The sequence below is a fragment of the Lepus europaeus genome, chromosome 12, assembly GCF_033115175.1.
Source record: "Lepus europaeus isolate LE1 chromosome 12, mLepTim1.pri, whole genome shotgun sequence".
NCBI classification, from domain to species: Eukaryota; Metazoa; Chordata; class Mammalia; order Lagomorpha; family Leporidae; genus Lepus; species Lepus europaeus.
The window spans coordinates 104,501,342-104,645,520 of NC_084838.1; the positions used below are offsets into that span (position 1 = coordinate 104,501,342).

A 144,179-nucleotide genomic window follows, 5' to 3' on the forward strand; every position below is an offset into this window, starting at 1 on the left:
AGATCTGGGGCCGGGAGAGGAGAGGCTGCGACGGGGACGTGGCCGGCCGCGGACCCCGGTCCGAGGGCGCCGAGCGAGCACGCGCCTTGCAGCCCCGCAGCGCTCCCACCGGGTATGGGGTGTTCCGCGGCCGCCTGAGGCTGGGGCCTGGCCCGGCCTCCCGAGGACTCACTGGACCTGGCCAGAGGCAGAGGGCGGTACGTCGCAGGACTGCGCAGGCACCTGTTTGGAGCGTGGCAAGCAGGCACGCCTGGAGGAAACCTGTTCCTGGCCCTTCTGCTGCATGGGCTGGGAGAGGGTTGACAACACCCACCCGTACCGCGCCTTCCCCATGGCCCTGGTCTACGTGCCCATCACGTCCCAGGGCAAGGAGACCGACCTGCCAGGACTGCCTGCAGCCCCACCTCCTGGAGACGCTCATTCAGCTGCCTGCAAGATCCATCACCAAGGTCTCCATCCAGTTTGAGTGGACCCTGCTCAAGTGGACTGAGTACACTCCAGACCCCAACCACGGCTTCTATGTCAGCCTGTCCATCCTCAGTCCAGCTACTTCGTGAGACTGTACATGGAACTGCTGCTGGTGAGCCTGCCCACGCAGGACTTCAGCATGCCCTAAGAAAAAGAGGGCACCAACCCCCATCTCAATGGGTGTGTGAGACTATGGGGATGGGTCATTGGATTAGTCAAAAAAAATCTGGAATGGATGTCAAATTGTTAATGAGACTTTGGGCCAATGGGTGGCACCTCAGAAGGGAGGGATATTTTTGTTATGCAGGGCTACAGACTCACACCTTGTATTTCCATAGGGGTATTGGTGCACAACAATGATTCCTGCATGCTAGTGTCCCTCATCCCCCACGTACTGTTAACAAGTCACGCGACACCCCAAGACGGGTGTCCTGCACCCAGCGTCCTGCACCAACCTAAGACAGGGCTCATGGCCAAGCTGCCTGGGTTACCAATGACGGGTAAGGGCAAGGACGGCTGGGGGCAACCTAAGAGAGGGACCGCATGCTAAAACAAAAAAGGGGGAATATGTGGGGAAATTAGTTACATGATGGTGCCCAAAGGAAGTAAGGTGGGCGGAATCCAAAGTTGTTTACCACTAAAACTGATTGGCTGTGCAACATCAGGGGAGGTAACAAAACTAATAACAAGTGTATAGACATATGGCTAGTCCTATAGAAATCCCCCCGTAAGGTGATTTTTTAAGTGATTGGTTGGTCCTTAGCCCTGCCCCAATGACTCTGCAGTTTTGTGCTATAAAAGGTTCTGTTTCTCAGGAAGTCAATGAGTCCTTGCTAGACTTGGCTCCCCGCTGTGTCTGATTGTCTCCGGGATCGGGAGGCTGGAGAACGGGCAAGCGGTGCACTTACCTTTCCTCGGACCAGTCCATCCTTGTACGGGTGGACTAAGACCCAGCAGGGCGTCAACCTGTGTATTGAGGATCTGTGGAAATTCACCTGGTGATATTTTGTGCATATGAGAATGGGAGGTTGTCTGTATATCTGAAAATATGATGGTGTATTTGTGGTTGTTTGGGTGATTGCAGGAATTCAGGGCATGTGAGAGTTTTGGTGTGTATGTTTATCTGGGTTTTCTGTTATTCCTGTATTTGCTTAAAAGCATATTTACTTGAAATGTAGCACACTAGAGATACATACACAGAATTGCCATGTGTTAGTTCCCTCCTGAATGCCTGAACAGGTTTTTCTGGGGCACTCTGAAACCCAGAGACAGAAACTGTCCTGTTCTCCCATGTGCATGAAAGCCACCTTTCACTACCTTTCCAGGAACATTAGCAGGAGGCTAGATTGGAAGCAGAGCAGCTGGGTGCAAACTTGCCCATCCATTGAAGATGTGATATAGCAAGCTGTGACTACAACATGGTGCGGGCCCTTAGGAATGTTTGTAAATATATTCATAGTTTGGGGCTTGATGTGTATTTAATTGCTATGTGAGAATTTGATATGTGTACATAAATGTTTGGGGGGGTGTGCTGTCTGTGGGGTTATTTGTTGATAGTGGTAGATAGTGATTTCTTTGGGAGTCTATATTTAAGTGTATTTGAGTGCTGTTGAAGAGCCAAATGACTCCATTTTTAAACAATAAAAGCAGCCTCCATTTTCCATAGCAGACCCGAGTCCTTGTAAAAGCAGGCATTCAGGCATTCGGAGATAGCAAAGCTTACCAGGGATAGCTAGCTCGGTAGACCAAAGACAGCATAGTAGATATTGCTAAACAAAGTAACTCCCTGTGCCCAGAGCTTCCTTGCTGTAAGCCCCCCTATAACTCCCTGGATACAAAGCTTCCATGCTGTGTGTAACTCTTTTTTTCCTGCTGATGTAGCCCTTTTTTCCTTTAAAAACTCTCCCAGACAAAGACTGAGGCCTCACTCCTTCCTCTGCTGTGCCAGTTGGTTGGATGGGGTCCCTGTCGTGGCTTGTACTCCCGAATAAACCTTGCTTTTGCAGTTTGGTGTGATGGACTCTCTGGGGGTCTCTGCGGGGATCTAACAATATGGGCACAACCTAATTTTGGGGCTCGTCCAGGATTGTGGTCCCCAAAAGCCCCCCAGCGACCTCGACCCAGAAGGTTTGCTCCATTAGACTGGGTAAGTTCGTTAGTCTATTTGTTCATTGTTTAACTGTGTCTAAGTCTGAATCTGTAGCATCGGCCACGCTCACAGGACACACCCCAGAGGAAACGGGAGATGTCCCGATTCCTCGTCTGGGACCTGGAAGGTCCAATCTGTATCTGGGGACGAAGAGAAGAGGGACTGCTGCAGAGTTCTCGTCCCATGCATAAGGTCTTTGGTCTCCTTCAAACTTCTGGAGGTTTGCCCTCGGAGGCTCCTGGAGGTTCACCCTCGGAGCAGTCTGTAATAAGACCTTCTGTAATAGGACCATCTGAATCTGTCCACAGAAATTCTGTATGGGCCACGTGTCCATTTTTTTGGTAAGTGGTGTTTGTGTTTTTTCTGTTGACAACTGACTTAACTGGACAGAACATGGGGTAACTCCATCCTCTCCACTGGATCTAACTCTTGCACAGTGAAAAAATGTAAAAAAAAAAAGTGGCTCATGATAATGTAGGTTAAGGGCTGGGTTGGTAGGGCCATGGCGTGAAGCGGGGCTGGGTACGCACCATGGCTGGATGAGGTGCCGCCCCCCCCCCCCAGCACCCAGTGAGCCAGTGGCGGCAGTGGCGACTCTGGACGCGAGCTGGGCCGTTCCTGTGGATTGCCCCAGCTGCGCCGCGTGTTGCGGCCACCTTCGGGGAGCCCAGTGGGTGTCACACACGTGTGCAGGAGATGCTCCCGGTCGGGTCTCAAGGAGGAGATCCCTCTCCTTCCCCACTACCCCGCCCCAGCACTGTGGTGCTGTGCAGTCTCCCCTCCACTCCCTCCGTCCCTAGTGCAGCAGTTCCCTGTGGTGCCTCACAGCCAACTTAGAACTGGTGCAGACCAGGGGAATCCAACTGTTTAATTAAAACAAAGCATCGTGAGGGCCGGTGGCAGGTGTTGACGTGATGTAAGTTCTGCCCAGTGCTCTGAATGTCAAAGTAAAAAAAAATTCAATGAAGCACGGAGAAGCCAGCAGGAGCCCAGGGGTGCCAGCGGCCATCCTGTGAGCTCTCGCTGGCCCTTAAAAATCCGAGGAAGAGGGTGTAAATCTCACACTGGGCCGTACCTATATCCACTGTATTTTTCCAAGGTGAACAGCCACTGGCATGTTAAAACAGTGTAAATGTTAAAAAGGACAATTACAATGGGGTTAATTTCTGTAAAGGAGAGACTCCATGTCTATTGCCAGGCTCTGTTGGTGGGTCTCAAATTGGCAGCATGCAAGATGTGCGCAAAATTTGAATTTGGCCTTAGAGACTGGCGCGGACTGGGTAACTCTCCTCCCCCTTGCCTTATCTCAGAATTTGAACTTGATCTTAGAATCAGGTCTGGTCCAAAGTCTACTCTCCCTGTCTTATCGATGAAACAAATCAGGTATCCCACCCTTCTGATGGCTCTTCTGTTTTATCTTATGCAAGCTAGAAGATATTGCTTTGTAACTTGCTAAACTTATTTTGCAATTTGTTTTAACAAATTTCTGTGTGGCCAGTACTCAATGAAACAGTAATAGGTAATTAGCACTTGATTTAGATGAATACAATTTGAATTTTAATTAAATTCAGATAGAGATATATAATATCAGCATTTTAAGTCATTTAGGTGTAACTGCTAATTTACATTGGGTGAAGACAAATGAGATAAATGTGTCTAAATGTAAACTTTGGTACTTCCAACACCTTATGTTCTATAGAAAAACTACTTGAATTTGCTAACATGTGTTCATAGATTGTCCATATAAAAAATAGTTCAACATCACTTAAAAGTAATTAATGCCAAAATTTGAAGTGTTACCTTGTTTAAAAATGTTGCCTTCACAGATGAAAAACATCACAAGTATAAAAATAAAATGTTTTAAGTAAGTTAAAGAGGGTATGTAAAAGTCACAAAAAGTTATAAGAAAAAAATTTTGGACACGAAAGCTATTAGTGACTCTCTGTTAGAGCAATAAGTTAATCTATTATGTTCTCTTGATGTCTCTGTTAAATTCTAATTGTTTAAAAGCAATTTAATTTTTATTAAGAGCTATGGGTTATTTAAATATGTGCTTATTTTCAAACCTTTAAATAATCACCTTGTAATAATGATCAAATTTGGTCTGTATTATGTCATAATATAAAAGAGTATTGATACAAATGTTTGAAAATTATAAAGTGTGGTAATCTAGTGTTACTAAACATAATGGTCATCTTGGTGAGGGGGTCCTAGGGGCCTAAAAGAGTTAAGTGTGCCTTGTAAAATCCTACAGGTGCTTTCAAAAATGCTATGTAAAGTAAACAAGTGTCTCTTGTTAGTTAACAAGTTTGTAATTTTAAATATGACAACTTAAGGTCTTCTGTCATCCACAGTTTTGTATATCAGATTTACTGCTTATAAAACTAAAGTGTTGAGAGAGTGGCAAGATGTCGGAATAGGAAGGGAGCACACTGATATTCCGGGAAGAGACAGTTTAATAAAAGTGGAGATACTGCAGGTTCAAGGAAGAGTAGGGGAAGAAACAGCAGAGGAAACTCTTCCGGAACTAGTGATTCACAGTGGACCTGTGTGGAGAACATGGGAGCCTTACTGGACAGGATAGAAAAATCTCCTTAGAGAAAATGAAATCTTAAGGAGGAATCAAAATGAAACACAGAAACTAGTAGAACAGGAAAATGTGATAGTGAAGAGAAATCAAAATGAAATGAAACTCAATAGATCAAATGACAAACACATTAGAGAGCCTTAAAAACAGAGTCAGTGAAACAGAAGAGAGAATATTGGACTTAGAAGACAGCCCAGGAAAGTATACAGTCAAACCAAAGAAAAGAAGAGAAAATTAGAAATCTAAAAACTATTGTTGGGAATCTACAGGATACTATTAAAAAAACACTCGGGTTCTAGGAGTTCCTGAAGGCATGGAGAGAAAGGATTAGAAGGCCTTTTTAGTGAGATACTTGCAGAGAACTTCCCGGGTTTGGAGAAGGACAGAGACATCCTAGTACAGGAAGCTCATAGAACCCCTAGTAAAAATGACCAAAAGAGATCCTCACCACGAAATGTTGTAATCAAACTCACCACAGTGAAACAGAAAGAAAAGATTCTAAAATGTGCAAGGGAGAAACGTCAGATTACTCAGGGAGGATCTCCAATTAGACTTACAGCAGACTTCTCATCAGAAACCCTACAAGCTAGAAGGGAATGGTGAGACATAGCCCAGGTACTAAGAGAGAAAAACTGCCAGCCCAGAATATTATATCATTTGTGAATGAAGGTGAAATAAAGACCTTTCATAGCAAACAGAAATTGAAAGAATTCGTCACCACTCATCCTGCCCTGCAAAAGATGCTTAAGGATGTGTTACACACAGAAACATGGTCATCAATAGGAAAGAAGATAAAGGAAGGAAACCTCAAAGCAAAAGGTCACAGGAAGCTCAAAGTATATATTAGAAAATATCTTTGGCAAATGGCAGGGCAAAGTTACTCCTTCATAATAGTCACATTGAACGTTAATGGCCTGAACTGTCCAGTTAAAAGACACAGATTGAGGCCGGTGCTGCAGCTCACTAGGCTAATCCTCTGCCTTGCGGCACCGGCACACCGGGTTCTAGTCCCGGTCGGGGCACCGATCCTGTCCCAGTTGCCCCTCTTCCAGGCCAGCTCTCTGCTGTGGCCAGGGAGTGCAGTGGAGGATGGCCCAAGTCCTTGGGCCCTGCACCCCAAGGGGAGACCAGGAGAAGCACCTGGCTCCTGCCATCAGATAAGTGTGGTGCGCCGGCTGCAGCGCACTACCACGGCGGTATTGGAGGGTGAACCAACGGAAAAAAGGAAGACCTTTCTCTCTGTCTCCCTCTACTGTCCACTCTGCCTGTCCAAAAAAAAAAAAAAAAAGAAACAGATTGGTTGATTGGGTTAAGGAACAAAACCCATCCATTGTATGCTTACAAGAAACACATCTTTCCAACAAAGATGCATACAGACTGAAAGTGAAAGGCTGGAAAAAGATATACCATGCCAACAGAAATGAAAAAAGCTCAGGCTAAAATTTGTGTTATCTTATTAAAAACATTATCCTAATTTGGAGATTTTTAACAGTTTATTTCAAAATGTAAATCAAGGACATTGCAGATGGAAAATGTTACAAGTATACTAATCTATTTCTCTTTGACAAAGAATTAAAATCTGATTCTCTGTTAAAGCAATGTGTTAAAGTAATCGATTATGTTCTCTTGATGTCTGTTAAATTCTAATTGTTCAAAAACAGCTGAATTTTTATTAAGAGCTATGGGTTATTTAAATATGTGCTTATTTTCAAAGATTTGAATAATCACCTTGTAACAATGATCAAATTTGGTCTATCTTATGTCGTGATTTTAAGGAATATTATTTCAACCAGATATTTTGGATTTTGAGCCTTCTTGGCATTCTTGACAGGCATTCAAAAAATCAAAGTTCCAAACAATCTGGACTCTAAAATTTCCAGTAAATCTTGGACTTTGGTTTTTCCAGTTTGGGCCCAACTGAAAAAATCGAAGGACCTATGTCTCTCATCTTATAGAGACACCAACTAATCACGCTATTTGGATTATATTAGTAGTACTGTCAAGATGTGATGTGGTACTAAATTTTAAGTTTCTATAATGGAAAATGCTATATTGGTCTATTATGTTATATTATATGTGTGTACATATTGTATGTCCACATGGGAAAATTTTATTAAGAATTTTATTTTAATTGGCTTGTAGATAAGATTGTCCATAAATTTAAGCTGCTAAAATTAATCAAAGATACATTTTAATTCGTGTGACCTGAATCTCTGCATCATATGTTTTATACTTGTTGGTAGAAAGAAACTAAAAACATTGTATAGGTTTATGCTTAAGTTTACTGGTTAAACAAACTACACCATGTTAGATATTTAAGAGGTGTTTCCAAATACATGATTCTTAAAATTTATAGAAGGCATTGGACCTTCTGGTCAATGTTTTCTTAAGTTGTTATCTAATGGTTGAAACTGCTAAGTATTCATGTGATATTGTTATTGTCAGCAAGCGATCTAGGACTTGCTCCCTCATTTCTCTATTCTAAGCCCAACTTGTTCTTTCATTTCTCTATTCTCTTCAAGGTAGGAAACTAATTCTATTATGAAGGAATCTGTAGGATGCACAATTTAATCTTTAGACCTTATAAAAGAAATGACTAACATTTTTCTGTAATAGCATAGCCAAAATAAGAGCTTAAATTGTAATTTCATAGCTAGATTTTCTTCACCATCAGCGAAGTATACAGTAAGTAGAAAAAACCTCTCTTTCAGACCAAAGGGAAAGAAAGTTTTTAAGTGCGAATATAATTTTCCTCATGGGCACTGTCTACCTTAGAAAAACTACTATAGAACATGCCTGTGACTATAGACTTGTAGTTCAGGCCACCGAAGATTAGAGATGGGAAACGGGCACTCCCTTGACTTGCATCCTCTGGTCTGCGATAACAAAAACCAGGAGGAAAAGAAAGCTAGGCACCAGAAGCAATGGGTGGGAGGCCTATTAATGGCTGATCTGTACAGTGATCTGCCCTCAAGGAGACCCAACAGGCCAGTCTACTGCAGTGGCTTTCAATGTGGTAAGCCTGGGCTTCAGCAAAAGTCAGCTTGTGGAGAGCCCTGGCAGCTCTGCCAAGAGTTGGATCACTGGAAATGGACCTGCCCTGGAGTCGAAGGATGCCCAGGTCAGAGCCACAGATCTTACTGGATCTAAGCTGAAAAGCCCTTCACTCAGCCCAGCTTCCAAATTGACCACCGCAGCTGAGGGGATGGCCACGTAGGGTCAGCAACATTGAAGGCAGAACTGTAAATTTCTTGTTAGAGATGCCACCTGCCTTTACCTGGCCAACTCTCCTCTCAGGCCAGCTAAGTAATGGAATTCAACAGGGTGCCTTCCTCCAGGAGGTTCACACCTCCCTTAGGATGTACCCCATGTGAAGAGACAGATAGGTCTGGGCCTCTTAACTTACAAGGCCTAAAACCCAACAGATTATTATCAAGCCCCTTCTGTCAGGTTCTATTTGCCTCTCAATCAGAAAACTTATTTGTAGCTTAGACAGCACCTTTCTTAGCTCCTCTAATAATGACTCTGTCCTTTGTTCTAGAACCTGTCTAGTGCACTTGGGCCTCATTCCTTCGTAATCATAACCTCTAATCTACCTCCAATGGCTCTACTCTCAACCTGTGTGTTCTGATGGTCCTTTTCCCCACTTAATGCTGTATAATTGTTCAGACCTGGTCAATGCCACTCTTAGGATCACTGGTTACTATCCTCACCCTGTGTTTTATGGCCTAGTCTAAATATGATCAGAGTCGGGGAACTTGGAAGGCTTCCATAGCCTTGGCAACTCATGTCGGTATCCAGGGTGGTTTATGTCACCATAAACTAGAGTGTCAATTTGTTGGGTCAACAACAGGAGTCACTGTGCACTTGCTCCTCATGTGGGATCTCTGTCCTTAATGTGCTGTACATTGTGATTTAATGCTATAACTAGTACTCAAACAGTATGTTTTACTTTGTGTTTCTATGTGGGTGCAAACTGTTGAAATCTTTACTTAATATATACTAAATTGATCTTCTGTATATAAAGAGAATTGAAAATGAATCTTGATGTGAATGGAAGGGGAGAGGGAGCAGGAGAGGGGAGGGTTGTGGCTGGGAGGGAAGTTATGGGGGGGAGCCATTGTAATCCGTAAGCTGTACATTGGAAAATTATATTCATTAAATAAAAGTATAAAAAAAAAAAAAACTAAAGCGCTGTTGATTCTGTGTTTAACTGTCCTCCTATATGTTGCAATGGACTTTTTCCTGCTACATCTATTGTATTCAGTACTTTGGGGTGAGTCTGTAAACTGAAAAGCCAATAATGTATTACAAGTACCTACTGTAAAAAAGTATAGTTAACTGAGGTTACTAAGATCAGAAAGTATTTGAAATCAATTGGTAATTTGCAAAAATGGTTAAAGATTTTTTTTTTGACAGGCAGAGTGGATAGTGAGAGAGAGAGACAGAGAGAAAGGTCTTCCTTTTTGCCATTGGTTCACCCTCCAATGGCCACTCTAGCTGGCGCATTGTGCTGATCCAAAGCCAGGAGCCACGTGCTTCTTCTGGTCTCCCATGCGGGTGCAGGGCCCAAGGACTTGGGCCATCCTCCAGTGCCTTCCCGGGCCACAGCAGAGAGCTGGCCTGGAAGAGGGGCAACCGGGATAGATTCCGGCGCCCCAACTGGGACTAGAACCCGGTGTGCCAGTGCCACAAGGCTGAGGATTAGCCTGTTAAGCCACTGTGCCGGCCAGAAAGGTTAAAGATTTTAACAACTATCACTGAAACTACTTCATTGTTCTGATGTATGTGACCCTGTAGTTTGCTGTGAAACTAAATGCATCTATCTGAATATAGTTAGCCTTTGAATCAACTCCTCTGTATCATTTATGTATGTTTTTCTAATGTCTCTGCTGGTCTAAATGTTCTGTATACAAAAAAAGTTATCTCAAGTGTTACATATTGCTGTAGAGCTTCATTATATTGCAATCTGTTACAAAATGTTTCCCGTAAGTTAAAACAGCTAAAGTTGATCTAAAATTCTTATAACCTAAATCTCTGTAAACTTGTTAAAAGGAAAAAACTTAAAACATTTTATATAATTGTGCTTAAATTTGCTGGCAGGTGTTTTCCTAAGTTGTTGTCTAATAATTAAATATGCTTACTAAGTTTTCATATGATATTACTCTTAAAATGTTTATGTATAAAAGAGCTGTCCTGCCTTTTTGACCCTATTTCCATATATGATTATTCCTTGTGAGATTACTTAATTAGTTAAATTAAAGACTAGCATAGAAAATTAAAGCTGCTGCCAGGCAACACCACACAGAGTAATGTATCTGTTTTGCCTCAGGTGATGCAAGGTTTTTTAAGCATGGCTTAAACTGGTAAGATTTTGTAGTGACAATCTGGCAGTATCCTTGCATAGCTATTTGGGTAAGGACATAAGTCAGTTCTGTTAAAGGTCAACCATGTTCAGAAATCAGAGTAACTCAACCCAGCTAAATATTCATAAGAAACATGCCTATGCCTATAGACTTCTAGTTTAGACAACAAAAATTAGAGGAGGGACTGAGCACTCCCTTGGCTTGCATTCTCTGGTCTACTTTATTTATTTATTTTTGACAGAGTGGATAGTGTGAGAGAGACAGAAAAGTCTTCCTTTTGCCACTGGTTCACCCTCCAATGGCTGCCACAGTCAGCATGCTGTGGCCAGCACACCGTGCTGATCCAAAGCCCGGAGTCAGGTGCTTCTCCTGGTCTCCCATGCGGGTGCAGGGCCCAAGGACTTGGGCCATCCTCCACTGCACTCCTGGGCCATAGCAGAGGGCTGGCCTGAAAGAGGGGCAACCGGGACAGAATCCAGCGCCCCGACCGGGACTAGAACCCAGTGTGCCAGTGCCACAGGCGGAGGATTAGCTTATTGAGCCATGGCGCCGGCCTCTGGTCTACTTTAACAAGAACCAGGAGAAAACGAAAACTGGACATCAGAAGCAATGTAAAGATGGGTGGCAGGCCTATTACAGGCAGCTCTATACAGTGATCTGCCCCCAGGGAGACCAAACAGGCCAGGCCACTGCAGTGGCTTTTGATGTGGTAAGCCTGGGCTTCAGCAGAAGTCAGCTTATAAAGAGCCCTGGCAGCTCTGCCAGCCAAGAGTTGGATCACTGGAAATGGACCTGCCCTGGAGTCGAAGGACTTCAGGTCAGAGCCACAGATCTTACTGGCTCTAAGCTGAAAAGCCCTTCACTCAACCCAGCCTCCAAATTGACCGCCACTGTTAAGAGAACAGTCAAGTAGGGTCAGCAACATTGCAGACAGAGCTGTAAATTTCCTGTTGGAGATGCCACCTACCTTTACCTGGCCAGCTCTCCTCCCAGGCCAGGTAAGTAATAAAAGTCAACAGGTTCACACTTCCCTTAAAATGTACCCTATGTAAAAAGATAGATAGATCTAGGCCCCTTAACTTACAAGGCCTAAAGCCACCAGGTTATTATCAAGCCCCTTTTATCATGTTCTCCTTGCCTCTCAATTGGAAAACTTATTTGTAACTTGGACAACACCTTTCTTGACTCCTCTAATAGCAACTCTGTCCTTTGTTCTGGACCCTGTCTGGCCCACTCCTGGGCCTCATTCCTTTGTAATTTTGTTGCTTATTAAAGTCAGTGGTATACAGATATTCTGTACATATCCTGCGGGGGCATAATTCATTATTAGGTAAATTTGGCTACAGTTCTGTGAGCAGTGTTTCCTATTAAATATCAACTACTGTCTCAGTTACACATAGCAATAGCAGCTCCGCCTTGTTCAGGAAAAATAAATGTGCAAAGTTAAAAGACATCCTGCAAATAACTAGTCATTATTCTGTGTATAAAAGTAGAGCAGAAATTAAATGCTGAGGATTTCTGTAAATTCTTTGTTCTCTGTAGTAGATTGCCATTTATACTCCCAACATGTGTGTACTGATAATCCTCTCCCACACTAATGAATGGCTTTTCTCCCGGTTTTGGCTGGAATCTACTTTATTCTCACCCTGTCTCTATACTACAGTGTCTGTTTAAGTGTTTACAGCTGGTGATGGAGTGAACCAAGGCCTTCGGCAACCAGGCGGTCAACCAAATGCTACTACAGGAATGTGCTCGGCTCCCTACCCAGGAGACAGCGGCTTAAGACATCGCCCCATGGCAGCAAAGAGTGCCTCATTGCTCCACGTCAGCAGGGGTGGCTCTGAAGATGGATGGTCATCCCTCTGCACCTCTTGGACTTCTGGGACTGATGTGGTGGGCTGTGCACCACTCTGGGAAAGAATGCTGCTTTTACACTGATCACTCGGGCCTAATAAAAGATAACATGGCTGGCTAAAGTCAGGGAGGGACTGACAAGACAAAAAAGAGAATGGGAGGCCTCTCAGGGGTGGTTTGAGTCTTGGTTCAATTCTTCTCCGTGGCAAGCCACCCTACTATCAGGACTCATAGGACCCCTTGTTCTCCTGATTTTAATTTTAACCTTCAGCCCTTGCATTGTTAACAAACTTGTGCAGTTTATGAAACAGAGATTGTACAGTTCAATTAACGGTCCAATGGTCCCAATATAAACCCTTAAATGTTTGTAAAACCTATAAAATGTCAGTCCAAAACCCATGATTGGGTATTTCAAACATGTACAAAAACAAGGGGGGAATGAAGAGCCAAAGTGACTCCATTTTTAAACAATAAAAAAAGCAGCCTCCGTTTCCCATAGCAGACCCGAGTCCTTGTAAAAGCAGGCATTCAGGCATTCGGAGATAGCAAAGCTTACCAGGGACAGCTAGCTCGGTAGACCAAGGACAGCACAGTAGAGATTGCTAAACAAAGTAACTCCCTGTGCCCAGAGCTTCCTTGCTGTAAGCCCCCGCTGTAACTCCCTGGATCCAAAGCTTCCATGCTGTGTGTAACTCTTTTTTCCTGCTGATGTAGCCCTGTTTTCCTTTAAAAACTCTCCCAGACAAAGACTGAGGCCTCACTCCTTCCTCTGCTGTGCCAGTTGGTTGGATGGGGTCCCTGTCGTGGCTTGTACTCCCGAATAAACCTTGCTTTTGCAGTTTGGTGTGATGGACTCTCTGGGGGTCTCTGCGGGGATCTAACGATCTGGGCACAACACTGTGAGATACAGTGCATGTCTACTAAAGGATTTACAGATTAGATGTTACTAAATTGGGTGTTTCCCTGTTGCTGGAATCTCAACCAGAGATGTGGGACACAAAGGCTCTTCAAAAGAAAATGGCTTTTATTCTCACGTGCAGGACCAGAGGAGAGTTTGTCTCCCAATTCTTATTTTTCTAATGTAAAGCCCTTTATTTCTTTTTCTTGCCTTATTGCTGTGCCTCACACTTCAAATGCTTACAGCATGAAAGTGGACATCCTTGTTTGCTGCCCAATCTTAGAAGAAATCTTTTCAGACTCTTCCCACATGATGAAAACTCTGGACTTATTGTATGTCGAATATTTATTGTGTGTACGTATGGTTTCACTATACTTGTCTTTTTAAGGATGGATTTTATTAAATTCTTATGTGTCTCTATTGAGGTTCTCAAATAGTTTTTATACTTCATTCTGTATATTTGTTGATTTTCCTATGTTGAGCTGTCTCAGCAACCCTGGGATGAATTGAACTTATGAGGTTGGTTTGGTACTGTATTCTGTGATTTTCATTGTCTTGCAATGACTTTATTTCTGAAGAATTACTTTGCTTGGTTTGAATTCACAATTAGTTTTGTTTGTTAGAATTTTGACTATATCATTACATTCTCACTTGTAATGTTTCATTTCATTTAGTCTGTTTTTAGTATAATTAGTATACCTTTATGTGTGACTTGACATCTTTGATGTTTTCATAATTCTCACTTTGTCATTTTGTGTTTTGGGGGAATGTTGGAACCATTTGATTTTTATATGCCTTGGCAAGGATCTGTTTTGATTATATCTATTAGGGTTCCTTTGGCCTTCCAATTTGGACTTCTGTTTCTTCCTAAGATTTCAAATGTTTTCAGCCATCATTACATTGAGATTTTCTCCTTTCTGAGTGCCCATGATGTCAATATTTGCTTGCTTAATGTTGCACCATAAATACTGAATGTTATTTTGGTTCTGTAAAATTTGATTTTCTGTATTGGTTATTCAAAATGCTTATTTTTGTGCACAGAAATTAATTTGCTGCCTATTAATTTTCTGTTGCTGATGTTCTGCACTGTATTTTTAGTTTGATTTACTGAGTTCTTTATATCAAAAATATTTTTGAGGGTTTTTTTTTAAATGATATCTGTCTCTTAGTTGAATTTCTCATTCATACCACAGATTTTAACCTCATTTCTTTTTTAAAAAACTCATTTTTTCTAAGTATGCTTTGTAAAATATAATTCCTTCATATTATTTGAGAGAGAGAGAGAGAGAGAGAGAATCTTCCATCTACTGCTTCAGTCCCCAAATGCTTAAATAGCTGGTCAAGGCCCAAAGCCAGAGCCTGGAGTCCATCCAGGTCTCACACAGAGGAGGCAGATATTCAAGTACTTGAGCGATCATCTGCTGCTTCCCAGGGTGTGCATTAGCAGGAAACCAGACTGGATTAAAAAGAGCCAATCGAGGCACTGTAATGTGGGATGTGAGCATCCCAATTGGCAACTTAAGCCACTGTACCCTATACCTGTATCAGTCTTCCAAACTTTGTTGAAATGTCTGTCTCTTATTTCATTAAATTTCTTAAAAGCATTATTTTGCATTCATTCTCAGGTGATTTGTTGATGCTCTTTTATTTATGTTCTGTTGCACATTTGGAGATGTTCCATTAGCAAAGTTTATCATGCTTCTTGTGTTCCTGCATTGGTTTGTATTCACATGGAGAATCAGTTGTTTCTGCAAATCTGATAGTGCCTTTCACAGTAAAAAGATTATCTTCTGGCAATATGTCCTAAGTACTGGTTGGGTTGGCAGCATTGATTACTTTTCATTTGAGCACTTAGCTGTAAAGTCTGTACAGTTTCTTGAGCTGTAATACATGTTGGCAATGTCTGTAAGGGTCTCAGTGGTCTTGGTTGCAGGAGGTGGGTTATTGCATCACCATCTACTATGTAGCTTTCTTGGGTGGAGGAGCCTTGTGCTCTGGGTGCAGGGTACATGGCTGAAAATAGGAGCATATTCTAGTATCTGTAGGACACGTGAATAAGGGACCACACGCATGGGCTGAGGCAGGTGCAGTATAGTATATCCCAAGTGTGTCTGTGTGCCTGTTTGTTTGAGGGTTGTGTGTGTATCTGGTCCTCACCAGGGTATTCCAGCTGGCACACCTATCATTCATATTATCTTTATAATGTTGAAGTGTTCAATTCCCCAGTAAAGCATGTCTCTATTCATTTATATTATCTTTCATTTCTTATGTCATATTTGTAGTTTTTAGTGTACAAGATTTTAGATTCCTTGATTAATTTTATTCTTAAACATTATTATACCTTTTGTTGCTATTATAAATTGAAATGGACAGCAGGCCCTCACAGAACCTGAGCCATTCCCACAGAAAGCTGTGAACTGCCATCCAGCTTTGGATGCTCCTGCAGGTAATGAGGAGGCTAAGGAGGTTGCTGCTGAGAAGTAGATTCTGCAGCATCAGGCAAGTCTCACACCATTGAACATAAAGGGATGGAGAGGGGCATTGTTGCCCCCAAACCTGGGGCAGCCCTATTGTTGTTCCACAAAGGAGAAAAGATTTAGGGTTGAGTGTTACCAGAATGGAGATTTTGTCTCTGAGGGCGAGTCCCAGATCAGCTGATGGCACTTAGGGGTTGATGTACCAAACAGGAAGAGGAGCACCATGAGGAATCACAGACAACTTTTCAAGGACACGAGGCTGCTCCGAGGAAGAGGATGATGGCAAGGATGGTCAGCTGGGCTGGCTTTGTGACATGACAGGTTAAGCTGCCTTGTATGAACCTGGCATCCAATATGAGCATCAGTGTGAGTCCCAGCTGCTCTACTTCTGATCCAGCTCCCTGCCAGTACCCCTGTGAAAGCAGTGGAGCATGACCCCAAGGACCTGGATGTCTGAAATCATTTGGAAGACCCCATAGAAGCCCCTGCCTCCTGGCTTTGCTTGGTCCAGCCAGTCCTGGCCATTGTGTCCATTTACAGAGTGACCTAGTGGATGGACGATGCATCTCCCTCTGTCTCTCCTTCTCTCTGTGTGTGTGTCTCTCGGTAAGTCTGTCTCTCTGAAAATCTGCCTTTCAAATAAATAAAATGAATCTTACAAAAATAGAAAGAAAGGAAAGAAGGAGCAGCCTAAGAGAACCTAGCCTCTGTTTGGTGGGAGGAAGCTACTCATTTGAAAGTATGAGCCGGCGCCGTGGCTCACTAGGCTAATCCTCCGCCTTGCGGCGCTGGCACACCGGGTTCTAGTCCCAGTCAGGGCACCGATCCTGTCCCGGTTGTCCCTCTTCCAGGCCAGCTCTCTGCTGTGGCCAGGGAGTGCAGTGTAGGATGGCCCAAGTGCTTGGGCCCTGCACCCCATGGGAGACCAGGAGAAGCACCTGGCTCCTGCCATCGGATCAGCGCGGTGCGCCGGCCGCAGCGCGCCTACCGCAGCAGCCATTGGAGGGTGAACCAACGGCAAAAAGGAAGATGTTTCTCTCTGTCTCCCTCTACTGTCCACTCTGCCTGTCAAAAAAAAAAAAGAAAGAAAGTATGCCCCCCGTTCCAGAAAGCACTTCAAGGTCTCCATGTTGCCCCAAACCACTGCCACGGTGTTCCTAATGCATAGTTGTTTTTTTTTTAAGATTTATTTATTTGAAAGACAGACTTACAGATAGAGGTAGAGACAGAGAGAAAGGTCTGCCATCCACTGGTTCACTCTCCAAATGGCCTCGATGATTGGAGCTGAGCCGATCTGACGCCAGGTGCCAGGAGCTTCTACTGGGTCTCAAATATGAGTCTGGGGATGCAAGGAGTTGGACCATTCTCCACTGCTTTCCTATGCACATTAGCAGGGTGCTGGATTGGAAGTGGAATAGCTGGGACTTAAACCAGAGCCCACATGGGATGCCAGTGGTGCAGAGCATAGCTTTAACTTCCCACGCTACAGTGCAAGCCCCAGATGCATAGCTTCTAAACTAATGTGGATGTTCTCACTTGTTCTGGGCTCCATGGGCTCAAGATGAAGGGCAGAACAACCACTGACAAAGAGGATGAGGAGGAGACCATGGGGTGTCAGGGCCATCACTCAAGGCTTGATTCACACTCAACATCTTGAGTAAGACTTGGAGCCTGGCATCCTCTTTGCAGGGAAAAAAGGCTACACTCCCTATAAGAGGGATAAGGAAGGCATCTGAGGACAGAATTCAGTGGTTTTGGATGGGTTCTGAGTGGGTAGTGAACTTGAGGTGAATGGAGTGGTGAGAAGTTTTCTGAGTGGTGAGCATGTTGGACCTCTCAGTTGTAGAGATGCCCACTTGCTCGAGAGGACGCCCAAAAATCCAGACTCCAGACCAGTTGATGCAAAAAGCATGAGGTATTTATTGTACGTTTGCGCAAACGGGCCCCCACCTAAGGCGGTGAGGAGCCTTGAGCGGCAGTTTCACACAGGTTATATAGTCAACAAATTAGCATATGGGATTGGCCGGTTCGGAGGGACAATTAGCATACCGGAGAGTGCTGAGGAGAGTGCTGAGGGAACCAGCTGAAGAGAATGCTGAGGAGAGTGCTGAGGGAACCAGCTGAAGAGAATGCTGAGGAGAATGCTGAGGGAACCAGCTGAAGAGAATACTGAGGAGAGTACTGAGACTCTCCGAAGGGGAGTGGCAGCTCTGCTCTGGGCATGCCTAGAGGTTCTCTAAAGGGGATAGACTTTTCCTTCCCAGAGAACGTGCCCGCTGGACCCTGGGGAACATCTAACCTCTTAAGAAGCCCCTGATATCTGCCCAGGCCTAGTTTCTTGTCCCTCTCCCCCATAAGGGTCCTTCATTCCCTCCTTTTCTTTTTGCAAAGATTTTAATCCTAAAATCTATTGGACCGGCCTGGGGAGAACCTGCCTCACTGGAGGGAGGAAACTCTGTTCTTGCTGGACTGGGTTGGGTTCCACGTTAACAATTGTGGAGCATGGGGATTGGAAAAACAATGGGGAAAGGCCAGGAACATCATAAATATTAAACAGTTTTTGAAAGTCTTAGCTTGAGTGGGTTCTGAGTGCGCTGGAGCTTCCATTTGGCTGGTCTATCCGGATCCTCGGGGCCCTGGGGAGGTGGTGCTTGCTTCACGTGTGAGGCGTGGACCCAAGCAGCGATTCCGTCGACCTTGAGAGCGGTGGGAGTTGTCAACAGCACAGTGAAGGGGCCTTTCCACCGGGGCTCTAGAGTCTTAGATTGGTGCCTTCGGACATACACGGCATCACCGATTTGGAAAGGATGTGGGATGGTTGTCGTCTTGGGTTGGTAGGCTGCTGCAAGAGGTTTCCAGACCTGGTTCTGGATGATCTGGAGCGCTCTCAACCGGGCATGTAACTTAGGGGCATCGGCAACGGAGTCACTGGCAAGGTCAAGCAAGCCTGCTACTGGTGGGGGCCCTCCATAAAGGATTTCGTATGGTGTCAGCCCGCAATGAGAGGGCGTGTTTCGGACCCAGAACAACACCATAGGAAGGAGTTGGACCCAGTCTTTAACACCAGTCTCCAACGCTAATTTGGTCAAGGTCTCTTTAATTGTTCTGTTCATTCTTTCTACCTGTCCTGAACTTTGGGGTCTATAGGCACAGTGCAATTTCCAATTTATGCCTAATGCTTTGGCCACCAACTGACTTACCTGGGAGACAAACGCTGGGCCATTGTCGGACCCGATTACCTTAGGCAAGCCGAACCGGGGGAAGATCTCCTCTATGATCTTCTTGACGACCACCTGGGCGGTTTCCCGTTTTGTGGGGAATGCCTCAGTCCATCCGGAGAAGGTGTCTACAAAAACTAGAAGATACTTATTCCCATAACTGCCCGGCCTTATCTCAGTGAAATCGACCTCCCAGTTGATTCCTGGTCGGTCTCCATTTACCCTAGCTCCCTCCGGGAGCTTGAGGTGTCTGGCATTTACCTTGGCACACGGAATACAGGATTCAGTCACCTGCTGGACTAAAGAGTCAAGTCCGGGGATGTAATAAGACTGCCTATCTTCCTGTAAGGCTGCTTTTAGCTTTTTGTGTCCCAAATGAGTCCATTGATGGAGGCTGGTAATTATTTCTTTAGCCAATTGGTGTGGCAAGACTATTTTCTCTCCGAGCCTCCAAACCCTTATTTGTTCATCATACTCTGCACCGAGCCGCTGAATCGTATCTAAGTCTTGGTCCGAATAGAGGAAAGGTGGTTCCCTCGATACTTGGGTGGGCTCAATTGTCTTTAACGGGAGCACCTGTTGGCTCAGGGCTGCCGCCCTAGCGGCCTCGTCTGCCATCCTGTTTCCCCTTGCTACGGGGTCGTCTCCTCGTTGGTGCCCGGGGCAATGAATTATACTCAACATTTTGGGCAGGAACAGGGCCTGTAGAAGATCTAGGATTTCCTGCTTATTTTTAATGTCCTTGCCTGCTGAGGTTAAAAGGCCCCTTAGCCGGTATATCTCCCCATGTACATGGGCAGTGGCGAAAGCATACCGACTGTCTGTATAAATGTTGACCTTTTTGTCTTGTGCCAGTTTTAAAGCTTGAATTAAGGCTATGAGCTCGGCTTTTTGAGCAGAAGTTCCAGGCTTTAAGGCACTTGACCAGATAACAGTTTTTCCATCCACCACCGCTGCCCCAGCCCTCCGCTCACCGTTCTGTAGAAAGCTGCTCCCATCCGTGAACCAGGTCATTTCAGCATCCGGCAGAGGCTGGTCGGTTAGGTCTTTTCGGGTGCCGTGGGCCTCAGCCAGGATTTGGTGACAGTTATGGATTACCTGGGCCTGGGGCCCCAGTTCCGGGAGCAGGGTGGCCGGGTTTAAAGAGGTGGCAGTCCCAAACCGGACCCGCTCTGGGTTTAATAACATAATCTGGTAATGAGTTATCCGAGCATTTGAGAGCCACCGGTCTGGTGGCTGACGGATAACTGTCTCCACAGCATGAGGTGCCACTACGGTGAGAGGTTGGCCTAGAGTCAATTTATCCAAGTCTTTCACCAGAACTGCCACGGCCGCTATCATACGGAGGCACGGAGGCCAGCCGGCCGCTACATTGTCTAGCTTTTTTGAAAAGTATGCCACCGGCTTTTTCCAGGGTCCAAGCATTTGTGTTAGCACTCCCTTCGCCACTCCCTTGTTCTCATCCACGTATAATGTGAAGGGCTTGGTCATATCAGGGAGGCTCAGGGCTGGGGCTGACAATAGGGCCTTTTTTATGTTGTCAAACGCCCGCTGTTGCTCTTCTCTCCATTGAAAGGGAGCATTGGACTTCGTGAGGGGGTACAATGGGGCTGCCAGCTCCGCAAACCCAGGAATCAAAAGGCGGCAGAATCCCGCACTCCCGAGGAATTCCCACATCTTTCTGGCATCGGTGGGGGGTGGAATTAGAGCAACCGCCCTTTTTCGGCTCTCTGTCAGCCACCGTTGCCCTCCTTCTAGGAGGTAGCCTAGGTAGGCCACCTGTTTCTGACATATTTGGGCCTTTTTCGCGGAGGCTCGATAGCCCAATTCCCCCAATCTCTGTAGCAGGGCCCCGGTACCTTTTAGGCAGTCCTGCTCAGTTTCAGCGGCAAGGAGGAGGTCATCCACATATTGCAGGAGGACCAGGTCCGGATGGTTGACTCGGAAGTCGGCCAAATCTAGGTGCAGGGCTTCATCAAACAAAGTAGGCGAGTTTTTAAATCCTTGGGGCAACCTTGTCCTGGTGAGTTGTCCTAAAAACCCGGTCTCTGGGTCTTTCCACTCAAAAGCAAAGATGGATTGGCTCTGAGGGCTCAGTCTTAAACAAAAGAATGCATCTTTTAGATCTAACACAGTGTACCATACGTGGGTCGGAGGCAAGGTACTTAGCAGATTGTAGGGGTTGGGCACTGTGGGATGCATATCCTCCGTTCTCCTGTTAACCTCCCGCAAGTCCTGTACCGGGCGGTAGTCACCCGTACCAGGCTTCTTTACTGGTAGTAGGGGGGTGTTCCAAGGTGAACGACAAGGTTTTAAAATGCCTAGGTGTAACAGTCTCTGGATATGTGGCCGGATACCTTCCTTAGCTTCCTTGCCCATCGGATATTGACGAACTGATACGGGAATGGCCGTGGGCTTCAGATCTATGATCAAGGGAGGCCGGTTGACGGCCAGCCCTATTCCCGCAGTCTCTGCCCAGGCCTGAGGAAAATCTGTGAGCCACTTGGGGTCCAGGGGAGCCATGGTGGACGAGGGCCTCTCGAATAATCGGTGTTCGTCCTCCAAGCGTAGTGTTAATACCTGGAGGGGCCGCCCTCCTGAGTCTGTGATGGTAGCTCCTTTCTCATGGAAGTGAATTTGGGCTCCTACCTTCGAGAGTAGGTCCCTGCCCAGGAGGGGGTAGGGGCAGTCTGGCACTAGTAAGAACGAGTGTGTCACAAGTCCTGTACTTAACTGGACCTCTCGATTGGTTGTCCAGCGATATAACTTCCCTCCAGTTGCCCCCTGAACCCAGGAAGTCTTGGAGCTTAAAGGCCCTTTTTCTGAAGTCAGTACCGAGTGCTGGGCTCCCGTGTCAATCAGGAAGGTTACCGGTCTGCCCCCCACTTCAAGGGTTATCCTGGGCTCAGGGGGGGGTTCCTGGCCCTGACTCACCAAGTCGTCTTCTTCCAGGGACAGGATTGGAACTGGTCTCCTCTTTGGTCCCTGTGTTTTCTTCGGGCAGTCTTTGACCCAGTGTCCTCTTTCTTTACAATAGGCACATTGATCTCTTTCCACCCGAGGCTTTCGTTTGTCTCCCAAGTCCCTATTCTGTCCTGGTCTACTCCTTTCTATATCCTGCACTACGGTGGCCAAAATTCTACTAAGCTCTCGATTACGTCTTTTGTCTCTTTTGTCTTCCCTTTCCTCCTGCTCCTTGCGGATCCTTTCCTCCTTCTCCTCTCGGGTCTCCCTTTTGTTGTAAATCTTTTCTGCCTCCTTCATTAAATTTTGTATAGTATACCCCTGAAGCCCCTCTAGCCGCTGCAATTTATTGCGGATGTCCGGCGCTGACTGTCCTATAAAGGACATGATTACATCTCCCTGCCGGTCCTCTGCCAGGGGGTCAAACGGGGTGTACATACGGTAGGCTTCCATTAATCTTTCTAGGAAGCCTGCCGGCGTTTCCTCAGCCCCCTGTACTACTGCACGTACCTTGGCCAAATTGGTGGGGCGCTTTCCAGCCCCTCTGAGACCCGCAAGGAGAATCTGGCGATAAAGACGAAGTCGCTCCCTACCAGCAACGGTGGTGTAGTCCCAATCAGGACGGGTTGAGGGAAACGCCTCCTCGATTTCGTTTAGCAGTAGGGTCGGTCGGCCATCTGCTCCAGGGACGTTTTTCCGTGCCTCAAGGTAGACACGCTGCTTTTCCTCAGTAGTGAGGAGGGTCTGCAGAAGCTGCTGACAATCATCCCAGGTGGGGGTCCTGAGAGAAAGAGGGGTTATGGGTTTTCCAATTGTAAAGATCGGAAGCAGAAAATGGCCAGTACTGCATCTGGCCAGCCACCGAGCGAAGAGGAAAAGCCTGTGAAGTCCTGACGCTTCCCGAGCCCCCTGCCTGCCCCTGATGGAGGCGCAGGCGGCTGGAGGGTGGGGAAGGCGCTGAGACTTCTTCCCCTGCCCTCGTGGAATCAGGGGATGGTGCAGAAGGTTGCTGCCCCTGTCAGCAACTGAGGGCCCCAGGACTTTCCAATTTGCCACACATCCTGCCCTGTTCCCAGGAAGAAGAGCCTGGGCTTCAGAACTGACAAGGACAGTCTCTACAACCTTATTTGCAGGCTTCCTGGATATCTTCATCTCACACATCCCTGAGGGCCCTGTTCTCACTGTCAGGCTCTGTGCAGATAAGCTACAGAATCTTCTCCCTCAACTGAGCAGTCATGAACAAGGGCAGTCACATCCATGCTGTCTCCCTGCTGATTGCCACCTCCCACAAGATCACAGTACTAGTGTGGGAGACTGGGAGACCCTGCCTCCAAGCATCCTGCACATTTTCCCCATCTCCCATTGCTTCCACTGCCACCAAGGCCCAGGCTTCTCCCAAGAGCCTGGGCAATGAAATCTGATTCCAACCATATGCTGCTGCCCTTCAAGAGCCAGACATAATACAGAACTTCTGTGTGCTAAAATCTGGGGCCCATTGTGGCCCATCACTATTGAGAGTTTTCATCATTGTATCCATCTATTTGGTGTCCAGGAGCCTCACATAGTCATCTCCAAGGTGCTCTCCAGGAACCTGTGGGCTGGGAATACCATCTTCAGTGAACCAAGTAGATTGTGCAGGAAGGCCATGCACCACGAGGCAGTCAGAGTTCTCCCTCTTGCTAGTGCCCAGACATCCAGAAGACCCCTGGGAAGAAGCTAGGCATCAGCATCCTCTGATGGGCCCTGAATCACAGGAAGGTTTTCCAGGACCCTAAGAACGAGGATGTCTTCATATCCCAGTTGAGCTCCACTAGGGTGGCTGTGTGTATGGCCTGTGTCTCCTAGACAAAACCAGCTGAGCATGCCCACACCAACATCTTCCAAGGCTAGACAGTGTGGGCAAACCCTTACTGTGCTGCGTAAGGCAGCTTCTACAAAAGCACTGCCAAAGCCCTGGAGGTGTCCAGAGGGCTCGTTACCAACCCCTTTGTGGCAGGCATAGTCCACTGAACATCCTGGAAAGCATTTCCATTGACTGGGAGCTGACGCCAGGGGGCAAGGAGAAGGATCTTCCCAGGCAGAACCTGCTGTTCTGCCCTGAGCCATGGAGGCTGCACTCCCATCTGTGGCAGTGGAAAGAAGATGGAAGAGGCCCCCTGTTCTACTGGCAGCCATCAGCCTCCACTCTGACATGTTCTGCTTCCTGGCCAAGGCCAACATGTAGTTTCTGTGCCCATGGTTCACCATGTTCACCACCTTGAGGACATCACTGGCCAAGTGCTGGTACTTGAAACCCTGGCCTCCCTGGAGCACCTGTCCTTCCATGAAAGGCAAAATTAGTTCAAGTGGCAGGTGTGAGTGCCCCAAGCTGAATGCCCCCTGTTATCTAAACTCATGCATGGTAACCAGTGCCAAAGCACCCTATCGGGGTTTGTGACCTTCAGAAGATGCAGGAGGAGGAAGCTCACAAACTACAGTGGAAGGGAGCCCAGATGCTGGGTGAGGAGTGCACAGCCACAGAGGAGTCCTAGTATCTGTGTGACCCCTGAAGAGATAATTCACAGTCCCAGGCCACCATTACCTTATGGTAAAATGAGATAAAATGCTTCCAGGGGCCACATTTATTGGACAACAGATTTTTGACAAAGGTAAAAGGCATCATGGTACAGAATGTACAGCTTCATAGCAAAAGGAATTGGAACAATCAGAAATGCAAGAAAAGTGAGCTTTGACTGACATGTTGTACCTGGAATTCATAATTGTTCCTAGAATTCAGTGCATAAGCTGTGACTACAGACTTCCTGGAATGAAGCCTGGGACATTTATGCAGTCTTAAGTTTGGCAGATTTTCCTGGACAGTGCATCAAAGAGCAATCCATAGAACTATTTGATAAATTGGATGACAAACATCACAGAAACAAGAATGAAAAGACTCACAGAAAACATGTGTAGATGCCAGTTATCTTAAAAAGGAAACAGAGGCAGTGTGGCACAGTGCAGAAAGCTTAGATACTCATGCAAGGACCCCAGGTTTTCATATGGCTCTGCAAGTCACCAAGGCTGTAGGTTTGAGAAAATTTTTTACTGTCTATAAGCTGTGGTCTCTTGTTTAAATGTGGGTGAAATGGGAGTGGGTGTGGAGTGGTCAACATTGGTGTCCTGGGTTTGATTCCCAGCACCAGTCATGACTCTAGCTTCATGCTGAAGCAGACTCAGTGACACAGTGTGACTATCTAGCAAGTTGGTTATCTGCTGCCCTGGTGGGAGACTTAGATTGAGTTCCAAGTTCCTCAATTCAGCCAGGATGTTGCAGGCAATTGGGATGTAAATTGAATCAGTGAGATCTGTGTCTCTCTGTTTTCTCAGATAAATTTAAAGAAACAAAAATGGATGAAATCCTAACATAAGTGTCATATCTTGTTACAAAGAAAAATTAGTCCAGAGAACGTAAATCAATGGCTGATGCATAGTACTCAACACCTGTTTGTTCAACAACCAACAACAATCAGGAGGAAGTCTGTTAGCATGACCATCGAGTGGTGGAAAATTGCCCACTATTTTGTATCTTCAGGGAAAAATTTATTTTTCATTATGTGAGCTCATTATTGTGTCTCATTATTTGAGCTTGTTATCCAAATTTTCATGATGAATTTTGTTTTATTCTAAAAAGTTCTATTTTATTGAATGGAATCAACTGTAAATTTAGAAGTCATTCATCTAAAACTTGTTTCTGGGTCAAACCCAAGGTAAAAATAATAGGAAATGTCTTGTGTTGAGAATATCATTGTTTACTATTGTAGTGTATTACTTTTACATTACTATGATTTAGTCTAAAACTACTGAAATAGACATGGAGAAGGATTAATACATTGGCTGCATAGATAAAGCCAGGGCAAAAATTGTGTTTCACATACAGTTACATCTAAGGTGCGTTAATTTATGAGTTTAAAAAAGCTTTGAGTTTAGTTTTAGTTGAAAAATTTAAGAATGCAGTTTCATCCATTTTCATCACCCTTTTAAAATATGATTAGAGAATCATAATTTCATACTGAGATTATTTAACTTCTCAGGATATAAAAGACCATATACTGATGTAATATCTCACATTGAGGGCTAGTTTCAAAGGTCTTCTAAATATTCCTAAATGAAACTTACAAATCTGAGTAACAGGCTCTGGTCTGTACTGTCCTATGGCAAGCAGAGAACCTAGCTTGATTGAACTAGGTGGGCAAGTAGACATCAGTAATGTTAGAAGTCCGTTGCTAAATCCTAGAGGTATTTCTACAAGTTTATGGAAATTGGAATGAAAATTTCATTTTGCTTAAAAGATTGAAATACATTCACTATTTATTTGTAATATGTTTATTGAACTTTCTGAATGCCCTCTTTGTGTGTTTGTGTGTGGTGTGTGTATGTATGTGTGTAGTGTCTGTCAATATATATACATTACAATTGTCAAGAATGTTAGGATGCCCAATGTAAGCACTAAAAGCACTCTTTTCCACTTGGGTGGTTGTAGAGAGGCAAGGGTTTTCTGTGGTGTGGGGAGTGTCACAGAGTGGAGAGGGGCTGCATGGCAGGAGGAGTGGCATGTTCTAAGATGACTAGGCTGGTGTCTACACTTGTTTAGGGAGTTTGCTTCTGAGAGTAAAACTCTCAGAGGAGAGGCCTGCATTCCAGTTTCTGTGAGACTCCAGATCGCCTGAGGTTCTGGAGGTATCCTGAGATTCTTCAAGGATGATTGGTTTGAAGTCTTCTTTATATGAACCCATTTGTTGATAAGCAGTAGGGGTTAAGCAGTGAGTGTAGAACTAGAGGGGATTGAGGGCCCTGGTACCTGACTACAAGATTGCAAACTGCATCTAGGATGCCCTGTTCAGGGAAGTTAAGGAAATTTTGTTGATTGCAACAACAGCATTTCATACATCCCACACTCATCCAGCACTGAATTGCTGTATGGGACCGAAGTTCAGGAAGCACTAAAGAGGTTTTTAAGTATGGACTACAGGTGCACAGATGCTCAGAAAAGCCACCCCCACACATTGTTCCAAGTCTGACTTGTGCTTGCTGTCCAGAGCCACTAATGCCAGCACTCTGTCACCAGATCCCTGGTTCCTACTTTGTTCTAAATTGACTGCCTAAGATGCTCACATGTCCCGTGGTCAGCCACAGGGCATCGGCTCTGAGATCAACACCCAGGTCACAGAGAGGAGAAGGTAGTTTTGGAGGAGGCAGAGAATACTCGAGACCTCATTCAAAATGACGAAAACAGGGAGCAGGAGGCAGAGGTAGATGAAGAGGAGAATAGAGCAAGGGCGAGGTGGAAGAGAAAGAGAGTGTCCAGGCCACAGAGATTGGGACTGAGTGCAACAATGGAGAGAGTCACGGCTGGTGACTGAGAAAGCACAGCCTGCTCCTATTGGTGGCCAACAATGCAGCTCTCATTGTCAGCTGACATTTCTCCAAGTGCTGCAGATTCTGATTCCTTAGGAGGGCCTTTTCCTGGGCTCAGTCCCCATGCTCAGGAAGGGCCAGGCCTGGCAGGGGTAGGTCCAGCTCCAATTTGTGTCCTCTTTCAGGATAGCAGAATGAGGGTCCCTGGGAAAGGTGCCATCTCCAGGCTAAGGTGCACAAATGGGCTTACGATACCCACATTTGAAGGCTCAAAACCAGCTCGACGGTTAAAGACAGTTAAGGTACAGAGATGGAAAAGGCAGCAGGAAGGTCTCTGCCTTGTGAAGGAATGATGAGCATCCTTGTGTGGTGGTGACTTTCCAGTTGCAAGAGCAGAGGGAACAGAAGCGTGAAAAAGAGAGAAGATTTGTTGGGTCCCATGTGCACATACCAGCGGGGCTTCCAGTCCATTCTTCCTCACTGTCATTACCTTACTGCTGCCATGACAGAGAGCAGCAGCCCAGAGAGCATTCTCAATGTTGCTGCCTTTATTCAAATAAATAATTCCTCAAAGGTCAGCCTCTCAACCCCACCCAGTTGCCCCATTTGCACCTGGTTGTCCCACCCTTAACCCCTAGATCAGGAAAGGATTTCAAGGGCATTTTGGATACAGGGGCAGTTATGGTACTGTTTATTATGTCCCTGACATGGGTGCCCAAGAAGCTAATTCCCCCTCAGATATGTTTCAATTTACCCTTAAAACACCTTAAATATTATTGTGTTTGATTTCTGAATGTATACTTGTATGAGAAATTTGTATTGTATTCTTATGATAATGTGTTAAGTACTCCTACACCTCAATGCAACCTTAGGGCCAAATGTAAGGACAGATTTTTAAAATGAAGAGGCTTGTATCTAGGTTTGGCTCTGATAAACAAACAACTTGTCTGCTAGATAACCTTCTCCTGCTCCTTGGGAGCCTGGCCAGTTCCCAGGGAGGAGGATAAAGGAATGTTTCTGATAACAGGTAGGCATGCTTCGTGTCTCGGCTCTCTGGCTAAGATCCAGGATGGGACGCACTGCTTGCCTAAAATCTTGGCAATGAGCCACCCTTGTCCTTGGGGGCTTTAAGAGGGAGCCAGAACAAGCCTCTGCTACTGCTGATTCATCCCAAGGGAACACGCAGTCAAGCTGAATGTTAAACATGCCTGTGATAATTACTGATAATGTTTAATTCTCAGTATGGATTGAAGATTGCCTAGTGATGCCCACAGTACTGTAAATTCTACTAAACATAAGTACAACACGGGCATGGATCAATTGGCTACTGTGGCTGAGGTGTTCTGTGACAGTTCCTTTCATGAGAGATTAACAAAATGAATTCACTTAAAAACAGGACATTCAGGACCTGCCGCTCTGCATGGTATGTCATTACAAAAATCAACAAGGAGGGTTATGCTCAACAAAATGAGGGTGCTATAAATGTGGGCAGCAGGGACATGTGCAAAAATCATCCAAATGCTAAAAATCAAAATAAAACTCCTGGCCGGCGCCGTGGCTTAACAGGCTAATCCTCCGCCTTGTGGCGCCGGCACACCGGGTTCTAGTCCTGGTTAGGGTGCCGGATTCTATCCTGGTTCCCCCTCTTCCAGGCCAGCTCTCTGCTATGGCCCGGGAAGGCAGTGGAGGATAGCCCAAGTCCTTGGGCCCTGCACCCGCATGGGAGACCAGGAGAAGCACCTGGCTCCTGGCTTCAGATCAGCGAGATGCGCTGGCCACAGCGGCCATTGGAGGGTGAACCAACGGCAAAAAGGAAGACCTTTCTCTGTGTCTCTCTCTCTCACTATCCACTCTGCCTGTAAAAAAAAAAAAAAAACTCCTGGGACTTGCCCCCAGAGCAAAAGGAAAAGGCATTTGGCCAATAAATATGACTCGAAAACTGATAAAAAAAAAAGGTAATTCATTAAAGAACAAAGTTCAGGAAACTGGAAGAGGGGCCAGCCCCTGGCCCTGGTATCTTAAAGGACAAACCCTGGGGCAGTACGGTTTGTCCCCTCCCAGCCTCAGGCTCAGTAAATACCTCAACAGTCACTTCCCTCCAACGAGAAACCCCAGGTAGCGCAGGACTGGACCTCTGTGCCACCCTCCAATACAATATTAGACTCCACCCTGGGCCCACAAATTATCCCTACAGGGGTGCGGGGCCCCTTGCCTTCGGGTACCTGTGCTTTTATTCTCAGCCAAGCGTCAGCCACCCTTAAAAGCATTCAAGTTTTTCCCAGTATTATTGATGGTGACTTTACCGGGGAGATAAAAATCCTAGCAGCCACTATTAGTGGAGTAGCTGTCGTTCCACAGGGCACCCGCCTAGCACAACTGGTTCTTCTGCCTTTAATTACTGGAAATACATCCTCAATTTCTTCCAGGCCCCAGGGCACTACCCCTTTGGGCTCCTCGGATGCTTATTGGGTCCAGCGAATTACAAAAAAATAGGCCTGTGTTAACCCTTACTATTGAAGGAAAGGATTTCAAGGGCATTTTGGATACAGGGGCAGATGTCACAGTCGTATCTCAAGATCATTGGCCTGCCCATTGGACGCTGACCGCATTTCTCACCGATTTGCGAGGTATAGGCCAGGCCAATAACCCCCAAGTCAGCTCAAGGGTATTACACTGGAAAGATAAGGAAGGCAATCAGGGCACTGTGACTCCTTTTGTATTACCAGGCCTCCCTGTTAACCTGTGGGGATGTGACATTCTCTCCCAAATGGAAGTTATCCTGTGCAGCCCTAGTGCTGTGGTCACACAACAAATGCTGTGCATGGATTATGTGCCTGGCACAGGACTTGGAAAAATGAGACAGGGCATAACTCAGCCTATTACAGTCCCCTCTAAAACAGATAGACATGGGCACAGATATTTGGATTTTGTCCCAGTTGCCCCTCTTCCAGGCCAGCCCTCTGCTGTGGCCAGGGAGTGCAATGGAGGATGGCCCAAGTGGTTGGGTCCTGCACCCCATGGGAGACCAGGATAAGCACCTGACTCCTGCCTTCGGAACAGCATGGTGCGCCGGCTGCAGCGCACCAACTGCGGCAGCCATTGGAGGGTGAACCAACGGCAAAAGGAAGACCTTTCTCTCTGTCTCTATCTCTCTCTCACTGTCCACTCTGCCTGTCAAAAAGTTAAAAAAAAAATAGTGCATATGTAGCTCACTCCATTCCGTTGCTTGAAACTTCTCCTTTTCTTAAAACAACTTCCAACACTACACCCTTGGTTATACAAATTCAAAAGCTAATATGAGAAAGACAACAGCCCTTCTAGTTGGGACACATTAGGGCGCACACAAGGAACAGAACAGCCATTGACTCCTCCTCCCGACATGCTTCTCAAGGAAACAAGGGGTAATCATGAGTGGCAGGGGCCCTGCTGGTGTGAGAAGGCAGGGCTGAGGGCCAGGGCATAAGTCATTTCCCATCATGCCCCTTTCTCCACGTGTTCCTCATTAACCCACTCATGATATCTAAGGACTAGGGTCATTTATGCATCTAGCCACTGTTTCTTAGGCGCCCTCAATGTCCAGTACTGATCTTGCTCCTGGTGGGGCCCAGCTTGAATTTGCAGGAGGAGGGGCAGAGGCAACTTTAAATGCATGAGGCTGGAAGGCCAGGTAAGGGACCCAGCCTCATGGGGAGAGATGGAAGGCAGGAAGTGGCTGGAATGGCAGACGCATGAGTACATGGGAACACCAGACAATTCTTAACAGAGGGGCAGCAGCAGGCTCCAATTTGAATTTTAGATATTAAACCTGGTGGCCATACATGGGATGGGTCAGTGGGAAAATCTTGATGCTGATGGAGAAAGAGCAGCTACAGCTAGGATGACAGCAACTGGCAGGCCACTGACAAAAGCTTAATTTGCTGAAATGAAGGCAGAAATGGATTAGTGGGGAAGAAGGTGGGTACCAGCAAATTATAGGAAAGAATTCCGAGCCCAACTCGCTAATTACATCAACATCAGCACTGTTATTTGTCACAAATTGGTGCCATCCAGTGTGACAAAAGCAGCCAGAGTCATGGACGGTCTTTCAGATCGAATGAACCATGGAAAAAGGATGACTTCCTTCTAAATGTCAGACCCTGAATGCCTTAGGTTGCCTAGACAGTTTGAGGAAGACACAATTGCAGCTATAGTTTGTCAATCACAGATTCATCTTCTGGATTCTGATGTGGCTACAGCATCCTTCTCAAACCTGAAACCTTTGTGCCACCCTTGGCCCAGTGAACATACAAAAGGAGATCGCTGCATCCATGTGGCATATTCCAGTGAGAACACAGCTGGCTATGCCATTCTGCAAGAAGCCAACAATTTCTAGGCCCTTGGAACTTGCCCCCCAGCCTATTTGACAACACAGGCTAAACATCAAGTGCCAGGGCCAGAGTTATGGACTCAGAGAGGTGCAATTGACAAAGACCCAGGGACACACTGGTGCTTTCTTTAAGTCTTTCCCGCAACCCCCAATATGAGTCACTCACCCAGGTCTGCAAGCTGGGAAGAGAGGGACACTGGGGGCACTGTGCTACCCACCATTGGGCTCCCCATGGCTGGAGACCCGGGACCCAGGTCTATTAGGTTGTCTTCAGTCACCCCAGTTCAGCACCTGAGAGAATGTTAGATGGGCATGTGAGCATGTGCAAGGTAAGAGGAGAGGCAGGAGCACTGCAAGTGATGGGGGATTTATCCCACCATTACCTGTTCTGAGAGCACCAGAGGTAAGCATCCCCCAGGATGCCCAAGGCACTTTCCTTGTCTACCATCAGCCATAATTTGCCCCACAATTACTAGAAGATTTTAAACCTAGCTAGAAAAAGGCAGGGCAATACCAAATTCAGGCAGCTACACCTCCCACCCCAGCCCCTATGACGCGAGGGGAGCTCAGCCTCAGGAGACAGATGCTGCTGGAGCCACACTTACTTGATCTGTTACTGGTGTTTTGAATTGACTGGCCTGATCTCTACCTCTCTAACATAGCAGGAAGAGAAGGCAGAAGAAAGCAGAGAGGGATGCACCTGCCACCGCCCTGTGGTGCTCACAGCCTGAACAGGGCTGGCCCCAGCTGTGGTTCCGGGCTCTTTGTAATGCTGAGATTCATGGGCTCTTAGGTGAAAATGCCCCATTCGCTCCTGTTAAGCTGTTCCAGCAATAGCTGGAATATTGAAACCCAAGCCCAGGGAGCATTCAGCTTAGCTGCTAAAATACCTCAAACCAGAGTTCCTGGGTTTGAGTCCCAGCTCAGGCTCCTGACTCCAGCTTCCTGCTAATGTAGAGCCAAAAGGCGGTGGTGTTGGCTCAAGCCAGCTGGGTTCCTGCCACTCAAGTAAACTGAATTTCCAGCTCCTGGTCTAACCCAGACCCCCCACTAAACCCTGGTCACTGTGGGCATCTGGGGAGTAAACCAGCAGACAGAATCTGTGTCTGAGTCTATTTGTCCATCTCTCTATGTAAAAAAAAATCCCAAACCTGAGTCCATTCACTTGTGAGAAGTGGAACCACTGAATGATACAAAGTGGCTACAGGCTAGCACAGGGGCCCTCTGACATGCTCCTGTTCACCCACTGACACTGGGGGCAGAAGCTTGGGGCATACTCTCACTGCAGAGGTGACTTCCCCCAGCAAATGGTCAGGGCACCACCAGTCCCTCCCGCCACAATCAAAAGCTGAGACAAGGTCCTGGGTTGGGACAACTGCAACAAAAATCACCCTCTGAGCCCGCAAAGGTCAATGCCAGTGCAGTGTGTGCCTTCATGACCCTCCCTGGTGCCATGCCCTTGTCCTAGGGGACTAATTCACACAGTAAGTGGTGTGCTGGCTAGAGCACAGAGGCAGTGAGGACCTCAAGGCTGTCTCGGGCTCTGGGACCCCATCTTTCAGCAGGGAAGGCTGACCTAGTCAAGGTCCTTTCTGACCTTGACATTGCGTTCTTCTGCACAGTCCTGGGTACAGTCATCGGGGTGAGAGGTGGGAACTGTGCCTGCTGTTAAACTTCCTGTTTACCTAAAGGGGAGATCTTGGACAGGGTGGATGTTGGGGGCACAGCAGGTTAGGCAGCTTCCTTATGGGAGTGCCTGAATGGAGTCCTAGCTACTCTAATTTTTTAAAGATTTATTTATTTATATATTATTTATTTATTTGCAAGGTAAAGTTACAAAGAGGCAGAGGCAGAGGGGGGGGGGGGCTTCCATCTGCTGGTTCACTCCCCAAATGACTGCAACAGCCGGAGCTGGGCTGATCCGAAGCCAGGAGACTGGCACTTCTTCTGGGTCTCCCACGTGGGTGCAGGGGCCCAAGCACTTAGGCCATCTACTGCTTTCCCAGGCCATAGCAGAGAACTGGATCATAAATGGAGCAGATGGGACATGAACCAGTGCCCATATGAGATGCCACACTACAGGTGGCAGCTTTACCTGCTATGCCACAGTGCCAGCCCCTGGCTACTCTACTTTCTATCTAGCATCCTGCTAAGGCAACAAGGAAGCAGTGTATAATAGCCCAAGTGTTTGAGTCCCTGCCACCCACATGGGAGACCAGGATGGATTTCCAGGTTCCTGGCTTCATCATGACCCAGCCCCAGGTGTTAGTCTTTCAGGGGGAGTGAACCAGTGGATCTTCTCCTGTCTCTGCCTTTCAAATACACACACACACACACACACATATATATATATATACTATATTTATTATATATAATATATAATTTATTTATATAATTTGTTCCTTATAATATATCCTTTTTTAAAAATTGAATTATGCTCTTATTTTTAAAGAGATTTTATGTATTTATTAACAGGGACCTGGATTGGAAGTGGAGCAGCCAGGGCTCAAACCAGTACTCATATGGGATGCCGGTGGCTGACCCTAATAAATGAATCTTAAAAATAAACAAGTAGAAAAAAACCCTACTAGTTCTAATTCATATGTTTTACATTTTGTCTTGTGGGAGAATGTCCAGGTTGGTCATCTTAGACTGCATATGATCTGTCTGCACTGGAGCTGGAGGCAGTGTGTGTGTGTGTGTGTGTGTCTTTTACAGTGGTGGTGGTGGCAGCTGCAGTGGCAGCAGCAGCAGTGGTTTGCATACCCTGCCTGCTTCTCAGACACACTGACATTTACAAAGGGAAAAGCATTTTCCCAACTTCTCTTTTTAAAGGTGGCAAAGAGAAAATCCTTTTCCTTAGCAGAGATTGTTTATTCCCCCCTCTTTAATCCTTGTCAAATTCAAAGGATCCTTAAATTCAAAGCATGGCCACCAAAGGAAGAAGCCTGGCCTAGGTAAATTAGCCCAGAAACATCTGAGCACAGCCCTGAGCTCACCTGAAGAGAAGCTGCTGCTGGAGACTGGCCTCAGGTGGGGATGAAGAAATATTAAAGATAGTAGACCCCCCTCTCCCTATTTCGTAAGTTTTACTTTTTGATTTTACCCTTCATTTTTAGAGCAACCTTTGACCTGCTTTCTAATTTCTGGCTCAAAGTGGGTAGAGGCCTATTCTACTGACCAGGCATAATGGAGCCAAGGCAGGAAGAGATAACATCGAAATGTGGGAAACGGCCCACCAAAACCTGTTTACCTCTACAGGCGCCCAGTTGGTGAAACACAGGAGCAGCCTCCTCTCTGATCTTCCTGTCTGTTCCTAAAATGTTTAACTTAGGATTTATTCAGCCTTGGGAAATGTATGGTGAGAGCGACCCCTGCCCTACCCTGTTGTAAATCTTGTCTTTGCCTGATGTTATCTGTACTTTGCATATGTATACCTTCTTACCTTGTTCTTGTAAAACGCCCTTACCTCCTTTGTGAACCAAATAGATTGGCTTGAAAGGCCCAAGTAACTATAAAAAGCTGATGTAAATTGTACTTAGGGTTGCTCCGCTTGCTCACATTCCTGACGCTGCGACCCCAGTAGGCTGGTGAATAAAATACTCTACTTGCTTTTTGCATAAGAGCCTGTCTCTCGGTGTGTTCTCTGCTCCGACACGGCCATAACAGGGACAGCTTGCTGGGCCCTGTGTGTCCTGCCATAGCATCGGTGCCCTTCGCCTTAGCCCACACTGATTGGAGCCCTCAACACAGCCAGGATGGTGTTGAACTTTTCTCTTCATTACTAGGCAACCAAGTTCAGGGTCCAGCCATGGTCTCTTCTCTGAACAGGTTCCCACCCAGGATGGTCCCTGGGAGTAGGGACTTTGAGCAAACACTACTTACAGCCTCTCTCTCTTCTTCTCTCTCCATATCCTGCTTGGGAGCCTCAGGTAACACAGTCACCCCATCAGCAGAGATGTAGGGGAGGGCAGGGTCAGAGCCAGTCTTGGGGTGGCAGGGGGAAGGAGGAGTGTGTTTCCACTCTGCACTCTTGGGAACCGTGAGTGTGAAGAACTCTCAACCCTCAGGCCCTACAAACTGCTAGGGCCTTACCACTATTCTTTCTTAGGCACACAAGCTCAACCATCTTCCCAGTGCTCTGCACTCTGAGATGGGGAAATTCCTGTCTGTCTGCAATTTCACTTCCCTTCGAGGCCTCCTGCCCAGGCTCCACTGAACCAGCAGAAGTCGTCTCTACACAGGCACGTGGTGCAAGAATCTATAAGGAGAGGTGAACACTGGAAATTAATTGCCCGCGTGCAATGAAGAGAAAAGCATTTGCAAGATGCTCTTTCTTTTCCACTGTGACTATCTCATGCCCCCTGGCTAGCCAGGAGAGGGACACTTGAGAACTGACCAGGGCCTCCATCAGTGACAGATTGTTGCACAGTAACTGCTACAGGGCCCAGTGGACACTCACAGCACAAGCCCAGTCACCACGAGAAAATGAGCAACACAGTACACATCACAGCCATGATGTGTGCTTCTGAGAGATGCTACAGGCTAAGCCAGACCACCAACAGAAACACAAACACACACAGCATTGAGAAGCCCAAACATAGGGAAGAAGGAAGCACATCGGACAGACAGGGAGATTCCAACAGCTGGGGCTGCATGAAACACTTTCTAACATGTTGCCAAAGCAGAGTGAGTGTACTTAGGGCCATGACAGAGAGCAGAGGTAGGTTAACTTGGAAAGATCATACTCCCTTGTCACCTAACTGACACTTGGGCAGAGGTATTCCACTTTGGGTGACAGGCTAGAGGGAGATCTGGATGGAAAACGGGAATTCTGCCCCCATGGTGCCGTAGTGGCTGGGACCAGGACAGAAGACCCAGGCTGAGGGCCAGTCTCTCTGCCATGCGCCCCAGGCACTCCCTGGGCCACAGTGTATGTCTCTGGGATGCACATGTGCCTGTACACATAGAGGCCAGGCCAGGCTTTGTGTGAACCTGAGGCTTTCCTGTTATAGTACTCAGGAGTCTACAGAAAATCTCTGATGGGTAGAAGGATCCTGAATCCCAGCTCCAGCCCCACTCCATCCTGCAGAAGCAGACTGCACCCAGTAGGGCCAGTTCAGGAAGGTGTGGCCTGTCCAGTGTCTGTGGCCAAGTAGCAAGCACTGACTGCCTGTGGCTGGGGACAGGAAAAGCCTCAGTCCCCACCCATCCAAACTGCAGGCTGATTACAAGGCACAGGACTTGCCAGTCAGGGTAGCATGGGGACATGCAGCAGGGAAGAGGACTAAGGCCATCCTCTGGAAGCCTGAGCCCATAGTTTATCTCCAAACACACTTCAAACACTTCAAAGGTCCACTGAACAAGGCCCAAGGGAGGACCTCTTTTCTGTAACTGCAAAGGGAAGAAGAAAGTTCTTGTTGACAAGAAAGGAGGGAGAGTGGAGCACCAGATGTGTTGAACAACCTGACTTCTCTGGAGGAAATGGCCTTAGCTGGTCTGTCTCAGTTGACATATGACACAAGAAGGGGTGCATCATTTGCTACTTGAAGACACAGTGTGCAGGAGGCTCCTCTTGGTACGTGAAAGTTGGTGGTGGAACAACAGCCATTCTTGGTACAACTGAGTCAATGAAAAGTGAGTACTTGAAGACAGAGCTCAAAAGGCTACACTGAGAATCGAGACCTTCAGGGCAGGTGTGCAGCAGGCTAAAGCCACCACTTGGGATGCCCACATACCATATCAGAGTGCAATGGTTCAAGTCCTCACTCTGTTTCTGAAGCCACCTCCCTGCTAATGCATCCCGGGAAGGCAACAAATGATGGTCCCGAGTACTTGGGCCCCTGCCACCCATGTGGGAGATGTGATTGGAGGTCCTGGCTCTTGGCTTCAGCCTGGCCCAACTATGGCTGCTGTGGGCATTTGGGAAGTGAACCAGCAGATGGAAGATCAGTCTGTCTTTTTCTGTTGCTTGGCTTTTCAAATAAATGAATGCAAATAAAAGAATCAGAAGCTCTAAAGACCCCAGAAAGCTGGACTCAGACAGCAGTTGAGGGGGTGACTTGAGCAGGGACAGATGAGAGGTGTCAAATGTCAGACCTGGTCCCAGGCATCAGCTCACAGGATGAGAAAGACATGGCTTAACAGCTGCATAGTGAGGAGGCGGACCAGGCATCCAGCTTTCTGACTGGCCATGTCAATAGGTGGGCTGCTGACCACCAAACTGGCTCCCTGGAGAGTGGGCAGGGGGCAGGGCTGGTGGCCATCTTCAAATCTTTAAGGTCCTACCTACGAGAAAGAGGAATCCCTTCTGTTCTGTGGCCTGAGAAGACAGGGCAGGGGCAAGGTTGCAGAGAGTCAGACTTGAGTCCTCAGTGAGTGCCCGGGAATGCAAGGTGACAGTGATGAGTCCAGGCCACAGAGGGAAGAGCAGTGGCCTCAGAGAGAGCTGTGATTGGGGGCCAGGATGTGCACCCAGTTATCTGTAAGCCTGCTGTGCTTCTCCCCCAAATCCAACCAAGATGTCTGTCTAAAAACACAGTGCTGCCAGCAACAGTTCACTGTTGGGAGTGAGAAGTAGGCAGGAGGCAGGCAGGCACTGATGGATAAGATGCTGGAGTTGGACTGGCTGCCTAGGGTTCTCCCCTAACTCAGAAGATGAAGGCAGATGCATGTGGCACCCACTCCATGCACCTTATTTCCATTTGCCTTGGGGCTCCAGCTAAGCTGACAGCCTGGGGTTCTAGGGTGGCTTCAGCCTGCCCCCAAAAGTCTACTGGCTCCTGGCTTCAGACTGACCCTGCTCTGGCTGCTGCAGCCATTTGAGGAGTGAACCACGGATGGAAGACCTTTCTCTCTGTATCTACTTCTCTCTCTCTGTAACTCTATCTCTAAATAAATAAACTTAAAAAAAAAAGAAAATTAAATACCCACTGGTTCAAGGCCAAGCCAATGCATGCTGGCAGACAGAGTCATGAGCTGTCATGAGCGCAGAAGAACCCTGGGAGGCCAGTGATCCATGGTCCATGGGAGCAGTGCCAGCAGCAATGTCCAGAGATGGACCTGAGTCACAGCCATAGTGTCCTCACCTGCAAAAAGGTGGTGACAACGCCACACTTCACAAGTTGCTGTGAAATTCCCATGGTGCCTTGTCCATGTGCATCTCCCCACTATACCCATGGGGTTCTCCTTCCTGCACCCTTCAGAGACAGCTGAAGCCTGCTACTCTTCCTGCACTGAGACCCTACTCAGGGACTCATCCCCTCCCCAGTGAAGTCCTGACCCTGCCCAGGCCTCCTCTGAGGCAGATAGGACTGACCTTGCCCCCCCCCATCAATATCAAGGCAGCAAGTGGGGCCTCTCCTGTGCTGTCATCTCTCAGCAGGACCCTGGTACTGCAGGGCTGGGGCTCCATTAGGTTGAGTCCTGTGCCTTCAGCATAGAGGCAGGGACAGGGTGACCTCAGTTAGTGCTGATGCCAGGATATGGCCCAGGTCCCGTGAGACTCCTGCCAGCCTCTGGCTGTGCCTGGTGGTGGCCCTGGAGCTGAGGTATGCTCAAGCAGGCTCTGATGACTCCCCCCCACCTTCTCTGTTCTACTCTACCTGGGGGCAGCAGGCTGCAAGATTCTGCATGACCCCCACCCTCTTAGCTGTTCTGATGCTGAGAAAGTCTTTCTTAGGAACCCAAGGGCAGTGACTATGGTTCAGGAGCTCAGGGAATATCAAACTGCAGACATCCTGCCACCTCTTGGAGCAGAAAGGGCCAGTCCTGCTTGTGGAAAGTAGATCTTGGATCTGGGGACCTCCACTCTCAAAGGCCACATAGGTTACCAGGTACGAGGGAGGTGTGGAGTTCACTGGCCCAGCCCACAGGTAGCATAGAACCTGTTTTACCTGTCAGTTGGACCTTGGGGGTGCACACAGCACATGGGTGGCTCCCAAAGGAGCCTCCTCCACCTGACCTGCAGGGTGACTGGTAGCTGACCGGAGACAGAACCCCACAGAGAATGGCAAGTGATCCTGGAGCCAGACCTGTGTGACATCCAGACCCATCCAGCTTGCACCATGCTTCCCTACTCAGCACCAGAGGGAAGTGAGAAGGGGCTCAGCACTGGCACCACACTGTTGCTACCTATACATACATGCTGGAGCTGTTTTAGCAAGGATGCAAGGATGCCAGGGACGAGGAAGAGGAACCTTTTTTTTTTTTTTTTAAGCTGGCAAGGACCATTTGGATCTTGATAACCTCATTCTCTGGCTGTACAAAATGATCAACTGCAAAATGAGCCTGTGATGGATGTACTATGCATTTCCAGTCCCCTCAGATCAAGTGATTCCACGGGCCTTGTACGGCCTGCAGATGGGATGTTCCCTGCCCCACAATGGGGTCTGTCCTATCCTCAAACTTGAAAAGAAACTCTATGTGGATTCATCTACAAGTCAGCTACACAGTTCTTCTAAATTTCCTCATCTGGGGTTAAAACCGCCTTAGGGCATCAGAACAAGACCCAGGGAGAGGGTCTGGTGCTGTGCATTAGCGAGTGGAGCTGCCGTCTGCAGTGCTGGCATCCCATATGGGCACAGGTTTGAGTAACGGCTGCTCCACTTCCAATCCAGCTCTCTACTATGGCCTGAGAAAGCAGTGGAAGATTGCCCCAAGTCATTGGGCCCCTGCACCTGCATGGGAGGTCTAGAGGAAGCTCCTAGCTCCTGGCTTCAGGTCAGCCCATCTCCAGTTGTAGCAACCAGTTGTGGAGTGAACCAGTGGATGGAAGACCTTTCTCTCTCTGCCTCTCCTCTCTCTGTGTAACTCTGTCAAGTGAATAAATAAATCTTAAAAAAAAAAAAAAGACCCAGTGAAGGTGGTGAGGGTGGGCAGCATTTGGGATAAAACAGGAAGAGAGCTTTGAAGTGCCCCCTGGCACCAGCCTCTGCCTCCTCAGGAGCCTTGCTGGCTTTTGCCAGGCTGAGAGTGTTGCAGGACAGCAACTCAGCTGCCTTCCCAGGCTTCCCATTTCCTCCTTCCCCAGGTGGGCTGTGCGCACGTGCCCTCTGTCCCCAGCCAGGCCACCTGCTGGTGCCCCTGCCTGCAGAGTCCCATCTGTGTTTTGGGGACCTTCAGTGCCTCAGTGCCCCAGCTGCCTCCCAGGCCCTGCTCACTGCTGTGCTCACACAGCACTGGGTGCGGTCTCAGAGGGACCAGGTCCTTCTACCTTCATGTCCCTCACACCCCTGCATGGCAGCCGCTCTAGGGGAGCCCTGCATGTCCCCAAAACATGCAAGTACCTGTTCTGAATTGGCTGTGGTGGGGCCAGTATGCTCAGAGCCAGGGCCTGCGGTGTGGAGTAGGGAGCAGGGGGAGACAAGGAGTTAGAGACGGTGACTGTCCTCTGCTGCAACTGGGACCAGGCATGGTTGCGGCTGGATCCACTTCAGGGACACTCTGCCTCGGGCAACAACATAGTGCTATGTACATTGGGGCTGGCTCCATGGCTGGGCCTGGCACCACCCCAGGCAGCACCTCCTGGGTCCACTCTGGGCCCAGTCCTTCCACCCACACTGTAGGACCACCAGCAGTCTGGTGACACCTGGACAGGGACCCCTGCCAGACTCTGGTGCTTTCCTTGTTCTTGCCTGTGACAGCGTGAATGGCAACAGAGAAGCACTTTCAATTCTGCAGTGTGGAGCCCCCTCCGCCACTGCTGGCACCAGGAGAGCTGCAGGAGGAGGCCCCCACATGGGTCTTTCCTGGGATTTGAAGACTCCAAGGATTTCCTGGGATTGATAATGAACACCCACAGCTTAGCCTCCCTTCTAGATCCACGTGGTGTGCATAGTTGAAAAACCACGGGGCCATACTTTGCCTCTCTGTGCTGATCTGGTTCCCAAGAATGGGTGCCAGGGCCTCTGAAAAGTAGGTGTAAATGACCTGCACAGGATGGTTCTGCCCAGCAGCTGCCCCTTCAGCACCCAATCCTGTTATTACACTCCTCCACAGTCAGTGTGAAAGCTGGGGACTGGGCGCACTGTTGCCGCTTAATCACCAGTGGGTGAGCTGTCTCACGTCTGCACTCCGCTTATTATTTTTTAAAGGTTTATTTATTTATTTGAAAGTCAGAGTTACACACACAGAGAGGAGAGGCAGAGAGAGAGAGAGAGAGGTCTTCCATCTGATGGTTCACTCCCCAGTTGGCCACAACACCTGGAGCTGCACTGATCCAAAGCCAGGAGCTAGGAGCTTCTTCTGGGTCTCCCATGTGGGTGCAATGGCCCAAGGACTTGGGTCATCTTCTACTGCTTTCCCAGACCATAGCAGAGAGCTGGATCAGAAGTGGAGCAGCCGGGACTCAAACCAGCACCCATATGGGATGCCAGCGCTTCAGGCCAGGGTGTTAACCCGCTGTGCCACAGCACTGGCCCCTTCCCCTTGTTATTAAAAGGCAATGTCCCACCATGGAAAAGAAAAAAAAGAAGAAGACCTAAATGAAAGATCTCTGTGAGTGAGATCCCAGTGGAAAGAATGGGGCCATCAAAGATGGATGTACCTTTCTCTGAAGGGAGGAGAGGACTTCCACTTTGACTATGACCCTATTGGAATAAGATCAAAGTCAGCGAACCCTAAAGGCTTCCATAGATTTGGCAACTCATGACTAGAGCCTAGGGAGATTACTGACGCCATAAACAAGAGTGTTAAATTGTTAAGTCAACAACAGGAGTCACTGTGTACTTACATCTCATGTGGGATCTGTCCTTAATGTGTTGTCTAATGTGAATTGATGCTATAACTAGTACTGAAACAGTATTTTTACACTTTGTGTTTCTGTGTGGGTGCAAACTGATGAAATCTTTACTAATTATATACAGAATCGATCTTCTGTATATAAAGATAATTGAAAATGAAAAAAAGAAACCTGGTGTTAAATTGGAAATGGCATAGAAAATTAATTAGTTTTTTAAAAATATCATGTAGGATCTCTGTCTTTAATGTGCTGTACACTGTTTTTTAATGCTATAACTAGTACTCCAACAGTATTTTTTCACTTTGTGTTGCTATGTGGGGGCAAATTGTTGAAATCTTTACTTAATATATACTAAACTGATCTTCTGTATATAAAGAGAACTGAAAATGAATCTTGATGTGAATGGAAGGGGAGAGGGAGCGGGAAAGGGGAGGGTTGCAGGTGGGAGGGAAGTTATGGGAGGGGGGAAGCCATTGTAATCCATAAGCTGTACTTTGGAAATTTATATTCATTAAATAAAAGTTTAACAAAAAAAAAAAAAAAAACTGAATGATGCAGCCGGCGCTGCGGCTCAATAGGCTAATCCTCCATCTGTGGCACCAGCACACCGGGTTCTAGTCCCAGTCGGGGCGCCGGTAGGCCAGCTCTCTGCTGTGGCCTAGGAGTGCAGTGGAGGATGGCCCAAGTCCTTGGGCCCTGCACCCGCATGAGAGACCAGGAGAAGCACCTGGCTCCTGGCTTTGGGTGAGCGCAGTGCACCGGCCACAGCGCGCCAGCCGCAGCGGCCAATGGAGGGTGAACCAATGGTAAAAGACCTTTGTCTCCCTCTGTCCACTCTGTCAAAAAAATAAATAAAAAACTGAATGATGGGTCTGGTGCTGTGTCGTAGCAGGTAAAGTTGTCCTCTGCAGTGCTGGCATCCTATATAGGTGCCAATATGAGACCCGACTGCTCCACTTCTGATCTGTGGCCTGTGAAAGCAGTGGAAGACGGCCACGTCCTTGGGTCCCTGCACCTGTGTGGGAGACTCAGAAGAGGCTCCTGGCTCCTGGCTTTGGATAGGTGCAGCTCTAGCAATTAAGGCCATCTGGATATTGAACAAGCACATTGATGATCTCTTTCTCTCTCTGCCTCTGCCTATCTGCAACTCTGCCTTTCAAATAAATAATTCTTTAAAAAAAAATTTAAAAAAGAAGTTATTTGTCTTGCCTATCTGAAGTTGTCCTGAACATTGGACTGTTTCAGAAGAAACTGTTAAGTTCAGTGTTGGTACTGGTGGGCATTTTACTAATCTATTACAGAGCGTGCTCTCATGCCATTACACTCTCTGCCTCTGCTTCTCTCTGTAACTCTGGCTTTCAAGTAAACAAATGTAGTGGAATGAGAAGGCCATGCCAAGGTGGCCACTGGCAAGTGAGCGTCAGTTAGTCAGGAATGGCTTTGAAACTGCCTGGCGACAGGCTGTGATTGGATGGCTGTGGAAACTGCCTGGCAACAGGCTGTGATTGGTTGGGGTATAGACCGCCCCTTGACCAGATTGGCTGGTCTTGGCTATATAAGCTGTTGTATCAACTGTAATAAACGAGTCTGCAGGCTGCTCGCCTCAAGCCTGCTCTCACCGGACTCCCGGGGTCTGTGTGTTGACTCCGCGCCTCTTGCCCCCACCACGCTGCTCTTCTCAGAAACGAACCCACTGCTACAAACAAATAACACTTTTTTAAAAAAATCTGAACGATGATAAGAGTACTGCCTATACTATCTGGACATTCCAATACTGGATAGAATGGACTTGAAAACAAAAGATATTAGTGGATATAAATAAGATGTATTTTGTCTAACAAAAACATCAACAAATATGGTCAAAATACAATTACAGAAACACATATTTCTAAGGAAACATGTGGAACAGTTAATGAAAAAAGAACAAAGATAAACAGAGTGGACTGGACAATAGCAGTACCTGAAAATGACAATATAGCACTTGGAATAAAGGATAGAACAAGTAAAACACACTGAAAAAACATAGAACACACACACTCACTCACTTACCTCAATTCATTCAGAAAGAGAATGCACAATTTTTGCAAGTATACATGCAATATTTTTCCTTTTGTTTTTAAAGATTTATTTATTTATTCCAAGTTCTTGTCTCTGGGCAATAGGGAAGTGAGGAAAGAAAATTAGAAAAGGAGGAACAGGAATGAAAGACTTAAAAGGGATTATATACTCAGTAATACAGGAAGATTCAGGAAATAAGGAGTATTGCAATTTTTAAGACTTGAGGTTGTCCCTGTGAAGAATGAGGGTGATGTGTGCAACAATACCTACTTGAATATTCAAATAGACCTTGGGTAGTGTAGTCTAATCCAGATGTGCACACAGATAAGTTGAAATTTCTCATGAGTACACAGGTCACCACAAGCTCATTCCCTTTTGCTGGACATGATACTCACCATGCTAGGCTGGAGTACAGTATTATGGCTGCCACATGTGTCAGTTGACATGCCTATGGACACATCACTGGTTTGCAGTACAATAATGTGGGGAAAGAATCCTGGGTAGACAACAAAACTGCTATTCATCAAATAACTTTGTAATTGATGAAGATGGTATTCCAAATAAATATTGCAATAACTGTTGCTCAACTGTTGCAATTTTTAAAAATATTTCTTATCAAAATTTATACACGAGCGCACAGTTCAGATACTTGGTTCCAATCACAATGAGAAACAAAAACTACAGGTTGCATACGAAAAAGAATTTCTGAAGAATGGTTAACCACTCTATATCACAATTCATCATGTGAATTGCCTAATACTTGCAAAGGTGTGATTCCAGCAAAGAATTCTAAACACATTACATTTTCAGAGCTTCTCTCTGTAATCTTGTTTTGTGGAAGTTTGCCTTACAGTAAAGGTTTTTCCAATTGTAATGCATTCATAGGATTTTTCCTTTGTGCAAGTTCTCAGTTAACAATTGAGAGATGACTCATGGTACAAAACTTTTCTATGTATGAATGTTTTCTCATTTCTGAGTCTCTTCATGTGAATTGACAACTGATTTGTGGCAGGGAAATTTTTTCACATTCATTAAATTGTTTTTTTTCTTTATTAATTCTCTGGTGTTGTTGATGTTTAATTTCTGACTAAGGGTTTTCTCATATTTGCTTCATTTGAAGGACATCAACTTTAGTGAATTCTATATTTATGCAAGCCTGAATTCCAGGGAATAATTTCCACATGTATTACACTCCTAAGAAACCCCCTTTGTGAATGCTCTGATTTATAATTACTGATTTCTGACAAATGGCTTTTTGTGACAATAATAAACTTTATAACCTTTCCCCTTTATGGCAATCCCTGTTGTATGGGGTGTGATTTCCAGTAAAAGGCTTAGTCACAATGGTTGTATTGACTTTGGAAAAAAGCCCTTCCACATTCATTATATTCATAAAGTCTCTCTCTTGTTTGAATTCCATGATGTGTTATGAGGTATTACTTCTGACAAAAGACTTTCCCACATTTATAACATTCACAAATCTCCCCTTGTGAGTTCTCTGATGTTGTATAGTGTGATTTTGGCAAAGAGCTTTCCAACGATCATTACAGTCATAAGGTTTCTCCCTCATGTGAATTCTCTCATTTTTATGAAGTGTTACTTCTGAATAAAAGCTTTTTGAAATGCATTACATTCATAGGATTTCTTCCCATTTAATTAGATGATATGCAATGAGGGTAAAAGATTTTTCAAGTCATTACATTGATATGGTTTCTTCCCTCTGTGAATTTTCAGATGCATTCTGAGTTGTGACTTACGGGCAAAAGCTTTTCCACAGACATTACATTCATAAGGTTTCAACCTTGTGTGAATCCTTTGATGTTTGATGAGGGTTGACTTGCACAGAAAGGCTTTTCCACAGTCATTGCACTCATAAGGTTTCTCCCCTGTGTGAATTCTCTGATGTATGATGAGGGTTGACTTTTGGCCAAAGGCTTTGCCACAGTCATTACATTTATAAGGTTTCTCCCCAGTGTGAATTCTCTGGTGTGAGACAAGGTATGATTTATAGCAAAAGGCTTTTCCACAGTCATTGCACGCATAAGGTTTCTCCCCTGTGTGAATTATCTGATGCATTCTGAGTTTTGACTTATTGCAGAACGCTTTTCCACAGTCATTACATTCATAAGGTTTCTCTCCTGTGTGAATACTCTGATGCATTCTGAGTTGTGACTTACGGACAAAAGCTTTTCCACAGTCATTGCATTCGTAAGGTTTCTCCCCCGTGTGAATTCTCTGATGTTTGATGAGGGCTGACTTTTGGCCAAAGGCTTTCCCACAGTGATTGCATTCATAGGGTTTCTCCCCTGTGTGAATTCTCTGATGTATGATGAGGGTTGACTTTTGGCCGAAGGCTTTTCCACAGTCATTACATTTATAAGGTTTCTCCCCAGTGTGAATTCTCTGATGTGTTATGAGTTGTGACTTATTGCCAAAGGCTTTTTCACAGTCATTACATATATGAGGTTTCTCCCCTGTGTGAATTCTCTGGTGTGATATGAGGTGTGACTTATTGCCAAAGGCTTTTCCACAGTCATTACATTCATAAGGTTTTTCCCCTGTGTGAATTTTCTGATGTCTTATTAGGTATGACTTACGACCAAAGGCTTTTCCACAGTCATTACATGCATAAGGTTTCTCTCCTGTGTGAATTCTCTGATGTTTGATGAGATCTGACTTATGGCCAAAGGCTTTTCCACAGTCATTACATTCATGAGGTTTCTCCCCTGTGTGAATTCTCTGATGTGCTATGAGGTATGATTTCTGGAAAAAGGCTTTTCCACACTCAGTACATTCATGAGGTTTCTTCCATGTGTGAATTTTCTGATGTGTAATTAGATCTGACTTCTTGTAAGTAGTTTCTCCACATTCATTACACACATTTGGGTTTTCCTGTATGTGAGTACTGTGATGAGTGGTGTGGCAGGATTTAGAACTGAATGATTTTCCACAAAGTTTACATGTGTAGGGTTTTTTCTCTATATGTAGTCTCTGATTTATTGCAAGATGTGATTGGTAAATGACAGGTTCAACATACCTAATATATTCATAAAATTTCTCCCTTGTGTTGGCTTGTTGATGCATACTGAGGTTGGAATTTTCATGGTAAGCTTTTTCTATTTGAGTTGTCTCTCCAACAGTGACAGTTGATTTATTACAGATGTCTTCCATATGAACCCTCTCAGATTTACAGAACATCTTTTCTGTAAAGACTTTTCCTTGTACAATACGTTCAAATGGCTGCTTCACATTATGAATCTTGTGATGCTGACTGAGAGGCTCATAGAACTGGAGACAGTCCCAGGGTACTTTAGTGGCATCAAATGTCTCTCCAGCCTGTAGTTGATCAGGCCCACTGGGGAGATACCTGTTGTGACATACATTGCATTCCTCAGGTTTTAATCCTGAATAGTTTCCCTTTTTGATAAACAGTTTTGGAATATGGCTTGAACTTAAATTAAGTATTTTTCTTAATTCAACTCTGTTGGGAGCTGATGTCTTGCTATTTTTCATAACATCTTGATTCAGATTTTTGTCCTGACTTTCCTGGTTGGTTGTAATCATGTCATCCCTTTTCATGGCAACTGAAATAAAAAGAAAAAAAAAGTCACTGAGTCATATATACTGTTTCTCCTGGCATACTCATATAAAAAGAATGAAGTTACATTTTATCCAAGTGGCATAAGATTTAATGAAATCAATAAACTTATTTATGACCATTTTATGGTTTTCCTCTTTCATACATTAATATATTAAATTGTACCAACAGATTTTCCAATTTCAATCATGAACATGTTCACTACCTGCAATTTTTTCAAGTATGGCAGAATTGCTTTTATTGTAAGATGTGTTAACTCACTGTGTGGGATGCCTGCATCCCAAAACAGTGTAAGTTTGAGCCCTGGCTATTCTGTTTCCATACAGCTCTCTGCTTATGTAAACTTGGAGGCAGCAGATGAGGGTTAATGTGCTTTGGACCCTGTGACACACCAGAGAAGACTAGCTGGAATTGCAGGCTTTTGTCTTCAGACTAGTTAGATCTAAGTGTTGCAGGCATTTGGCAAGTGAGTTAATAGAGGATTTCTTTCTCTCTTTTTCTCCTCCCACATTACTCTGTTCATAAACATGAAACAACTATATAAGATTTAAAGAATGGACAAATATTTGGTAAAAATATTCACCTATTGCATAGCAACTAGTTTTTCCTGCCTTTTTTTTCCAGTATACTTTTATAAAAAAATGTGTGTTTTGTGCTCCTCTCATATTTCAACCATAAATATGGGAGTTTTGCTGGATCATTTACTTGTAGATGGAGAAAAGTGAAATGTGTTTATATTACTCTAAGCAGGACCACATTTAAGGAACAGGATTTGAATCTATGGTTGCCTCTTGTTCAGTCTTCCTAGGAAAACAGCATTTGTGGGATTTTTCAAATGAAAAACTCTGCTTTTATCTCCATTCTATGACAGCTCCCTCACATTCTAAGGAAATCTGACATCTTTAGCTTCTCAGAACTACAACAGATACAGAAAAAATATACAACCATGAGTATAACTCCCAACAAGGATGTGTTCACATTCTTTGAAATGCATTTTCTAGCTCATTCTGGAACCCCTAGCCCTGGTTATCCCCTCTCAATTCTTTGTATAAATATTGCTAATTGATAATTTGAGTTTCAGAAGACTTTTGATCAACTGTCTCCTATTTTCACAGAAAACTTAATTTCCTTTGCCTTTCTTATCTTTTGTTTGTCAATGATACTGAAAAATAAGAGAATTCATACTCCAAATTCCAGTCCTAAAGAAATCTGAGCCACAACAAAAACCCATGAGGTTACTTGACCTTAGGACTCAGAATCTCATGACTTTCTGCTTGAGTCTATTATTACTCATTTTCATATTCTTATACAAGTTCATGTGTAGTTTCATGAATTTTTTTTCAAATGTTTATTTTATTTATTTGAAAGTGAGTTACCAAGAGAAGTAGAGACACATAGAGAGAAATCTTCTACCTTCTAATTCACTCCACAAGTGACTGCAACAACCTGGGCTTTCTGTTTGGCTTCCCTGCCCATTATATGCACACTGACCTGGAAGGCTCTCATTTAGGTATTCTTCCACCATCCATGGCTCTGCTCCTTGCTCTAACTTGATGATCAAGTCAGGTTTGGTAATGCAGGACCCTATTAATGGAAAAAATTTGAGACTTTGTGAAATCATTATCTTGGGTTATTTAAAGGACTACAGCTTGATCCAGAAGCTATGTAACAAATGTTCCAATTTGAATCCTTTCCTCAATGGTAGTTTATTCATGGATTCAAATTCTATACCAGTCCATCACTAAACTTTGTAAAGTGTTCACTGATTTGTCAAATAGCAAGAAAATGTTACCACTGGGCATCTGCTGGGTGTCACTTACCCAAGGAGAACAGGCTGTTGTAGGTCTCCAGCATCACATCTCTGTACAGGATTTTCTGAGCATTGTTCATTTTCTGCCATTCCTCCCAGGTAAAGTACATAGCTAGATCTTCAAATGCTATCATCACCTGCAATATTATATTTCTGGTCAACATATCAACTCTGTCACAAAACCAACACTAATAGTTGTGTATCTCGTGTATGGATATGAAGGAAGAAGGCAGGATGTGGTTTCATTTTAGATTTGTTGAGTGTTTAAAAAGTTACACAGAAGAATTGAACAGAGTCAAACCTATGGTCTATTGGCTATGAAAAATGCTCAAGCGGGAGGAAAACAGGAGCTTCAAACACAAAGGGCCATAACTGTCAAGGGGAACTGCACAGCAGGCTGAAAGGGGGATAAGATTGACCCTGGAATGAGCAATCTTAAGGAGAGGAATGTAGAAGCATTCAGGGAAAAAGGCAAGAAACTATCAGTTAAATTATGATGGGAATGAACAGAGAATTTCCAGGAAAGCACCATTCACAGTCACTTCCAATATGGCACAGAAAAAAAATATTTTAAAAGACATGGCAGGCATTTAGCTTAGTGTTTACTAGACACCTCAGAGTACCTTGGTTGGATTTCCAGTGCCAGTTTCTGCTTTGAGCCCCCAACTAATGCAGACCTGGGAAAGCAGTGGTGATGCCACAATTTTGGAGACCTAGCCTCCATTCTTCACTCCTGACTTCAGTCTTGCCCTACCTCTGTTTGGTATGGTTATTTAGAGAGTGAATAAGTGTGTGGAAGCTATCTCTTGGTCCATCAGTTTCTTGCTATATTAAGCTCATAAATATCTTTAAATAAGAGACAAAATTCAAGTAAGACAAAAAATAAAAAACAGCTTTTGGCTTTTTCTATGATTACTCTGATAAAAATCTGAAGAACTGAAATAACATTATACAAAATTAAAATTAAAACAATGGAATTATTTGCCAAAAAAAAAAAAAAAAAACCTTGGGAAAATCTGCAGTACAATCTGCACTTGTGACTCACTGAGGAAAATGCTTAGAGGCTGGTGCTGTGATGTAGTGGATTAACACCCTGGCCTGAAGTGCCAGCATCCCATATGAGTGCCAGTTTGAGACCTGGCTGCTCCACTTCTGATCCAGCTCTCTGCTATGGCCTAGGAAAGTAGTAGAAGATGGCCCAAGTCCTTAGGCCCCTGCACCCACATGGGAGTCGTGGAAGAAGCTCCTGGCTTCAGATCAGCACAGTTCTGGCCATTGAGGCCAATTGGGGAGTAAACCATCAGATGGAAGACCTCTCTCTCTCTCTCTCTCTCTCTCTTTCTCTCTCTGACTCTCCTCTCTCTGTGTAACTCTGATTTTCAAATAAATCTTAAAAAAAAAAAAAAGAAGAACCAATGCACTAGCATTGTAGTGCAGCAGGTTAAGCTCAACCTGCAATGCTGATATCCCATGTTAACAGATGATTTGAGTCCTGGCTACTCCACTTCCAATCCAGTTATCTGTTAATGTGCCTGAAAGAGCAGTGAAAGATGGCCTGAGTATTTGGGCCCTTGCACCAATGTAGGAGAAGTAAGTTATCATTGGTTTAAGGAAAGTATTTTCTATAATTTAGTAAATTAATTATGTAAAAGTAAAAAACAAAAAACTTAAAATCTTAAGAGTGATTGTTCAAATAAATGAGGTTATCAAAGTGATACACATGTTGTCACTAAAGAAAGTTATTTTGGATTTACTATTTTTCTATGAATGCAGAAGTACCACACAGGATTCCATATTTGTATGTACTAGAGCATTTCTTGTTTTTTCATACCTCAAAATCTATAGAAAGCATGTGAATTACAGCTTCACATTATTGGCTAAAATGGCACTGGAACAAAAAAAAACATAATGTGTATTTAATATAGTACATGTTTGCAGTAATGATTCCAAATAGCACCATTCCCTGTATCCATCCCTTCACAAGAGACTAAATTTCACCATTTCACTTGCTTTACTACATGATAACAGCAAATGTGATAGAAACAGATTGTAAAGTATTTTCCATCTCAGAGTTTCCATAATTGACACAGCTATCTTCTGGAAAACCCAGGGGCCTGCCTGTTGAAAAGATGGAATCTAGATACCATCAAGTGAAGCCATCTCTAAGGCACCAGACTCAATCAGTTTCTCAAATGAACAAATCCTCATCTCTAATCCCATACTTATCATAAAAAAAATCCTCAATGGAAGCAAGTCTATAATACTGAGTCAGAATTACAAATTAAATGGCTACATGTTAAGCCATTGTGTTTTTTCATTTGTCCTACATCAAATGCTGATACATGCTGGTGAGTATGGGAAAAAGTTGAACAACACGCAAAATAAAACATGCAAAATAAAAATAAAATAAAACAATATCAAAATTTCAGGTAGAAGTTTCAATAAAATAGGGTGAGCAAAAGAATTTGTCACCACCCATCCAGCCTTACAAAAGATGCTTAATAATGTGCTACACAGAGAAACAAAGAAACAGGGTGATCAGTACAAAAGGAAATAAAGGAAGGAAACCTCCCAGTAAAAGTATAAAGAAAACCCAAAAAAATAGAAATATTTGTAGAAAAATGGCAAGGCAAAGTCATTACTTATCAATAGTCACCTTGAGTGTAAATGGCTTCAACTCTCCCGTTAAAAGACACACACTGGCTGAATGCATTAAAAAAAAAACAAATTTGCTGCCTACAAAAAATATATCTCACCAACAATGATACTTGTTGACAGAAAGTAAAAGGATGGAAACAGATAATCCATGCTAACAGAAAACAAAAAGAGCTGGAGTAGCCATCCTAATATCAGACAAAATACACTTGAAGGAGAAGAATGTCAAAAAAGACAGAAAAGTCACTATTTAATGATTAAGGGATCATTGAAGAGAAAGATGTTACTATTATAAACATATGTGCACCTAAGTACAGGGCACCTGGGTATTTAAAAGGAATGCTAAGAGATCTAAACAGAGATATAGACACAAATACAATAGTAATGGGGGACTTCAATACCCCATTTTCTGCAATGGACAGATCAACCAGAAAGAAAATCAGTAAGGAAAAAAACAAGATAATCAATGCTATGGAAAAAATATACCTAACAGATGTCTACAGAAATTTCCATCCACAGTTTCAGAATACATATTCTTCTCAGCAGTGCATGAGACTTTCAACAGAATTGACTATATGACTACATGACTTCATGACATAATTGAAGTCTCAGCAACTCAGGAATCTCTAGAATATATACAAACACATGGACACTGAACAACATGCTCCTGAATGAATAGTGGGTCATTGAAGAAATCAAAAGAGAAAAAAAAAATCTGGAAAGAAATGAAGACAACAATAAAACTTCTCAAAACTTATGGGATACAGGAAAAAGCAATGTTAAGAGGAAAGCTTATAGCAATTGGTGCCTACATTAAGAAATTGGAAAGGCACCAAATAAATGAGCTATCAATGTATATCAAAGTTCTAAAAGAACAGCAAACCAAATCCAAAACTAGTAGCAGAAAAGAATTAAAATTAGAGAAGAAATCAACAAAACTGAAACAAAAAAAATTTACAAAAGAACAGCAAAATGAAGAGCTGGTTTTCTGAAAAAACAAATAAAACTAACACACCACTGGCCCAATTATCCAGAAAAGGGAGAAGACCAAAATCAGTAAAATTAGAGATGACAAAGGAAATGTAAGAACAGAAACCTCATAAATAAATAAAAAAAAAATTAGAAATTACTACAAAGAGCAGTATGCCAACAAACCAGGAAACTTATTAGAAATGGATAGATTCCTGGACACATGCAATCCACCAAAATTGAGCCATGAAGACACAGAAAACCTAAACAGCAAAAACCAAGAAGGCAGTTGAATGAATAATAAAGACCCTCCCAACAAAGAAAACTCAGGACTGGATGGCTTCACAGCTGAATTTTATCAGACAGTTAAAAAAAAACTAACTTCAATTCTTCTCAAATTATTCAAAACAACTGAAAGGGAGGGAATCCTCCCAAATTCCTTCTAGGAAGTCAGCATCACATTAATAACTAAATTTGAAAAAGATGCAACTGAGAAAGAGAACTACAGACCAATTTCCCTGATGAACATAGATGCAAAAATCCTCAGCAAAATTCTAGTCATCAAATCCAATAACACATCAGAAAAATCATTCACACAGACCAAGTGGAATTTATTCCTGGGATGCAGGGATGATGATACATCACATTAACAAACTGAAGAACTCAAACCATACGATAATCTCAATAGATGCAGAGAAAGCATTTCATAAAATACAACACTGTTTCATGATGAAAACTCTAAGCAAATTGGGTATAGAAGGAACATTCCTGAACACAATCAAGGCAATTTATGACAAACCCACAGCCAACATGTTATTCAATGGGAAAAATTTGGAAGCATTCTTACTGAGATCCAGAACCAGACAAGGATGCCCACTCTCACCACTGATATTCAATATAGTCCTGGAAGTTTTAGCCAGAGACATTAGGCAAGAAAAAGAAATCAAAGGGATACAAATTGGGAAAGAGGAAGTCAAACTATCCCTATTTGCAGATGATATAATGGTTCCAAAAGACTCCACTAAGAGACAATTGAAACTCTTGGAAAAGTTTGGAAAAGTAGCGAGATGTAAAATCAACAAACAAAAATCAACAGTTTTTATATACACAGACAATACCACAGCTGAGAAAGAGCTTCTAAGACTAATCCCATTCAAAATGGCTACCAAAAAAATCAAATACCTTGGAACAAATAAAGATCTCTGCAATGAGAATTACAAAAAAAAAAAAAAAAAAAAACTAAGAAAAGAATAGAAGATACAAAAAATTAGGAAACTCTTCCATGTTCATGTATTAGAAGAGTCAATATCATCTAATGTTCATTCTCCCAAAAGCAATTTAAATTTAATGCAATACAAATGAAAAATCCAAACACATCCTTCTCAGATTTAGAAAAAAATGATTTTGGAGACCCCAAATAGCTAAACCAATCTTATACAACAAAAACAAGGCTAGAGGCATCATAATGCCAAATTTCAAGACATACTACAGGACAGTTATAATAAACACAGCCTGATACTGGTACAAAAACAGATGCATAGCCAGCAGAACAGAATAGAAATGCCAGAAATCAATCCAAGCATCTACAACTAGTTTATATTTGACAAAGGAGCTAAAACCAATCCATGAAGCAAGGACAGTCTCTTCAGCAAATGATGCTGGGAAAACTGGATCTCTACATGCAGAAGCGTGAAGCAAGATCTCTACCTTACACCTTTCACCAAAGCTACTCAAAATGGACTAAGCACCTAAATCTATGACCTGAAACCATTAAATTATTAGAGAACACTGGGGAAACCCTACAAGATAATGACATACGCAAAGGCTTCTTTGAAAAGATCCCAGGGGCACAAGCAATCAAAGCCAAAATAAACAAATGGGACTTCATCAAGTTGAGAAGCTTCTGCGCTGCAAAAGAAATGCTCAGGAAAGATAAGAGGCAACTGACAGAATGGGAGAAATTATTCAAAAGCTATTCAACTGATAAAGGATTAATAACCAGAATATATAAAGAGATCAAGAAACTCAACAACAAAACAAACAACCCAGTTAAGAGATGGGCAAAGGACTTAAATAGCCATTTTTCAAAAGAGAAAATCAAAATGGCCAAAGGACACATGTAAAAATATTCAGGATTGCTGGCCATCAGAGAAATGCAAATCAAAACCACAATGGGTTTCCCCTCATCCCAGTTAAAATGGCTTTCATAAAGAAATCAACAAACAATAAATGCTGGCAAGAATGTGGGGGAAAAGGTACCTTAATCCACTGTTGGTAAGAATGTAAACTGGCACATTCACCATGTAAGACAGTATGGGAGTACCACAGAAATCTGAATAGACCCACCATATGATCCAGCCATCCTTCTCCTGGGAATTTACCCAAGGGAAATGAAATCAGCACGTGAAATAGCTATCCATGTTTATCGTGGTTCAATTCACAATAGCAAAGACATGGAATTAACCCAAATGCCTAGAAACTGATAAATGAACAAAGAAATTATGGGATATGTACATCATAGAGTACTATACCACAGTAAAAAAAAAAAAATGAAATCTGGTCATTTGCAATAAATTGAATGAAACTGTAAAACATCATACTTATATGACATATAAATACATCAGTCTCAAAGGGACAAATACCATACATTCTCCCTGACTTGTGATAACTAGTATAGCACCTAAAAGGCAATCTATAGAAGTGTAACTTTGAACAGATCTTGCCTTTACTAGTGAGGAACAGTTTTGGTTTTTTTTTTTTTTCATTCTTTTATTTTATCTTATCTTACTTTTCTTTTCTGTTATACTAATCATTGAATTCTTAACATAGAGTTAACCATATATATATAAACTTAATAGAAAATAGATTTTAGTTAAAATGCGTGAGAATAATATAGGGATGAAGAAGGGTGGTAGGATTGTGGGTGGGAGGGCAGGCACAAGCTTACATTCAATATCATACTAAAGTTGCAATTGTGAAATGTATGAATTTTGTAACTGTAAAGCAGTATAGTTCTACATACATTACTATGGAATTCTAAGGGTACAGCTTAAAAACTTGTCATGGAACCCCAAATCCTCTTAAGCTGGGTGTTAAAAATAGCATTTTAAGCATTATAATGATCATATGGGTAGGATTAAGTGTTAAAGTGATCATATAGATCACTGTGTGGTGCAAACTGATGAAATTTTTACTTAGTATATACTGAAGCGATCTCCTGTATATAAAGATAATTGAAAATGAAAAAAAAAGAAACCTGGTGTTAAATTGGAAATGGCATAGAAAATTAATTAGTTTTTTAAAAATATCATGTAGGATCTCTGTCTTTAATGTGCTGTACACTGTTATTTAACAGTATTTTTTCACTTTGTGTTGCTATGTGGGGGCAAACTGTTGAAATCTTTACTTAATATATACTAAACTGATCTTCTGTATATAAAGAGAATTGAAAATGAATCTTGATGTGAATGGAAGGGGAGAGGGAGTGGGAAAGGGGAGGGTTGTGGGTGGGAGGGAAGTTATGGGAGGGGGGAAGCCATTGTAATCCATAAGCTGTACTTTGGAAATTTATATTCATTAAATAAAAGTTAAAAAAAAAGTGATCATATAGATAGGATCAAATGTTAAAGCAATCATATAAATAGGACTAAATGTTTTGTAATAATAATAGATAGAATTAAAAAGGAGTGAATGTTCCAAAATGGGAAGCATACAGCCAACTCATGGAATGACAATCACCTTAATTAGCACTCTGACATCAGAATCAGATCTTAAGGCATTCTGGTCTGGCTGAAAAGCCCAGGGGAGCATTCAGTCATGGAAAGCCAAGACATTGTGGCAAAAAATGTTCTACATGAAAAACCTCTGTGGGTGAGACCCCAGTGGAAAGCAGCAGCCACCAAAGAAGGATATACTCTCCTCTGAAGAGAGGAGAGAGCTTCCATTTTGCCTATGATCTTGTCAGAATACTGAAGGAGTTTGTGGATCCAAAAGGCTTCCATAGCCTAGGCAGCTCCTGTCAAGAGCCTTGGGTCATTACAGACATCATACATAAGAGTTCATTGTTAAAATAAACAACAAGGTCACTATGTGCTAACTTCCCATGCAGGACCTCTGTCCTGAAAGAGTTACATCATGAGACTTAATAGTAGAACTTGTTCTTGAAAAATAACTTCATTTTAGTGTATTAAGTGGAGAATATTCTTACATCTCATAAGTTATAGTTATGTCTAAGTGCTCACAAAAGATGTATTATTCTTGGGTTCTTCTTTAATTAAGGTTTTTTTTTTTTTTTTTTTTTTTGCAGCAAAATTACCTTTGAGATGTAATGACTTTGAACAGCCCATCCCTGGACTGTTGAGGAACAATTTTCATTTTTGTTTTTCTGCTTTTTTTTTTCCTTTTTCTTTCTCAAACTTTTTAACTCTTTACCTAAAATAGAGCTAATCTTCTGTGTATAAAGTTAAATGAAAATAAATCTTAGTAAAAAACAAGAATGGGGGGCCAGCACTGTGGTGTAGCAGGTAAAGCTGCTGCCTACAGTGCTGGCATCCCATATGGGTGCTGGTTCGAGTCCCAACTGCTCCACTTCCAATCCAGCTCTCTGCTCTGGCCTGGGAAAGCAGTGGAGGGCCCAAGTCCTTGGGCCCCTGGACCCACATGGGAAACCTGGAAGAAACTCCTGGCTTCCGACTGGATCAGCTACAGCCATTGTGGCCAATCGGGGAGTGAACCAGCAGATGGAAGACCTCTCTCTCTCTCTCTCTCTCTCTCTGCCTCTCCTCTAACTCTGACTTTAAAATAAATAAATCTTTAAAAAAAAATGGAAACAGGAAAGGGAAGAGGAGGAGTGGTAGGACTATGAGCAGGAGGGTAGTTATTGTGAAAAGAATTATTATGTTCCTAAAACTGTATTTATGAAATGCATGCAAATAAATTTTAAAAATAAATGAAAATAAAATATTTATAGAATAGCAAAAAAAATAATAATAATACATTGTCATGTAGCAAGGAAAGCTGCTACCTGAAATGCAAGCAATCCATATAGTCACTGGTTCATGTTCCAGCTATTCTGGTAATGGCCTGAGGAAAGCACTAAAAGATAACGCAACTACTTAGCCAAATGCTACCAATGTGGGAGATCCAGATGAAGCACCTGGACCCTGGACTCAGTCTCTCTCATTCGTGCTCATTGTAACCATCTGGGGAGTAAACGAGCAGATGGAAGATCTCTCTGTGTCTCTTCCTCTCTATATATAACAAATTTCAATTAGATCTTAGCAAAGCTGGTGATACTAAAAAAAAGTCTTGGGAATCATACAAATAAATTCTCTGGTGATCAGAAGGTTATGCTTCACATTTCTGTTTATATAAGGTCATTATATTCTTTTGGTTTATATTTTAAGAAACTTATTAGCACATGAAGCCTCATTTAGTGTAATTTTATTATTTCAGAAAATGGGAAAAAGGCTCACAGTAATTTTCTGTAGCTTTATGTATATTGAGTATTGTTCAAGATTTTCAAGAAGAAATTACTGACAGTAAGTGGAAAACTTTTTATGATTTGCCTTTTGAAGTCACTCATTCCATAAATAGCATAAGGATGAAAAGGAAAGAAATGTTCATGGCAGTCTTCTGAACCAGTCTTCTATTTGAACTGGTGATAGTTTCTGAAGTTGAACTGAAAAATAAGCATGTTTTTTTCTTTTTTCTTTTTAACAGGCAGAGTGGACAGTGAGAGAGACAGAGAGAAAGGTCTTCCTTTTTGCCGTTGGTTCACCCTCCAATGGCCGCCGCGGCAGGCGCGCTGCGGCCAGCGCACTGCGCTGATCCGATGGCAGGAGCCAGGTGCTTCTCCTGGTCTCCCATGGGGTGCAGGGCCCAAGCACTTGGGCCATCCTCCACTGCACTCCCGGGCCACAGCAGAGAGCTGGCCTGGAAGAGGGGCAACCGGGACAGGATCGGTGCCCTGACCAGGACTAGAACCCGGTGTGCCAGCGCCGCAAGGCGGAGGATTAGCCTAGTGAGCCGCAGCGCCGGCTGTTTTTTAATTAAGTATGGCAAAATAGAAAACACTAGCCAAAAGTTAGGGTACCAGGCATCTACAAATCATGTGACACTACTCAAATCACCTATCTCCTAAAATACATTTTATCTTTTTAACCCTTCTTGAGCTACCAGGAAGAACTATTAGTATACTAGGAGCAGCAGCATAACCCAGATATCAAGTATATGACAGACTAGGTTTCACAGACCTCCAATGATGGAAATCATGATAGTGCAATGAACTAATGGGCATGTGGTCAGAAGCAATGTAGATAGTGACTCTCAGAAGTTATCCTTCCATCCCAGGCTATACCCTCAAGACAACTAAAATAAGTAACATTTGTTAGGCCCTTTCCTGTCTTTCTAATGGATTCACAAGTTTCTTTTGAAGGCTGGTCCAGAACTTCCAATATCACCCAGTCTTTGATAACTAACAGATGAGGTAAGGTAATATCAAATAAATATTGTTCATTTGGTCACCATGACCAATAACTGCTTGGATCATTCAAAACTAAGATCTTTACATTTCAGTGACTCTTGTTTCTGCTCTGAGGCCTTAAGGCATTGTCTCAGAAAGCATTAAGCGGTATTCTGTCAGAAATGATTCCAATTCATGGAGCTCCCTTCTTCAAATATCTTTTTGTTGTTGTTTATTTTTCTTAAAAACTACTCAATTCCAAAGGAAATGAGGCTGTCAGCCAGTACCCCAATTCCATGTTCCTGGAAATTAGGTCTTGTATAAAATTCTATAACTTCTATGAAGTGCAGTAAACCAGAAACTTCAAGATACACCATAAAACCTCACAAATACAACTGCCACCAAGTGTAAGTCAGCCTGCACACACCTCACAATGATTTCTCAGAGAATGTAAGGAAATTTCACTAGTAATACTAATATACTCATCTTACAGATGGGTAAACAGTGACAGAGGTACAACCTATATTCACCCCATACACATTTCAGCTCAAATGGTCTGAACACCCACCTACATCCCATGGCCATTGTGGATGCAGTAGACAATCTACAGAATTTTAGAACCACCATCTGTACACCTGGAGTCACACACTGGTCTTCTATCAGTGCATCACTTTCTGCTAAAAAAAAAAAAAAAAAATTCCTGGAAAGCCTAATCTTCTTCATTGTGGGTGACCCTGTGCCTGGCTGGGAGACTGCCTGCCTAGCCATGCAGGAGGTTAAGAGGGCATAGCATACCATACCCCCTGGGAAAGGCTCTGGTCAGGGGCTCAGCACACTGACAGCCACACATGACCTGACTACTGGCAGGTGGCAAGGACCGCAGGCACATTTCCCCCATTCTCACTTCCTGTTGAAGGGCCTTGTAATTGTCAACTAGGTAAACAGCTTCTGGGTGTGGCCCAGACCCATAAAGGCCACCTGAAAGACTTTGTAGGCTATGTGACCTTCAAGCTGATTGGGGAAGCATAGAGGCACCAGCATCTACTTTATCCTATAGAATTAGTGTCACCAACCTGAACTAGCTACTCCTCTTTGCCTGCCCTTTAAAGCTTGTGCCTGATTGTTGATAAATGGATATGTCCACCAAAACTGTCTCTGGTGCTTCTTGTCAAAGAATGCTGTCATCCCACCATCCCAACAGTGTGGGCCTCACAGGATGAGTCCACAGTTCATTCCTTCTTCAGCTAAAGAACTTGTCTAGCCACATGAGACACCCAAATAATACTCCAACTCCTCATTAATTATTGGTTTCACAAATTTAAATGTAAAAGAAACAAACTATAAGTGGAAAAATTTAATCATGGAAAGAATCTTTGGAAATTATCATTATATTTATTATCTTTTATTTTCCATAATCAAATCATGGTTCTAGAATCCTCAAATACCTCTACAGATATTAGGGAGAAAACTCGAAGGACTCTTTTAACTTTAATATTCAAGGAAGAAACTAAGATCCTTTAATGACTGATTTTCTTTAAAGATTTGATTTATTCATTTGAGAGATAGTTACAGTCAGTCAAAGGGAGAAACAGAGAGAAAGGTCTTCCATCTGCTGGTTCATTCCCCAAATGGCTGCAATGGTCAGAGCTGAACCCCTCTGAAGCCAGGAGCCAGGAGCTTCTTCCAGGTCTCTAATGCAGGTACAGGGGTCCAAGCACTTAAGCCATTTTCTGCTTTCCCTGGTCATATCAGAGAGCTGGATGGAAGAGGAATGGCTGGGACAAGAACCAGCACCCATATGGCAGTGCCTCAGTCAAAGGATTAACCTACTGTGCCAAAGCACCAGTCCCTGAATAACTCATTTTTAATCCTTTAAAACAATGCTTGATTTTACCTAATAAAACAATTTGTGTGCCATCAATGGATCATATTTCACAGAGAAATAATAATAATTTATTAGATCAATATGGCTGGAAAACAGGATGAGTGCCTTGTAAAATCTTTGCAAATATTTAAAACAACACTATCTAGTAATTCTTTATTGAAAAGATTCTGAAATTCATCAATCATCACTCCATTCAATTATCTATATATATCTAACAAAGGTTTTTTTTTTTGAGAACTGCACTTAATTTGTGGTTTATGACACAAATTAGGCAAAGAGACAAATATTAGAGTATCATGGAGCTCCTGCTTTTACTCCTTTTCTGTCTAAATGAGAATGGGCATGAAATTATGATCAAGTTCTTGAGGATTTGAGTGGTAGTGTCATAGTCCACTGACTCTTGGTCCACAGCTATTGATCATTTTTTCTATGCATAATGTAAGAATTGTGCTATTCAAATTCCTGTATCAATCCTGATCTGGTCATTTTTTCTATGTATCTATGAATTGTACTGTTCAAATTCCTGTATCAATCCTGATCTGGTAATTGTCTTCCAGTGACTATTCTGCAAATTGAGGGACCTGAGTCTTGAGCTTCCATCTTAAGTAACTTCACCTCAAACCCAGAAGAAAATTATCATTTGGTTCCCAGCGTCATATGATTCAAACAGAAAATGAAGCTGCAGGGATTAAAGAACTAGAGGGGTATTATGAAATACTTGATTTCTTTGTCCTCTCCAAGAATTATTGTTCCCTAGAGTGGTAGCCACATACTCTGACAGCAGGAGTTGCTCATTTTGGAACTGCAGTTGAAAATTCTGGGGGGATTCGTGAGAAGAAAGAAAGTGGGAAGGTCACACCCAGTTGTTGATTGGTCTTTTACAGCTCACTTCCTTTCTCTGAATTTTAAATATACCTTCTGAGTAATGACTGGCATTTATATTTCAAGCACTTAGAAAGAGGAGCTCTAATACTAGATTAGTACTGAATGAAGAATGACAAATATAGTCCACAGGATATAAAGAGAGAGATGACCTAGAGTTGAAACTGACTAGTTCAGGATACTACAAAAACTAAAATTTGAGATCAATCTTGAGCTACTTATCACTAATGGAAATATGTAGTAATGTACCAGCCAATGTTATCTGATCATATATTCTGATTAATATATTCTATAAAAAGAGATAACATGAATGTCACCTTTCCCCACATGCACTGAAGCCTTGCTCCCTAAATTAACTATATTCAAAGACATGCTACACACAATTTCTCATGAATTAAGCCACATTCACAAATAAATATAGAATGTATCATACAGAAGAAAAGCCACATTTTATGTGGAATTGTATTTGGAATATTTCTGTATCCTCACATAGATTAGTCTGTATTACTCTAAGATGTAAAATTTTATTATGTTCTTCGTAGTTGTTTATTAAAAAAAGAAGAGGAATAAAGTTGCTCACTCTCACCACTGCTATTCAATACAGTTCTAAAAGTTTTAGCCACAGCAATAATGCAAGAAAAAGAAACCAAAGGGATACAAATTAGAAAGGAGAAAATTCAATAATCCCTATTTGCAGATGACATGATCCTCTATACTGGGAAACCAAAAGACTCCACCAAGAGATTATTGAAGCTCATAGGAGAGTTTGTTAAAGTTCCAAGATATAAAATCAACACGCAAAAATCAGTAACCTTTATATAAACAAAAAAATCCATGGCTGAGAAAGACCTTATCAGATCAGTGCCATTCACAATAGCTACAAAAAATTTTATTACCTTTGAATAAATTTAATCAAAGGTATGAAAAATCTCAATAAGGAAACTTATAAAACATTAAAGAAATAGAAGAAAACACACAAAAAGGGAAAAATCTTCCACATCCATAAATTGGAAGAATAGCACCAAAATTCCCAAACGATCAAAAGCAATTTTTAATTTTTAATTTAATTTTATTCTTAAAACTCTGAGAGGCAGAGTTACAGAGAGAGGAAGAGACAGAGAGAGATGTTTTCCATCTGGTGGTTCACTAACCAGATGGCTGTATGGCCAGAGCTGGGCTGATCTGATCCCAGGAGCCAGGAGTTTCCTCAGGGTCTCCCACATGGGCACAGGGGCCCAAGCACTTGGGCCATCTTCCACTGCCTTCCCAGGTCATTAGCAGATATCTGGATCAGAAGAGGAGCAGCTGGGACATAACTGGCACCCATATGAGATGCCAATGCTTCAGGTGGAGCCTCTACCTACTATACCACAGGGTCAGCCTCCCAAAAGCAACTTAAGATTTAGTATGATCCCAATCAAAACACCAACAATATTCTCAGAGGTAGAGGAAAATGATGCAAAAATTGATATGAAATGCTAAAGCAATCTTAAACAACAAAAACAAAGCTGGAGACATCACAATTCTAGAATTCAAGATCTTCTACAGGGCAGTTGTAATTAAAATAGCCTGTTATTGTCACCAAAAAGACAGGTTGAGACCTATTAAACAGAATAGAATCTTCAGAAATTAATCCACACATGTATAACCAACTAGTTTGTGACAAACAAGCTTAAAGCAATCCCTGGAGAAAGGACAGTCTCTTCAAAAATGGTGCTGGGAAAATTTAGTCATCACATGTAGTATGAAACAAAATCCCTACCTTACAGTTTATATAAAAATCAAACATAATTGGATCAGTCAGCTAAGTCTATATGATACAATCAAACTACTATAAGAAAACATCAGGGAAACACTGCAAGACGTTAGCATAGGCAAAGACTTTTGGGAAAGATCCCACAAAGCACAGGAATAAAAGCAAAAAATAATCAAATGAAATTACATCAAGTTAAGATTCTGAACTATAAACACTCAACAAAGGAACAAATTGACACCATAGAAGAAAATATTTGCAAACTATGCAATTGAAAAAGTATCAATAGAATCTCTAAAGAGCTCAAGAAACTCAACAACAACAAAATAAATAATCCAGTCAAGAAACAGTCAACAGGCATTTTTCTTATTATATTAACAGACATTTTTTCAAGGATGAAATTCAAATGGCCACAAGATACATGAAAAAATGCTCAGTATCACTAGCCATCAGGGAATGCTAACAGAAACCCCAATGAGTTTTCACCTTACCCCAATTAGAATGGCGATCATACAGAACCAAAAATCAGGGGCAGATGCTGTGGTGTAGCAGGTTAACCCATTGCCTGCAGTGCTGGTTTGAGTCCTGACTGCTCCACTTCTGGACCAGTTCTCTGCTAATATGCCTGAAAAAGCTGCAGAAAATGACCTAAATGCTTGGGCTCATGCACCCATTTGGGAGACCCAGAGGACACTCCTGGCTCCTGGCTTCATGTTGGCCCAGCATTAGCTGCTGCATCCATTTGAGGAGTGAATTAGCAGATGGAAGACTCTCTCTTGCCTCTGCCTCTCTGTAACTCAACCTTTCAAATAAATATTAAAAAAAAAAAATCAAACAATAAAGGCTGGTGAGGATGTGGGAGAAAAAGTACCCTAATCCACTATTGGTGGTAATGTAAACTAGTATAACCATTATGGCAGACAGTATGGAGATGCCTCAGAACTCTGAAAACAGATGTACCATATCTGCCATCCCACTCTCAGGAATTTATGAAAATGAAATGAAATCAGCATATGAAATATTTCTCTACCTCCATGTTTATTGCAGCTCAATTCACTATAGCTAAGATATGAAATCAACCAAGATGGCCATCAACTGGAGATTGGATAAAGAAAATGAGGTGTGTATATATACAGAGAGGAATACTATTAAGCCATCAATGAGAATGAAATTCTTTTTCAACAAAATGGATGCAATTGGATACCATTATGTTTATGAAAGAATCCAGTCCCAAAAAGACAAATACCATATGTTTTCTCTGATTTATTGTAACTAATATACAAAGAATAAAAAAGTAATGTGTAGGAGTGAAACTGACATTTTAAGATTTGATTATTGTCCGTAGCCCTTGTCTATACACTTGAGGAACACTGATTTTTCTCCTTACTACTTGTTGAGTTCTTTCTTTGGTAGAGTGTTAAAGCTTATGATTATAAAATAAACTGAAAGCACGCCATTTAAAAAATTAAAATCAACCAATGGAGGAGGGAGTGTGCAGCATGAGCAAGAAAGAGAATAGGGTAGGAAGTATCATTTTGCTCTTAAATCCATATACTTGAATTACATGAAATTTGTTAATTTTATATACATTTTAAAAAATAAACTTAGTACTAGAATTAAAAAAAAGACCTGAGGTCAGTATTTTCTGACTCACTAACATAATTATTAGTCTTGTGTCTGACCATGTTTGGTTTTATATTTATTTATTTATTTAGTATATTCTTTAAAAAGAGAGATAAAATTAACGTCACCATTCCCTAAGCCCATCCTGAATCAACCTTATCTATCCAGTTTCTGCTATGCTATTAATTTCTTATGAATTCGTATCCATGTCTTCTTAAAAACATGCAAGGTACCCTAAAGAAGGAAAGTCATATTTTATGTGGATTTGAGTTTGGAGCAGTAAAATATAAAATATTACTTAAAATTTGAATTAAATGTATTATTTTCAAAATATGTAAAGAATCATTTAATTTTAACTGAAAATGAGATATAAACATAATTTACAAACTTTGTCATTTATCCATTAAGAATGTTTACATAATTTGTTATATTTCAGTTATATGTAAATATCACCACTCTCAATAACAGAATATTTTTAGCCATTCAGAAAGTTATGAGTGGGCATTTGGCTGAGTTGTTAAGATGCTGCTACGTAAATGGATTTATGATCTACATAAGAATAGCCTATCGCCACCCACTATCTGGGAAGCAATGGCTCAAGAATGTGGGAGGCTTTGAGCCATGTTGGAGACTGGGATTAATTATTTTTTTAAATAAAATTACTTATTTGAAAAACAGGGAGAGAGATCTTCCCTATTCCAAAGTCTTCCAACCTAAAGTCACCACAAGTGTGGTGGCTTGTTTCTGTAGATATGCATACTATGGGCCTGACATGTAATAGAAGATGGATCTATGTGCTCTCTTTCCAAATACAGAAACTCCATCATTCATATAGCATAGGACCTCTTAGCCACACTCACCCTGAACAAATTCCTGGCAACAGGTAACTGAGGAGAGAACAAATAAGGATGCCTGACTCCCATAATTGACAGTAGACAAGAGGGAGATCCTGGTATTTCCATTTCATTGTGTCAGAACAGAGGAGAAGAAAATAGACCTGGATTAAATAGCACCAAGTTTCTTTGCTAAACCATAAACTTTCTGTGGTTTTTCTTTACTTCCTGTATGTCTTTGAGACTTTTCTAGAATAGCTTCTTGTTTTGATTTGTTTGTTTTGATTTTAAGTAGTACTTACCAATTTTATTAAAACAAGCACCTCTACTGCTATTCATTGCCATGCCCAAATTCTATGAATCATTCAATTTTAATGCCTATATGCTTAGTGAATTATTAATTATATTTGTAATTGCCACATATTAAAGACAAATTAGCTAAAAATAATTCAAGTCAACCAAATGTCAGTCTCATAACTGATTCATGGTATTATTTATGGTTTCGGGGGCTTTGCAGATGATTACATGTGCCACTAAATGGCAACTTTTAAAAATCCTGCAGTAGGAGCTGGCGCTGTGTCTCACTTGGTTAATCCTCTGCCTGGGGCACTGGCATCCCATATGGGCACTGGGTTCTAGTCCCAGTTGCTCCTCTTCCAGTCCAGCTCTCTGTTGTAGCCTGTGAAGGCAGTGGAGGATGGCTCAAGTGCTTGAGCCCCTGCACCAGCATGGGAGACCAGGAGGAAGCACCTGGCTCCTGGCTTCGGATGGGTGCAGCGCCGGCCATGGTGGCCATTTGGAGAGTGAACCAACGGAAGGTAGATTTCTGTCTCTCTCACTGTCTATAACGTTGTCAAATAAAATAAATAAATAAATAAATAAATATCCTGCAATAGGCAACTCCATGTTCATTAAACTGGTAAAATCCAGTGTGTGTGTTGAAAAACACGCATAGTAATAAATTTGGAAGAGCTGGCAAGTACTATAAGTGGCTGTCAAAGAGATACATAACCCACAATGACTATGTCATCAATATAGTATTTAATGCTGAGAAAATCAGAAGCATTTGTTAAAATTTCTGCTTCAGGCCGGCGCCGCGGCTCAATAGGCTAATTCTCCGCCTGTGGCGCCGGCACACCGGGTTCTAGTCCTGGTTGGGGCGCCGGATTCTGTCCCAGTTGCTCCTCTTCCAGTCCAGCTCTCTGCTGTGGCCCAGGCAGGCAGTAGAGGATGGCCCAAGTCCTTGGGCCATGCATCCGCATGGGAGACCAGGAGAAGCACCTGGCTCCTGGCTTCAGATCAGCACAGTGTAACAGATGCAGTGGCCACTGCGGGGTGAACCAACAGAAAAGGAAGACTTTTCTCTCTGTTTCTCTCTCTCTCTCATTGCCCACCCTGCCTGTCAAAAAAAAAAAAAAAAATTCTGCTTCAATGCACTAGACATGATTTTCAGAATGTATCTTTCCTATGTGTAATGTGGTCCTGTGCTAGATTTGACTAACAGAAATTTCAAATGTGATAGTTTTCTTTTTTTTTTTTTTAAATATGTATTTATTTGAGAGGCCAAATGGCCACATTGGCTGCAGCTGGGCTGATTCAAAGTCAGGAGCCAGCAGCCAAGAGCCAAGAGCCAGGAGCTTCCTTTAGGTCAACCTCCATAACTATGAGAAGTAAATTTCCATGATTTAAATCATACAATCTGTAGTATTTTGTCTTCAAATAAATTCATCCTCATTTCTTCCAGCATTTCCTTGCAGTCACTAGAAGGTTACCATGGTTATCAGGGAAATATGGAAATTAAAAACTATAACTTCAAGAAAAAATATCAGTAAGCAACCTACTACCCTTCTCAAGAACCTAGAAAAAACAAGAATGAGTCAAATCCAAAGGCAATAGGAAAAAGTGAATAATAAAAATCACAACAGAAATAAAGAAGAATCTTAAGTAATATTAAAATTAATAAAATGAAGAGCTGGTTTTTTGAAAAGAAAAATTAATGCCCCACTAAAACTAAGAAAAATGAAATGATTCAAATGAATGAAATCAAAGAGAAGAAACAAATCTATTCCTACAGGAAAGTAAGAATTCAAACTTATATTTCTACTTGCAGATAACATGGTTTTATATGGAGAGAAACCTAAGAACATTATCAAGATAATTCTGGAACTGATAAATGAATTTAGTAAAAACTGACAACATGAAATAAAAACAAAATCAGTAGCACTTTTGTATATAATAATGAACTCAGTGGGAAATAAATTATAAGAACAAACATATTTATAATTGTCACACAAAAAAATACCTTGCAGTAAATTTAACCCAGAATATGAAAGCCTTCTACTATAAAATCACAAAGTAATGATGAAAGAAATTAAATATATAAAAATTGGATGTCTCATGTTCATAGATTGAAACAAGTAGTTATGACTGAAATTTTTATATTGTCCAATGTAATGTGTACATTTACTCCAATTTGCATCAAAACACCAATGTAATTCTTCACAGAGGGGATAGCATTATAGCACAATAGGTTAACTATCACCTGCAATACCATTATCCCATATAAGAACAATTGTTAACTCCTGACAGCTCTGCTTTTCATCCAGCTCCCAGCTAATGTGCTTGGGAAAGCAGGAGAAGATGACCCAAGTTCCTCAGCCCCTGCCACCAATGTGGGGGATCTAGATGAAGTTCCAGACTCTGGACTTGACTTGGCTAAGCCCCAGCCATTGTTGCCATTGGGGAAGTAAACTAGCAGATGAAAAATTTTGATTCTCTGGCTCTGTCACTCTGCCTTTCAAAGAGAAAAATCTTGGCAGAAGCTCCTGGCTCCTGGCTTCATATTGGCTCAGCTCCAATTGTTGCAGCCATTTCAGGAGTGAACCACCAGATGGAAGACCATTCTCTGCATCTCTTCCTCTGTCTGTCTGTAACTCTACCTCTCAAATAAAAAAAAAAAAAAAAAGAAAAAATAAATTCACAGAACTAGAAAAAACAAACCTAAAGTTCATTTGAAATCAGAAAATCCCCACATAGTCAAAGCGATCTTGAACAACAAATCTGAATGCATCACAATATCTGATTTCAAGACATATTATGGAAGCAGTGTAAGCACTGGCTTGAAAACAGAAAATGGAACAAAATAGAAAGAAACAAACCCACATTTCCCCAGGCAATTCATCCTTAACAAAAGAACCAAAATACCCTGGAGAAAGAAGAATTTCTTTAGCAAATGTTCCAGAGAACATGCCCCAACAATCTTACACTATGTAAAAGTCAACTCATAATGAATTAAAAATCCAAATATTAGAACAAAAATTAAGTAAATATAGAGGAAACTGTAAAACATTAGCATAGAAAACAGTTTTTGAGTGAGATTCCAAAAGCACAAGTAACAAAAATAAAAACAGTGCACTAGACAGGGCCTCGAACAAAGGACAGAGTCATTATTAGAGGAGCTAAGAAAGGTGCTAAGCTACAATTAAGTTTTCTGATTGAGAGGCAAATAGAACCTGATAGAAGGGGCTTGATAATAATCTGTTGGGCTTTAGGCCTTGTAAATTCAGAGGCCCAGACCTATCTATCTCTTCACATGGGGTATATCCTAAGGGAGGTGTGAACCTCCTAGGGAAGGCACTCTGTTGACTTTCATTACTTGGCTGGCCTGGGAGGAGAGCTGGCCAGGTAAAGGCAGGTGGCATCTCTAACAAGAAATTTACAGTTCTGCCTTCAATGTTGCTGACCCTACTTGACCATCCCCTCAGCTGCAGTGGTCACTTTGGAAGCTGGGCTGAGTGAAGGGCTTTTCAGCTTAGAGCCAATAAGATCTGTGGCTCTGACCTGGGCATCCTTCGACTCCAGGGCAGGTCCATTTCCAGTGATCCAACTCTTGGCAGAGCTGCCAGGGCTCTTCACAAGCTGACTTCTGCTGAAGCCCAGGCTTACCACATTGAAAGCCACTGCAGTGGACTGGCCTGTTGGGTCTCCTTGAGGGCAGATCACTGTACAGATCAGCCATTAATAGGCCTGCCACCCATTGCTTCTGATGCCGAGCTTTCTTTTCCTCCTGGTTTGTGTTAAAGCAGACCAGAGGATGCAAGTCAAGGGAGTGCCCGTTTCCCATCTCTAATCTTCGGTGGCCTGAACTACAAGTCTATAGTCACAGGCATGTTCTGTAGTAGTTTTTCTAAGGTAGACAATGCCCATGAGGAAAATTATATTCTCACTTTAAAACTTTCTTTCCCTTTGGTCTGAAAGGGAGGTTTTTTCTACTTACTGTATACTTCGCTGATGGCGAAGTGAATCTAGCTATGAGATTATTATTTGAGTTCTTATTTTGGCTATGCTATTGCAGAAAAATGTTAGCCATCTCTTTTATAAGGTCTAAAGATTAAATTGTGCATCCTACAGATTCCTTCATACTTGAATTAGTTTCCTACCTTGAAGAGAATAGAGAAATGAAAGAACAAGTTGGGCTTAGAATAGAGAAATGAGGGAGCAAGTCCTAGATCGCTTGCTGACAATAGCAATATCACATGAATACTTAGCAAACCGTTTCAACCATTAGATAACAACTTAAGAAAACATTGACCAGAAGGTCCAATGCCTTCTATAAATTTTAAGAATCATGTATTTGAAAACACCTCTTAAATATCTAACATGGTGTAGTTTGTTTAGCCAGTAAAACATATGATACACAGATTCAGGTCCCACAAATTAAAATGTATCTTTGATTGATTTTAGCAGCTTAAATTTATGGACAATCTTATCTATAAGCCATTTAAAATAAAACTCTTAATAAAATTTCCCCATGTGGACATACAATATGTACACACATATAATATAGCATAATAGACCAATATAGCAATTTTAATAATAGCTTTTAAAATCTTTAACTCTTTTTGTAGATTGCCAATTGATTTGAATTGATTTTTGTTTTTAGTAACCTCAGTTAACCATACTTTCTCTCAGTTGGTACTGTTAATACATTATTGGCTTCATCTGTTTACAGAGCCATCCCAAAGTACTGAATACAATAAAAGTGGCTGGAAAAAGTCCATAGGAACCTATAGGAGGACAGCTAAACACAGAACCAACAACGCTTTAGTTTTATTAGCAGCAGATCATATATAACTGTGGATGACAAAAGACTTTAAGTCGCCATGTTTAAAATTATAAACTCATCAACCAACAAGAGGCACTTGCTTACTTCACAGTATTTTTGAAAGCACCTGTAGGATTTTACAAGTATTTAACCCTTTAGGCCTCTGGGGCTTTCTCATTAAGATAACTATCATGTCTAGTAACACAAGATCATTAGACTTTTTAATTCTCAAACATTTGTATTAATAGCATTTTCCATTATGGAAACTTAAAGTCTGGTACCACATCACATCTTGACAGTCCTTCTAATATACTCCAAATAGACTGATCAGTTGGTGTCTCTATAAGATGAGAGACATAGGCCTCATTCCTTTGTAATCATAACCTCTACTCTACCACCAATGGCTCTACTCCCAACATGTGTGTACTGATGGTCCTCTTCCCCACTTAATGCTGTATAATTGTTCAAACCTGGTAAATGCCACTCTTAGGATCATTGGTTACTATCCTCACTCTGTCTTTTATGACCTTGTCTAAATATGATCAGAGTCGGCAAACTTGGAAGGCTTCCATAGCCTTGGCAACTCATGACGACAGCCTAGGATGGTTACTGGCGCCATAAACTAGAGTGTCAATTTGTTGGGTCAACAACAGGAGTCACTATGCACTTGCTCCTCATGTGGGATCTCTGTCCTTAATGTGCTGTACATTGTGATTTAATGCTATAACTAGTACTCAAACAGTATGTTTCACTTTGTTTTTCTATGTGGGTGCAAACTGTTGAAATCTTTATACTAAATTGATCTTCTGTATATAAAGAGAATTGAAAAAGAATCTTGATGCAAATGGAAGGGGAGAGGGAACGGGAGAGGGGAGGGTTGCGGGTGGGAGGGAAGTTATGGGGGGGGGGGAAGCCATTGTAATCCATAAGCTGTACACTGGAAATTTATATTCATTAAATGAAACTTAAAAAAAAAATAAAATAAAATAAAAACAGACTAATTTGGTTGTATCAAACTAAGATACATTCTTCACAGTGAAGTAATCATCAGAGTGATGAGATACTGCAGAAAACATTTGAAAACTCTGAATATGACAAAGGATTGATATCCAGAACATATATAGAATTGGAAAGACTCTAAAACAATAAATAAAAAAATACAGTTAAGAAATGGGCAAGAATCTTGATAGACATTTCTCTGAGGAAGAAATGTAAATGATCAAAACATATGTGAATACACTCAATGTCACTAGCAATTAGGTAAATGTAAATCAAACACAATATCAGGCTTCAACACCTGTGAGAGAATGCAATGATCAGGCTTTTGTCTGTGCAACAAGCGGGTATAGAGGACCCTGTTCAACTTCAGAGAGCAGAGTCTACATGGAGATAAAGAAAACCTTTTTTCCTAATAGGCTTGTTAAAATCCTGACCAGTGCTTGTTAGTCTTTGCCACAATATTTTGGGTCTCACAGCTTTCCTTCTGCTAAACTCCTATTTAGTCTCTTCTCTGTGGCTTATAAAAATAGACCTTCTATATACTAAGTTTTGTTTGTTTTGTTTCATTTTTAATTCCTTCTGTTTCTTACTAAGTTCTTCCAAGGAATCACAACCCTCAAAAGATTCTTTCATTTATGCAGTCTGCAGTTTTCATGAGCTACTACATGCCAAGTAGTATGTTAAAGGCAAGGCATAGGCCAGGAACAGAGCAAAGTTCTCAATGATTAAAGCAGAGTTGGGGCCAGAGGCCAATGACAAAGATGAAGATGGAGAAGCAGGCAGAAGTGAGATGAGGCAGAGTCATGTGACATAGGTGAAGGTATGAAGATGAAATAAGGTGACTGTTATGGAGTTTTACATTCTGTTTGCAAATTAATTGAAGTTGACAGCAAGAGTGTGAGCCATGTTAACTAATTAGTATTTTCCCAATTGTGTAGGAGACAGTGGACATAAGGAAGGTAGGACCAGGGAGGTGGCAGGTGGAATGAAGAGATTTGAAAAACACCTAAGGAATAGAATTGGCCAGCCATGGATAAGTGAATGACAAAAAGAGGATAATTGATGATTCCAAAATATTTGCTTTGTATAGGAGGTTGAATGTTGGTGACATATTCTGGTAAGAATTTTCAGACAGACAAGATTGCTTTTAATTTTTCCCATATTGATTTTGAGGAGTCCTATGAAGGTTACAGTTGCATATGTGAGTTCTATACTCAGGAGAAATGTAAATTTCTTTAATATAATATAAAGTATGAAGTCATGAGGAGTAGAAGAGATTACTTAGGCACTATATTATTTGAATACATATATACAACAGAAACTGATTAAGCTATGCAGCTAGTATTAAAGCACTGGAATAGTAAACATAAGAGCAATATCAATATTTAATTTTAGGTAGAAGAGACTGCAGATGAACTGAAATGGAGTAATCAGAAGTGTAGAGAAAAGCCAGGGAAATAAGACACAATGTATGTTGAGGGAGTGTTTGAGGAGGGAGCTAGGAAATGTGTCAGATGCTGACTTCTAACCACGTTCTTTGTTCTCATTAGTTCTCTTTGTTCTCATTAGTTCTATATCCCATTATTCTGCCTCACTTTGATAATATAATTTATTCTTAATAAAATTATATTTTCTTATTACCAAGTTGTCATATTAACCCCTAAAAAATGCCTGGATTCTGTACCTAGAAGAGGGCTGGGCACGTAGTAGAATTTTAATAAATATTATGTGAATGACATGCACTCAGTATATGAGGAATTAAAAGCATAAATTGCATTCTTTAAGATTTATTTATTTATTTGAGTTAGAGAGGAGAGGCAGAGAAAGAGAGAGAGGTTTTCCATCCACTGGTTCACTCCCCAACTGGCCACAATAGTCGGAGCTTTCCCAAGGCATAGCAGAGAGCTGGATTAGAAGAGAAGCAGCCGGGACTCAAACTGGTGTCCATATGGGATGCTAGCAGTGCAGGTGGCGGCTTTACCCACTATGCCACAGCACCAGCCCCCATAAATTGCATTTAACCAACACAATAATCACTAATGCCCTTGGGAAGAGCCATTTGAGAGGAATAGTGGGAACAAAAATAAAACTTCAATGAATTGAATAAAACCAGAGAGAAAAGGAAATGAAGTGGATGCCAACATTAATGGCTATTTGGAGCAATTTAAATTAATAGGGGGACCAGCGCTGTGGCACAGCTGGTTAACACCCTAGCCTGAGGCACTGGCAAATCATATGGGCACCAGTTCGAGACCCAGCTGCTCCATTTCCAATCCAGCTCTCTGCTGAGGCCTGGGGAAAGCAGTAGAAGATGGCCAAAGTCCTTGACCGCCTGCACCCATGTGGGAGACCTGGAAGAAGCTCCTGGCTTCAGATCGGTGCAGCTCTGGCCATTGTGGCCAATTGGGGGGTGAATCAGCAGATGGAAGACCTCCCTCCCTTTCCCTCTCCCTCTCCCTCTTTGCCTCTCCTCTAATTCTGACTTTCAAATAAAATAAGTAAATCTTTGAAAGAGAGAGCGAGAGAGTGAGAGCAAGAGAAAGAAAAAGAAAGAGAAGGAAAGAGAAGGAAGGAAGGAGGAAAGAAGGAAGGAAGGAAGGAAGGAAGGAAGGAAGGAAGGAAGGAAGGAAGGAAGGGGGAAAGAGGAAGGAAGGAGGAAAGAGGAAAGAAGGAAGAAGGAAGGAAGGAAGGAAGAAAGAAAGGAAGAAAGAAAAAGGAAGGAAGGAAGGAAGGAAGGAAGGAAGGAAGGAAGGAAGGAAGGAAGGAAGGAAGGGAGGAAGGGAGGAAGGGAGGGAGGGAGGGAGGGAGGGAGGAATTGCTTGCTAGGGAAAGTGGCTGACATTGTGGCACACTGGGTTAAGCTGTGAACCATGTGAGCGCTAGTTTGAGTCTAGGCTATTCCACTTCCAATTCAGCTCTCTGCTAATGCACCTGGGAAAACAGAAGATAGCACAAGAAATTAGCACCCTACTTCTCATAGGAGAGACCTGGATGAAGCTCCTGATTTCAGCCTGGCCCAGCCCCAGCTGTTGTGACTCTTTGGGGAGTGAGCCAGCAGATGAGAGATCTCTCATCTCTCTCTGTAACCTTGCCTTTCAAATAAACAAATAAATCTTTAATAAACAAATAAACTAATAGAAAGAAAAAAACCACAATATTATGTCATCTTACTCCAAAAAGATAAAAAATAACAAATGCTAGAAAGGATGTGAGAAAAGAAAATCCTCATACATCATGGGTGAGAACAGTATGGTTGTTCCTCAAAAAAAGATAAAAATGGAAATACTAGCTGCATAGCTTAATCAGTTTCTATTGTGTATATGTATTCAAATAATGCACTATATATCACTAGTACAGATTAATTAAAAATTATGTAAATAAAATTTTAAAAATCAGAAATGTTTTTATTTACTAACATGGACTATCTGAAAATGAAATTGGGAAAACAGTTCCATGTATAACAGAATAAAAAACAGGAAATAACATCCTCCAGCACTGTTAGTGATTAATAAAATACCTAACCCAACAATCAACAAATCAACATGGTCTTTCCATCTGAACTTTCTGATCAGCCCTTATATGATTTACTATCAGATAAACTGGTATTCTGAAAATACCACTGTTGAGAAACTAAACTTGAACTATGATGGAAGGGTCCTTATACTGGCCTATTCATTGTTAATACTACTGTCAAATTACACACAGGGTCGCCAACCTTGTACCTGTCTCACAGTTGAAATATAGACTAGGGTTGGGTTACTAAGCCTAACAGGAAGAAAGCTTGTGTCCTTTACTGGAGTACCTGAGTTCAGTTCCTGGATATGGATACAGCTCCTGATGCCAGCTTCCTATTCATGCAGATTCTGAGAAGCTGTGGTAATGGCTCAAGTGATTAGGTTCAGGAAATGCATGGAAAACCAGGATTGGGTTCTCAGCAACTAGCTTTTGCCAAAAAACGGATTCTTTTTTAAAAATTTATTTACTTTGAAAGGCAGATTTACAGAGGGAGAGATCTTCCATCCACTGGTTCACTCCCCAAATAGCTGCAATGACTGAGGATGTGACAAGCCAAAGCCAAGAGCCCAGAACTCAATCTGGGTTCCTTACATATATTTGGTCAAATACATAAAGACTACAAGTTTTTTTGTAATATTGTTCATGATAGGAATAAAACAGAAACAACCAAAATATATATTGTAGGGAATTGGTAAAATACATTATGGTATATCTATACAATAGAACACTAAATATTTAATGGTATGAAAATGATTTAGGAACAAAGTGCTTTTATGTAAAACAAGGTACAGAAGAAAATGCCCCTTTGTAAAGAAAAAAAAGACACATGCATTGTATCTTTTTAAAAAATTTTATTCACTCATTTTCATTTCATTCATAAGGCAGAGAGAAATTTTACATATGCTGGCTCACTCTTCAAATTGGGCCAATATTGGGCTGGGCTAGGCTGAAGCCAGGAGTTAGGAACTTCATCTTGGTCTCCCATATGGGTGCATGAGCGAAGGACTTTGACCATTTTTTACTGTTTTCCCAGACACATTAGCAGGAAGTTGGATCAGAACTGGAACAGCCAGGAAGTGAACTGGTGCCCATAAGAGATCAAAGGTAGAGACTTAACCTATTAGCAGCTTTTTTTTTTTTTTTAAGATTTATTTTATTTATTTGAAAGAGTTACAGGGTAAGATAGAGACAGAGAAAGAGGTCTTCCATCCACTTGTTCATTCCCCAAATGGCCAAAATGGCCAGTACTGAGCTGATCAGGAGCCAGGAGCTTCTGGGTCTCCCACATGGGTCCAGGGGCCCAAAAACTTGGGCCATCCTCTGCTGTTTTCCCAGGTACATCAGCAGAGAGCTAGATCAGAAGTGGAGCAGCTGGTTCTCAAACTGGTGCCCATATGGGATGTCTGCACTGTAGGCCAGCACTTTAACTTGCTATGCCATAGTGCCAGCCCCGAGAGACTTAACCTGTTAGACCACAATGCCAGCCCCATGCTTATATATTTTCATAAAGGTACTTCAAAAGGTTCATGGAAAGTGGAATTAATAGATAACATTATTTTGGTGGAAAAATTGAAATCCATTCAAGTACACATTCTACAAACATTTTTAAAGTTTTCTTGTATGCATGGCCTTCAAAATTTATTACAGCAAAGCAAACTTAATCATTTAAATTCAATTTTTCATGATGCACCTAAGTACCCTTGAATATAGGTGTATAGAAGTTTCAGAAGAGAATGTATGAAACTTTCAAGAGTACTTTGTTCTGGGAAGTATGACTAGTATAGAAAAAAGGAATGATGTTTTTATTTTATACTGTTCTAATATAAGAATATGTACTTGAAAAATGCATAGGCTTGTATTGAACAAGATGTATCTAAACTTTATAAAATGTTATTTTTAATACAAAATATACATGTGTATTTCTTTTAAGATTTATTTATTTATTCAAAAGAGTTACAGAGAGAGACAGAGGGAGGTCTTCCATCTGCTGGTTCATTCCCAGATGGCCACAACAGTCAGATTTGCTGATATGAAGCCAGGAGTCAGGAGCTTCTTCCAGATCTCCCACATGAATGCAGGGGTCCAAGGACCTGGGCCATCTTGTACTGCTTTCCTAGACCATAGCAAAGAGCTGCATCAGAAATGGAGCAGCCAGGACTCAAACCAGCCTCTATATGGGATGCTAGCACTGCAGGAGGTGGCTTTACAACTGCTATGTCACAGTGCTAGCCCCGGAGTATATGTTTTAAACATAAATATAGTTGATTATAAAAGCTTATGTTTCAGGGCTGGCGCTGTGGCACAGCAGGTTGACACCTTGGCCCGAGGTGCCGTCATCCCTTGTGGGTACTGATTTGAGACCTGGCTGTTCCACTTCCTGTCCAGTTCTCTAGCCTGGGAGAGCAGTACAAGATGGCCCAAGCCCTTGGGTCCCTGCACCCATGTGGGAGACCCGGAGGAGGCTCCTGGCTCCTGGCTTTGATTACCACAGCTCCAGTCTTTCAGCCAGTTGGGGAGTGAATCATCAGATGGAGGACCTCTTTCTCTCTCTCTCTCTCTCTCTGCCTCTCCTCTCGCTTTGTAACTCTACTTTCAAATAAATAAATAAATCTTAAAAAAAAAAAGCTTATGTTTCCACTCACATGCAGTGTGAAAAGGAATTACAAATTACTCACAAAATAATTTAGAATTTCCTAACAGTATCTAACTTATATTGAAGGAAAATATCCTAAAATGTCTTTTGTTTGTGTGTGAATTATATTGCCTCAAAATAGCATTTCCTATCTCAAAGTTATTAAAAGTTTTGAAATGGAGACAAACTCCTTGATGTTGGTAGATGTTTTATTCTAAATTCTTTATATACTCATGTTAATTCCATCTCTTATTTTAGAGAAATAAGGGTTAATGGTTTATGACTCCTCCTAGTCTATGATGGTTACAAAGTAAAACATCTAGTCAAGGTATGAATTCTTAAATTTCTTATCTGGAATCAACTTACAGTAACAAAAATTTTGTGGCACTAATAGTCTTTAAATACAAATAAAGAGAATATTTAGCAACTTGAGAACAAGTGGCTATCAAAATGATTCAGATTCAGACAAGATAAGATTCCTTGTGGGGTAATCACATACTAAACTCATGACTTTTTATATAAATGTCTCACTGTCACAGACCGAACAGCAACAAAACACATTATCAGAAAATGAGCATGCGTCTAACTTTAAACACAGATGTTTCCTGTTAGGACTTTATTGGCCCAAGTATGTATGTTAACAATGCAGGTCCTTTTAAGAAACTCTGCATACAAAATAGCCAAGAGCCAAAACAGAACACCAAAAAAATCAGACATCATCTTCTCAGAAATATATGAAAAGACTCAGAAATAAATATTTCTGCTGTAAAGTGAACTGCAGGGGCCGGCACTATGGCATAGTGGGTAAGGCCACCTCCTGCAGTGCTGGCATCCCATGTGGGCACTGGTTTAGGTACCAGCTGCTCCATTTCCAATCCAGCACTCTGCTGTGGCCTGGGAAAGCAGTAGAAGATGGCTCAAGTCTTTGAGCTGCTGCACCCATGTGGGAGACCTGGAGGAAGCTCCTGGCTCCTGGCTTTGGATTGGTTCAGCTTCTGCTGTTGCAGCCATCTAGGGAATGAACCAGTGCGTGGAAGACTTCCGTGCTTCTGCTTCTGCCTCTGCCTTTCTTCTGCAGTTCTGCCTTTCAAATAAAAAAATAAATAAATAAAAATAAAAATTGCAACCATTGTTGTATGTTTTCTTTCAAAACTTCAAGTGGACATAGGTCACAAAATCAAAAGTATATAGTTTCATACACACTAAAGCTTATCATAGACAACTGGTACTAATGAATGGCTTCTCTCATAGTCTCTCTATATAAATAATTAACAAACCAATTATTTTTTTCCTACTCTGCAAAGCCAATCAATGAAATTGATTTAGAACTTTTTAAATCACTCACAAATACACAATGTTAGTGGTTTTGAGCTTTAGAGGAACATAAAATAAAAATTTTTAATTCTTGCACTTTTTAACATCAGAGAGTTCTAAGACATTAAGTGGTATTTTTTGTTTCGAACCCATATAACACTAACAATGTGCAGAAAAGGATGAGGATTTTTGTTTTAACTTAGGTGATTTTTCCTCTACAGCAAATCCAGGAAGAGAGTCCTGTGAAACAAATAAAAAGCCCTTGGTGCTGTTAAATGATTACGTTTTGTGGCCAGCGCCGTGTCTTAACAGGCTAATGCTCTGCCTTGCGGCGCCGTTCTGGTCCCAGTTGGGGCGCTGGATTCTATCCTGGTTGCCCCTCTTCCAGGCCAGCTCTCTGCTATGGCCCAGGAAGGCAGTGGAGGATGGCCCAAGTCCTTGGGCCCTGCACCCGCATGGGAGACCAGGAGAAGCACCTGGCTCCTGGCTTTGGATCAGCACAATGCGCTGGCCACAGCGGCCATTGGAGGGTGAACCAACGGCAAAGGAAGACCTTTCTCTCTGTCTCTCTCTCTCACTATCCACCCTGCCTGTCAAAAAAAAAAAAAAAAAAAAAAAGAAGGATTACGTTTTGTTCAGGAACCTCCAAGCAACCACACCACTGTTCTAGTGAGGTTCTTTCTGTGGTGGGAATCTTCTCTTTCCTCTGCTTCTTCAGGCAGATCCAGGGAGGCAAGCTGGAAATCTCAGGGGAAGGCCATGTGAGAGTTGAGAAGCATGCATCTCGTCTGGAGGCAGTTGTGTCTGTGAAATTTTCTTCTCAAGACCAAATTGACAGGTCTCTATCCATTGATAAAAAGAAGACTCATCATAAAAATTAGTAACACAGAAAAGAATCATTGAAATTCCATTTTTTCTGTCTCAGTAAAGTGGAGAAATAGCTCTCAGAGTAAAATAGACTTTAAAGAGTCTGTGCAATATCTCTGTGGCTTCCCTCACATTCTAAGGACAGACCTCAGAATTGCCTGCTGCCCCTTCCAGAAAGGTTAATCAATAAATAAATCCTTAGTAAAAAGAAAAAAACAGCTAGTTTTTCTTTCTATATTACATACTAGATAAGAGTTCTGTCTTTGAATCAATAGCTTATGATTTTTATTCATTATTCCTTCTTTGGAACTGAAGTAGGGCAGGCAAAAACATGGATGAAAGAGGGGAGGGGAGGAGCTTAAAGTACCAGATCGTAAAATAGGAACAAATGGACACAAAGGCTAGAGGTGAGGGGGTAAAGATTAGGTTAGGGAAAAAAAAAGCCAACTTCTTAAATCTTTCAAAACAGAAAGAAGGAAAGGAGGGGGAAACTGATAGTGAAGTATCGTTATATTCTTGTGGAATTATGTTCTTATGGAATCCGTTCTCTTTATATTCATAAAAATAAAAATGTTTGTCAAAAAAAAAGAAAAAAAAAAGAAAAATTAAAAGTTAATTCCTTTATTGCATTACTACTGCCTCACTTTAAGACTAAAAACAGAACCCAAAGGCAGGCATGGGTTGCAGGGAAGGGCACAGTAGAAGTGGCAGTGACAATCCAACTTCTCTAACATCAACCTCTGCGCCTTAACTTCTGATCCGGCAAATTTTACATATAACCCAGAATCAGTTTCATAAAATAAAGCACTTAGGGTAAAGGCTCAGAGAAAATCAATGACCCCACTATCTCTTTGCCTATAAAGCATCTTAGAAGTTAGCACACTGCTGAAGAAAGATTATGCCTGGGGTCAGCGTTGTGGCATAGCTGATAAAGCTGCCACCTGCAGTGCTGGCATCCTATATGGGCACCAGTTCGAGTCCCGGCTGCTCCACTTCTGATCCAGCTCTCTGCTATGGCCTGGAAAAGCGGTAGAAGATGGCCCAAGTCCTTGGGCCTACACACCAACGTGGGAGGCCTGGAAGAAGCTCCTGGCTTTGGACTGGCACAGCTCTGGCCATTGCAGCCAACTGGAGAGTGAACCAGCAGATGGAAAACCTCTTTTTCTCTCTGCCTTTCCTTCTCTCTCTGTGTAACTTTGACTTTCAAATAAATACATAAATCTTAAAAAAAAAAAAAAAAAAGTCAGGATCGGCGCTGTGGCACAGCAGCTTAACGCCCTGGCCTGAAGTGCCGACATCCTATATTGGGCACCTGTTCAAGACCCGGCTACTCCACTTCCAATCCAGCTCTCTGTTATGGCCTGGGAAAGCAGTAGAAGATGGCCCATGTACCTGCGTGGGAGACCAGGAGGAAGTTTCTGGCTCCTGGCTTCGAATCAGCACACCTCTGGCCATTGCAGCCAGAGGTGAGCGAACCAGCGGATGGAAGACCTCTCTCTCTCTCTCTCTCTCTCTTTCTGCCTCTCCTTCCTCTTTTGTAACTCTTTCAAATAAATAAATTAAAAAAATTTTTTAAAAAGATTATGCTTAAGATATGTATAAAGAACACAAGGCTATAAAGTTGGGAGGCAGTTTGGTGATTGATAAAAACCTACAGTGAAGTTCAGATAAATGAAAGGGATGAACCCAAGAATGAGGCATTATTCAGACAACAGAATAGAGGGGAAAAGCCTGGCCAGTAGTGATGAACAAGCCTATAAGTTGAGATTTATGAGTATTTGCAAAGTGTACAAATGAGTTCTACAAACAGCAGCAGTAATTTTTCCCCCTTAGGACACAAGACCAAAGAGTCTTTTTTTTTCTTTTTCTTTTTTTTCAATCTATCAGTTTTTCATTTCATTTTAAAGGCAAGGGAAGATGAAGAGGAAGAAAGATTTCCTCCATTTGCTGGTACATCCTCAAAGGCTCACAACAGCTGGGAAAGTGCCACCCTGAAGCCAGGATCCTGGAACTTCATTCAGGCCTGGGTGAGTTCAGCTGATTCTGAGGACACACAGTCCTCACTCAGTGATACCTGTCTTTATAAAGACACATCTCAATACAAAGTAACACTCCCTATTCAGGACATTTGAGACCTGAGAGAAAACTTTAAATACAATGCAGATGAGAGTAAAACAGAAATCCAGAGGTTGCTGTGAGCCAACAGGTCTCTTGCCTACTTGAGAACCAGCTGAGTCACCAGGGAGACCAAGGAAAGAGAGCCAAGCAAAGCCACTTGGGACCTGTGCATGAGTCTCTTGAGTGAGCATGAAGGCAGCCCAGTCATCGGCAGTTTTGGGCCCCCTTAACCCTAGAATGGGTAAACAAACTAGCCAACTGTAATTCAGACTGACTTATCAAACTGGCAGTCTAGCTAAATATAGTGTCACCCATTCAGGAATCTGGACACATAAATCGTCTAAAAAGACCCATCAGGAGATTCACATAACTGGAGACAGAGTGCTAAGTGGGAAATAAATGCACAGATCCTAGCCCAAGGCAGCAGACAATGCTAACCTTCTCTTTTGTTGTAAAATTTCCTTACTTTATCTTAAGGGCCTTGAGAAACATATCTGTAGACATCTTACATGTAAAACAAATGTGGATTATTCATAATTGTTCTATAAATATTAGCATTCTTTCCCTGATCAATGAGCCTCAGGAACTAGTTCAGGGTGGGGCCATTAAAAGGAATTATTTCAGTTTCCTTTTCAGGGAAGTATACATCCTCCATGAACTGCTTCTTACAAAACACTTCTCTTACTTTCCAGGAGAAATTAAGTCAACCTTGAAGAGGCTATATTTTTTTTCCATAGAGCCTAATACCTGCCTTGCGAATCACCTGTGATGCCAGGTAGATGGGTAAGAAAGCCAACTGGAATCATCTACTAGGAGACAAGATACTGTACCCAAATTACTATATTTCACTCTACAGAAAAACGCAAACTGAATCACAAAGAACCCCAGTCGATCAATCCCCTGGTTTAAGCAAAGGACATACTTGCAATACTCCAAATCTGCAGGCTTCTCTTTCTGGTGTGCTCTCATGTGGACTACCTGCATAGGGATACAGAGTGTAGGTGGGAGGCTGCAGCAGGAAAAATAGTCAATGTTTCAATTATAAAACTGATTTTTAATTATCTCAAATTCAGTCATAAAAGTTTCTGTTCTAAGCAAGAGACACACATGAAGCCATGCTCATCTCTCTCTCAACAAAACTTTAATGCTTACTGCACATTTAGGAGTGCACTATTGCATTTAATTACACCACTTCCCTATATCTTATAAGCACATCTTAACCACTGGAAGAAAACTGAAAAGTGAGCCAAGTACATTAGAAACTATATTAGGAATTATCTCTAAATTTAACAAAAAAGGAACTCTAAAATAATGTTAATTTTGGTGATCTGCACAAATGACCTATGTCCTATTACTTTGTGCTTTGAATACTTTCCAAGATTTCTTCTGGCCTCTCCATTCTCCCTTGTCCTTCATATCCTTTCTATATCACTACCCTCTCTGTCCCTGAAGCTCTCTCTTTGGAAGCAATCTTACAGACTGCCACTCAGTCATTGTTTCAAAATGGTTTCGTAGGGAGGGCCTGAATGACCTAATACCCCTTAAATATATATATTTCCATAAACAGACAACAGAGTATAGTGGAAAAGCTGCTGCCTGTGATGCTGGCATCCGATATTGTGCATGAGTTTGTGTCTCAGCTGCTCCACCTCTGGTACAACTCCATAATGTGCCTGGGGAAGCAGCAAAGAATGACACTTGGGCTACTGCTCCCACATAGGAAATATGGAACATGCTGGCTCCTGGTTTTAACCCAGTCAAGCCCCAGCTGTTCTGACCTTAGGGATATGAACCAGCAGATAGATATTTTAATGTCTCCCTCCCTCCCTCCCTCTCTCTCTGGAACTCTGCCTTTCAAATATTTTTAATTTTTTTTTTTAATTTAACAAATGGCCCTAAATATTCTGACTCCTCTTGACATATGACAGTGGCCAAGAAAGCTGCTGCTGACTTTGTGTAGCATTTCCCCAGTCCTTTTTAAAAAAGATTTATTTATTTATTTAAAAGCCAGATTTACACAGAGAGAGAAGGAGAGGCAGAGAGACAGAGGTGTCTTCCATCTGCTGGTTAACTCCCCAGTCAGCTGCAATGGCTGGAGCTGTACCCATCCGAAGCCAGGAGCTTCTTCTGGGTCTCCCCCATGGGTCCAGGGACCCAAGGACTTGGGCCATCTTCTACTGCTTTCTCAGCCCATAGCAGAGAACTGGAGCAGCCAGGACTCAAACCGGTGCCCACATGGGATGCCGACACTATAGGTGGTGGCTTTATCTGCTAAGCCACAGCACCAGCCCCTCAATCCTTTCTTACAGAAAAAAAGTTATTTCTCTTGCTATCCAAGCCCTCAAATCTAAAAGAACCAATGCTATTCAGTACAACTTCCAAGGCTGCTCAAGCACTGAAGGAAAAAATGGAGCAAGGGGCCCAAACCACAGTGGTTACAGGATGCCAGTCCCCTCTTCACCTTGCACCTGAATTTCTGATTGCAGATGGTTTCAAAGGCAACTCTAGATGCTGCAGTGGTGAACAAATAGCCTCAATTACAGACACGCCCTGTGTGTGCAACAGCACGGAGTATACCACAAGGGAAGAATACATTGGGGGGAAAAAAGGAAAGGATGTTAATGTGTATAGCTAAGAATTTCCCCACCCTGCTGATCACAGTCTCAAGAATGTCCAGGACAGAATTCCACTTCATTTTGGAAAACAGACTCCATAAACTTTCTTCCACCTAGGTGTATTCTTATGTGAAGGATCCATCTCCCTGTGGGAGATTATGCCATCACAAATGGCAAACCAGGCAAAAAGCAGAACTATGGCTTCAATCCTCAGAGGTGAATGGATAACCACATCTATGAATTGTGACTGGAAAAATAAGCTTCCTCCTGCTCCAGGAGTCTGACATAGGTTTAGGCTAAAATGAGAAACACAGAGACCTCGTGGATTTGTTAGGTGAGAAGAAAGCAAGTTTGATCTTCAGTTACTACTTCGTAGCATATTGGTTTGAGAGGATTTCATTTTCCGTTTATATTTGAAGAAATAAAAAGGTATAAACAGTTTCAGGGGCCAGCACTGTGGCACAGCATGTTAAGCGTCTGCCTACAGTGCCAATATCCCATATGGCTGCCAATTCAAGTCATGGCTGCTCCACTTCTGATCCCACTCTGTTATGGCCTAGGAAAGCAGAAGATGGCCCAAGTCCTTGGGCCCCATACCTGCATGGGAGACCTAGAAGAAACTCTAGACTCCTAGCTTTGGACCAGTGAAGCTCTGGCCATTGTGACCATTTTAGAAGTGAACCAGCAGATGGAAGACCTCTCTCTCTACCTCTGTCTCTCTGTAACTCTGCCTTTCAAATAAGTAAATAAATCTTTTTAAAAAAAAATCTGTTTCTGCCTCTCCTTCTCTGTAACTCTTTCAAATAAATAAATAAATCACTTAAAAGTTAAAAAATAAAAAAATTAAATGTGTGAATCTTTGAAAAAGAGAAAAAAGAATCAGTACCAACTTAGAGCATGGCAGCTTTAGCTACTGATGACATTATAGCTAGCTACTCAAAAATGACAACCAACATAAACTCACCAAACAAGAACCAAAATAAAATAGAACAGTCCAACATAATGCCAATATTTGTTCAGCTAATATCACAAAGATCTTGACACACATAAAAGGGAGGGGCTGGCTTTGTGCCACAGGGGATCAAGCCACCACTAAATAAAATGCTCGCATCCAATTTAAGTGTCCATTAAAAAAAAAAAAGGTTATATATTTATTTACTTGAAAGTCAGAGTTATGGGAGCTGGCACTGTGGCACAGCTGGTCGAGACCCTGGCTTTAAGTACTGGAATCCCATGTGGGCACTGGGTCAGATGTTGGCTGCTCCACTTCCAATTCAGCTTCCTTCTAATGTACCTGGGAAAGCAGCAGAGGATGGCCCAAGTCCTCGGGCCCCTACACTCACCTAGAAGACCCAGAAGAAGCTACTGGCTTGTGGCTTCAGATCAGCTCATCTCTGGCCATTGGGGACTGAACCAGTGGATAGAAGACATCTTTCGCTCTGTCTCTACCTTTCTCAAATAAATAAATTATTTAAAAAAAAAAAAAAAAGAGTTACAGAGAGTAGGGAAAGACAGATGGGATAGCATTGTGGAGTACCATGTAAAGCTGCTGCTTGCAATGCTGGCATCCTATATGGGCACCAGTCCATGTCCTAGATGCTCTACTTCTGATCCAGCTCCCTGCTATTGGTCTCAGAGAAGCAGAAGATAGCCAAAATACTTGGGTCCTTGCCACCTGTGTGGGAGACCTGGATGAAGATCCTGGCTCCTGGTTTGGGTCTGGCTTGGACCTGACCCAGCCCTGGCCATTATAGCCATCTCAGCAGATGGAAAATTTTTCTCTCATTCTTTCCCTTTCTCTCTGTATCTCTGCCTTGCAACTAAATAAATAAATCTTAAAAAAAAGAGAGAGATTTTCCACCTGAGGTGGCTGCAATGGCCAGGGCTGAGCCAGATAGAAACCAGAATCCAGTAGGTTCATCTGGGTCTCCTACACGGGTTGCAGGGGCCCAAACACTTGAGCCATCCTCTGTTGCATTTCTCAGGCCATTAACAGGGAGCTGGATCAGAAATGGAGCAACTAGGACATGAACTGGCACCCATATGAGAAGCTGGCATTGCCGGTGATGGCTTTTCCCATTGTACCACAATGCCAGCCCCATGAGTGCCAGTTTGAGCCATAGCTGTTCCATTTCTGATCCAGTTCCCTGCTAATGCAACTGGGAAGCAGAAGCAGATGGTACAAATACTTGGACCTCTGCACCCATTTTGAAAACTTGGATGGACTTCCAGTCTCCAGTGGATAGCCTGGGTCAGTCCTGCTGATTGTGGTCTCTTGAGGAATGAACCAACAGACGCAAGAGCCCCATCCTTCAGTCTCTGCCTCTTTCTCTGTAACTCTGTCTTTAAAACAAAAATGTGTGATCTTAAAAAAACAAACAAACAAGAAACAAGGAACAGGTGAAAGAGGAGCAACAGTCAAATAACAGAGCAAGGCTACAGCTGTGCTGTCCCTCAGCAGCCTTCTACCTTAAGTGGGGTCTCCAGCTTATAAACAATGACATAAAAGACACACACATGTTTCAAGATAAAAGATGAGAGGTATAGAAGGCAGGTTGATTTTATGACTTTTATTGAAAAGGTACACTGGGTTTAGATAGTTGCCTTTTAGTGTAGCAAAGTTAACTAGGCACATAATTCAAAGAGATAGACTGAAGAAGATATGCTGACGGGAGAGAACTGCAATGTCTCCTTTGCTCTTCTAGCAACATAAAGAGAAGGAAAAAGGGTACTCATGTCTGTGGTTATAAAAAGAATGGAATACAGGAACCAGCACTGTGACACAGTGGGTTAAAGCCCCAACCTACAGTGCCAGCACCCCATATGGGCACCGGTTCATATCCTAGCTGCTCCTCTTCCGATCCAGCTCTCTACCATGGCCCGGGAAAGCAGAAGATGGCCCAAGTGCTTGGACCCCTGTACCCGTGTAGGAGACCCAGAGGAAGCTCCTGGCTCCTGGCTTTGGATCAGCTCAGCTCTGATCATTGCGGTCATTTAGGGGTGAACGAGTGGAATGGAAGACCTCTCTCTCTCTCTCTGGCTCTACCTCTCTCTATAACTCTGCCTTTCAAATAAATAAAATAATTCTTAAAAAAAAAAAAAAGAAAAAGAAAAAGAAAAAGGATAGAAGCACAAAAATTCTGGAACGGGGGATCAAAGTTCAGATATAGTTTTCTTATATCTCAGAATATAATCTGGTGTAGGAAAACACCATCAGTTCATCAATTCTTACCAGGATCCAGGAAAACTGCCCTGCCTACTCACAGCCCAAATGTTTCAAAACACATTTTTCTGAATACATTCTGAACACATTCATGCAGAAGATTACAGGACTCAGCATTCTGAGTTTCCAAGTGCCAAATGAAGGTTTAGTTTCCATTATAGGCAGGTGTAGCCCAACCAGGCACTCAGAGAACATGAGAAAAACTTTTCCACAAGCAGGAACCTGAAATATATAGCAGCCACACAAAATAACTGTGTCTAGCACTCAAAGTAATCCCAGGGTAAACACTCATCAAACCTGTTAAGTCCTAAGAGAAGTCAGTTTTCCAGTCTTGAAATCACAATAAAAACATAATTACTTGACATAGTTTATGGTGACTGATATCATCTTTGTCCAGTAGCCTGATGTGGAAAAGGGCTGGCAGTTATGAAAATAGAATCCCATGCAGTCTACTGGATATGAACCAAAGGAAAAGCTAAAAAATAATACCAAGACCACAGAAACATAATGAGAAAAGCAATGAAATGAAGGATGATGAGTTTCTTCAGCCCTTCTGCTCCATCAAATTCCCTAGGAACTTACACTTGCTAATGTAGTGGCATTCATTGCACTGCCAAAGGGTTGGAAGGCAGGTAAGTCATTCACCTTGAAAATGCCCAGTGTGAGTCCATCAATCTCTTTCAATGGCCAATGTCACACAGGAAGCAGTCTTCCCAGGGAAGGAAGCCAAGTGGCATCTTGGATCAAGGCAGTGATTATTTCTGGGCAATCATGTCCTTTGCAAGCCAGCAAAAACAGCAAAGAAAAAAAAGGGAAAAGAAACAGGAAGAAAAAAATGGAATTGCCAAGTGGTGGAAACTCCATATTTCTGACTTCCAGATGCTCAGACGAGAGACACCACAGGCCTTAGGAGCCAGTGGGCAGCAGCAGCACACCATGATCACTCAGAAAAGTCAACAATTTCCTGTAGTCTACACATAGCTGATTTTGGTCTATACACATTCCAGGTTAAATTCACCACAGACAAGTGAAGAAAAAGGCTTACAAAAACCTTCAAATACACTATTCCCTGAGAAATACATTATTCCCATTGCAGCCATCTCAGATGGAAGATATCTCTCTTTGATTGGATTTACTCATTTATTTGCAAGGTAGAGATACAGAGAGGACAGGAGAGAATGAGAAAGAGTTTTCATTATTGACCTTGGAAAATCAAGCCACTCAATACAGTAGGTGGGGGTTCTATAAATTAATGCAGCACTACTCATGGCAGACTTGATATTCAGAGACCAGTTTTGAGCTATGCAATTCCCCCAAATATATCCTCTCCTCAACTCCCCCAACAAGGACCAGGCACTGAAGAAGCCCATCATGCACATCTAGAAAAGAACATTTATACATACTGAGTTGGTACCAGTTGTACTTATAGATACCTCATGCACACTGGTCATAAACATGCATTTCCAGAAACAGGTTCTCTGTGACCCAACAGCAGCAGCATCATTTTTGATGCACATGCCTCTCTCATCCTCTCTCATCACAAAGGATTCCAATTTCTCTGTTTTAAGAAGGAATAAAGCCATTTCAACAACCTGCCCAGAATCTCTGATAGTATTTAGAAACATAATTGGGGCATTTCTTGTCTACACCCACCCCACCCCCCCTTCTCACCCTGAGCTCCCAGTTGTGTGCTCAGCTCTCAGTGTTACCCCTGGCACGCTGGTGACCCTCAGCGAATGTCTGTGGGTGAACCCTGGAGAGCGAGCAGCTAAGTGTGCTGGGGGAGCCAGGGGAGGCTCTGCGCAGGAGCTGGTGTCTGCGCTGAGCTTTGGAGGAGAGTGGGGAAGATGTGCTAGAAGGCATGGCTAAGCAGGGGGCGGAGCCAAGATGGCGGATAGTGAGGACGTGTGCCTTAGTTTGGGAAAATAAACTTTCATAAAAGTGGAATTACTGTAGCCTCAGGAAAAGACTCAAGAAAAAAACTGCAGAGGAAACTCTTCCGGATCTTGTGGATGAGACACAGAGGACTTACAGGGAACCCACCGCGTGGAAAACCAACCGAGACAAGCCGAGCTGCAGCGGCGGGAGAGGAGCCAGAGCCACAGAATCTTGCCAGCGTGGGAACGGAGGACGGTAAGACAAAAGACCTGAGAAGTCCGAGACATTGGGGGGAGGGGGAACAGAGGCCTCTCCCTTCACTCACCAAGCAAAACAAAGAGCACCGCGATTTTACATATGTAAAGCTCAGCCAAACTCAGTATCTTTAGCGAAACTGGAGAACACATTGAGGGCTGCATAAACTCTGTGTATGGTCCCAGGGGTAGATCAAACGAATACTCACAGAGGCCAGATTTCAACTACCCTCAACTCCACTCCCAACTGAGTCAAAAAAAAAAAAAAAAGAGAGAGAGAGAGAGAGAGCGAGCGAGCCAGCAAGGAGCAAGTAATCTGGGAGAGTCGCTCTTTACACAGCCTTAAACCTCAAGAAACAAGCATAGCTCTCTGGCCACACCCATCACAGCCCCTAAGGCTCCAACAAAGCAGACAGCTCACTTAGAGGCATAGTATAACAAGAGAGAAAAACAAAAACAAAAACACCACAAATTATCTCTAACATGCCAAGCAAGAAACATAGAAGCGGAGGTACGAAGAACAAGGAAGGCACTATGACGCCCCCAAGTGAACAAGACACGCCAATGCAAGATTATGAAGATGATGAGATTGAAGAAATGCAAGAAGCAGATTTCAAAAAATTGATAAGAACATTAAGAAGTTCTCAAAAACAAATTCTTGAACTACAGAAATCCTTAATGGACAAGATAGAAAATATCTCCCGTGAAAATGAAATATTAAGGAGGAATCAAAATAAATGAAAAAACTAATGGAACAGGAATCTGCGAAAGTGACAAAAAACCTCAATGAAATGAAGAACACAATAGATCAAATGGCAAACACATTAGAGAGCCTTAAAAACAGAATGGGTGAAGCAGAAGAGAGAATATCGGAATTAGAAGACAGAGAACAGGAAAGGAAACAGTCAAATCAAAGAAAAGAAGAAGAAATCAGAAATCTAAAAAATACTGTCAGGAATCTACAGGATACTATTAAAAAACCCAACATTCGGGTTCTAGGAGTTCCTGAAGGCATGGAAAGGGAGAAAGGATTAGAAGGCCTTTTTAGTGAGATACTAGCAGAAAATTTCCCAAGTTTGGAGAAGGACAGAGACATCCTAGTACAGGAAGCTCAGAGAACCCCTAATAAACATGATCAAAAGAGATCCTCACCACGACACGTCGTAATCAAACTACCACAGTGAAACACAAAGAAAAGATCCTAAAATGTGCAAGAGAGAAATGCCAGATTACTCTCAGAGGATCTCCAATTAGACTTACAGCTGATTTCTCATCAGAAACCCTACAAGCCAGGAGAGAATGGCGAGATATAGCCCAGGTACTAAGAGAGAAAAACTGCCAGCCCAGAATATTATATCCTGCAAAGCTCTCATTTGTGAATGAAGGTGAAATTAAGACCTTTCACAGCAAACAGAAATTGAAAGAATTTGTCGCCACTCGTTCAGCCCTGCAAAGATGCTTAAAGATGTGTTACATACAGAAACACAGAAACACGGTCAACAATATGAAAGAAGGTAAAGGAAGGAAACCTCACAGCAAAAGATCACAGGAATCTCAAACCAGATATTAGAAAATATCTTTGGCAAATGGCAGGGCAAAGTTCCTCCTTCTCAATAGTCACATTGAATGTTAATGGCTTGAACTGTCCAGTTAAAAGACACCGATTGGCTGAATGGGTTAAGGAACAAAACCCATCTTTTTGCTGCTTACAAGAAACCCATCTATCCAACAATGATCCATACAAGCTGAGAGTGAAAGGCTGGAAAAAGATATACCACGCCAACAGAAATGAAAAGAGAGCAGGCGTAGCCATCTTAATAGCGGACAACATAAACTTTACCACAAAAACTGTTAGGAGAGACAAAGAGGGGCACTATAAAATGATTAAGGGATCCATTCAACAGAAAGATATAACGATTATCAACGTATATGCACCTAATTACAGGGCACCAGCTTATTTAAAAGACTTGTTAAGGGACTTAAAGGGAGACTTAGACCCCAATACAATAGTACTGGGGGACTTCAATACTCCACTCTCAGAGATAGACAGATCAACAGGACAGAAGATCAACAAGGAGACAGTAGATTTAAATGACACTATAGCCCAAATGGATCTAACAGATATCTACAGAACATTTCATCCTACATCTAAGGACTTTACATTCTTCTCAGCAGTACATGGAACCCTCTCTAGGATTGACCACATACTAGGCCATAAAGCAAGTCTCAGCAAATTCAAAAGAATTAGAATCATACCATGCAGCTTCTCAGACCACAAAGGAATGAAATTGGAAATTGGCAACTCAGGAATCCCTAGAGCACGTGCAAACACATGGAGATTGAACAACATGCTCCTGAATGAACAATGGGTCATAGAAGAAATTAAAAGAGAAATCAAAAATTTTCTGGAAGTAAATGAGGATAACAGTACAACATACCAAAACCTATGGGATACAACAAAAGCAGTGTTAAGAGGAAAGTTTATATCAATAGGTGCCTACATCAAGAAATTGGAAAGGCACCAAATAGATGAGCTTTCAAGTCATCTCAAGGATCTAGAAAATCTGCAGCAAACCAAACCCAAACCCAGTAGGAGAAGAGAAATAATTAAAATCAGAGAAGAAATCAACAGGATTGAATCCAAAAAAACATTACAAAAAATCAGCCAAACGAGGAGCTGGTTTTTTGAAAAAATAAACAAAATTGACACCCCATTGGCCCAACTAACTAAAAAAAGAAGAGAAAAGACCCAAATCAATAGGATCAGAGATGAAACGGGAAATGTAACAACAGACGCCACAGAAATAAAAACAATCATCAGAAATTACTACAAGGACTTGTATGCCAGCAAACAGGGAAATCTATCAGAAATGGACAGATTCTTGGACACATACAACCTCCCTAAATTGAGCCAGGAAGACATAGAAAACCTAAACAGACCAATAACTGACACAGAAATTGAAACAGTAATAAAGGCCCTCCCAACAAAGAAAAGCCCAGGGCAAGATGGATTCACTGCTGAGTTCTACCAGATATTTAGAGAAGAACTAACTCCAATTCTTCTCAAACTATTCAGAGCAATCGAAAAAGAGGGAATCCTCCCAAATTCTTTCTATGAAGCCACCATCACCTTAATTCCTAAGCCAGAAAGAGACGCAACATTGAAAGAGAATTACAGACCAATATCCCTGATGAACATAGATGCAAAAATACTCAATAAAATTCTGGCCAATAGAATGCAACAACACATCAGAAAGATCATCCACCCAGACCAAGTGGGATTCATCCCCGGTATGCAGGGATGGTTCAACATTCGCAAAACAATCAACGTAATACACTACATTAACAGACTGCAGAAGAAAAACCATATGATTCTCTCAATAGACGCAGAGAAAGCATTTGATAAAATACAACACCCTTTCATGATGAAAACTCTAAGCAAACTGGGTATGGAAGGAACATTCCTCAATACAATCAAAGCAATATATGAAAAGCCCACAGCCAACATCCTATTGAATGGGGAAAAGTTGGAAGCATTTCCACTGAAATCTGGTACCAGACAGGGATGCCCTCTCTCACCACTGCTATTCAATATAGTTCTGGAAGTTTTGGCCAGAGCTATTAGGCAAGAAAAAGAAATTAAAGGGATACAAATCGGGAAGGACGAACTCAAACTATCCCTCTTTGCAGATGATATGATTCTTTATTTAGGGGACCCAAAGAACTCTACTAAGAGACTGCTGGAACTCATCGAAGAGTTTGGCAAAGTAGCAGGATATACAATCAATGCACAAAAATCAACAGCCTTTGTATACACAGGCAATGCCACGGCTGAGGAAGAACTTCTAAGATCAATCCCATTCACAATAGCTACAAAAACAATCAAATACCTTGGAATAAACTTAACCAAAGATGTTAAAGATCTCTACGATGAAAACTACAAAACCTTACAGAAAGAAATAGAAGAGGATACCAAAAAATGGAGAAATCTTCCATGCTCATGGATCGGAAGAATCAATATCATCAAAATGTCTATTCTCCCAAAAGCAATTTATACATTCAATGCAATACCCATCAAGATCCCGAAGACCTTCTTCTCAGATCTGGAAAAAATGATGCTGAAATTCATATGGAGACACAGAAGACCTCGAATAGCCAAAGCAATCTTGCACAACAAAAACAAAGCCGGAGGCATCACAATACCTGATTTTAGGACATACTACAGGGCAGTTGTTATCAAAACAGCATGGTACTGGTACAGAAACAGATGGATAGACCAATGGAACAGAATAGAAACACCAGAAATCAATCCAAACATCTACAGCCAACTCATATTTGACCAAAGATCCAAATCTAATCCCTGGAATAAGGACAGTCTATTCAATAAATGGTGCTGGGAAAATTGGATTTCCACGTGCAGAAGCTTGAAGCAAGACCCATACCTATCACCTTACACAAAAATTCACTCAACATGGATTAAAGACTTAAATCTACGACCCGAAACCATCAAATTATTAGAGAGCATTGGAGAAACCCTGCAAGATATAGGCACAGGCAAAGACTTCCTGGAAAATACTCCAACAGCACAGGCAGTCAAAACCAAAATTAACATTTGGGATTGCATCAAATTGAGAAGTTTCTGTACTTCAAAAGAAACAGTCAGGAAAGTGAAGAGGCAACCAACAGAATGGGAAAAAATATTCGCAAACTATACTACAGATAAAGGATTGATAACCAGAATCTACAAAGAAATCAAGAAACTCCACAACAACAAAACAAACAACCCACTTAAGAGATGGGCCAAGGACCTCAATAGACATTTTTCGAAAGAGGAAATCCAAATGGCCAACAGACACATGAAAAAATGTTCAAGATCACTAGCAATCAGAGAAATGCAAATCAAAACCACAATGAGGTTCCATCTCACCCCGGTGAGAATGGCTCACATTCAGAAATCTACCAACAACAGATGCTGGAGAGGATGTGGGGAAAAAGGGACACTAACCCACTGTTGGTGGGAATGCAAACTGGTTAAGCCACTATGGAAGTCTGTCTGGAGATTCCTCAGAAACCTGAATATAACCCTACCATTTAACCCAGCTATCCCACTCCTTGGAATTTACCCAAAGGAAATTAATTTGGCAAATAAAAAAGCCATCTGCACATTAATGTTTATTGCAGCTCAATTCACAATAGCTAAGACCTGGAACCAACCCAAATGCCCATCAACAGTAGACTGGATAAAGAAATTATGGGACATGTACTCCATAGAATACTATACAGCAGTAAGAAACAACGAAACCCAGTCATTTGCAACAAGATGGAGCAATCTGGAAAACATCATGCTGAGTGAATTAAGCCAGTCCCAAAGAGAAAAATATCATTTGTTTTCCCTGATCGGTGACAACTGAGCGCCAAAGGGGAAACCTGTTAAGTGAAATGGACACTATAAGCAACAATGAACTGATCAGCTCCTGTCCTGACTTTAGATGTACAATGTAATACTTTATCCTTTTTAGTATTTGTTGTTGTTGTTGTTGTTCTAGTACTATTGGTTGAACTCAGTAATTAACACACAATTATTCTTAGGTGTTTAAATTTTAACTGAAAAGTGATCCCTGTTAAATCTAAGAGTGGAAAAAGAGAGGGAGGAGATGAACAATTTGGAACATGCTCAATCGGACTGGCCGCAAATGGTGGAGTTAGAAATGTGCCAGGGGACTCCAACACAATCCCATCAAGATGGCATGTACCAATGCCATCGCACTAGTCCAAGTGATCAATTTCAGCTCACAATTGATAGCTCTGATAGCTCTAAGAGTCAAAGAGATCACACAAACAAGACAAGTATCTGCTAATACTAACTGATAGAATCAAAAAGGGAGAGAAAGATCCAACATGGGAAGTGGGATACACAGCAGACTCATAGGATGGCAGATGTCCTAAACAACACTCTGGCCTCAGAATCAGCCCTCAAGGCATTCAGATCTCGCTGAAGAGCCCATGAGAGTATAACAGGCATGGAAAGCCAAGATATCATGGAAAAAAAAAAAAAAAAGACCTAAATGAAGGATCTCTGTGAGTGAGATCCCAGTGGAAAGAACGGGGCCATCAAAGAAGGAGGTACCCTTCTCCGAAGGGAGGAGAGAACCTCCACTTTGACTATGACCCTATCGGAATAAGATCAAAGTCAGCGAACTCTAAAGGCTTCCATAGCCCTGGCAACTCATGACTAGAGCCTAGGGAGATTACTGACGCCATGAACAGGAGTGTCAAATTGTTAAGTCAGCAACAGGAGTCACTGTGTGCTTACACCCCATGTGGGATCTGTCCCTAATATGTCGTCTAAAGCCAAGTGATGCTATGACTGGTACTGAAACAGTATTTTTATACTTTGCGTTTCTGTGTGGGCGCAGACTGATGAGGTCTTTGCTAATTATATACTGAAGTGATCTTCTGTATATAAAGAGAATTGGAAATGAAAAAAAAAAAAAACAACCTGGTGTTAAAATGGAAATGACATAGAAAATTAATTAATTTGAAAAAAAAAATTATGTAGGATCTCTGTCTTTAATGTGCTGTACATTGCTATTTAATGCTATAAATAGTAATCCAATGGTAGTTTTTTCACTTGATGTTGCTATATGGGCAAAATGTTGAAATCTTTACCTAATATATACTAAACTGATCTTCTGTATACAAAGAGAATTGAAAACGAATCTTTACATGAATGGAAGGGGAAAGGGAGGAGGAAAGGGGAGGGTTGCGGGCGGGAGGGAAGTTATGGGAGGGGGGAAGCCATTGTAACCCATAAGCTATACTTTGGAAATTTATATTCATTAAATAAAAGTTTAATAAAAAAAAAAAAAGAAACATAATTGGTATTGGCATATGTTGCCTAGATGTGTTTTCTTCCACAGGATTGGTAATAATAGTTAATCATCCACTCTTTTTTTAAAATGTATTTATTTATTTGAGAGGCAGAGTTATAGAGAGGTTTTCCATCCACTGTTTCACTCCCCAGATGGCTGCAACAGCCAGAGCTGGGCTGACCCAAAGCCAGGAGCTTCCCCAGGGTCCCCTATACTTGAGCCATCTTCTACTGCCTTTCCAGGCCATTAGCAGAAAGCTGGATCAGAAGAGGAGAAGCAGGGACATGAACTAGTGCCCAAATAGAATGCCAGAGCCAAAAGCAGAGGCTTAACCTACTAGGGCACAGTACCAGCTCCTTTCATTCACTCATATACAGATTAATAAACTGCATTGGATTTGCTACTAACATTTTTCAGGGGTGGGAAAGTTTTTTCTGTCATGCCATTTGGATATTTATAACATCATTCTTGGACCATACAAAACTATTAACTTAAAAATCAGCTTGCTGTAGATTAATTATCCAGTCTGACCTGCAGTTGTCTTGGTAGGGCCAGAACAAATGATTTCATCGACCTTACATGGCCCACAGGCTGGAGGTTCCCCACTCCTGATTTAGAGCAAAATATTAACTAATGCTCTGACTTCTTTTGCTTTGCTTATTGGCCCAGTCAGAGATAATGTCCAATAAAGGCCCACAGAATGAACTAGAGTTAAAAGAAACTTCTTTCCATTTCCCTTATGAATTTAGATTGTGCATTTTCATAGCCATTGATGCCACTTCAAAATGTCTATTGCTGGGCCAACATTCAAGCACACTAGGTTAAGCTACCATCTGCAATGCCAGAACCCATACAAGCACCAGTTCAAGTCCCAGCTGCTCTATTCCAATCCTGTTTCCTACAATACACCTGTAAAAGGCAGCACAAGATGGCACAACACTTGGGTCCCTGCCACCCACATGGGAGTTCCAAATGCAGTTTCAGGCTTCTGGCTTCAGTCTGGCCATACCCTAGCCAATGCAGCCATTTGGGAACTGAAACTGCTCTCTCTCTCTCTCTCTCTCTTTTTAAAATTACTTTAAATGAAATGAGAGAAAGGTTATTTATCAAAGCCAGGAAAACAAGATAAATACTAGGACTCATAACCTTCAAAAATATACACTAAAAAGAAATTGAAACAAAATATAACCAAAATCATCATCTACTACAGATTATAATCTTTATATAGACAGTCATATCAGAAAAAATTTACTCCCCGCTTTGAAAAAAACCCACCTGGGGCTGGCATAGTAGGTTAAGCAGCCACTTTCAGTGTTGGCATCCCACATGGGCACTGGTTCAAGACCTGTCTGCTCCATTTCCAATCCAGCTCTCAGCTAAAGCACCTGGGAAAGCAGTGGGAGATGGCCAAAGTGTTTGGGCCCCTGTACCCAAGTGGGAAACTAGGAAGATGCTCCTAGCTCCTGGCTTCAGCCTGGTCCACCCCAAGACATTGTGGTCATTTAAAGAGTGAACCAATGGATACAGGACTTCTCTCTGTGTCTCTCCCTTTCTGTAATTCTGCCTTTCAAGTAAATAAAATAAATCTTAAAAAAAAAACCCTATACAATGTAATATTTTAGCTATTCCTTCACACAGAGAAACATTTGATAAACTGTAGATGAATCCTGGCTTGATGCAATTCAGAGAGGATTTCCTACTCCCAACATGTGGAAGACATCAATGACTGCCATTAATGGGAAGATGGATAGACACAATCAAATTGCTTCATCACATGGCACCTTTCCTTAAGGACATCACTGCTACATTACCAGATTATGTACCTCACATAAAACATTTCTCTCTTAAAAATGGTAAAGAACTTGCCAGAAACTTATAGCAGCGCAAGGAATGATGTGCCAAGGATAGCCAGTTACCCTAATGAGTCTAGGAATCCTGTTCTTGGCTGTTTCCAAGTCATATTTAATGGACACACAACAGGGTTGCTTAGAAAGTGGTCTTACAGTTGTTTCTCAGGTGTGAAACAGCTTTTCCCACCAGAAACACATAAATGCTTACCCATTCATAAACACTGTGATAGGAAGTAAACTGGAGATAAGATCAAAACAAGGCACTGGGTTTGAGAGGAGAAATGCTGTAACGCTCATACTCGCTACCCCAGGATTCAGTTTCTATTTTTACTTCCTAGATAACCTCATTATGCTAAATCAATTTCATAAATTAGTAATCTGGTAACAACACCACTCTAACAGAATGTGTGAATCACTGTTATTCATGTGAAAACTTCATTGCACAGAAAGTTAGTCTATATCAATAGTTTTCAAGACTACATCGTTTGATCCAACATGGGAAGTGGGAGACACAGCAGATTTACAGAATGGCAGATGTCTAAATAGCACTCTGGCCTCAGTATCAGCCCTTAAGGCATTTGGATCTGGCTCAAGAGCCCATGAGAGTATTTTAGCCATGGAAAGCCAAGACACTCTGCAAAAAAAAAAAAAAAAACTAAATGAAAGATCTCAGCGAGTGAGATCCCAGTGGAAAGAATGGGGCCATCAAAGAAGGAGGTACCTTTCTCTGAAGGGAGGAGAGAACTTCCAATTTGACTATGACCCTGTCAGAATAAGATCGAAGTCGGTGAACCCTAAAGGCTTCCATATCCATGGCAACTCATGACTAGAGCCTAGGGAGATTACTGACACCATAAACAAGAGTGTCAAATTGTTAAATCAACAACAGGAGTCACTGTGTACTTACGTCCCATGTGGGATCTGTCCTTAATGTGTTGTCCAATGTGAAGTTATGCTATAACTAGTACTGAAACAGTATTTTTACACCTTGTGTTTCTCTGTGGGTACAAACTGATGAAATCTTAGTATATACTGAATCGATCTCCTGTATATAAAGATAATTGAAAATGAAAAAAAAAAAAACAAAACTTGGTGTTAAATTGGAAATTACATAGAAAATTAATCAATTTTTTAAAAAAATATCATGTAGGATCTCTGTCATTAATGTACTGTACACTGTGATTTAATGCTATAACTAGTACTCCAATAGTATTTTTCACTTTGTGTTGCTATGTGAGGGCAAACTGTTGAAATCTTTACTTTATATATACTAAATTGATTTTCTGTATATAAAGAGAATTGAAAATGAATCTTGATGTGAATGGAAGGGGAGAGAGAGCAGGAAAGGAGAGGGTTGCAGGTGGGAGGGAAGTTATGGGGGGGGGGGGAGCCATTGTAATCCATAAGCTGTACTTTGGAAATTTATATTCATTAAATAAAAGCTTTAAAAAAATAATAAAAAAAAAAGACTACATCGTTTATTCTATGTGGGCATCTCTGGGTGGGGGAGGGACACTTTTTTCTCTTCTTTCTTACCCCTCCTCAAATTAACAAGTTGTACAAAGGCTTCCACAGCCCACAGCATTATGAAAATCTATAACTAATATCCCCCCATGTTAAAAATGTCATGAGGCTAAACACAGAACCCAGAATAAGAGAAGTAACTGGCCCTCTTAATTAACACAGTATGGACTATAAGATAATCAACTTGGTGGAGCACTGGGTGACTGTAAAGAACTGGGAAGAGAAAAATTGTTACTTTTCTGTATTTATGCTTTCATTGTTCTCTTTATGTTAATCCATATTAAAATAGCTCATTATTGACTCACACAGTAGACTTGTATTAGTTTCAATTCATCTATCACTTTGCAAAGGGATCAGCAGCAGGTAATAGCAGTTGACGCCATTGCTAACAGAAGAAAGAAGGGCTGAAGACAGAGATCGAAAAGCAGCAAAATAAATGTGTCCATGGCCTCAAGCTCCAGATTGAAAAATTAATTAAATTAAGCACGAAGTTAATTAATTGAACACGAAAGAGGGAGAATCCATAAAGCCACTGAGCCCCTCCCCGCCAGAATCACCGCGGGAGGGCATTCTGCTATCCACCCGAAGTGGGAACCGGCCTTATTTAAATATAGAGAACGGGAGTCTCGTTGCCTTCCTTCGCTGTGCTCTTACTTGCTCTGCTAGTGCAGTTCCCCCGTTGGTGCACATTAAGTTTAAGCGAGGTTGCCCGTGGTACTGGTCGAGTGCTGGGACGCTGGGAAGTGGCGTTGGGAAACAGGACACCCGGTCCTAGCCCTGACTGTGCAGAAGCTGCTAGGATCACTGACAAGCAAGCTCTCCAAGCCTGGGAGCCGCCAGTCACCCTCTCACCCTCCCCTCTCCCACACACAAATCCGCGCCCCTTCCTGTTCACCATACTTACCGTGGAAAGTCCTGGGAGCACGTCCCCCTTCTGCAGGACACAAGGGGAGCAAGCGGAGAGTGTGAGACAGGAAAAGTCCCCGGCTCCTGGGACCCACGGGCGGCAGATGCAGAGGCACAGAAGCAGCGGGGGGCAGGCTTGCGGCGTGTGTTCGCAAACGGCCTGGGACTGCACTTGCAGAGCAAGACACGCGGTGAATGTGGGAGAAGGAGCAGCGCGGCCTCTCTGGGCCCACGCTGAGCAGTTCCCAACTAGGAGCCACAAGGGCGGCGGGCACGCGCGCGCTCTCCCACATTCCCACGCACGGAAAACGTCAGAGCACCTGGCGACTCTGGGAAATGAAGTCCAGGCGAGTCACGCCTCGAGAGACCAGACGGCCCTTCCCAAGGGCTTCAGTGTGCGGTAGGTGGATACAGAAATCAAAAAGCAGCAAAACAAGTCAGCTACGTTTCCCGGCCCTCACAGTCCAGACTGCAAAACTTGTGCTAACTAATCACGGAAGAGGGTCCTATATACACAGGTACTGTACATCACCCACGCTACTCGCCCTGGGAAAAAGTCAGCCGAACACACAGGGACCCAGATGACAGGTGTGTCCGCGGGAACCCCACGGGGCCGACGAGGTTCAGGATGGGGGCAGTGGGGCAGATCCTAGTTTGATCCTCCTTCCCCACCCCTCTGCCGCCTCCGGCTCCCCGCTGAAAGCCAAGGAGCCCCACACTGATGGAACCGTCGCAGGATACTGCAGGAGGCCCTTCAAGACCCACCCAAAGTGGGAACCAGGCTAATTTAAATACAGAGAAGGGGGGTCTCTCTGGCTCACTGTGCTCTCTCCTGCCTTGCTCGTGCAGTTCCGACATCCAGTGACCTCTCTCTTGTAAACACTAAATAAAGCACATTAAGGAAAATCTGAACAAGGCAACGCGCAGGACTGGCCGGGCGCTGGGAGGCGGGGGAAACAGGACAGCCAAGGTCCCAGCCCTGACCGTGCCCGGGAAAACTGCCAGGCCCGTTGAGAAGAAAACGAGACATCTCGGAGCCGCCAGCCGCCCTCTCACCCACCCCTCTCGCACACAGACGCATCCGCGCCCCTTCTTGTTCTCAGTACTTGCCGTGCAAAGTCCTGGGAGCACGTCCCCTTTCTGCAGGACACAGGAGCAGCACAGCGGAGAGTGTGAGACAGGAAAAGTCCCCGGCTCCTGGGACCCGCGGGCGGCAGATGCAGACGCACAGAAGCGGCGGGGGGCAGGCTCCGGATGTGTGTTCGCAAACTGCCTGGGATTGCACTTGCAGAGAAAGACACGCAGTAAATGTGGGAGAAGAAACGCGACCTCTCAGGGCCCACGCTGATCAGTGAGCGAACTTCCTCCGTTCCCAGCTGAGCCACAGGGACAGGCATGCGCATGCGCGTGCGCACGGGCACGTTCTCCCACATTCCCACGCACTGGCATTCGGAGCACGGAAAACGTCAGAGCCGCTGGCCATTCTGGGAAATGGAGTCCAGACCAGGGCATTCCTGGAGACAAGCGGGCCCCGCCCGAGGGCTTCAGCGTGGGGTGGGCGGAGACAGACTGGGAGCCAGAGGGCATTTTCTTTTGTTTACACCCCTCCTTCCCTTCGTTCCCACCCCAAAATCTCAAGGCTTCCTTTCTTGAACCAAAATCTTAAAAAAGTGATACGTCCATTTGGGCTATAGTGTCATGGGGCAAACTGTTGAAATCTTTACTTAATATATACAAAAATATATATAAATATATATATATAAATATATATAAAGAGAACTGAAAATGAATCTTGATGTGATTGGAAGGGGAGAGGGAGCGGGAAAGGGGAGGGGTTGCGGGTGGGAGGGAAGTTATGGGAGGGGGGGAAGCCATTGTAACCCATAAGCTGTACTTTGGAAATTTATATTCATTAAATAAAAGTTTAATAAATGAAAAAAAAAAAAAGTGATACGAACTGCTGCTCCCAAACCGTGATTCTTTCATAAAGTCTGCCTTCTTTCAGAAAAAGCTTACTGGCTGCTTTGTTCCCGGACAGCTCTCTATGACTATGACTACAATATAACTTTTAGCAGAGGAGTAGATAGCATATTTAATATCGAAATTTGAGAATACAATTTTTATTTGTGTTTTATTGGTGTTTATTTTTTTCAAATCATTCTACACCATCCATTAATTCACCAAGTACAGAAACAAACAGGAGAACTGGATACAGAACTAACATTGCCTAGTATCTTCTAGGAGCCAGGACTAAATGCTTTACATCATAATATTTATACCTTAGATTAGTTCTGGAGACAGAATTATCAATTTACAAAGAGGAAAATGAGGTGGAAAGTGTTTAGAATTGAATTTGCCCATGGCCATATGATTAAAAAGTCTAGGTTAAAGGCCAACAAAAATGAAATACTAGTTTAAGAAATCCTTCTTTTGTCTGGAGGCCCAATTTCTAAAACTCCGTATTTTTCATCTGAAAAATAAAAAAAAGAGTGAAAGATGCTGAAATTCATATGGAGACACAGAAGACCTCGAATAGCCAAAGCAATCCTGTACAACAAAAACAAAGCCGGAGGCATCACAATACCTGATTTTAGGACATACTACAGGGCAGTTGTTATCAAAACAGCATGGTACTGGTACAGAAACAGATGGATAGACCAATGGAACAGAATAGAAACACCAGAAATCAATCCAAACATCTACAGCCAACTTATATTTGACCAAAGATCCAAATCTAATCCCTGGAATAAGGACAGTCTATTCAATAAATGGTGCTGGGAAAATTGGATTTCCACGTGCAGAAGCTTGAAGCAAGACCCCTACATTTCACCTTACACAAAAATTCACTCAACATGGATTAAAGACTTAAATCTACGACCCGAAACCATCAAATTATTAGAGAGCATTGGAGAAACCCTGCAAGATATAGGCACAGGCAAAGACTTCCTGGAAAATACTCCAACAGCACAGGCAGTCAAAACCAAAATTAACATTTGGGATTGCATCAAATTGAGAAGTTTCTGTACTTCAAAAGAAACAGTCAGGAAAGTGAAGAGGCAACCAACAGAATGGGAAAAAATATTCGCAAACTATACTACAGATAAAGGATTGATAACCAGAATCTACAAAGAAATCAAGAAACTCCACAACAACAAAACAAACAACCCACTTAAGAGATGGGCCAAGGACCTCAATAGACATTTTTCGAAAGAGGAAATCCAAATGGCCAACAGACACATGAAAAAATGTTCAAGATCACTAGCAATCAGAGAAATGCAAATCAAAACCACAATGAGGTTCCATCTCACCCCGGTGAGAATGGCTCACATTCAGAAATCTACCAACAACAGATGCTGGAGAGGATGTGGGGGAAAAGGGACACTAACCCACTGTTGGTGGGAATGCAAACTGGTTAAGCCACTATGGAAGTCAGTCTGGAGATTCCTCAGAAACCTGAACATAACCCTACCATACAACCCAGCCATCCCACTCCTTGGAATTTACCCAAAGGAAATTAATTTGGCAAATAAAAAAGCCATCTGCACATTAATGTTTATTGCAGCTCAATTCACAATAGCTAAGACCTGGAACCAACCCAAATGCCCATCAACAGTAGACTGGATAAAGAAATTATGGGACATGTACTCCATAGAATACTATACAGCAGTAAGAAACAACGAAACCCAGTCATTTGCAACAAGATGGAGCAATCTGGAAAACATCATGCTGAGTGAATTAAGCCAGTCCCAAAGAGAAAAATATCATTTGTTTTCCCTGATCGGTGACAACTGAGCGCCAAAGGGGAAACCTGTTAAGTGAAATGGACACTATAAGCAACAATGAACTGATCAGCTCCTGTCCTGACTTTAGATGTACAATGTAATACTTTATCCTTTTTAGTATTTGTTGTTGTTGTTGTTGTTCTAGTACTATTGGTTGAACTCAGTAATTAACACACAATTATTCTTAGGTGTTTAAATTTTAACTGAAAAGTGATCCCTGTTAAATCTAAGAGTGGAAAAAGAGAGGGAGGAGATGAACAATTTGGAACATGCTCAATTGGACTGGCCGCAAATGGTGGAGTTAGAAATGCGCCAGGGGATTCCAACACAATCCCATCAAGATGGCATGTACCAATGCCATCGCACTAGTCCAAGTGATCAATTTCAGCTCACAATTGATAGCTCCGATAGGTCGAAGAGTCAAAGAGATCACACAAACAAGACAAGTATCTGCTAATACTAACTGATAGAATCAAAAAGGGAGAGAAAGATCCAACATGGGAAGTGGGATACACAGCAGACTCATAGGATGGCAGATGTCCTAAACAACACTCTGGCCTCAGAATCAGCCCTCAAGGCATTCAGATCTGGCTGAAGAGCCCATGAGAGTATAGCAGGCATGGAAAGCCAAGATATCATGGAAAAAAAAAAAAGACCTAAATGAATGATCTCTGTGAGTGAGATCCCAGTGGAAAGAATGGGGCCATCAAAAAAGGAGGTACCCTTCTCCGAAGGGAGGAGAGAACTTCCACTTTGACTATGACCCTATCGGAATAAGATCAAAGTCAGCGAACTCTAAAGGCTTCCATAGCCCTGGCAACTCATGACTAGAGCCTAGGGAGATTACTGACGCCATGAACAGGAGTGTCAAATTGTTAAATCAGCAACAGGAGTCACTGTGTACTTACACCCCATGTGGGATCTATCCCTAATGTGTCGTCTAAAGCCAAGTGATGCTATAACTAGTACTGAAACAGTATTTTTATACTTTGCGTTTCTGTGTGGGCACAAACTGATGCGGTCTTTACTAATTATATACTGAAGTGATCTTCTGTATATAAAGAGAATTGGAAATGAAAAAAAAAAACAACCTGGTGTTAAAATGGAAATGGCATAGAAAATTAATTAATTTGAAAAAAAATTATGTAGGATCTCTGTCTTTAATGTGCTGTACATTGCTATTTAATGCTATAATTAGTAATCCAATGGTAGTTCTTTCACTTTATGTTGCTATATGGGCAAAATGTTGAAATCTTTACCTAATATATACTAAACTGATCTTCTGTATACAAAGAGAATTGAAAACGAATCTTTACATGAATGGAAGGGGAAAGGGAGCGGGAAAGGGGAGGGTTGCGGGCGGGAGGGAAGTTATGGGAGGGGGGAAGCCATTGTAACCCATAAGCTATACTTTGGAAATTTATATTCATTAAATAAAAGTTTAATAAAAAAAAAAGAGTGAAAGAGTATCTACAAAGATAATGTACACAGTAGGATTATAGGATTATAACTTGTCTAAAAAAGGAAGGAGGGGCAGGTGCTGTGGCATGCTGGTTGATGCCCTGGCCTGCAGTGCCAGCATCCCATATGGGCACCAGTTTGAGACCCAGATGCTCCATTTCTGATCCAGCTCTCTGCTATGGCCTGGGAAAGCAATAGAAGATGGCCCAAGACCTTGGGCCGCTGCACCCACGTGGGAGACCCAGAAGAAGCTCCTGCCTCCTGACTTTGGATCGGCGCAGCTCTGGCCGTGGTGGCTAATTGGGGAGTGAACAATTGGATGGAAGACCTCTCTCTCTCTCTCTCTCTCTCTCTCTCTCTCTCTGCCTCTCTTCTCTCTGTGTAACTCTTTCAAGTAAATAAATAAATCCTTTAACAAATAATAAAAAGGAAGGAGATTCAAAGTTAATATTACTCCACGATTTTTTTTCCTATGTTTAACATCAATATAGCATATAAATATTATACATTCTTAGGTATATATGTGTTGTTTGATTTTTAAGTTTTTAAGTAGAAATGCAAATGGTAGCTGGATGGCTTGGAGTTCTATGTTTGTGCTTACTTCTGTCAATTATAATTCATGGGATTAGAGTTGCTGCATTAGGAATGCTTAAATCTATCCACTCATTTCACACTGGTGTTTACTATGTCAGGCAATATTCTTTGGGTAGATTGCTCCTTCTTACCAGACTGAAAACATCATGACGGCAAGAAACATGTTTCCTTTGACATTAAAACTCAGTATCTTGATAGAGTATCTTGTTGAATGGATAATTGAGGATATAAAAAATAAACAAATATAATTTCTGATACCCAAGAACTACCTAGTAGAAGAGACAATGAAATAGAAATCTACTTGATGACTGCCACAATATACAATTTGTTGTTGAGACAAGTTTGATGACAAAAGGGGATTGATTATTAATAACTACACAGGGATGAAGTGTATAAACAGGAACCATCCAGGGGCAAGCAGATTAAATGTTAACCCTAGCTATGCAAGGTATTCTATTCATTTATTTAATAAGCATTTATTAATCATTCTTTTGTTCAGTGGGTGGAAAGAACTACCTGCCACTTGATTTCCCCAGAAATTTGAATGAGAGGTACTGAATTACCAATAAATGCAGGGAAAGTGTGCTGAATCACAAAAGGCTTTGGACACAAAGGTAAGAAAATCAAAAAGCAGGGAGGTCAATTAAAAAATATACTAAGTGTAATTTAATAGGATCTGAGCCAGGATACTGTGGTAGGGGGAATGAAGAAGAGGCAATGTATTACAGTGAAATCTCAAATGTAAAAACAGGATTTCAATACTTTACCATGGTAGATGAAGGCAGAAGGGAACTCATGTGTAAGTCTTAATTTGAACTTTATTATTTAAAAGACAAGGTGTTCTCAGTACATTAATGTTCATAAGTCATAAAGGGCTATCTCCAATCATCTTATAATGGTCCCCTAAATCCATGACACAATCTCTAGGGTGGATGCCCTATGGCATCTATAGGGTATAAGCCCTATGTCAACTATCAAGCCAAATATTTTTAATGCCTACTATATATAATGGTCATCATTATGATGCAGTTACTTAGACACTAGAAGACATAATCAGTGTCTTTAAAAAACAATCTAAATAAAAAAGTTAAATTCAAAAACCCACAAAATTATATAATTCAAAGGTGAATTTGGAATACCTTGCTAATTCACAGTTCATGTGTCCACCAACCTTAGGTACTAAAAGCACAATGAAGCAGTAAATAAGAAAAAAAAATTCCAGAATAGCCAAAAAAAATTACAAAGTCCAAATGAGGTGCCCTGCCATTTAAATAACTCTTAAATAAGCTCACTCCATCTTAGCTACTCTGGTGAGATTGGATGGCCACAAAGAGGAAAAGAAAGCAATAGATTTGAACAGTGAATAAGTGGAATGGCTCCAACAACAGTGCTGCAGAGCTCTGTGGCCCCTAACTGGTGTCTTCTTCATTTCTGCCATGCTCTTAGTCGTCATGGGACCATAAGAATTGAGCACAACAATCAGAGCATTCAATGCCAATATTCACAATTCACTTAGTGATAATGGAACACTGTAGCTTGGTTTCATGTGTACAACTAAACCTCATGCACTTGATGTATCATTCTGTTTGGAGTCACTGGAACTGGAGAGCACATGGAGTCAGAGAGAGTAGAGAGGCATGATGTGTGGGGTGGCTGTGCAGAGGAAGGGGAGGAGGAGGAGGAGGAGAGCAAGAGTCCCTAGCACTCTGGGGATAAGGAGCAGAGGAAGAAGGGAGACAGAGATGACTTGTCTGTATTATGCCTGCCCTAAAGGTTTTTTCAGTCCTGGGATAGATGACAAAGACATAGACAATTACAAAATGATGTGATAAAAGCTGTAGATGCCAATAGAATCACCTACATCATTTTTAGATGCCATGCCCATGTGAGGCAGGAACCATTGAGTTAAGATAAGATCTCAGAGGTAGCAGAGCCCAGAAATGACACCATTGTCTAAAATGAAAATAGGCAGGTGGTAGGCAGAGGCTTGGTAACTGAAGCTGGGCCCTGACTATGCATCCTGACTGACTGGGAGGCTGTCAAACCTCTCATTACTCTGGACGAGGCTGAGATCTTTCAGCTTCCATCATAATGCCCATGTTTCTACAAAGATCCATAACCAAGAAAGATCCTCATCTCTGGCTTTGGAGGGACTGTGAGAGCTCCCCATATTTGAGGCCAGAATCTTTTGAACCCTGAGGTTTCATAGGAAGGTTCTTTTCTATCATTGTCTTCTTAGCATAAACCTCTCCTGCCACCAGATCTCCCACAGACCCACATCAAAGGGCAGATGATAATAACTTGTTGAGTGAACAAAATCTTGAGGTGTCATCTAAATAGAAGACTTATGAATCTATTCTCATCTTATGGGTGTACTTCAAGGTGAGAAAACTGAGGCAGGGGACTTTGGTCATGCTCAACCTTAGAGTCCTCCTTAAAATGCTAAATAAATAAATAAGAAGGAAAGAAAGATAATCCCAAATCCCATTCACAGCCCAGAAGTGCCCTGCCACCCACCTCCTGGATACATACTCCTGGAAAATGACAAATCCCCTAAGACAAGAGATGGGCAGGTACAATCTTGACACCATAGAAAGCATTTGAGGAAGAGAAGCTCTGCTTCACTAGAGCCTATTGGTCAAAGGATCCGGTGGAAGGCTCAAAGGTTGTTGCACTGAACATCTCCCCACAGAGTAGGCACAGAGGACCTGAAGATGTGCTATGGTTTGTGGCCACATGGTACTGACTGCAGCTGTTGACACATCAGAAATGGGCGGTAGGCAGAGGTTTGAGCTAGCTCTGCCTCTGCCTGGTCAGCATTACCATATGCATGGAATGAGTCTGCTCTTGGAGTGCCTGCTGAAGCCAAGGGCTACATGGAGACTTGTAGTCAGAAGTCTGAAGCACTGGCCTCAAGTTTGGAGAGTTGCCATAGTGACAGTGTTTTCAGGGGTGATGTGTCAGGGACAGTCTTAGGAAGGCAGGGAGGCCTCCTAACCATGTGCCCTTCCCCTTATGCTCCTCTGAACTTAGATGAGCCTGAGTGCAACAACCTGGGTGGGTAATACTGAGAGGCCACCAGATGAGATTATAGTTTATGTATGCAGGTTGTGGGTCATAATGCCAGCAGTATGTATAATGTTGGGTGCTGGCCAGTGTGGTCACCCACATGTATGATCTGTGCAAGGGTCTGACAGAACGAGAGTGGGGCATGGGATTTTCAAGACAGATTGGTGAGTGAGTGAAGCAGGCTGATTTCTTACCTGGGACTACTAGAGAAGGAGAAGAAAGGTTTGAAGTCTAGGAACTCAGCAAAGAGAAAGAGTATATCCTCTTTACTCCTTTTCCAAGATGCACACTCGAGGTTAGCAGTTGACCTCCTCTTAAATCTGAACTGGTGCTGGTAATAATGTTGGAAGTTGTGAATAAAGGGCCTAATGTGGCTAACTTTCTGCTGGTCTTTCCTACAAATGGTTCAAGAAATAATATTTTCTTAATCCAAAAATAGGCATGCACATATCCTGAGACTTGACTGAGAGTTCCTATAAAGTACTACCTGATGACTTGAAAAATGCTAGATGTACTCTGACAAAAAAATATCCTACACGGAGGATCTCTGTGAGACCTCAGAGGAAAGAAAGGGTCACCAAAGAAGGAGACACTCTTCTCTGAAGGGAGAAGAGAACATCCACTTTGCTTATGGCCATGTCCAAATACTGAAGGAGTCTGTGGTCACAAAAGGCTTTCATAGCCTTGTCAGCCTATGCCAAGAGCCTCGGATATCACTGACATCATAAAAGAGTATTAATTGTTAAAGGAACAACAGTAGTAACTGTGCACTTGCTCCCCGGGTAGGACCTCTGTCCCTATTGAACTGTAATATGAGAACCAACTGCAAATTCTCTCCCCAAACTGTACTCTATATGTTGTGTGCGGGTGTGGGGGCAAATTGTTGAAGTCTATGATTAGCATAGAATTTGTGTTCTGTATACAAAGTCATACTAAAAATGATCCATAATGAAGAAGGAGATGTTAGAGGGAATGGGAGGTGGGATGGGAGTGTGTGTGTTTGGGGGTGGGGGGCGTTGGGGGAAAGAACCACTATATTCCTAAAGTTGTATCTATGTAAAAATGCATTCATTAAATAAAAATTTAAAAAAGGAAAAAAAAAAGAAAAATGATAGATATGTGGCCCTTTGTCAAGGATTTGGAGTTCTATAATTAGAGCTGGATTTTGCCATTGATGGTGCACATCATTTTCTCTGCTACAGTCTTTGGCCACTCCTATGGCATTTACCCTTGTTATACATTTCCTCAGATTCCCAGCTGAAAGGCAGCCATACATGAATCCCAAAAGCTAAAGACTGAAATCTATGTGAATTGCAATAAATAGTGATTGGCTAAATTTTTATTATAGAATTTTCCAGAAATTGTCTTCATCAAAGTCTGCTTTATTCCAACTTTATTATATACAATAATAGAGGAAGGACAAAAATCCTTACATCCATGTTGACCTCTCACCTACACAACAAGCAGTTCCCTGTTTCTCTGTCTTGCTAATAAGCCCACTGTGCCTTGACCAGCCCTGCCCTGCCTCAACTGTTGGATACAGCACTATCTGAAGACTCCTGCTATCAGCCTGAGATCTCTCTCACTCCTCCCAAGCTGTTTCCCTCTGTCTCAGTAGCTCAGCCTCAGAGTCCAGCCTCAGCCCGAGCCCCTTCCAGCTCACACTGTTATCTCAAAGGACCTTTGAGTCTAGCCTAAACACTCCCTCTGTCTCAGCAGCCCTGCTTTATTTAGCTCAGCCCTCCAAGCCCCTCCCTGCCACATTGTACTATATAAACCAATAGTCTGTAAGAAAGGGAGTTCTCTTTTTGCTATGTGTTTGCTGGAAACTTTCTGCCATGCATTCACTTTGGAGTGAATAAACCATCTGAATAAATCTGGTCTAGCTGTGGCTTTGTTATTGATATTGACCCCCTAAAATATGATACAAAATGTGGCCCCCAAGACTTCCCCAAAAGTCCCATCTGGGTCACCATATGATATCAATATGACCCCCTAAAATATATATCAAAACATGGCCCCCTAAGAGTTTCTTGAAAGTCCCATTATCAGAATTTGGGGTGCCAAAAGATATCACCATATGCTTATTAATAAGTCCCCAAGAGTAATAAGCCCATGTGGGTTCTTGCCTAATATTCAGAGAAGAATTCTGAATACCAGCATAAATGAATGAGGCAGCATGGTACATTTTAAGCTTTTATTCAGGGAGAAAGATGCATAGGAGAATGAGGGTCCTGTCTAAAGGAGAGAGGTAAGTCTGGGTTCACACCAAGCACCAGGAACCAGCCATGTGGAGGAACATCTGGGACAGGAAGCATGGGGTGGGAGGCCCAAAGGCCACATGCCCTGAAAGTACAGGGCTGCAGCCAGCCCAGTGCTGGCAAGAGGCCAGGGAAAGGAAACAGGGTGGACACACTGTATCCCAGGCTTTTAATCCACTTTTAAAGGGGAGTAGTTAATTAACTTGATTGGCCAGTGGGTACACAGGTGTGGCCAGGTAGTGGAATGAGGTCACACAGGGGCATGGTGAGGGCATGGTCTTCTAGCACACAAACCTAATAAATTTTAACCTGTATGTGTGTCTACTTCAGCTTCGTGCTGTCTCCTCTTTCCTGACACATAGCGTGTGTTGTTTTGTGGGCTTATGTTTGGAGACTTAAGTATACAACCTCAATACCCTACCATTTAAAAGCCAATTTATAACAAGAACTTGGAGTTGGCTCCACTAATCTGTGTTTATGATCTTAGAAATTCTCTTGGCTGTTTTTATTGGGAGGTGGGTTTCAGGAAGTGAGCTTTTGTGAAGGGATCTGTGAGGTTTCTTTTATGAATTCTGTGGTGCTTCACTGAAGCTTGGAACACTATGGTGATTTAACCCCTTCAAATTAAAATCTCATTAACAATTTTTGCTTAAAGATGCTAAAAATAATCAGCTACTTCAATCATAGACCTTGGATAAGTGTTCTCCCTCCAACTTGAAATTTCTAAAGAGGATTTCACTTAATGTTTTACGATTGATGTTTTCAGAAAAGGAAGAAAAAGAGCTACCCTTTTATCCCTTGACTTAGCAGAACTTACTTGTGAAAAGGAAGGGGAGTGTGGAACCCAGTGACTGTTGATATCTGGAGGCCTGATCTCCTAATGGCTACTCCCATGATTTCCTACAGCTTTTCTATGTGAGTGAAATCAGATGAGAAAGGATAGTGTACAAGCCAAAGGACTCTGGCAATTAATACGTGCATTATAGAGACAAGAGTGAGTGAGGAGTATTCAAAATTTCCATTAAAAATGTATGTCAGGGAAAAACTAGGTACGGATTTTGAAAAATTGTGATAATATTAACTTACCTTTTAATTCCATATTTCCCGTGAACTTTTTAAAGTCTCCTTTCATATAGTTTGCCCTCTGTGAGGGCTCGAGCACTCTAGGGAGGAATACAGGAGGCATCGATGTCTCTTGTGACTGCACCATGTGTTGATTTGGCTTATAAGCTCAGAGTATGGGAACTCAAGTGTGGGTCATTGGATACAGTCTGATAGGACAGTGGTAGTAAAGATTGTAAACTAGTATTTGTTGAGTAATTGTATGCCAGACATGGCTGTTAAGCTGTTAGTGTTTTAAATGTGTTGTCCCATTTCATTTTTGCTTAAGCACTAGATACTATTATTGACTTTATTTTTCAGATGAAGAACAGAGATTATCCAAGATGCTATTGCTAAGCAGTGGCAAAGCCAGCATTCAAACCTGGAAGCATTTCTTAATGATGATGGTTAATTTGTGGTTGGATTTGTCAGAATCTGGTTGATTGTATATACTCTATATACTGTTTACACACTGCAGATTGTTTTTGAAAGGTTTATTTATTTGAAAGGTAGAGTTACAGAGAGGGAGAGAGAGAGAGAGAGAGAAAGAGAGAGAATCTTCTATCATTGGTTTACTCTCCAAATAGCAACAATGGCTGCAGCTGGGCAGTCAAAGCCAGGAGCTTCTTCTGGGTCTCCCACTTAGGTTCAGGGGCTCAAACACTTGGAACATCCTCCACTGCCTTTCCAGGCACATCGACAAGGACCTGGATCAGAAGTGGAGCTGCTGGGACTGGAACTGCAGCCCATAGGGATGCCAGAGCTGCAGGCGACTGCTTACCTGCTATGGCACTGTGTTGGCCCAAGGTTAAGACTTTCAAAAGTCCTTATATATGACCTAAATTGAGGTGGCTAGAGAAGACTTTGAGGCCTGAAAGGACCTTGCATCACACCTTGAATAAGAAATCTGAGAGGGGCCGGTGCTGTGGTGCAGCGGGTTAACAACCTGACCTGAAGCACCAGCATCTCACATGGGTGATGGTTCGAGTCCTGGCTGCTCCAGCGCCAGCATCTCACATGGGTGATGGTTCAAGTCCTGGCTGCTCCACTTCTGATCCAGCTCTCTTCTATGGCCTGGGAAAGCAGTAGATGGCCCAAGTCCTTGGGACCCTGCACCTGCATGGGAGAACCTAAAGAAGCTCCTGGCTCCTGGCTTCAGCTTGGTGCAGCTCTGGCCATTGCAGCCAATTGGGGAGTGAACCAGTGAATGGAAGACCTTTCTCTCTCTCTCTCTCTCTGCCTCTCCTTTCTCTGTGTAACTGTTTCAAATAAATAAATAAATCTTTAAAAAAAAAAAAGAAATCTGAGAATATTGCTGTCTCCCATCTCAGCTAATCTTCAGAAGTGGATGATGTAAAGTTATTTTGCTTTCTGTATTCCAAAGGGATGTTGGTCCTTTTGCCTCACCTAGTGATTCACAAAGTGGCCTTTGTCTACCCAGACAAAGGGATTTTGGTTGTGTTTTTAGAGGGGCTATAACACAGTGGGTAAAACTGGTGCTGTGCTTGTGGAAGATCCAGAAAGAATTTATCACAATTTTCAGCCTTACCACCACTGAATCCCTATAAGCTCTCAAATATAAATTTAGGTACTTTAAGGACCTACGTTAGTACATAGCTTAGTCAATATGCAGGTGAGTGAGTGTGGCTAATTCAGTGAGGCATGAGAGAGACAGGGAGAGAAATGACACTTGGCATTGTCCATTCCATGCAGGTGGTGGTGGGCTGTTTGCCTCTGAAACATTCTGTAGACTTAATTGGGTTCTATCTCCTCTAGCTTGGATGCAAGTAGCTAGGTGCCCACTGGCAGCCATTCAGAAACAAGCTTTTGGATTTGATGAGATGAGGCCACTTTTGTACTGAGTGGTGAGATTTCTCATTTGAAGACTAAAGTAGTGAGAACTTTAGGTGTTGGATTTTAAAAGAAGAAAGACAAAATTTTTGCCTTACCTATATTTGTTTCTATTTTAGGAAACTTGCATTATTTATAAGTAAAACTTACACCTTGATTCTAACATTTAATTAGGCCTCTGAGGATCAGATATCATGAAAATTTCAAATAGCAATGTAAAGAGAAAATAACTTTTTTTCACATGTTCAGAAAACTTTTCTAGACTTTAGTAGTGTTCCCATTACTACTACATTTATGTGTTCTCTTTTTCTTGCCCTATTTAAAAAGTCCTATGGTGATTCAGGGCCTCTAGGGGAGAGTAAGTCTGAAGATGGCAAAAGAAAAGGCCGGATATTGTGGTCACTTAAGATCTTTAGGCCTAGTTCAGTTTCCCAGGGGGCCCTCTCCTAGTGCATGGGGTTGGGAAATTGTCAGAATGTCCTGAGCAAACTCCCCTCTGGTGGACACTGCTTTCACATTTGGAGAAGAGAAGATGCTGTAAAGATATGTCCAGATCAAGATAGGAAAGCCAGGGGCAGAGGAGAGTCTTGGACTTTTCCTCTGAGCTTTAATGTGAACTGTTGCCACCCAAAAAGTGTCCACAGATTTTCTCCCTTCTCTCTTTTGACCTTCAGAGCTCCATCTTCAGGTGAAGACCAGTGTTGCATGTTGTTTTCAAAATGATTTGGGTGATTCAGAAATGTAATAATGCATCATACACTGGTATCAGGGCCTTGAACTTTGGTAATGAATATTGAGGTTTTGAAGAGGGGGCCAAAGAAATAGGAGAGGCAGGTTTTTCATGGATATTACTGAATATTGTTATCCACTGTTAGAACAAGACAACAATTGATATAGTAGAAGGAGAGTAACAAAGTTTATTATTATTATTATTATTATTATTATTTTCCTCCCTTAAGATTTAGATGCATCTGGCTGGTACATTCTTCCATCTTTACAGACTGGAGCAGTTCCACATCCTTGTGTTTACTTTCAAGAGCAAGGAAAGTGCTAGACTCCCATTTATGTTCTCTTGTGGTGTTCCAGACTTCTGCTCCATCTTCAATAGAAAGCTGGTAGCCATGGCATCAATGCACCCATGGTAACATTAGCATTCTTCCCTCCCCAGAGGCATCACTACTTTTTAATGCTGATTTTGAGATCATGTGTGTCAAGCCACAGATTCATCCTCAGGTATCTGTCACACCATAGCCTCAGCAAAGGTGAGGTAGGCGAAAAAGGAAGGGAGAAGAGCTGTGCTTTCTGAGACACTGAGAAGCTTCTCACGGCATCCTGACTTTTTGTGACTCATTGTGAACCTCTTAGATGTTGGACCTGCTTCAGGTATCCTAGGGTGAGGAGACTTCAAGATGGCCTTAGAGGTCTCAGGGAAAAAACAGGGTACATTATTTCTTTCTGTTTTCAGCTTTTGAGAATCAAAATATTTCCTCCTCTCCTATTCTTCCTCTTTCTGTTGTATTTCCTTTCTGAAATGCTTCTTGTTCTTTTAAATACTGTTGCAGCCAATCTCTAAGATTATCCCCAATGATCCTTATCATGATTCACATCCTTTGCATACTCACTGAATCTGAGATAGCCCTGTAGAAACTGTAGTATGTCATGAAAGAAATGATGTCTGACTTCTGAGGCTTTTATAACGATCATTCCCATCTGCCTTGGGCCATTTCATATAGGGTAAACCCCCATACTGCAAGGACACTCAGGAAATCCTGTGGAGAGGCACACATGTGTCAAAGTTGGGGTCTAGCCAAAATCCAGTGACAACTTGTTAATTACGTGAATGAGCTTTAAGTGAACCCATAAGCCTCAGTCATACCTTCAGATGACTACAGCGCTAGCTCCAGTGAATGTCTGACTTCAGCCTCAGGAAAGACCCTGCACCATACAGCTACTCAGTCCTCTCTCACGTTCCCTACTTAGGATCTGTGAACAATAACTTAAGTTCTATTGATTTTTTAAGCACCGTTGGTATAATCTGTGAGCAGCATTGCATAATCTAAATAACTACATTTTTTGGTTGTTGGAAAGTAAAATTTCTTGGCTTGCTTATTTTCCTTTATGAAAAATTGTGCTCAAAATCTTTCACCTCATACAATAGTACTCCTAGAAGCATGGAGTAGCAGCAGAGAGACATGCACTATGATTCTGAAATCCTTGGTGTTTACTTTGAGGGCATAACTGGGGACAGTTGGCACAGTTATTGTATTGTGGATACCTTGGTTGTGTCTGGCTCTAGGACTATGATTGTCCTGCAGGGCTACACCATTAGGCTGTATAAACTTGTTGCTGTGGGAGCAGCTTCTATAGTAAGCAGGAGAGGAAAAAGAGATTATCAGAATTGGGTATTTGGAAGACAGGTAGGAATAGAACCCATTCAAAGAAAACTGGGCTCATTTTCTTTTTTAATGCTTTCTTTTTATTTGTATTTATTTGCTAAAAAGACATAGTTATAGAGAGAGAAAGAAGAGAGGGTGATAAAGACAGACAGAGAGAGAGAGAGAGAGAGAGAGAGAGAGGTGTGGGGAGAGAGAGGGAAAAGGAGAGGGAGATGGAGAGAGAGGGGGAGAGAGAGAGCTTTCATCTACTAGTTCATTCCCCAAAAGGACGCAATAGCTGGGACTGGGCCATATCAAAGCCAGGAGCCAATTGTTTCATCCAGTTCTCCCATATGGATGGCAGGAACTCAAACATTTGGGCCAACCTCCACTGCCTTCCCAGGTATACTGGCTGCACAAGTAACTTTTTCCTTTTGCTAATCCAATGTGTTTAAGTTGGGCTATAGAGAGAATCAGGTGACAGATTCCCTATATTCAGTCCAATAATGTTGACTTTGACACTCAGTGACTCATTTGTAGGATGAGTACCTTGAAAAATCATTTTCCAAGGGCTGGTGCTGTGGCTCATCAGGTTAAAGCTAGTGTCTGACACATGAGCATCCCATTTGCATGCCAGTTCAACTACCAGTTGCTCCAGTTCTGATCTAGCTCCCTGCCAATGTGCCCAAGTGCTTGGGCCCCTGAACCCAGGTGGGAGACTAAGAAGAAGCTCCAGGCTCCTGGCTTCAATCTGGCCCAAAGCTGGTCACTGTGGCCATTTGGGGAGTGAACCAGCAGATGGAAGATCTTTCTGTCTCTCCTTTCTTTCTTTCTCTCTCTCTCTCTCTCTCTCTGTAACTCTTTCAAATAAAGTACAATAAATCTGTTTGTTTTTAACTTTTATTTAGTAAATATAAATTTCCAAAGTACAGTTTCTGGATTACAATGGCTTTCATCCCCATAATTTCCCTCCCACTCGCACCTCTCCCATCTCCCACTCCCCCTCCCATTCCATTCACATCAAGATTCATTTTCACTCATCCTTATATACAGAAGATCAATTTAGTATATATTAAGTAAAGATTTCATCAGTTTGCACCCACACAGAACATAAAGTATAAAATACTGTTTCAGTACTAGTTATAGCATAACTTCACATTGGACAACACATTAAGGACAGATCCCACATGGGACGGAAGTACACAGTGACTCCTGTTGTTGACTTAACAATTTGACACTCTTGTTTATGGCGTCAGTAATCTCCCTAGGCTCTAGTCATGAGTTGTCATGGATATGGAAGCCTTTTGAGTTTACCGATTTCTATCTTATTCAGACAGGGTCATAGTCAAATTGGAAGTTCTCTCCTCCCTTCAAAGAAAGGTACCTCCTTATCTGATGGCCCCATTCTTTCCACGGGGATCTCACTCGCAGAGATCTTTCATTTAGGTCTTCTTTTTTTTCTTTTCTTTCCAGAGTGTCTTGGCTTTCCATGCCTAAAATACTCTCATGGGCTCTTGAGCCAGATCCGAATGCCTTAGGGGCTGATTCTGAGGCCAGAGTGCTGTTTAGGACATCTGCCATTCTATGAGTCTGCTGTGTATCCCGCTTCCCATGATGGATCATTCTCTCCCTTTTTGGTTCTATCAGTTAGTATTAGCAGACACTACTCTTGTTTGTGTGATCCCTTTGACTCTCAGACCTATCAGTGTGATCAATTGTGAACTGAAATTGAACACATGGACTAGTGAGATGGCAGGGGACATGCCACCTTGATGAGATTGTATTGGAACCCCCTGGCACGTTTCTAACTCCACCATTTGGGGCAAATCAGCTTGAGCATGCCCAAATCGTACATTTCCTCCCTCTCTTTTCCCCACTCTTATATTTAACAAAGCTCACTATTCAGTTAAAATTTAAACACCTAAGAATAATTGTGTGTTAATTACAGAGTTCAACCACTAGTACTAGAACAAAAAATACTAAAATGGATAAAGATTTACATTGTACATCAACAGTCAGGACAAGGGCTGATCAAGTCACTGTTTCTCATAGTGCCCATTTCACTTCAACAGGTTTCCCCTTTGGTGCTCAGTTAGTTGTCACCGATCAGGGAGAAAATATGATATTTGTCCCTTTGGGACTGGTTTAATTCACTCAGCATGATGTTTTCCAGATTCCTCCATCTTGTTTCAAATGACCGAGTTTCATTGTTTTTGACTGCTGTATAGTATTCTATAGAGTACATGTCCCATAATTTCTTTATCCAGTCTACTGTTGATGGGCATTTGCGTTGGTTCCAGGTCTTAGCTATTGTGAATTGAGCTGCAATAAACATTAATGTGCAGACGGCTTTTTTGTTTGAAAATTTAATTTCCTCTGGGTAAATTCCAAGGAGTGGGATGGCTGGGTTGTATGGTAGGGTTATGTTCAGGTTTCTGAGGAATCTCCAGACTGACTTCCATAGTGGCTTAACCAGTTTGCATTCCCACCAACAGTGGGTTAGTGTCCCTTTTCCCCCACATCCTCTCCAGCATCTGTTGTTGGTAGATTTCTGAATGTGAGCCATTCTCACCGGGGTGAGGTGAAACCTCATTGTGGTTTTGATTGCATTTCTCTGATTGCTAGTGATCTTGAACATTTTTTCATGTGTCTGTTGGTCATTTGGATTTCCTCTTTGGAAAAATGTCTATTGCGGTCCTTGGCCCATCTCTTAATTGGTTTTTTGTTTTGATGTTGTGGAGTTTCTTGATTTCTTTGTAGATTCTGGTTATCAACCCTTTATCTGTTGCATAGTTTGCAAATATTTTTTCCCATTCTGTCGGTTGCCTATTCACTTTCCTGACTGTTTCTTTTGAAGTACAGAAACTTCTCAATTTGATGCAATCCCAAATGTTAATTTTGGCTTTGACTGCCTGTGCTTCTGGGGTCTTTTCCAAGAAATCTTTGCCGGTACCTATATCTTGCAGGGTTTCTCCAATGCTCTCTAATAATTTGATGGTGTCGGGTCGTAGATTTAAGTCTTTAATCTATGTTGAGTGAATTTTTGTGTAAGGTGAAAGGTAGGGATCTTGCTTCATGCTTCTGCACATGGAAATCCAATTTTCCCAGCACCATTTATTGAATAGACTGTCCTTACTCAGGGATTGGTTTTGGATCCTTGATCAAATATGAGTTGGCTGTAGATGTTTGGATTGATTTCTGGTGTTTCTATTCTGTTCCATTGGTCTATCCATCTGTTTCTGTACCAGTACCATGCTGTTTTGATAACAACTGCCCTGTAGTATGTCCTGAAATCAGGTATTGTGATGCCTCCGGCTTTGTTTTTGTTGTACAGGATTGCTTTGGCTATTCGAGGTCTTCTGTGTCTCCATATGAATTTCAGCATCATTTTTTTCCAGATCTGAGAAGAATGTCTTTAGTATTTTGATTGGTATTGCATGCAATCTGTATATTGCTTTTGGGAGAGTGGACATTTTGATGATATTGATTCTTCCAATCCATGAGCATGGAAGAAAGATTTTTCCATTTTTTGGTATCCTCTTCTATTTCTTTCTTTATGGTTTTGTAATTTTCATCGTAGAGATCTTTAATGTCCTTGGTTAAGTTTATTCCAAGGTATTTGATTGTTTTTGTAGCTATTGTGAATGGGATTGATCTTAGAAGTTCCTCCTCAGCCGTGGCATTGCCTGTGTATACAAAGGCTGTTGATTTTTGTGCATTGATTTTATATCCTGCTACTTTGCCAAACTCTTCTATGAGTTCCAATAGTCTCTTAGTAGAGTCCTTTGGGTCCCCTAAATAAAGAATCATATCATCTGCAAAGAGGGATAATTTGAGTCTTCCTTCATGATTTTTATCCCTTTAATTTCTTCTTCTTGCCTAATAGCTCTGGCTAAGTCTTCCAGAACTATATTGAATAGCAGTGGTGAGAGTGGGCATCCCTGTCTGGTACCAGATCTCTGTGGAAATGCTTCCAACTTTTCCCCATTCAATAGGATACTGACCGTGCTCCTTCCCAGTGTGGTAGTTGACTGGCCCAGTAACAAGGAAAGATCCATCATGGCAATAGAAAAAGAAAACAGAATAAAGTTACAAGATGATTTATAAGCAGTTTTTTCAAAAGGCTGAGAAGGGGTATATAAGCAGTTACTTACACCAATCTAAACTAACACCTATAAAGCCAAGAGAGTAAGAAGGATGGATTCTTAATGCACGTTTAGCTGATATCAACTAACCTGCTAGACTGTGCCACAATTAATCTCTAAAGAAAGCCACCACTTCAAAAGAGAAATATTAACTAGATATGATGCTTGGTATTATCATGTCTTACGCTAAAATCTACATATATCCAACACTGTAAAGTTGTGAAATCAGATAAAGAGGAGAGGGAACCCAGGCCACACCCACACTGAGCATGGCTTCTGTCATTGATGTCTTTAGTGAGAGGATGGAATCTGATTTCTATTTCAAAAAGATATAACATAGCAATTCAGCAAAATGGAATCAGGGATGTTATCTTCAGATGGGCAAATATAAGATATAGCACAAAAATAACAAATATTAACTCCACTTCTGAGAAAACATAACATGTTAAATTTTATGAGATCTGTACTTGACCACTTGTTTTTCATATAAACTGTTTTTTAAAAGACTTATTTTATTTATTTGAAAGGCAGAATTAGAGGTAGAGACAGAGAGACATCTTCCATCTGCTGGTTCACTCACCAGATGACCGCAACAGCTGGAATTGGGTCAATGTGAAGCCAGGAGCCTGAAGTTTCTTGCAGGTCTCCCTCATGGATGCAAGTACTTGGGCCACCTTCCATTGCTCTTCCTGGTGCATTAGCAGAGAGTTGGATAAGAAGTGGAGCACATGGGACTTGAACTGGTGCTCATATGGGATGCTGGCATTTCAGGCCAGGGCTTTAACCCCATGTCAGAGCACCAGCCGCTAGTGGACCACTTTAAAAAAAATTTTTTAAAGATTTATTTTTTATTTATTTGAAATACAGAGTTACAGAGTGAGGTAGAGATAAAGAGAGAGGTCTTTCATCTACTGGTTCACTCCCCAAATGGCTGTAATGGCCAGAGCTGAGCCGATCTAAAGCCAGGAGCCAGGAGCTTCTTCCAGGTCTCCCATGTGGGTACAGGGGCCCGAAGACTTGGATCATCTTCTACTGCTATCCCAGGCTATAGCAGAGAGTTGGATCAGAAGTGGAGCAGCTGGGACTAGAACCAGCACCCATATGGGATGCCAGCACTTCAGGCCAGGGTTTTAACCCACTGTGCCACAGTGCCAGCCCTGACCACTTTTTAAATGTACTGTTATTGTGGTCCTATCAAAATAAAACATGGCTTATAAGTTTTATCATCTTAAGCATTTCTAAGTGTACAATTGAGTAGTGTTGAGTATATGCACATTGCTCTGTGACCAATATTCAGAGCTGTTTTTCTCTTATGAGACTGAAACTCTACCCATTGAAGTAAAATTTCCTATAATTTTACCACCTCAACTCCCAGTAACTGACATTCTACTCCCAGTAACTCTACAGTGATTTTTCAGGGTTATATAATTGAGAGGATAGAGGGAACCATGTTGGAACTCAGTTCTGTCTCTGCAAATGTGGGTCCTTATTGTACTCAGGCACACCCTGGGGTTTTTGGATTGGGTTATGTGGCATAAATGTGTATGATTATGGACATAGCATGAAGTAGAGGGGGATGAGACTTTGGAGAGGTCTTTTCTGCTGGGGAATCCCATGAAAGTGGATCCCAAGAAATGAAATCAATTTCTTGGTGAAAGTTGACAATAGATGGTGTTGGCGCTGTGGCGTAGCAGATAACACTGCCACCTGCAGTGCCAGCATCCCATATGGGCACTGGTTCGAGTCCCAACTGCTCCACTTCCAATCCAGCTTTCTGATATGGCCTGTAAAAGTGGTAGAAGATGGCCCAAGACCTTGGGCCCCTGCATCCATGTGGGAGACCTAGAAGAAGCTCCTGGCTTCAGATTGGCACAGTTCTGGACATTGAAGCCAATTGGGGAGTGAACCAGTGGATGGAAGACCTCCCTCTCTCTTTCTCTCTCTCTCTCTCTCTCTCTCTCTCTCTCTCTCTCACTCTCTGTCTCTCCTTCTCTCTGTGTGTAACTCAGACTTTCAAATAAATAAATAAATCTAAAAAAAAAAGAAAGAAAGTTGACAATAGAACCTGGAACTCAGGGTGTCTACGACTTCTTTGCTGAAAACCCACTGGAGAAAAACATCTGTTCTGGTCTGTCCTGACTTTCCCAGGGCCTAGACTCAAGAAATTCTGAATATGCATAATTTATAACTTTGCAGATATTGGCTCAGCTCTCACTATTGATACATCAGGCATTTGGGCATGAAGTACCCTATGGTAACATAGGTTGTTCCAAAGAAGGAAACACTAGACAAGGTTAACACTCTGATCTCATTTGGGCATTACAACATCACTTTCCTTTATGTGTGTGTGTGTGTGTGTGTGTTTGGAGCCTCATGTAGGTTGTCCTGTCCTAAATAGGGACAATTTATTGGAAGAGTTAAAATCTTAGTCCATTAGGTCTAAACTCTGTGTCATGGCGGGCAGAATGGGAAGAAAAATGCTGTGGTGGCACTTATCTTCTTTGATGTGAATTCTAAGCTAGAGGAATGTTCAGACAGAAATCTGTGCTTGACCTTGCTCACAGAATATTGCATGGGACAGAAAGAGTACTGATAGCCAAATGGGGTTATTATACCACAAGACCTGGCTTTAGAAGCCATTGCTGGGGCTGTTGCTGTGGCATAGCAGTAAAGCCACTGCCTGAAGTCCTGGCATTCTATCTGGGCATTGGTTTGAGTCCTGGCTGCTCCACTTTTGACCCAGCTCTCTGCTATGGCCTGGGAAAGCAGTAGAAGATTACCCAAGTCCTTGAGGCCCTGCCCCCATGTGGGAGGCCCAGAAGAAGCTCCAGGCTCCTAGTTTTGTATTGGCACCGCTCTGGCTGTTGTAGCAATCTGGGGAGTGAATCAGTGGATGGAAGACCTCGCTCTCTCTCTCTCTCTCTCTCCTGCCTCTCTGTAACTCTTTCAAATAAATAAATTAATTTAAGAAAAAGAACCCATTTCAGGAAGTTGAAAATGTTCATAACAGAGTCATACACTTCTCTCTGGGTGAGGGTTAATTGTACCACACTGACAATGAAGCCCAATGCTGATTCACATTGAGTGCAGGTGCACAGTGATCTTCATAACCATGGCCTGGAAATGGCCAATAAGATCTCCTGCTTCTGTTCTTCTTTTAAAAAAAGAATATCCAATTACATATTTTGGATTAGATATAAAGATTTTCAGCCAAATGTGCACTGTTTGTGGTAATGTAAAATGGTACAGCCACCACAGAAAACAGTATGTATGTTCTTAATTAAATTAAAACAGAATTTTTATATGATCAGATATTCTCATTTCTGAGTATTTATATAAAAGTATTGAAAGGTTGATATAAATAACGTATCAGTATTATTCACCACAGCATAATTCACTGTAGCCTAGATTTCTAGTGTGGCCTATACTCACAGTGAAAAATTATGTAGGCACAGAAGAAAAGGAAATCCTGTGACATGGATGAGCTTTGAGGATATTTCCCTAAATGAAATTAGCCACAAATAGCAGTCCCCAAAGGACAAATACTATAAGATTTCAATCATACAAAGTATTTAATTAGTCAGAATACTATCAACAGAAAGTAGAAGGGTAGTCATGGATAGTAGAGAGGGTATGCTATTCAGTAGGAATAGAATTTTTAGAAGAAAAAAATCCTACAGATCTGCTGTGTGTGCATTTGTGTGTGTAGACACGTGCATATGTCAGTTACCTTAGAGTGACAACTGCCCTTGTTATATATAGTACTCAAGCACTCTTCTACCTGACCCTGTATAAGAACAGGGCTACCTCTATTGGTCTTAGGTCACTCTTCAGGTGCTTGTGTGTAGGGTTGGTGGCAGGCTATTCCCAGGTGAATCTGAGTGACTGTTTGGAGAATGATGACTGGTGTTATCCAGGAATGTTTGGAAAGATTGAAATGCCATTTTTTCTTTCTCTTGCAGGTTTGGTCTGCTTAGTTACTACACTGTCTTTGGGTGAGAATATAGGAAGATACACCAGTCTCTGCTGAGTTTTTGACAATGAAATTGCAGTGTGAATGTATCCTTCTTTGTAAGAAAATGGGCAGCCTCTCATCTTGGCCTGGGACTTCTAAATGAACCTAGGAAATATCAATTAATTTTATTTTTCTAGGACACTTGTCTAGGTATAGCAGGCCAAAAAACAATCAATAATGTATTTCCAACATTTACATTAACATTTCTTTCTCCACAAATGATTTTCCTGCAGAGAAGAAACATGAAAGACTGTGAGTCAGGGAATTGCTAAGGAAATAATTCCCTCATTGATCAATGAAGTAATTGAGATGAATTTAAGTGAGTGGTGAACACAGAAGATAGAACTGATTGAAGGCAGAAGTTCACAGTGCAGTGGGGAGACAGATACTTTTGCAGTGGGATCAATCAGTGTTAGAGGTACTAGTAGAGGTTGAGCAGCATTGAGTGAGGGAGAAATGAGAGGGTTGGGTAGATGGGTAAGATGGAATCATTCATTTGTGTTCACCAATTTAAACTTACAAACATTTTATGGAATATATTGGAACATTTTGAAAAAGTCTTTTCTCTTTCAACATTTTTATTTTATTTGCAGTTTGGATCAACACAAATCAATACCATAACATGAGAAGTTACTATGAATCAAAGCATAAATATACAAACAAATGTACAATCCAAAATAGATGGACAGCATTTAGATATTAAACAAAAAGTCATCTTCATTCACACACACAATAGACTAAGAGATGGTCAATCTTGTTCCTAGCCAGGTTTAAAAGATGGTAAAATGTGATGTTGGTTATCAAGACTACCCTTACCACATTAGATATTGGAACATCTAAGCATCAATGTTTGAGCATGCAAACTAAAGATTACATGGATGGTCTGTTTTTTTTTTTCTTTTTAAGATTTATTTATTATTTATTTGAAAGGCAGAGCTACAGAAAGGCAGAAGCAGAAAGAGAGGGGGAGTCTTCCATCCGCTGGTTCACTCCCCAGATGGCTGCAATGGCTAGAGATAAGCACATCTGAAGCCAAAGGCCAGGGGCTTCTTCAGGGTCTCCCATGTGGGTGCAGGGGCCCAAGTACTTGGGCCATCTACTGCTTTCCTAAGCCATAGCAGAGAGTTGAATTGGAAGTGGAGCAGTCAGTGCCCATACCACCCCAAAGGCTGGTTTTGAAAAGATTTCTGTGCATCAAGGTAGTTGTAAAAGATTTGCTGCACAATAAAGTCAACTATTAGGCTCAAAGCTGTCAGTTTCCAACTATGTAAAATTATTCACTGATAACAGAAATTGTCCCAAATGTGGCTACCCCAATCCATAGTTGTTGTTTTAATATTTACATAAAGAATATAAACTTTTTTTGTGAACTTAAGGCAAGTTAACTTCAAATCTTCACTTTATGAGGAATATGAAGATTTATTGATGCTTGGATTGGGGGGAATACTCCAATCTATCACTGCCTTGGCACAAGTCAAGTATTACATAAAAGATCAAATGCAATGTCAAATCCAAGGCATCAGAGAAAAACACTTCAATTCTCAAGAGAATAGTGATAACAAAGTGAAATTTTAGAGTGTGTCAGTATTAATAAGTACAGCTGGAACAATAAATTGATGATCTACAATAACACTTGGAATTACTTCTAATGTGCATGTAAGTAGAATCATGGAAATTTTTAATATTACATTGCTGGCTTATGACTTTATACATTTAGTGAATCAAAAGAAAATTGAATCTCTATTCCACATCCCACTCTTCATCTATAGGCAAGACAAATTTATTCTTATTTTCAAGGTACTTTAAGTGTTCATAATTTTTAAGGCAAATTCATAGAAATTATATCTTTCATTTTGGATGCCATCTCTCTTCATCTTGCAAATAAAATTATTGCATATATAATATTGGATTCACGATCTGGTCAAACTCTTCACACGTTCTTCAAACCAACCTAATCTGAGATTCTTAACACTTTCTGTGTCAAAAAAAAAAGTCATGGATTCAATGATGATCTGTTTTTTCCTTGATACATGGAACTTCTAGTCACAATTTAGATTGGATTTAGAATATGGAGAAACTAATGTTTCATTAGCAGTAGCCTCATAGCAGTAGAGCTGTAGAAGAGAAAGTGAGACCAGTATAGATCTAGAGGTTGTTGATTGTAGGGCATTGCCATCAGCCTTGGTGGTGGCATTCATTGAACTTGGGGCAATGAAAGTATTTGGGAAGGAGTAAGTTGTCATTGTTGTAATAATTGTTTGATTTGAATAAATCTGTGTGGGTAGGAGCAGTGCCAGAAGTAGCAGCTCCAGCCCCAGTCCTGGCTGTCATTGCTGTACTCATTTTCTGTTCCACTGGTGTTCAGTGCACCCCATGGGTGTACAGAAATCAGCATTCTCAGGATTGGTGCTGTGACATAAGGGGTAAAGCCACTGTCTGTGGGGCTGGAATCCCATATGGGCACTAGTTCAAGTCCCAGCTGCTCCACATCTGATCCAGTTCTCTGCTATGGCCTAGGAAAGCAGTGGAAGATGGCCCAAGTCCTGGGGCTCATGCACCCACATAAGAGACTCAGAGGCTCCGGGCTCCTGATTTACCCTGGTGCAGCCCTTGCCATTGTGGCTATTTTGGGGAGTGGACCAGTGGATGGGAGATCTCTCTCTCTGTCTCTCTGTAACTCTGCTTTTCGAAATAAGTAAAAGCAATTTTAAAAGCTCCTGGCTCCTGGCTCCTGGCTTTGAATTGGCCTACCTCTGACTGTTGCAGCCATTTGGGGAGTGAACCAGCAGATGGAAGACCTCTCTCTCTCTCTCTCTGTCTTGGCCCCTCTGTAACTCTGCCTCCCAAGTAAATAAATACTTTTTAAAAAAGATAAGAAATCAGCATTCTCAGGACAGTTTCAGGCAAGGCCACTTTGATAAATCATTAAAAAGAAAAACTTATGTCCATTGTTTCTAACATAACATTTATGATATTAGTAATTAATATTTGCTACAATTTGTAATATATTATTTTAACTTATCTGAGCAGAGAGAGAATGAGCGAGATAGAGCTCCCTTCCCTTTCACTGGTTCATTCCCTGAATATCTGCAATTGTCTAGACTGTCAATACTGAAGGTGGGGTCCAAGAACAAAACATGTGTTTCTCAAATGTGTGACAGGAACTCAGTTGATTGAACCATCACCATTGCTTTTCAGCATCCGCTATAACAGGAAGCTGAAGTATGGTTCTGGATGCAGATAACAAATTCATGCACTGTAATGTAGGATTCAGGCACCTAACTACTAGACCTGCTTGCTCCCCTTACACATAATTTTTTTTTAATCTTTTTTTTTTTTTGACAGGCAGAGTGGATAGTGAGAGAGAGAGACAGAGAGAAAGGTCTTCCTTTTTGCTGTTGGTTCACCCTCCAATGGCCGCTGCGGCCGGCGCATCGTGCTGATCCGAAGCCAGGAGCCAGGTACTTCTCCTGGTCTCCCATGCAGGTGCAGGGCCCGAGGACTTGGGCCATCCTCCACTGCCTTCCCAGGCCATAGCAGAGAGCTGGCCTGGAAGAGGGGCAACCGGGATAGAATCCGGCGCCCCGACCGGGACTAGAACCCGGTGTGCCAGCGCCGCAAGGCGGAGGATTAGCCTGTTAAGCCACGGCGCCGGCCCGCCTTACACATAATTTTAAAATGCATGTAGTATATGAAGAATGGTTTTTCAAATATTTCTTTATTTGAAAGACAGAGTTACACAGAGAGAAAGAGAGCAAGAAATCTCCATTCATTGGTTCACTCCCCAAATGGCCACAATGCTCTGGTCAGAAGTCAGAAAATTCTTTCAGATTTCCCACATGGGTATAGGGGCCCAAGCATGTGGGGCATCCTCCACTGCTTTCTCAGGTGTATTAGCAGGGAGGTTGATCAGAACTTTAACAGCCAGGTCTTGAACCAGCACTCATATGGGATGCCAATGTTGCAGGCAGTTTCTTTACCCACTATGCCACAATGCTGGCCCCTTGGCTATGGACTGGGAAAGCAGTGCATGGGCCCCTGCACCCATATGGGAGATCCAGAGGAAGATCCCAGCTACTGGCTTCAGAATGGGCCAACTCCAGCTATTACAGCCATTTGGGAAGTGGACCAGCTGATGGAAGAGCTCTCTCTCTCTGTCTTTACTTCCCTCTGTCTGTAGCTCCGCCTCTCAAATAAATAAATAACAATAGAAGATACAAGGAAAATAATAACTGATATTTAAAAGCACCAGAGAAGAGATAAAGGAGGCCTAACCACAAAAGAAATCAGGCTGAGACCACCTTATCTACAACAGTTTGGGAATCCAAACATGTCTGGAACTACTTATTTGTGATAGTGAACACAAGGGTGAAATAGAGATGAAAGAGTTGTACCTGATGAACCCCATGTTTTGTATTCAGACTGTTCAATCTGAATAATGCTTTCATTGCTTCATCATTATCTCCAACTTAACACAAATAGTCACAAATCCTATTTATTACTTGCTACATAAAGGAATACCATATCACATTAGCTCTTCTTTCAATATTCAGTCATTTTGTAGAGGAACCTAAGGTTAATATGAGAGCTTAGTTAATGCATTGTCATGGTTGGTATGTCAGAATTAATTCATGTTTAACTGCCTCATAATGAATCAGGAGATGCATTTGAAATTGATAAGGGAGTAATTTTGTATTCTTAAATTCAAAAATTTATAATCATGTGTAATTTTCCACTTTACTCAGACAGGTTATTTCATAGCATGGTTGTGACACTCCCATATATTGAAATCACTGAGTATTGAGAGTGTGAGCATATCCCAGTGATCACATGGGGAAGACATATGGAAGACTAGCACAAAGAAACATTTGAGTGGAATCCCAAATGTGGCTTGAATTTTCTATGTATAGAGCCACTCCCTTGGTACAATTATGAACTCTTCTTCTAGACATTGGTACAGATGGCCTTGGCTAAGCAAGGGTATCCATGTTTCAGGAATTAGTCACATTCAAGGATATATCTATGGATGTCATCAAGGATGTTCAAGTCCTGCTTGAGAAATCTGAGGGAAAGCAGTACAGGATGTGATTCTGAAGAAAATTTGTTTCAGGAATATTAAGACATGTACATTCTAACTCAAGGAAGAGTTTTTGGGGAAAAAAAATGCAGCATTCACTTATCTAACATTTTCATCCTCAGGCATTCACCAAGGGGAAATGAAAACACATATTATAAAACATTTTCCCAAACCTGCCAGTAGGCAAGGAAACAAGCCCAGATGATCCTGGATTATGCAAAGCAAAAAATCATAAAAGAGGTTAAAATAAAATCAGAGAGACTTTTTTGGATACATAATAAGATTGCACATTGGGAGACAGGTTCAGTTTAAAATGAACCATGGTTCTGCTAAGGTGAAGCAGGACTGAGGAATTTATAATAAGGAAAAGGAGGGGGATGTCCAGCTTTTTAGACACCGATTGGCTGATTGGGTTAAGGAACAAAACCCATCCTTTTGCTGCTTACAAGAAACCCATCTATCCAACAATGATCCATACAGGCTGAGAGTGAAAGGCTGGAAAAAGATATACCATGCCAACAGAAATGAAAAGAGAGCGGGCGTAGCCATCTTAATATCGGACAACATAAACTTTACCACAAAAACTGTCAGGAGAGACAAAGAGGGGCACTATATAATGATTAAGGGATCCATTCAACAGAAAGATATAACAATTATCAATGTATATGCACCTAATTACAGGGCACCAGCTTATTTAAAAGACTTGTTAAGGGACTTAAAGGGAGACTTAGACACCAACACAATAGTACTGGGGGACTTCAACACTCCACTCTCAGAGATAGACAGATCAACAGAACAGAAGATCAACAAGGAGACAGTAGATTTAAATGATACTATAGCCCAAATGGATCTAACAGATATCTACAGAACATTTCATCCTACATCTAAGGACTTTACATTCTTCTCAGCAGTACATGGAACCCTCTCTAGGATTGACCACATACTAGGCCATAAAGCAAGTCTCAGCAAATTCAAAAGAATTAGAATCATACCATGCAGCTTCTCAGACCACAAAGGAATGAAATTGGAAATTGGCAACTCAGGAATCCCTAGAGCACGTGCAAACATGGAGATTGAACAACATGCTCCTGAATGAACAATGGGTCATAGAAGAAATTAAAAGAGAAATCAAAAATTTTCTGGAAGTAAATGAGGATAACAGCACAACATACCAAAACCTATGGGATACAACAAAAGCAGTGTTAAGAGGAAAGTTTATATCAATAGGTGCCTACATCAAGAAATTGGAAAGGCACCAAATAGATGAGCTTTCAAGTCATCTCAAGGATCTAGAAAATCTGCAGCAAACCAAACCCAAACCCAGTAGGAGAAGAGAAATAATTAAAATCAGAGAAGAAATCAACAGGATTGAATCCAAAAAAACATTACAAAAAATCAGCCAAACGAGGAGCTGGTTTTTTGAAAAAATAAACAAAATTGACACCCCATTGGCCCAACTAACTAAAAAAAGAAGAGAAAAGACCCAAATCAATAGGATCAGAGATGAAATGGGAAACGTAACAACAGATGCAGCAGAAATAAAAACAATCATCAGAAATTACTACAAGGACATGTATGCCAGCAAACAGGGAAATCTATCAGAAATGGACAGATTCTTGGACACATACAACCTCCCTAAATTGAGCCAGGAAGACATAGAAAACCTAAACAGACCCATAACTGACACAGAAATTGAAACAGTAATAAAGGCCCTCCCAAAAAAGAAAAGCCCAGGGCAAGATGGATTCACTGCTGAGTTCTACCAGACATTTAGAGAAGAACTAACTCCAATTCTTCTCAAACTATTCAGAGCAATCGAAAAAGAGGGAATCCTCCCAAATTCTTTCTATGAAGCCACCATCACCTTAATTCCTAAGCCAGAAAGAGACGCAACATTGAAAGAGAATTACAGACCAATATCCCTGATGAACATAGATGCAAAAATCCTCAATAAAATTCTGGCCAATAGAATGCAACAACACATCAGAAAGATCATCCACCCAGACCAAGTGGGATTCATCCCCAGTATGCAGGGATGGTTCAACATTCGCAAAACAATCAACGTAATACACTACATTAACAGACTGCAGAAGAAAAACCATATGATTCTCTCAATAGATGCAGAGAAAGCATTTGATAAAATACAACACCCTTTCATGATGAAAACTCTAAGCAAACTGGGTATGGAAGGAACATTCCTCAATACAATCAAAGCAATATATGAAAAGCCCACAGCCAACATCCTATTGAATGGGGAAAAGTTGGAAGCATTTCTGCTGAGATCTGGTACCAGGCAGGGTGCCCTCTCTCACCACTGCTATTCAATATAGTTCTGGAAGTTTTGGCCAGAGCTATTAGGCAAGAAAAGAAATTAAAGGGATACAAATCGGGAAGGAAGAACTCAAACTATCCCTCTTTGCAGATGATATGATTCTTTATTTAGGGGACCCAAAGAACTCTACTAAAAGACTGCTGGAACTCATCGAAGAGTTTGGCAAAGTAGCAGGATATAAAATCAATGCACAAAAATCAACAGCCTTTGTATACACAGGCAATGCCACGGCTGAGGAAGAACTTCTAAAATCAATCCCATTCACAATAGCTACAAAAACAATCAAATACCTTGAAATAAACTTAACCAAAGACGTTAAAGATCTCTACAATGAAAACTACAAAACCTTACAGAAAGAAATAGAAGAGGATACCAAAAAATGGAGAAATCTTCCATGCTCATGGATTGGAAGAATCAATATCATCAAAATGTCTATTCTCCCAAAAGCAATTTATACATTCAATGCAATACCCATCAAGATCCCAAAGACCTTCTTCTCAGATCTGGAAAAAATGATGCTGAAATTCATATGGAGACACAGAAGACCTCGAATAGCCAAAGCAATCCTGTACAACAAAAACAAAGCCGGAGGCATCACAATACCTGATTTCAGGACATACTACAGGGCAGTTGTTATCAAAACAGCATGGTACTGGTACAGAAACAGATGGATAGACCAATGGAACAGAATAGAAACACCAGAAATCAATCCAAACATCTACAGCCAACTTATATTTGACCAAAGATCCAAATCTAATCCCTGGAATAAGGACAGTCTATTCAATAAATGGTGCTGGGAAAATTGGATTTCCACGTGCAGAAGCTTGAAGCAAGACCCATACCTATCACCTTACACAAAAATTCACTCAACATAGATTAAAGACTTAAATCTATGACCCGAAACCATCAAATTATTAGAGAGCATTGGAGAAACCCTGCAAGATATAGGCACAGGCAAAGACTTCCTGGAAAATACTCCAACAGCACAGGCAGTCAAAACCAAAATTAACATTTGGGATTGCATCAAATTGAGAAGTTTCTGTACTTCAAAAGAAACAGTCAGGAAAGTGAAGAGGCAACCAACAGAATGGGAAAAAATATTCGCAAACTATACTACAGATAAAGGATTGATAACCAGAATCTACAAAGAAATCAAGAAACTCCACAACAACAAAACAAACAACCCACTTAAGAGATGGGCCAAGGACCGCAATAGACATTTTTCCAAAGAGGAAATCCAAATGGCCAACAGACACATGAAAAAATGTTCAAGATCACTAGCAATCAGAGAAATGCAAATCAAAACCACAATGAGGTTCCATCTCACCCCGGTGAGAATGGCTCACATTCAGAAATCTACCAACAACAGATGCTGGAGAGGATGTGGGGGAAAAGGGACACTAACCCACTGTTGGTGGGAATGCAAACTGGTTAAGCCACTATGGAAGTCAGTCTGGAGATTCCTCAGAAACCTGAACATAACCCTACCATACAACCCAGCCATCCCACTCCTTGGAATTTACCCAAAGGAAATTAATTTGGCAAATAAAAAAGCCATCTGCACATTAATGTTTATTGCAGCTCAATTCACAATAGCTAAGACCTGGAACCAACCCAAATGCCCATCAACAGTAGACTGGATAAAGAAATTATGGGACATGTACTCCATAGAATACTATACAGCAGTAAGAAACAACGAAACCCAGTCATTTGCAACAAGATGGAGCAATCTGGAAAACATCATGCTGAGTGAATTAAGCCAGTCCCAAAGAGAAAAATATTTGTTTTCCCTGATCGGTGACAACTGAGCGCCAAAGGGGAAACCTGTTAAGTGAAATGGACACTATAAGCAACAATGAACTGATCAGCTCCTGTCCTGACTTTAGATGTACAATGTAATACTTTATCCTTTTTAGTATTTGTTGTTGTTGTTGTTGTTCTAATACTATTGGTTGAACTCAGTAATTAACACACAATTATTCTTAGGTGTTTAAATTTTAACTGAAAAGTGATCCCTGTTAAATCTAAGAGTGGAAAAAGAGAGGGAGGAGATGAACAATTTGGAACATGCTCAATCGGACTGGCCGCAAATGGTGGAGTTAGAAATGTGCCAGGGGACTCCAACACAATCCCATCAAGATGGCATGTACCAATGCCATCGCACTAGTCCAAGTGATCAATTTCAGCATTCTTTGAATATATACAGGATAAGGTGAGCGCACTGATTTGAATTGATGCAGGAACTAGCTTTTGATTCAGTAGGTTAAGCTGCTCCTCTGACATTAACACCTCATACAGGAGTGCAGATTCGAGTGCAGATTTGAGTCCTGGCAACTCCTCTTCCAACCTAGATTCGCTAGTGTGCCTGAGAAGACAATATTAATGGCTCAAGTATTTGGTTCCCTGACATATGGAAGACCTGGATGAAGCTCCTGACTAATTTCCTTTATCTAATTTAGCCCTGATTGTGGTGGACATTTGGGGAGTAAGCCAACTGATAGGTGATTTCTGCTGCTTGTCTTTCTCAGTCTCTATGACTTTTGAATAAAAAATTAACTTAAAAATTAAGAAGTGTCCATTTGACATGGTGGTTGGATCAGTGCTTGGGATCCCTGTATCCCATGTCAGAGAACCTGGGAAAAGTTTCAGCTTTGCTTCTGATTCCAGCTTCATGTTGTTGAGAATTCTGTGAGACAGTGATGTAGGTTAAGGAATTTGAGTCCCCACCACATTTGTAGAGACCCAGATTGTGTTCCAGGTTGCTGGTTTGGGCCTGGTCAAGCATAAAGTTGGGGAATGAACTAACAGATCTGAGATATACTCCCATCTCTGCTTTTCAAGCACAAAATAAAAAAATTATCTTTAAAGAGCAACAGAGTTTTCAAAATCTTCAAAATAAAAAGATAAAGCTGTTTCCACATTATCTCAAAAATATTCACAGCAAGAAATGTTAGGTAGGAAGTCAGTTATGAGCTTATGTGTGTGTAACAGGCCTAAAGAGAAGACATCTATGTCCAGTATATGCATCTGCATCTCAAAGTCATCCCGATAATGTTTCAGGGGCAGCCTGGCCCATGCATCCTGCCCTGCCCCCTTCTGCCTGACAATCTTCCACAATCTCCCAGGTGCAGCCTAGTATCTGCATCTCAAACACCCTGCTCCCTTCCTCCTGTCTGATAACATTTGCATCCATAAAGTCCTTTGTTTCAGACCTTCAAGAGAAGTTTTTCTATTTACATCCAAAAAACCTTTTTGTTCCAAGAGGAGCAGAGGTGGGGAAGCAAGACCCATCTCCTTAAAACCCCCCAGCTCAACTGGACTGTGTGCTCAGCTCTCTGCATCTTTGCTGATCCGCCCGCCTAGCCTGGTCAGGTGTAATCTCTCCACTCAACATGTAACCTCCCTCCTTCCTCCTCCCCAGTCTCTCAGGCTCTGTCTGGAGAGGTGCCCATCCATCCTTACAGATGTTCCTTCCCTAATAAACCGTGCTATTTTACCTCCCACTATTCTCTGTCTCACGCCTGAATTCTTTCTTGTGCGAAGACAAGAACCCTGCAATTTCTCCGGTAACAGAAACACATTGTGAATATTATTGTATCATCCCTGCAGTTTCCATGCATGCATATAGATGCTTCAAGTGTGTCCAGTTTTATAACTTTGGCTTCATGGGAATTTGGTAAGGTATAGATTTTACAGTATTTAATGCTATAGCATCTTTGTTTATGTTTTTTTTGCATAATTTTCATGGATGTCACGGATTGTAAAGCATTTTATGATGTTACAGTTTGTTTTCATGCTGGATAACAGAATTTAGGAAACTGGAGGCATGTTTATTTAAATCTGGGCACAGGCTCTTGGCTTTCCAAAAGTCAAGGCTCCTTTTATTATTTTGGGCACATCAGCCGATTTTGTCTTTGTTTATCAGCAATTCCTTATATTTTTTCTGGTTTGAATTTGCTTTCTCCTCATTTCTTTCTTTCTTTTTGTTATTATGATCCAAGAAACAACACTTTTGACATTGAATCCATTAGAATATACAAAAAACCTACCCAATGGAGTTCTACGGTTAGAAATCTCACAAGCAACTCCAACCGAGATGATTTCTGTATTTGTGAAAATGAAATTGAAGCCTTTTATCAAAGAAAAGGTTTTAATTTTTACCAAATCGAATTTGACTTAAATTTTCTGGTTAAAATCATTGGGATTTCCACAGCAATTTGGCTGGTGGAGGGTGGATCCAACCAGAAAAATCTGTTTTTCTGGTTGCTAACCAAATGTCAGATCTTGCTATAGTCTCTTTATCAGTTTTTTTTTTTTTGCATAATTTTCATGGATGTTGCGGATTATAAGGTATTTTATGATGTTACAGCTTCTTTTTGTGCTGGATAACAGAATTTAGGAAATTGGAGGCATGTTTATTTAAATCTGGGTACAGGCTCTTGGATTTCCAAAAGTCAAGGTTCGTTTTATTGATTTGGGCACATCAGCCAATTTTACCTTTGTTTATCAGCAATTCCTTATATTTTTTCTGATTTGAATTTGCTTTCTCCTCATTCCTTTCTTTCTTTTTGTTATTCTGATCCAAAAACACAACATTTTCAACACTGAATCCATGAGGGTATACAAAAACCTACCCAATGGAGTTTTAGGGTTAGAAATCTCACAGGCAACACCGATGATGATGATTTCTGTGTTTGTGAAAATGAAATTGAAGCCTTTTTTCGAAGAGAATGTTTTTATTTATCCAAATCGAATTTGACTTAAATTTTCTGGTTAAAATCCTTGGAATTTCCACGGGAATTTGGCAGATTGAGGGTGCATCCTACTGGAAAAATCTGGTTTCTGGTTGCTAACTAAATATCAGATCTTGCTATAACCTCTTCGTTTGTTTATTTATTTATTTATTTTGCATACTTTTCATGGATGTCAGAGATTGCAAAGCATTTTAAGATGTTACAGTTTGTTTTCGTGCTGAATAACAGAACTTAGGACTGGAGGCATGTTTATTTAAACTAGGCACAGGCTCTTTTATTTCCAAATGTAAAGGCTCCTTTTATTGTTTTGGGCACATCAGCAGAATTTGCCTTTGTTTATCAGCCATTCCTTAGATATTTTTCTGGTTTGAATTTGCTTTCTCCTCATTTCTTTCTTTGTTTTTGTTATTCTGATCCAAAAAAACAACACTTTCAATATTGAATTCATTAGGATATATAAAAACCTACCCAAGTGGAGTTTTAGGGATAGAAATCTAACAGGCAACACCAATCAAGATGATTTCTGTGTTTGTGAAAATGAAATTGAAGCCTTTTGTCGAAGAGAAGGTTTCTATTTTTACCCAAATCGAGTTTGACTGCAGATTTTCTTTTAAAATCCTGGGGATTTCCACAGCAATTTGGCTAGTGGAGGGTGGATGCAACTGGAAAAATCCAGTTCTCTGGTTGCTAACTAAATATCAGATCTTCCTATAGCCTCTTTGTTTGTTTATCAGGTTTTTTTTTTTTTTGCATAATTTTCATGGATGTCACGGATTGTAAAGCATTTTATGATGTTGAACAACCCTGACAATGGTTACGCCATTTTAACTACCCCAGCACCATCTTAGGCAACTCTAGTAAAACATTTCCTGGAATTTGGGCCGAAACCATAAACTGCGGTTTGAGATAACGGCGCCAGATAAACAGGAACAGGCACGGGAAGCACCCAACCGCCCCTTATCTGTGGGTCCGGGCAGATGGCAAAAGTATGCAAGGTATTTTCTGCATGCCCCCACCCCATTGTCTTATTGAAACCCTGTAACCATGCTTTCTCTGCTTCTGTATCCCCGCTTTTGCAATCCCCCAGGTATATAAGTCCCCCCCAGACACTACTACGCACGCCTCTCTCCTGCCTCCTGCTGAGTCGGGTCTGGAGACGGTGTCCGCGAGCGCTCGTGAAATAAAGCTGCCTCTTGCATTTGCATCATCTGGTCTGAGGATTTTTGAGTCTGGGGTCGCGATCTAAAGGACCCAGCGGGGATTAGGGTCCTTCAATGTTACAGTGTGTTTCCATGCTGGATGACAGAATTTGGGAAACCAGAGGCATGTTCCTTAAATCTGGGCACAGGCTCTTGGGTTTCCAAAAGTCAAGGTTCCTTTTATTGTTTTGGGCACATCAGCTGATTTTGCCTTTGTTAATTAGCAATTCCTTACATTTTTTTCTGATTTGAATTTGCTTTCTCCTCATTCCTTTCTTTCTTTTTTTTATTCTGATCCAAAAACAACACTTCTGACATTGATTCCATTAGGATATACAAAAAACCTACCCAATGGAGTTTTGGGGTTAGAAATCTCACAGGCAACACCGACCAAGATGATTTCTGTGTTTGTGAAAATAAATCGAAGGCTTTACTCGAAGAGAATGTTTTTATTTTATCAAAATCGTTTGACTACAATTTTGTGGTTAAAATCATTTTGATTTCCACAGGAATTTGGCCCATTGAAGGTGCATCCAACTGGAAAAAGCTTGTTTTCTGGTTGCTAACTAAGTTTCAGATCTTGCTATAACTTCTTTGTTTAATTTTTTTTTCACACTTTTCATGGATGTCACAGATTGTAAAGCATTTTATGATGTTACAGTTTGTTTTCATGCTGGATAACAGAATTTAGGAAACTGGAGGCATGTTTATTTAAATCTGGGCACAGGCTCTTGGCTTTCCAAAAGTCAAGGTTCCTTTTATTGTTTTGGGCACATCAGCCAACTTTGCCTTTGTTTATCAGCAACTCCTTACATTTTTATGGTTTGAATTTGCTTTCTCCTCATTTCTTTCCTTTTTTTATATATTCTGATCCAAAAAACAACACTTTTGACATTGAATCCATTAGGATATACAAAAAGCCTACCCAATGGAGTTCTACGGTTAGAAATCTCACAAGCAACTCCAACCGAGATGATTTCTGTGTTTGTGAAAATGAAATTGAAGCCTTTTGTCGATGAGAAGGTTTGCATTTTTTCCTTAAATCAGGTTTGATGGTGATTTTCTGGCTCAAATCCTTGGGATTTCCACAGCAATTTGGCTGGTGGAGGGTGGATCCAACTGGAAAAATCCGGTTCTCTGGTTGCTAACTAAATGTCAGATCTTCCTGTAGACTCTTTGTTTATTTATCAGTTTTTTTGTGTAATTTTCATGGATATCATGGATTGTAAAGCATTTTATGATGTTACAGTGTGTTTCCGTGCTGGATAACAGAATTTGGGAAACCAGAGGCATGTTTATTTAAATCTGGGCACAGGCTCTTGGGTTTCCAAAGTCAAGGTTAGTTTTATTGATTTGGGTAAATTTGCCTTTTTTTTTTATCAGCAATTCCTTACATTTTTTCTGATTTGAATTTGCTTTCTCCTTCTTTCTTTGTTTCTTTTTGTTATTCTTATTGGAAAAACAACACTTTTGACATTGATTGCATTAGGATATTCAAAAACCTACCCAATGGAGTTTTAGGGTTAGAAATCTCACAGGAACACTGACCAAGATGATTTCTGTGTTTGTGAAAATGAAATTGAAGCCTTTTGTTGGAGAAGGTTTTTATTTTTCCCCAAACCAAGTTTGACAGTGATTTTCTGGTTAAAGTCCTTGGGATTTCCACAGCAATTTGGCCAGTGGAGGGTGGATCCAACTGGAAAATTCCGATTCTCTAATTGATAACTAAGTATCAGATCTTTGTATAGCCTCTTTGTTTCTTTATCAGTTTTTTTTTTTTTGCATAATTTTCATGGATGTCAGAGATTGCAAAGCATTTTATGATGTTACAGTTTGTTTCCATGCTGGATAACAGAATTTAGGAAACTGGAGGCATGTTTAATTAAATCTGGGCACAGGCTCTTGGATTTCCAAAAGTCAAGGTTCGTTTTGTTGATTTGGGCACATCAGCTGATTTTGTCTTTGTTTATCAGCAATTCCTTACATTCGTTCTGGTTTGAATTTGCTTTCTCCTCATTTCTTTCTTTCTTTTTTGTTATTTTTATCAGAAGAACAGCACTTCTGACATTGATTCCCTTAGGATATACAACAAATCTACCCAGTGGAGTTTTAGGGTTAGGAATCTCACAAGCAACTTTGACCAAGATGATTTCTGTGCTTGTGAAAATGAAATTGAAGCCTTTTGTTGAAGAGAAGTTTTTATTTTTCCCCAAATCAAGCTTGAGGGCAACTTTCTGGTTAAAATCCTTGGGATTTCCACAGCAATTTTTCCAGTGGAGGGTGGTTCGAACCACAAAAATTTGGTTCTCTCATTGCTAACTAAATATCAGATGTTGCTGTAGCCTCTTTGTTTATGGTTTTTTTTTTTTACATAGTTTTCATGGCTTTCATAGATTGAAAAGCATTTTATGATGTTACAGTTTGTTTCCATGCTGGATAACAGAATTTAGGAAACTTGAGGCATGTTTATTTAAATCTGGGCACAGGCTCTTGTGTTTCCGAAAGTCCAGGTTCCCTTTATTGTTTTGGGCACATCAGCTGATTTTGTCTTTGTTTATCAGCAACCCCTTACATTTTTTTTTGGTTTGAATTTGCTTTCTTTCTTTGTTTTTGATATTCTGATCTGAAAAATAACACTTTTGACATTGAATCCATGAGGATATACAAAAAAAAATACCCAATGGTGTTGTATGGTTAGAAATCTCTGTAGTTAACACACAATTATTGTTAGGTGTTTGAATTTAGCTGAATAGTGATCTTTGTTAAATATAAGAGTGGGAATAAGAGAGGGAGGAGATGTACAATTTGGGACATGCTCAAGCTGATTTGCCCCAAATGGTGGAGTTAGAAACGTGCCAGGGGATTCCAATACAATCCCATCAAGGTGGCATGTACCAATGCCATCTCACTAGTCCAAGTGATCAATTTCAGTTCACAATTGATTATACTGATAGGTCTAAGAGTCACATAAACAAGACTAGTGTCTGCTACTACTAACTGATAGAACCAAAAAGGGAGAGAATGATCCAACATGGGAAGCGGGATACATAGCAGTCTCATAGAATGGCAGATGTCCTAAACAGCACTCTGGCCTCAGAATCAGCCCCTAAGGCAGTCGGATCTGGCTGAAGGGCCCATGAGAGTATTTAGGCATGGAAAGCCAAGACACTCTGGAAAAAAAAAAGTGGACTTAAATGAAAGATCTCTGTAAGTGAGATCCCAGTAGAAAGAACGGGCCATCAAAGAAGGAGGTACCTTTCTCTGAGGGGAGGAGAGAACTTCCACTTTCACTATGAACTTGTCTAAATATGATCACAGTCGGCAAACTCAAAAGGCTTCCATAGCCTTTGCAACTCATGACTAGAGCCTAGGGAGATTACTGACACCATAAACAAGAGTATCAAATTATTAAGTCAACAACAGGAGTCACTGTGCACTTACTCCTCATGTAGGATCTCTGTCCTTAATGTGTTGTCCAAT

At 41.9% G+C, this 144,179-nt stretch overlaps 1 protein-coding gene across 2 annotated transcripts; it reads right to left on the reverse strand.

Annotated features, from left to right (window-relative positions):
* Positions 1 to 44,321: 44,321 nt before the first annotated feature.
* Positions 44,322 to 104,004, reverse strand: LOC133772075 (zinc finger protein 260-like). Of its 2 annotated transcripts, none has more exons than XM_062208658.1 (4): positions 102,682 to 103,020; positions 49,959 to 50,085; positions 49,630 to 49,722; positions 44,322 to 48,124 (listed from the first exon to the last, which is right to left on the reverse strand). In XM_062208658.1, exons 2-4 carry the CDS (start codon positions 50,080 to 50,082, stop codon positions 46,197 to 46,199), a joined length of 2,145 nt encoding a protein of 714 aa, XP_062064642.1. In that variant the 5' UTR covers positions 50,083 to 50,085; positions 102,682 to 103,020; the 3' UTR covers positions 44,322 to 46,196. The 2 variants fall into 2 exon arrangements, with proteins under 2 accessions (XP_062064642.1, XP_062064643.1); XM_062208659.1 differs by lacking the exon at positions 102,682 to 103,020 and adding an exon at positions 103,794 to 104,004 and having other exon boundaries at positions 44,323 to 48,124.
* Between the last annotated feature and the right edge of the window lie 40,175 nt (positions 104,005 to 144,179).

What these genes read in the sequence shown, in the direction of transcription:
- LOC133772075 (XM_062208658.1), bottom strand. Translation starts at nt 50,082, where the DNA reads ATGATAGCATTTGAAGATCTAGCTATGTACTTTACCTGGGAGGAATGG. An exon ending in CAACAGCCTGTTCTCCTTGG is followed by an intron (nt 49,723 to 49,958) that starts GTAAGTGACACC and finishes TTCCATTAATAG; the next exon opens with GGTCCTGCATTACCAAACCT. An exon ending in CCTAAATGAGAGCCTTCCAG is followed by an intron (nt 48,125 to 49,629) that starts GTCAGTGTGCAT and finishes TTTTTATTTCAG; the next exon opens with TTGCCATGAAAAGGGATGAC.